We start from the raw sequence: 121,896 nt of genomic DNA, 5'->3' as shown, positions 1-121,896 counted from the left end.
GAAGCCACAGTCATGCTGCACTAATCACATGTGAGTTGTGTACTTGGTTGACTCCCCCCCCCCGTTTAAAATAAGCTATTAGCAGCCAGGCTATCCATAAAGGACTAACAGTTTCCAGACGTTTTTTCTTTCTTTCTATAACATACCAAGCATTTTATGGCCCCTTAAAGACTAACAAATGTATTGCAGCATAAGCTTTTCTGGGCCAGTTCACTTCATCAGACGCAGAAATAGCAGTTCTGCATTGGCAAGCAGATACATAATATCCACACAGAGTTATTTCAAAGGGAAATGCAGTGCAAAAAAAGCTATAGCAGTGATCTGCTTAAACCAGAGAAAGTGAGATTGTCCAATTTACAAAGCAGCACAGTAACTAATATCTAAAGCATCATTAGCAGCGTCACACAAATTTTCCGACTACCAGCGAGACCACTTCTGTGCTCCTAATACGATACAGATTTCGTTTTACGTCTGCATGCCGCTTTCCCCAAGCTCAGTCCCTTCCTTCCGGAAGTGTGTTTTGCGCATGTGCACGCACCCTTAAACTACCCTTGTTTAATGCGCCTGCGCTGTTTCTATTCCCGAGAGGGTGTGCATTGCTTGACATGCGCGTGTTTGCCTCCCCCCCCATTTTTAACCCTTCAGGGGGCGGGACCTTGCTGATAAGTTGTTAAGAACCGGTACTTCTCCTTCCGCAGAGAGTGTGCCCACCTGTGGCTGGGCAAGAGCCGGGCCTGAGTGGGAGAGAGGGACGCGGTCTGGCAACTACGGAGGTGGGTGAAGAGAGAAAACGCTTTGGAGGAGCGGGTGTATTTCGGATGGGGGTTGGTGGGGGGGTCTGGTGCCAAGGGGAAGCCCAGAGCCCTTCTTGGGGGAGAACAAGGTAAGGGTTAGTCAGCGGGGCTGCCTACCTTCTTCAGCGTTAGAATGGACGGGTAAGTCAAGAGCGGGGAGAGAAGAGAGCGCAGCGTCTAGTGCTTAAAGTGAAGGGTCAGTGTCAGAGCTAAGCTGGACCCTTGGTCCTCGGAAACTAAACTTTATATATTTTATTTATTTATTTATTTTATTTGTATCCCGCCCTTCCTCCCAGCAGGAGTTGCGAGTCATGCTGTTGTTTCTTGATGGAGAAAGAAAGACACTTTGCACATGTTTAGAGGTGCTCCACATTAATGCGGCACATGTTCCTGGTGTCCGACAGATTTCAGCTGACCCTGGCCACAAATTACTCTCCCCTTACCTTCAGCAGAAAACTCCTGGGATGGGTGGGGGAAGCAGTAGGCACAGGTATGGGGAACCTGTGGCTTTCCAGATGTTGTTAGACCACATCAGCCACAACTAAGATGGCCAATGGTCAGGGATGGTGCCAGTAATAGTCCTGTGACATCTGGAGGGTTCCCAACCATTGCATTAGGGGATTGTTTTGTTTCTTTCACTGATGAAGCTTAATAGAGGAAGTGCAAGGGGAGGGATGCATGAGAAACAAATAGAAGGTATCATTGGATTGACTCCCACCACATTGATACTGGGGTTAGGAATGGTAGATTAATCTATATCACTCTGCAGGCCCGTTTCCTTCAAGAGTGGTCGAATTAATGACTTGCATGTATGGGTTATAAATTAATGTGTAAGAGTTGGGAAATCTGTCTAACTCAACGTTTCAGTATAACAAGTCATTTCCAACATGTTAAACTTGAGATGAGATACTGTACAATGTTTAGTTTTGTAGGCAGTGGTTGCTGTGCCTGTGCTAAATGAAATAACGGGTGATACAGGTAGATAAAATAGTATTTATATAGTGGACCAACAGATTGAATGGATGCAAATGTTTGAGTTTAAGGGAAGCTGTTGTCTAGCCTGCTTTCTACTCTGTAGCGTTCTACTTGGACCACAGGAATTTTTACTTGGACCAAGGATTGTATGCAAGCTGTGTTGTATTGTAGCCCAGAGTTACCTTGTTAGTTGCTGTGGAGTACTAGGAATGCATAGAAGTGAAGCATTTTTGCTTAGTGAGAGCACTGAGTCATGGTGTTTCAGCCCCTGAACGTTTCCCAGCCTGCTTTAGTAGGAGTAATCTACTCATTGCTTGGTGATGGGGTTTTTTTCACCTCTTAAATAGTGGCTCAGTGTATTCTTGTGATTACATTCAAGCATTGTTTTATACAGCATATGTGTGTATGTAATTGTTTGTTAATTGTTTATTAGTCTATATCCCACCCTTCCTGCCAGAAAGAGCCCAGGGCGGCAAACAAAACACTAAAAACACTGTAAAACATCTTAAAAACAGGCTTTAAAATATATTAAAACAAAACATCTTTAAAATATATTAAAACAAAACATCTTTAAAAACATATTTAAAAAAAAGCTTTACAAACATATTAAAAAGCAATTCCAACACAGACTGGGCTAAGGTTTCTACTTAAAAGGCTTGTTGAAAGAGGAAGGCCTTTAGCACAGGCACCAAAAAGATGACAGAGATGGCGCCTATCTAATATTTAAGGGAATGGAATTCCAAAGGGAAGGTGCCACAATACTAAAGGTCCACTTCTATGTTGTGTAGAATGGACCTCCTTATAAGATGGTATCTGCAGGAGGCTGTTACCTGCAGAGTGCAGTGATTGACTGGGTATGTAACAGGCATCAACGGGTGGCATTGGGGGATGAGGTTTCAGACCCTTGGCCTCTCAATTGTGGAGTACCACAGGGTTCTATCCTCTCCCCCATGCTATTCAACATCTATGTGAAACCGCTGGGAGCCATCATCAGGAGTTTTGGGCTGCAGTAAGTGGATGGATGGGAGAGAACAGGCTGAAACTAAACCCCGACAAGACCGAGGTGTTGCTCGTGGGTGACAAGAGAAGGTTGGGAGATATAGACTTGGTGCTCAATGGGGTGAGATTACCCCGGAAGGACCAGGTCCGCAGCCTAGTGGTCATTCTCGACTCCCAGCTGTCCATGGAGGCTCAGGTCTCGGCAGTGAGCCGGGCAGCTTGGTATCAATTACATCTGATACAGAGGCTGCGACCCTACCTTCCTGTGCATCTGCTCCCACGAGTGATACATGCCCTGGTCTCCTCTCGCTTAGACTACTGTAATGCGCTCTACGTGGGGTTACCCTTGAAAACGGTCCGGAAATTGCAGCTGGTACAGAATGCGGCGGCACGTTTGATCAAGCATAGCCGTCGCTGGGATCATATCACTCCGGTGTTGGTAGACCTACACTGGTTACCAGTTGTTTACCGGGCCCAATTCAAGGTGTTGGTGTTGACCTTTAAAACCCTATACGGTTTCGGCCCAGTTTATCTGAAGGAACGCCTCCAGTATCACCAATTATGCCGCCAGACAAGATCAGCCACACAAGACCTTCTCTCGGTCCCACCAGTCAAAACAGCTAGGCTGGTACGGACCAGAGAGAGGGCATTCTCGATTGTGGCCCCCACCCTCTGGAATTCCCTTCCTTTTGACCTCCGACATGCCTCCTCCCTGATGGGTTTTCGCCGAGCCTTAAAGACCTGGCTATTCAGGCAGGCCTATAGGATTTCTGGGGTGGATTAGTTTTTATGATGTATTAATTGAAGGATGGTTTTAGATTAACTGATGATTGTGGCTTTTTGATTTGTGTATTGTATTTTATTATGCTATTGTACGTCACCTAGAGTGTCCGTTAGTTCGGACAGATAGGCGACTCACAAATAAAATTTTATTATTTATTATTATTATTAGATGACCTTTCAGGTATCCTGGTCCCATGCTGCATAGGGCTTTGTACACCAAAACCAGAACCTTTAACTTCGCCCGGTAGCTAATGGCAGCCAGTTTAAGCAGTGGTGTCATGTTGGCGATACCCTTCCAGATAAGCAGTTGTACTGCTGCATTTTGAAGCAGCTGTGGCTTCCGGACCAACCTCAAGGGCAGCCCCATGTACAGTGCATCACAGTAATCGCACCTGGAGGTTACCACTGCATGGACAATAGTGGTCAGGCTATCCCAGTCCAGAAACATCTGCAGCTGTCTTATCAGCCAAAGCTGGGAAAAGGCACTCCTAGCTACTAAGGTCATCTGGGCCACTAGTGACAGAGATGGATCTGTAAATAATCCTTACCAGGGGGGTCAACTCTCAAGCCCAGGGTAATTGATCCTGGGGAGGCACAACCTGTGCTTCCCTTACCGGGGCTGAGTTAAACCAGTGCCAACCCTGCAAGGTAGACAGACTGCCAGTCAGTCAATTCCAATGCCAGCAAAACATACACACACAAAGCAGCAACCAGGCTGGAGTTGCAAACGAGAACTCTGTTCTAGGGCAGCCTGTTGTGTGTGTGTGTTATGTGTCTTCAAGTCAATTACGACTTATGGCGACCCTATGAATCAGCGACCTCCAATAGCATCTGTTGTAAACCACCCTCTTCAGATCTTGTAAGTTCAGGTCTGTGGCTTCCTTTATGGAATCAATCCATCTCTTGTTTGGCTTTCCTCTTTTTCTACTCCCTTCTCTTTCCCCCCAGTATTATTATCTTTTGTAGTGAATCACGTCTTCTCATTATGTGTCCAAAGTATGATAACCTCAGTTTAATCATTTTAGCTTCCTGTGATAGTACTGGCTTAATTTGTTCTAACACCCAATTATTTGTCTTTTTTGCATAGCTCTCCTCCAACACCACATTTCATTGTGTTGATTTTTCTCTTACCCTCTTTTTTTCACTGTCTAACTTTCACATCCGTACACAGAGATCAGAAATACCATGGTCTGAATGCTCCTGACTTTGGTGTTCAGTGATAGCTCTTTGCATTTGAGGACCTTTACTAGTTCTCTCATAGTTGCCCTCCCCAGTCCTAGCCTTCTTCTGATTTCTTGACTGCTGTCTCCATTTTGGTTAATGACTGTACCAAGGTATTGATAATCCTCGACAAGTTCAATGTCCTTAAACATGGTCACCCACTCTGGGCCAAGGGGAAACCCAAAGTGCCAGAAATAGACCTGCCAAGGAGTCCAAAAGACAAGAGCCAAATATGCCCTCCTTGTCTTGGAGCCTTAAGGCAAAATACCCAACTATACGGTAGCCTGTGGCTAAATGGCCAAGGCCCTGGATTCAGAGCCAAATTCCCCCTGCAGTGAACACACACTGGTAAATAAGAGGTAGCTTTATTAGAATACAATATAAGTGCAAAAATATAGCAGCAGAATAATTCCTTAAACCAAACACCCCTGGGGTTAGGTAAAATACAAAATGCAAAGAGTTCAAGTCACAAGCAAAAATAATAATCTGTCTAGCCTGTTCTATGCTCGCACATTATAGGAAGACAGGCAGAGTGACTTCATGGTTTCACATCTCCCGAGAGATGTTATAGCCTGGATAGCAGATGGAAGATGGAACTCAACATCAGGTAACACCAAGGACATTGGGATATTTATTTATTTATTTATTTATTTAATCAATCTATATCCCACCCTTCCTTCCAGAAGGAGCCCAGGGTGGCCAACAAAACACTAAAAACACAACATCTTAAAAACAGGCTTTAGAATATATTAAAACAAAACATTATTAAAAACATGTTTTAAAAAAAGCTTTCAAAACATCTTAAAAAGCAATTGCAACCCAGATGCAGACTGGGAGAAGGTCTCTACTTAAAAGGCTTATAAAAGAGGTCTTCAGTAGGTGCCCAAAAGATAATGGAGATGGCGCCAGTCTAATATTTAAGGAGATGGAATTCCAAAGAGTAGGTGCCACAACACTAAAGGTTTGCTTCCTATGTTGAGTGGAATGGACCTCCTGATAAGATGGTATCTGCAGGAGGTCCTCATCTGAAGAGCACAGTGATCAACTAGGTATATAAGGGGTTAGATGATCTTTCAGGTATCCTGGTCCCAAGCTGAGTAGGGCTTTGTACACCAAGACCAGAACCTTGAACTTGGCCTGGTAGCTAATGGGCAGCCAGTGCAATTCTTTCAGCAGTGGTGTGACGTGGGTGATACCCTTCCCCAGTAAGCAGTTGCACCACTGCATTTTGAAGCACCTGCGGCTTCCAGACCAACCTCAAGGGCAGCCCCACATAGAGTGCATTACAGTAATCCCACCTGGAGGTTACCAGTGCATGGACAGCAGTGGTCAGGCTATCCCAGTCCAGAAATGGCTACAGCTGTCTTATCAGCCAAAGCTGGGAAAAGACACTCCTAGTCACTGAGGTCATTTGTGCCTCTAGTGACAGAGGTGGATCCAGGAGCACCCCCAGACTACTTATCTGCTCTTTCAGAGGGAGTATGACCCCATCTGAAGCAGGCAATTGAACTATTTTCCAAACTCGGGAACCACTAACCTGTCTTGCTAGGATTCAGACTCAGTTTATTGGCCCTCATCCAGCCCATCACTGAGACCAGGCACTTGTCCAGGCCTTGCACGGCCTTGCACGGCCTTGCACAGCATTTATACCCAGCTCTACGGCCAAAAAGCTCTTAGATTTGTTTCTTAAATAAAGAAATTTTATTTGTCTGACACATGGTAGCATCCATTCCATTGTCTGAAAATGAAATGTCATTTCCAACCAGAATTGATGCAGCCAAGGTCCTGATTTTCTTCGTTGTCAGTGGAACAATAGTAGATGTTCTCGGAGCTGTGTTCTAGGTTTTTAAAATTATTATTATTATTATTATTATTCACCCTTCATCAGTAGATCCCAGGGTAGGTCACAACAATATAAAAATGTTATTAAAAACAGTTTAAAATAAATTGCGCTACATGCCACTTAATATAGACAGACATCCTGAGGTATTCTTATTTTCTAGGGTCCATACTAGAATCTTTATTTTGCGGCAATGCTGTAATCCTGTGACACTTACCTGGGAGTAAACTCATAGTGGAGCTTACTTCAGAATAAACATGCATAGGATTGCACTGTGTGAAGAGTGTGCATTCCTTTTTGAAGGGAGGGCCCTGGTTCACAGGCTGGTTAATAGTGTACCCATGCCCCCCATGAGACATATTTTCTGGGGTTCACTTTTCTCACATACGGTAATTGAACAAAGCTTTACCTTGGTCATGCCTTAGTGCAATGGAGGGAAAATCTGTCTGAGGGACATATGCTAGGTACAGTTAATCAAAACTTATTAGCTTATATTACACAATTTGTAGAGTATTACTGTAGTCACATTGATGGTAAGCACTGATTGCTGCTTGCAAAAATACCTTTTCAGCTATAGCCATTTTGTTTTGCTGATTTTATAACTTTTATTTTTGTAAGCCACCTTGGGAGTGTCATTGGTACTGAAGGGCAGGGTGTTAACTTTAAAGCAATAAAGCATAGTCTTAAAAACTCTTGTTTTAACACAGTTCTAATTAATTTTAAAAGGATAGTGTGGGAGATTTCTCACACTAGGACTAATTTTAATCTGTTTAGAGTGTTAATGGAGACTCAAAGGTAGTGTAATTATAAAGGGCCGAGAGAAAAATATGCTGTGGTCATCTTCATGGTTGTATAGGATCTTACCTTGTATAAATTAGGCTATATCTGATATATTTGCTCCAACAGCCCAACTATTTGCTTTATAACAGTAAATCAGTTATTTCTGGTTGTATGATGCAGTCCATTTAATATTTTAAATCAGTTGAGAGGGTCCTGGTGGAAGCCTGTCAGTGTGCTTCATGAGAGATTAACTTTTGTAGCTTGGAAGTTCACAGATAGCTGACAAGTGCTATTTTAAAATGGCTTGGGATTTTTTTGTGAATCAACTTGCAAAACCTGTGCTTGCCACATAAAGACGTGGCACACAGAACTCTGAGGATCTCAATAATGTGGCTGTTTTACAGGTCAGGGATAATTCTGCTACTTTCATCCTTTGCAGATGTCTAATGTGATGAGGCACAAACAGATTCCGGGACTGAAGAATTTCCCTTGTTCTATTAAGGTAAAATGTGAAGAACGTTTGATTAATTCCTTGTGTTCATGAGCTATCTACTATTCTTCATTTAGGTTTCTTGATACATTCATGTCCATTTTTTAAAAAAATAATAACTATGATGTGACTTTAGGAGAAGGGGTGTTGTCTCATGAAACTTACTCTGTTTCATCTTTGTAGAAATACATTCTCCAGAATTGGAAGAGCTGTAGTCTATAATTGAGGTTTAGAATCTGGGTTCCTACCCACAGCTGTCTTTCCCCTTCAAAAAGGCTGCAAGTTGACATCTCCACTGATGGACCGCCTCCTTAGGAGCACTGAGCAATGGCTTCTTATTCTGAGGATTGAATCTGTCTAACCTACTTTTAAAACCTACCCTTGTTGGAAAATCCACTATCAAGTTTTTCAAAAATTGTTTTATTGTAGATTCCATAGACAGATGCTATGAAAGGCAATCTGTAAATATGATAAACATACTGGCAGGACAAGCCAAACCCTGGCTGGGCAGCGGGAGCCCTACCAGTGCAGCAGCAGTCCCATTACTCCCAGTAACCAGCATGGAGTTTGCACAGCAGTCAGGCCTGATGCTGTCAAGTGACAACAATGGGACTGGGTTGGGATCCAGTGGATCTCGGGCCAGCTCAGTTCCTCTCCTTCTCTGTCACTGAATGTCCTGATTTGGGACTTCTTGCAGACTGCTGCCAGCAGGGATCCTGCTAGCTGTATACGCATTGAACAGAATGAAGAGCTCTGTGCCAGTGGAGTGATTCTGGTGCCTCTCTGTGGGCAGGGCCTGCAGGGCTGGGCAGAGGGACACTTTTGCCCAATCCAAACCCTCTCCCCTCCATGAGGCATGTATAAAGGAACTTGGGATTGTAACATTAGGGAGCCTGTTGCAGTTCTGCATCATTCTTAACATTTAAAAAGTTGTTCCTAATATCCTACCCAAATCTTTGACTCTAGTTGTAACTCATTAGTTTTTGTCATCTCTCTTAGGCAATAAAAACAATTCTTATGCTTCTCCAGGCAAACATGTTTCTGAAAACTCTTAGTTGTATTTTATCCAACTCCTCAGCTCCTTCGGTGTTCCTTTGTATGTCTCTCTTTCACACATTTAATCATGTTTGTTATTCTTACTTACAGCTGCTTCATATCTTTAAGTATGATGACCAGAACTGAATGCACTACTTGAACAGAGGCCTTGCCTATGCAAAGTAAATTCCAGTGTCTTACATAGTACCCTATCAGTGCAATTGAGTATGGCATTGGCTTTCTTTGCAATGCCATTACATTGGTGATTCATATTTAACTTGACATTAGCTATAATTCCCTATTCTTTCTTACAGACTCTTGGAACTTATGCCATCTTAGTGCTACACTGTCTTTCGGTCTCCATTTCAACCTGCTCATCTCTTCCATAGGTTTTATAACTAGGGAAGAATCCACAAATACACTTTTCAGATTGCCAGACGATTATGTATGTTGACCAAAATGCCTTGCAGTGTAGAGAGGCAGCAGAGAAAGTAACTTTTAACCATGGTGGCAGAGGCAGCTTTTCATGTTGTAAATTGTAGATACTCCAAGAAGAGGTGTAGATAATTGGCAGCTGCACTTTAGATGCATGTGCTAGAAGTACTGGTTCCGTTTTGCAATGTATGCACTACTGTGAGCAGCTTAGAATGGACTTTTTCTTTACCAGCTGAGTGAGAGTGACTCACAAATTCCCAGGAGCCTGATTGAGCTTCGTGGAAGACAGGCTTTGTTCTTCTCAGAAGGTAGGCAGCTTTTTTGGGTATAGTAGAGCAGCTTCTTATCCCCCCCCCCCGCAAAAAACATTTTTTTATTTCCCTTTCCCCCTCCCTTTTTACATTCTCCTCCAGTTCTGGAATGCATGTAAGCCCCCCTTTAAAAAGAAATAAGCACGTTTCTCCTGCAGCATGATTCAACCTTGAATACAAGTTTTCTTCTCCTAGTGTATAGTCACAATTCAAATCCTTGCAGAGTTTCTGTTCTCCTAAACTTCAGCCCTCTTAAGTTTCAAAAACTGGCCCTCTCAGAGTCACACTCAAGCAGATTTGGAGGGCATATGGGAAGCCACAGTGACGAGGAGAGGAAGGGGAACTCTTGTCCACAACACTGGATATCGCACAATATAACTTTTTATACAAGTTATTCTTAAACTTGAAAAGACAAAACTGTCAAAAGTTATATACTATTAATCACAGATTAAAAGTTGTATATGAAATTTGATGCATAAACCAAGATACTGTGGAAGCAAGTGCATTAGGCAGCTGGACAGTAGTTGGCTACTTAGCTCAACCACAGTTCTAGATTCTTTACCCAGAAAAAACAATATTCATTCACTTTCACTGTTCTACGTCTCCCAGGTTTCAGTTATCCTTGCTGAATTTGTTTTAGTACTGAGAATGCAACATTAATCCATCTTGTATTTGTGGCTTCTGGCCTACTGATGTATTTTATTCTTACTGAAATGTGTTCTCTCTCTCTCATTACTTTATTTCCATTTCTATTTTGCCAAGCGTTCAATTAATTAATATATAGGATGCCTCATAATTTTACTATGTTGATTATGTGTATTTTAATATTTTAATATAGTTATTATTTTGCCAATTTTATTTTTTATAATTGTTCTTTGTACGCCGCTCTGAGTTCTCTGAAAATAGAGCGGGTTATAAATGTTTTAAATAAATTAAATAAATAAATGTATGTTGTCACTTTCTATTCCATCCTTACTGGGAGGTTATAGTAAATCTAAAATGGGTTTGTAAGTTAATTATCTCACTGGCTATGTTGAGCAAGAATCTTCTCCAGGCAGTGTGACAGTTTTCAAATGGTAGGCTCTATCATTCTTTTTCTGGACCTCAGAGGTGCCTGAGGTGTGGCAGGCAACCCTTTTTGTTGTTGTTGGCTGGTATCTTTGTTAACTTGCAGCTACATGTCATTCCTAAACTAGGCATCCCTGGGAATTAGTCTCAATGGCTTTTCTTAAAAAATTAGGGAAGGACATTGTGTGCACAGAAAAACTGCTCATGCCAGTGAATAAATTTTCAAGTAGTGTTTGTAGCAATTAAATATGGAGTATGCATGAGTGAATGGCTACCTATTACAAGCTCTAAGAAATTAAGTATAACACTGCTGAATAATTTATGGGATCTCTTGAGAAAAGACAATACAATGCTTACAAATGTATAAGTTGGTCAGTAGTAGCGAACATACTTGGCATGCAGAAGATCCCAGGTTCATTCCCTGGCATGTCCATTTTTTAAAAGTTCTTGGGTAGCAGGAGCCAGACCTAGGAGAGCAGCTGCCAGTAAGAGTGCACAGTAGTAGGCCAGGTGGGCATAAGATTGTCCTCTGTATATTTATATATACAGAAATATAAGTCCTGAATCTATCACACTGCAGTTCACAGCCCAACAGCCAGGTGGCACTGTGAACTATATTGCAGCAGTGGAGGAGAGAGGAGGCAGCAGGGAGCAGCTCAGGCAAGGCATGGAGGAGCATTTCTGATAGTCTAAAAGGGAAGTGGGAAAGTGGGAGGGACTTAGCCAGTCTAAAAGGGAGGGGGAAAAGTGGGGGGGAAGGCTTAACCAGGTCAGACCCCCACACACTAACTCATTAGACCAGCAGCGGGGAACCTTTTTTGCTCGCACCTTGTGGACCAACTTTGACAGGTGTCAATCGTGATGTTATATTTATATCATGTGATTGACACTGGGGTTACCCCACTTACCTGTTAAAGTTGGCCTACAGGGTGGGAGCAAAAAAGGTTCCTCACCCCTGGTTTGGTGAGGTCTAAGGGTACAGGCATTGATGAGGTTTGGGGTGAGGTTGGCGAGCAACGCGAGCAGGGGCAGAGCCCCTAGTGACTTTATTTGTTCTTATGAGTGCAGCTTGGGAGCTTAATTTGAGCTTCTCTCTATTTTACTTATATCCTGTTCTATCCCATGGGCTAGCAATATTAATAGTTTTATTTATTTGGCTGCTTTATATAGTGCCTTTCATTACAACAAGAACAGGATGGTCCACCGTCTGATAAAACAATTCAATAAAATCCAATAAAATATAACTGTAACATCCACAAAGCAATAAAACTGTTATTAAAATATCAGAGGTCCGGGAATGCCTGGGCAAATAGCCTTTTAGTAACTGCCAAAATGCCAACACAGTTGGCATCTGGCAGATCTCTGAGAGCAGACCATTATATAAAATGGGTGCCATCACCAAGAACACCCTCCTCCATGTGGTAAGGACACAGAATGTTCAGGAGGGCTCAAAGTGGATCACAATCCAAGGCAATTGAGTGGTTTCAGAGAAAGGATCGGAAAAAGCTGCCTTACACAGAACCAGACCATTAGCCCATGTAGCTCAGTATTGCCTTCCCGCTTATAATGGCTCTCCAGGGTTTCAGACAGAGGCCTTTCCTGGGGAGATACCAGGGACTGAAGTTGGGACCTTCTGCATGCAAAACATATGCTCTACCATTTTGCTGTTTAAAAGAGGCCAAATGAAATGACAGTGTAAATATGCCATTTCTTAAAAAAAAAAAACTCGTAACATCAATACCACACCATAATCAATCAGTCTGAAAAGCCATCCGAAGGTCATCTTTTGCCAGCAGACACCTTTTAAAAGTCTGTTAAATAGGTGCTGCAGAGTGGATTTGGCAGGGTGAGGAGAAGAGTTCAGTTCCAAGTGTACTGGTGATGATTTCTCCGGACCTGTTCTCAGGAGACAGAAGGAACTTCAGGCCTTGGAACATTCCTCCTTCCAGCAGCAGCACCAGGAGGCAAACTGAAAAAAAGTGCTTAGGAAATTGGGCGGAATCTGCTAAGTAGTGAAATTCTTACTGGCAAAAGTACTTGTGGTTGTGCTAGTAGTCTTGATTGGGCATTAGATACCGAGAACAATTGTGCTTTTCTTAAACTTGCAAAAAAGTGCTCAGTTATTCCCTTCCTCAGAGATCTTACCTTATTGAGGGCTCACATTTGGAATTACTGCCTTGAGTTTTCTTTGAGTTCTGCAGAGAGCATGGAGGCACCTCTTAGTCAGCATGGGTTCCTTTTGCCTGGATGTGCTCCCTGCACCAAGATAATTCACATTCTGCAAAGTCAAAAAGCAGAATTATATAACTTACATAAATTGAGCAAATGTATATAATTTGTGTTGTTTATCTTAACTCTACCATTTTTACTATTTCACAATACCTTCACCTTTCTGTTTTTTGGAGTGGGCCTCTGACCACTAGGAAATATATTCAGCAGCTCCTGAATTTTACCAGGCACTGCCCATAGACGTCTAGACGCATCTGCAGAACCATACTGGCAGAAAGATTGCTCTTTTAATGAAAGCCAAATTCTGTGGGCAGTGCTACTTTCTGTTAGTCTTTTGTGGTACATGGAACTATAGCATACGTACATACAGCCCATTGTGCAATCTCCTGTGAATCACATGTGTATGGGGAAAGTATGAGGATTTTTTTGCAGGAACCTGCACCTTTCATGAAAATCATATTGGTAGCACATGGATGCTCATTAAAACTACAATACATTAGGGAATTGAGAAACTGGGAGAAAATGAAAAGATTTACTTTTCAGAGCATGTAGCTTGCCATTTGAAATGTGGTGTTGGAGGAGAGCTTTGCGCATACCATGGACCATGAAAAAGACAAATAATTGGGTGTCGGAACAAATTAAACCAGAACTGTCACTAGAAGGCAAAATGATGAAACTGAGGTTATCATACTTTGGACACATAATGAGAAGATAGGATTCACTAGAAAAGACGTTAATGCTGGGAAAAACAGAAGGGAGTAGAAAAAGTGGAAGGCCAAACAAGTGATGGATTGATTCAGGCTACAGACCTGAACTTACAAGGTCTGAAGAGGGTGTTTCATGACAGATGCTATTGGAGGTTGCTGATTCATAGGGTCACCATAAGTCATAATTGACTTGAAGGTACATAACAACAACAAAGCTTGCCCAGTCAAGAGTAAATGGAATTGTTTTACTTTCTATCCACTCCTTATCCATATTTACATATGGTCCTCACCAAATGAAGATTCTCTTTAATGGATTGCTAGGAGCTAGTCTTCCCAACAAATAAACCTTCCCATGGTTCTGTGTGCCTTCTTAAAAACTTGCTGCTTTGGCAAATGTGGCTGTAGTGTTATAGAAAAGTGGGATTAGAACTATGGCTTGGAGGTAGTAAATGTCTCCTGTTGCCCTATTTTTTATTTACAGGACCATCATTGTGTGTGGTGCCATGAACAGAGTTTCATATCCCAAAGCAGCGGTACCTGCCGCCTCCCACTCTGCTTAAGATAGACAATAGGGAAAACAGGAGATGAAAGGGAAGTAGTGAGGGTTACGGACAAATGCAAATGTATCAAAATCAAGAGAGAAGAGTTAATTCTGACTGTCTTCTGAGTCTGTTCCATGTATTTATGTGCATGTATTAGTTCCACAGCTGCAAATAAGGGATAGGTTTTCTTTTTGTAGTATCGGTGGATAAGCTTTGTTGACCAGGGTTTCCCTTTGTTATATCCCCTTGTATAGTGCATAGTGAGTATTTTCTAGGTGCGAACCAGAAAAACTAAATAGGGTTTTGTTACTTTCAGTCACAAAGTCAACCGTCAGTGAGCTCATTTGGAGGTGAAATGTGTTGCCAGGCTACACCAGCCCTCTTTTCAGTGAAGCCAATCCAGCATAAACCAGGTATCTTGCTTTGAATATTAGACTGTTGTGCTTGTATTTATTCCTGCCTTCCTATCCGGTAGATGGGTAGCAATACACTCTCTGCTCTGACCATGATAGACACTGTGATGACTGACAGGGCTCCTCCCCCCACTCTTCACCGTCCCAGGAGCCAATTCCCCACCCTGGGCAATTGATCCTGGCAAATATCCTTCCCTGCCAAGGCTGTGCACGCTCACAACAGCTCTGTAGTGTAGGTAGCTGCCACCACCCCTTATACTGGTTAACCACTCAGAGCCCAGAAACTTGCCTGGGATATCCAGAGCCAAGCAGACACTCCTTGCTCTAGGGCCCTAAACAAACATCCCAATTTACACAGTAGTCATGGTCAATGGCCAAGGCACTAGGTTAGAACCAACCCTCTCCTGAAATGAACACTCACTGGTAAATAGAAGTAAATTTCTTAAAGAATAAAAAAGAAAGGTGCACAGTTACAGTAGCAAAATGGTTTCCTAATATCCACACCCAAGAGGTGCAAGGTAAAACATAGAGAGTTCAATCACAGTGAAGAAAACAACAAAAACTAACTAGTCTAGTCTAGTCCTTACATAAAGACTTTCAATTGCACAGCCACCCCTCCTCAGAGAGATGACAGTCAGGATGAAATGGAAATGAACTGCCTGTGAGTTGATCCCGACTTATGGCTTCCCTACAAATAGGGTTTTCATGGTAAGCAGTATTCAGAGGGGGTTTATCATTGTCTCCCTCTGAGGCTAATCCTCCCCAGCTGGCTAGGGCCTGCTCAGCTTGCCACAGCTGCACAAGCCAGCCCCTTCCTTGTCCTCAACTGCCAGCTGGGGGACAACTGGGCTCCTGGGACTATGCAGCTTGCCCACAACTGCACAGGTGGCAGGGCACGTAACCCCTGAGCCACTCACTATGGGGGTGATCTTTAGCTGGCCCTTGACACCCAGGAGAGACGAGCGGGGATTTGAACTTGCAGACTCTGGACTCCCAGCCAGGCTCTCCTGCCCACTGTGCTATACCAGCTGTGACAGTCAGGATAGTAGATGGCAAAAATGGATCCTCACCAGGCAACATCAAGTAGGCATGATGGGACCCAGAAAAGGAACAAAAATTAGAGTTTTCTGTCCATACCAATGGCAAAATCCCCCAGCCACAGGCCAGAGACAATTAACCAGTCGGGCCAAATCATACATCCTCACGGAAGCCTGCCAGATGTGGAGCCAGTCCTCTGCTGACAAGAAGGTATTAAGTCAGGCCTCTGTTTACACATCCTTCCTGAAGCTGGGCAGACAACTGCCACTCATGGCCTCACTGCAAAAATCAAATGTTAACCTGTGAAGATCCCACAATTCCCTGCTGCACAACCATCTCGGATGCAGGTTTTCATGACAGACACTGCTTACCTATGTGGATAAATTAAGGCTATAAACTATCTGTACAGTGCTGACTTACTTAACTGAGCATTAGCAGTTAAGTAATAACTGAACTTCTTCCCTGAATTTTCAGCCACATATTATGGTTTCCCACTGCTTCATGTTCCTCCCTGTATATCAGTACCTGCACTCTGGATTGCTCATAGCTTTTTTCTAGCTGATTAATAAAATAAAGATATTGCTAAACATTTTGACATTCTTCAATGAAGAGAACATAATCTACCATTCATCACATGGAAATGCTGCCTTTAATATTTTGTTTTCAAATTATACACCGGAGCTAAAAATGGCTTCAAAAATGAACAAGTCCTGAGACACATCAGCATTATGTGGAGGGCCCATATTTAAAAACATGTTGATACTGATTTCAATGCACACTGTTGTCTTCTCCTGCTTGTGGTACAGGAACTTCAAGATAGCTTGTATCAAAAGCCAGCAGACTTATAGTACAGTACATTCATAGTACAGTAGGGTCCCACTTTACGCGCTTCGCTTTACAGTGCTTCACTAATGCGACGGTCTCAATTAGACACAATTAGACTAAAGCCCCACTCATTTGGTGCTTGTTCTGCTTTTACAGCTGTTTTTGGGCGTCACGCACCATTCTATTCAATGAATTCCGCTTTTCAGAGGTTTTTGCTTTATGGCGGGGGTCTGGAACGTAACCCGCCATATGAGTGGGGCCCTACTGTACTATGAATGTACTGTACTATAAGTCTGCTGGCTTTTGATACAAGCTATCTTGAAGTTTGTCAAAAGAGGAGAGAGATGACAGGCTATCAAAACTTCAGTCTTTTCTTACTATCATCTACACTGACTAGCAGTGGCTCTCCAGGATGTCACATAGGGGTTTTTCCCAGCCCCACCTGGAAATGCCAAGAACAGAACCTAGGACTCCTGTATGCAAAGCAGATGATCTGCTGCACCAACCCTTCCCCAATCTCTGTTTGTATCGCAGAAATTGTATAGATTGAGCCAATGTCTCATAATTAGTAATTCCACAAAGCTCATCAGTTCTCTTTCTTACAAATATAAACTCTTCTCAAGATTACTTAAGAAAGCATACTTTGTTGAGAAGGTGAGACTCCCTGGCAACCTTGGGCATAGGAAGCTAGTGTGACTTGCCCATTAAAGCAAATGAGCTAAATAACTTTCAACTGTTTACTAAAGTGGACTTTAGTTGAGCCTTCCCCAAGCTCATGCCCTCCAGATGTTTTGGGTTACAACCCATCAGCCCCAGACAGCCTGGCCAATGGGCATGAATGATGGGAGTTGGAGCCCCAACATGTGGAAGACACCAGCATGAGGAAAGCTGCTGTAGAACATAAAAGCTCATTGTATAAGTGTTTGTGTTTAAGGTGCCACAGGACTCTTGCTTCTTGCTGCAACTGACTAACATGGCTGCCTCTCTCAAAACACTGTATTGTAGATTGACTAAAAAGACTTTCAGAGATCATTGATATTTCATTGCTGCCTTGCACACAACAATAACAAAGAAATTAAATTAAATTTCAAAAAATAAGCAGAGTATGCTTGATTCTCACAACGGAAGTATCCTAAGAAAGTTAGAGGTCATGCAAGGATCTGTCATGCATTTCTGATTACATACCTCAGGCAGAATAAACAACTGAAATAACACCTCTTGTATCCTTGCCTGAGCACAAGCTGGAGATATCAATGAATAAGGTTATTTTCTGGTGTGAAAGAAACTCTTTAACCTCTGGTGTGTCAAACATAGAAGAAACTGATCGAATTCTGGCTTGAGAAGTTATCCAGATAATGGGTAGCATATGCTGGCTGGTCCAGTGTAAGCAGAGTGAAGAAATCAGTTATTTGTACTGTTGTTGTGCAGGACAAATGAGACTTTATCCAAACCAGATAATTAACTTAATTTGCTGCTATTTTCATAAGGATTAAAAAAAGTATTTATTTTAAATTAATGGACAGCAGTTCAGTTTGAATGGTTTCATTCATCCCGGGAAAGTTATTTCTGCTTCTGAAAATAAAACCTTTATTATTATTATTATTATTATTATTATTATTATTATTATTATTATTATTTATATCCCGCCCTTTTTCCAAACTGGAACTCAAGGCGGCTTCCAGATAAAAATAAGTACATATCATTAAGAACCTATACAAATATAAAACATATAAACATATAAAATCAGCATTAAAACAGGATTAAACTATTAAGATGTTAAAACCAATTAGATATACTCTTAAAATACTGCAACCCAGTTTAGGAGCATACAAGTAAAACAATAACATATAGCATCCTCTTCAGTCACTCCCCTTAAAACCTTCAGTTCCAAAGGCCTGCCGGAAGAAAAAAGTCTTTAGCTGTCGGCGGAAAGACTGTACAGAGGAGGCCATTCTTGCCTCCCTAGGGAGGGAGTTCCAGAGCCTTTAGACACTAGCACAGTTTCTACAGCACAGTAGCTTTCTAATTATAAGTTCAAAAGCTGTTAACAGGGATAAAACATCTTTTTTAAAAAAATAAAAATATTGCAGGCTTATAGACTGGATTTGTTTGGAAGTTTTAGCAAAGGCAGTAGAGAAGCCAGACTGAAATGGTCGCTTCTGATCTGTCTCCTGGTTTCTGATAAACCTACCCGCACATGATGGTGCAATTGTCTTTGTGCATTTGTTGATTAAAACAAACACTAAATACTGCTTAATTCCTCTATTTTTCTACAAAGAAATGAAGATTAAATAATCTGCCAATATTTGTAAGAATGATGGAAGATAATACTTAAATATGTATTGGAAGTGATTTGTACTATAGTTCTTAGAATATAAAGAGGAAATCCTTCTTTCAAATCTTGGCAGTAGGTCTGTAAGCATGAATAATGACACTAATTAGTTAATTAAGGCTTCAACCACAAACTATCATATCGGCTAATAATGCAAGTCTCAAGCCTTGTAGAACAAATTGCTTCAAAAGCACCTTTGGTAACCTATAGGCGCTCAGACTAATAGCTGATTTCTAAGTGCATTAGTGTTCTTAGCAAAATCCAGCCTCATTAAAATTGTACTTAAGTAATGCACATGCTAGATTGTCAGTATTTAACAGTCTTATTTATTTTTATGTATTTTCTTATGTTTGTATCCTGACTTTCTTCTGTCATGGAATGCAAGGCAGTGTACATATGGTTCCCATGTGATGGCCCATCCAGTCACACTGGCCAGGCCTAAACCTGCTTAGCTGCAGCAGGGTGGTATCTTGTGTGCCTTCAAACCATTTCATGGGAGATCATGTGTTAGATCCAGAGTACGTCTTCTGCACATGGAGGGAACTGAGATCTCTCACAGGAAGGAGTGAGGCAATTTTTGCAGATTTTTCCCTTCATCCATAGTCCCCCATGCTTATTCCAACACTGTCCCATATAGCCCCAGATCCCACAGAGCAGCTTTTTAGGGGGGAAAGAAGAATTGGTGAAAATTGCCTCTTCTCCCCACCTTCCTCCGGTAGGAGCATCTGATGAGTTGAATTCTACTCACAGAAACTTCAGATTTAGCTGAATGTGTTTAAAATCATTGTGTCTGAAGGGACCAAGGGATGTTGACCAAGGCAATAGAACACCTTCACTTGTCCCAAATTACCAGTTAAAATTCATAAACCTCAGCACACCAGAATCTGACCAGCTTCCCCTGTTTGATGTAAATAATAAATATGGATTTTCTTGACCAGTCCATTGTAGGTTCTATTTATTTATTTATTTAAAAAATCTAGGTGCAGATGCAGTGCTGTCAATCTCTGAACCATGATTAGAAATTGGGTGAGGGTTATAAGCTTGTGCGTACTCTTTCTACCAGCATGAGTTGAGCCTCATCTTCCACTTCAGGACATAAAAAAAGCCTGCTGGATCAGGCCAGTGGCCCATCTAGTCCAGCATCCTGTTCTCACAATGGCCAACCAGATGCCCATGGAAAGCCTACAAGCAGGACCTGAGTGCAAGAGCACTCTCCCCTCCTGAGGCTTCCAGCAACTGGTTTTCAGAAGCATGCTGCATCTGACTATGGTGGCAGAGCACAGCCACCATGGCCAGTAGCCATTGATAGCATTATCCTCCATGAATTTGTTTAATTTTTTTTTAAAGCCATCCATGTTTGTGGCCATCAGTTGAGAGTGCATTAAAATGGCTGTACAGTTTTATGGCTAAACCATTTTCTTGCGGAGGGCCAAAGTTTGTATTTCTTGTATATATGGTCCATTTTCTTCCTATGTAGTAGTTTATTAAAGAAAAAATCAGAACTAATAGTACAGTAATGTATGATATGGCCTAGTATATTAATTTCATGTTAATAGATTCAGCCTGCATTCTGCTGCATCCCTGCCTTAATACTCTGTGACATTCTTCCCTCTGCCCTTCCAATCTTCTTATTTCATTCAAAGCTTACAAACATAATCCAACTTTCATTTTGAAAATTGAAATGGTGAAGAAATAATACTACTCCTCTTAAGAACAGGCCAGCAATCTGCTTCTTGGAGATCCTGATTTTTGGCAACTGAGGCACACTGAGGGGTCTTGAAAGAATATTGGTAGTCCTGCTGGGCCACCTTGGTACATAAACTAATTGCCATAGTAGCAGAAGACTTTTCGGCGTAGATTCATTATAACAAATTCTTGGTTTTTCTTTCCTTTTTATGATTTGAAAACAGCATTACTCCTTTTGTGTAACCCAGCATTTCCCAGCCTTTGGGTCCTTAGGTGTTATTGGACTACAACTCCTATCAGCTCTAGCCAGCATGGCCAATGGTCAGGAATGATGGGAATTGTACCCCAGCAACATCTGGGGACCCAAAGGTTGGAAAAGGCTGGTGCAACCAAAAAATTGCTAGGGGTGTGTGTGTGTGTTGTGTGTTCTATTAATGTAGGGAGTTGAAATATTACAGCATTGGAAGGTAAAGAAAATGTCTGAACATTGGAACCTTTAAGAGTGCAAAGAAATACTATTTTGCTCCTTATCTATATAACTTATGTATATTTTACTATACTTATACATTATAGAGATGGTCAGCAGCCAGCCTCTTCCTATATCTGACAATGGCAGAAGAAAAAAGAAAAAAAGAACTAGAGCTACAGACCATTTCCCTGGAAAGTTTGAAGGTTGGTCCCACATTCTGCATTGCATTTTCTTTCTTCTTGATCTTCTACAGTAAGCAGTTACTGCAGGATTTCCATTTGGGTTATAACAAAACCTGGTTTAAACCACTGTGTTTTTATAGCCCTTTTGGGGGGGGGTGCATTATGTCTTTGTGTATTCATTGTGTGGCTTCCTTCTTTGTGTTTTGCTGTCTTTGACAGGCAGCAACCTATTGAAATTGTTTGTATCATATCATATCACTGGGAGTCTTGCTTCTACTTCAATAGAATTTCAGAATCATTTTGAGAGAAGGGGCATTTAAGACTGCAGTCCTATGCACTTGTACTTGACAGCATGCTTCATTGAGTTCTGTAGGGCTTATTTCTGTATAAATGTGCATTGGATTAGACTGCACTGAGCATGCTGAATCAGTGAAACGTAATGGGCGCTTTACACACTCTGGTTGTGTCCCATTTTTTAAACTTCATTTAAAGGGGCCAGAGACCATCTACCTGTGTGAGTTTCTGCAAGACCTGCTCCCTGCATTTCTGGCTGATTTCCACCTGGCCTGGAAGGGCGGGGCCCTGTCTTTCTCCAGCTACAAAAGCAGCAACTGCTGAAGGGGCCAGAGACCATCTACCTGTGTGAGTTTCTGCAAGACCTGCTCCCTGCATTTCTGGCTGATTTCCACCTGGCCTGGAAGGGCGGGGCCCTGTCTTTCTCCAGCTACAAAAGCAGCAACTGCTGAAGAGGCCAGAGACCATCTACCTGTGTGAGTTTCTGCAAGACGTGCTCCCTGCATTTCTGGCTGATTTCCACCTGGCCTGGAAGGGCGGGGCCCTGTCTCTCTCCAGCTACAAAAGCAGCAACTGCTGAAGGGGCCAGAGACCATCTACCTGTGTGAGTTTCTGCAAGACCTGCTCCCTGCATTTCTGGCTGATTTCCACCTGGCCTGGAAGGGCGGGGCCCTGTCTTTCTCCAGCTACAAAAGCAGCAACTGCTGAAGGGGCCAGAGACCATCTACCTGTGTGAGTTTCTGCAAGACCTGCTCCCTGCATTTCTGGCTGATTTCCATCTGGCCTGGAAGGGCGGGGCCCTGTCTTTCTCCAGCTACAAAAGCAGCAGCTGCTGAAGGGGCCAGAGACCATCTACCTGTGTGAGTTTCTGCAAGACGTGCTCCCTGCATTTCTGGCTGATTTCCACCTGGCCTGGAAGGGCGGGGCCCTGTCTTTCTCCAGCTACAAAAGCAGCAACTGCTGAAGGGGCCAGAGACCATCTACCTGTGTGAGTTTCTGCAAGACCTGCTCCTTGCATTTCTGGCTGATTTCCACCTGGCCTGGAAGGGCGGGGCCCTGTCTTTCTCCAGCTACAAAAGCAGCAACTGCTGAAGGGGCCAGAGACCATCTACCTGTGTGAGTTTCTGCAAGACCTGCTCCCTGCATTTCTGGCTGATTTCCACCTGGCCTGGAAGGGCGGGGCCCTGTCTTTCTCCAGCTACAAAAGCAGCAACTGCTGAAGGGGCCAGAGACCATCTACCTGTGTGAGTTTCTGCAAGACCTGCTCCCTGCATTTCTGGCTGATTTCCACTTGGCCTGGAAGGGCGGGGCCCTGTCTTTCTCCAGCTACAAAAGCAGCAACTGCTGAAGGGGCCAGAGACCATCTACCTGTGTGAGTTTCTGCAAGACCTGCTCCCTGCATTTGTGGCTGATTTCCACCTGGCCTGGAAGGGCAGGGCCCTGTGTCTCTCCAGCTACAAAAGCAGCAACTGCTGAAGGGGCCAGAGACCATCTACCTGTGTGAGTTTCTGCAAGACCTGCTCCCTGCATTTCTGGCTGATTTCCACCTGGCCTCGAAGGGCGGGGCCCTGTCTTTCTCCAGCTACAAAAGCAGCAACTGCTGAAGGGGCCAGAGACCATCTACCTGTGTGAGTTTCTGCAAGACCTGCTCCCTGCATTTCTGGCTGATTTCCACCTGGCCTGGAAGGGTGGGGCCCTGTCTTTCTCCAGCTACAAAAGCAGCAACTGCTGAAGGGGCCAGAGACCATCTACCTGTGTGAGTTTCTGCAAGACCTGCTCCCTGCATTTCTGGCTGATTTCCACTTGGCCTGGAAGGGCGGGGCCCTGTCTTTCTCCAGCTACAAAAGCAGCAACTGCTGAAGGGGCCAGAGACCATCTACCTGTGTGAGTTTCTGCAAGACCTGCTCCCTGCATTTCTGGCTGATTTCCACCTGGCCTGGAAGGGCGGGGCCCTGTCTTTCTCCAGCTACAAAAGCAGCAACTGCTGAAGGGGCCAGAGACCATGTGTGTGTATGTGTGCGTGAATCTGCTGCTTGGGATGTCTATAGACTACTGGGGTTTTGTTTAGTATTATATGTTATATTTTAGTCTATGTTATATTTTAGTCTATGTACGCCGCCTAGAGTGGCCGTTAATTCGGCCAGATAGGCGGCCTAGAAATAAAATTTTATTTATTATTATTATTATTTGAGTTCTTTCTTTGGTGGAGACGGTTCTTACTGAAGATGTTAACAGAAAACTATCCCAATGCCTCAAATTTCCCCTGGAGACCACCTCCTGACTAAGTTTGAAATATTTTGGCTTATATTACTTATGTTGACTTATAAGATAAAACAGGCAAGGTCAAATAAAACAGATATAGAAAGAATCAGTCTTTCTGGAGTTAATAATTTTATGTGGAGAAGGTTTTAACTTCACCCCTTTGCTACTGGCTTTAATTTATTGAGAACAGATTGATCATAAAAATGAACCTGTTGTTTCAACTCCATATATTAGCAAGGAAGCACTTACTCTTACTGTGTTATCAGGGATAGTGATTAGCTCAGTAGTTTATTCTTGTAGTTTACCAAAGTATTTTCTGATAGCGATTTTTATATGCTGGATTTCTTTGGCAGATTTGTATAAACTCACTGCAGAGTTGCTTGGTGAGGGATCATATGCCAAGGTTCAGGGAGCGGTTTGCTTGCAAAATGGGAAGGAATATGCAGTTAAAGTAAGTAAAGTACTCCAAAATTATTTTCATTCATTAAAGGTCTTCACTGACTGGAAGTATTCTTGATAGATGCTGCTATTCTAAAGTATTCTCTTGTTGATAATTGATTGATATTGCTAATATTATGGAATTTTAATGTTATGGAATACAGACGTTAGATTTCTGATCCTCCAAACCATGGCATGGGGGTTCTGAGTTAGCCTGTGCTGATATGCTCCCTCTTCCCACTTTGCTGTATGCATTTAGTTTAATGATTATTGTCCTGGCTTGATCAAGCCATAGTTTGGTGTTTCATCCAATCTGGCAAACTATGGTTTTCTCAAACCAGAAAGCTTGTCATTTAACTGTGAAGTGAGGAGGGAGCATGCAAGCACAGAACTATTTTCAATCTTCTTTACTATGGTTTGGAAGCCTGAAAGTGTCTGATTCACCCCAATCTTTAAGAGATAAAAGTGGTTTCAGAGAGGCATCCTTTCTACTGTGAAAATATATTTATTTAGTCTGATCAAAAAAGTTGAGCTGGTTCTCCCAAACAATACCGACTCTTTTTATCAAAGGCAAAACTGAAAGAGGGAAAGCTGGTCATAGTGTGTATGCTTATCCAAAACAGTCTATAATACTTTGGAAAGTTTCCTTTCTATCCCATGTTAACGAAACATTAACAACCAGTTCTAAATTATTCAGAAAGGCTATCCCAAGTATTTGTATTAATGTATATGCATGACTTTTAAAATCTACAGTCATGCATAATCACATGGGCTCACAGGTTTTCTGACTGCCAGGACTGTGCCCTTTACTTTGTCTTCCTTGTCACTGATTTCTCTACATTCCTCAACATGAGATCAGAAGCAATCTTCTGCTCCCCTTTCAAATTCTAATTTTGATTTTGAGAGGAAGGCCTTTAATTTTATTTACCATGTTTTGAAGGGAGATAGGCTATAGTATGATTATCACTACAGAAGTTAAGATGTCTGAGTCTTGTTGGTTTTCAATGGGAGATGGGCAGAGCAATCCTGATACTCAATAGCTGCTACTAGATGGGTTTAGGATGCGGCAGAGGTTTTCCTTTGCTGGGTTCTGCTGCTGCAGACATTCCCATTTTGCCCATCAAAGGTTCAGTGAGTTACATGCTATCACCAGAAGTGTTTCCAGTGGTGGTAGCCATTGTAAGGTCTTGGAATGGGGTCCTGGAACAGAGCAGCGTGGGGGCTGGGTGGATGTGGAGCATGGCCATCAATGGTTCTGCGTATTCAAAGCTGCTCCATTTCCCAGAGAGAAGCCCAATCCTCTCCTGTGCAAAAACACCCACCTCCACCATCAGCCCTGACCCGCACAAGTGGTGGGGCTTCAGATGTGGCAGTGGACCTGCTGCTCCATTCCACACTGCTGCTCCCAGTCTGGGTTCTGTATTGCTCCCTACAGCCATGTATGTTGAAAAGAGCGGGATGTAAATATGTCTTGAGTTTGACACCCATGTGTCTGAAAGTACTAAATCTGCATCATGCCAGTAAACATCCATGTTGTTAAAACACAAAACAAAGACTATTTTTATTTATTTATTTGATCTACATCCCACCCTTCCCCCCGGCAGGAGCCCAGGGTGGCAAATGAAAGCACTAAAAACTTTAAAACATCATAAAAACAAACTTTGAAACACATTAAAGTTGGCAAAGGAAACTGCCCTAACATTTCTGTCTAACACTTATGTGAACACTTTACTGAAAGGTGAAGAATATTTACCATAGCTGCTCAGCAGGATGTTTCTTGTTTGTTTTTTTAAATGATTTTTGTTTTTATAACAGATAATTGAAAAAAATGCTGGTCATAGCCGTAGTCGAGTGTTTCGGGAAGTGGAGACATTGTATCAGTGTCAGGGTAACAAGTAAGTAATTTTTACAGCATTTAACCATATAATTATGAGTTTTAAATCTTGAATGTAATTAATGATATGATTGGATGTAACAGTTTTGAACTCAAAGTTTGTGCTCCTTCATTGTCTAAAAGGAGTTGTGAATGAGGTAGATCTAGAACACTCATTAGCATTATTAATTGCAGCAAGGACAGGGCTATCAGTGGCTACTAGCCATGACGACTGTGCTCTGCCACCCTAGTCAGAGGCAGCATCCTTCTGAAAACCAGTTGCCGGAAGCCTCAGGAGGGGAGAGTGTTCTTGCACTCGGGTCCTGCTTGCGGGCTTCCCCCAGGCACCTGGTTGGCCACTGTGAGAACAGGATGCTGGACTAGATGGGCCACTGGCCTGATCCAGCAGGCTCTTCTTATGTTCTTAAATCAAATAACAGGAGGAAATTGGAAATCCCCAGTTACACCTGATACATATGCAACAATGCACAAAAATCTGGGAAGAGCTTTTTTTGACAAAGTTAACCAGTTATAAAATATGTAAAGATAAAAGGTCTAAAGAGGTTTGTGCTGAGTTCTCTAAATATGTGTTGGGTATTATTTAGACACAAAATAGTAATTCCCATTTGCATAAAGTAGCAGAAAAGATAAAGAGCTGCTTTGTTGAATAACCAGCACTAGGAAAGTTTGAAGTCCTTTCCTAATAAATGATATTTTTATTATATATGCTGCAGCATGTATCAGCATGTGGCAAAGTAGATCATGGCTTTGACATATTTTAAAAGATTGTTTAGCATTATATTCATCTACATTATATGGCAAAAGGCTAAGAGCTTATTTATATTTTGGACCTTAGGACCAGAATGTAGTGTTCACATTAATTACAGATTTTACAAGTGTGCGATTCATTCAGTTTAATGCTAGACATCAACACTAGTAAGCCAAATTGTATTTTTGTTATGGACATGAAACTTTTTAGTTCACTTAGTGAAAGTTGAAAATGTGAAAAGTTAAGCTGTAACTATGTAGATTTCTTCTTGTTAGCAGAAGATACAATACCTAACAATATTTTTTTGATTGGGCACCTTTGAAATATTTTGGTTTCTACTATATAGAAAACCAGATTTAACACATTGTCTTTTGTTGTTGTTTTTTCAGGAACATTTTGGAATTAATAGAATTTTTTGAGGATAATGCAAGGTACTACCTTGTCTTTGAAAAACTGCATGGAGGTATACATGTGCAAAATGTTTTCATGTTCTTGAAACCACATTAGTTTAAAAGCTCAAACCTCAGGGAAATGAACATTGTGAAAATATAATAGAATTGTTTTATGGATGGCATCTCAAAGAGATGTAGACCTGTGATAGACCACTTTGTGTGCAAAAGGTTCCAGGTTCAATTCCTGACATCCCAGCTAAGGCTGTGAAAGCCCCCTATCTCTGGAGAGCCACCATCACTCAGTAATGAGCTAGATGAACCAATGATCTCATAGTAGAAATTTGAATTTTTTGTGTAGCACTCCAGGGTAGAGACACTGCTTTTGAGCACTAGTGTAAACTTTTATACTAAAACATTAAAAACAGAGTAATTAATAACCCATTACTTCCTCCTGCAATTAGTTGGGAGTCCATAAAATGTTACTGGTCTTTATGGTCAGGATTTGGTGAACCACAGTTGGCTACAGATTCATACTTAAAGAGTGCTTATTAATGGCTCCTTCTCAAACTGGGGTGAGGTAATGAGTGGGGTGCTGCAGGGCTCAGTCTTGGGCCCAGTGCTTTTCAACATTTTTATTAATGACTTGGATGAGGAAGTGCAGGGAATGCTTATCTAATGTGCAGATGATATACAATTGGGAAGAATAGCTAATATCCTGGAGGACAGAAACAAAATTCAAAATGATCTTGATAGGCTGGATGAACAGAATGAAATTTAACAGGAATAAGTGCAAAGTTCTACACCCAGGAAAAAGAAACCACGTGCACAGTTATAAAATGGGTGATACCTGGCTCAGCAGTACTACAGAGAACTTTGGCTATAGGGTGGTATATAAATAAATACATACATACATACATACATGCGAGAAGGATCTTGGGATTGTTGTTGGTCACAAGCTGAATATGAGCCAACAGTGCAATGTGGCTGCAAAAAAAGGCAAATGCTGTTTTAGGCTGAAAGAACAGAAGTATAGTTTCCAAATTGCATAAAGTATTAGTTTCCCTCTATTCAGCACTGATTAGGCCTCATCCTGAATGCTGCATCCAGTTCTGGACACTGAACTTTAAGAAGGATGCAGACAAACTAGAACAGGTTCAGAAGAGAGCATCAGGGATGATCAGGGGACTGGAAACAAAGCCGTATGAGGAGAGACTGAAAGAACTGGGCATGTTTAGCCTTGAGAAGAGAAGACTAAGGGGACCTATGATAGAACTCTTCAAGTACTTGAAAGATTGTCACACAACGGAGGGCCAGGATCTCTTCTTGGTAATCCCAGAGAGCAGGACACAGAATAATGGGCTCAAGTTACAGGAAGCCAAATTTCGATTGAACATCAGGAAAAACTTCCCAACTGCTAGAGCAGAACGACAATGGAACCAATTACCTGGGGAGGTGGTAGACTCTCCAACACTGGAGGCCTTCAAGAGGCAGCTGGACAGCCATCTATCGGGTGTGCTTTAAGTTGAATTCCTGCATCGAGCAGGGGGTTGGACTCTATGGCTTTATAGGCCCCTTCCAACTCTACTATTCTATGATTTTGTTATTCTATGGTGCAAATAAGGTAAGGCATGAATATGAGTAATTGCATAATAAGAAGCGGCAGCAGTCAGGTGAATAATTGTACTGTTCATCAAGAACATCTATGGCACTACCTACACAAACACAAAATGTTGACATACTCTGAACTTGTACAAAATGTTTCATTGAGATTCATGCCAAGTAAAATTTAGAAGTGTGGCTACTGATAGCTGCACAGAGCTGTCCCACCAAGCTGTCTTACCTCCCCCTCATACCTTCGTGGGGTGAAGAAGCATTATTTGGATGGTGGCTCCAGCTGCTTGTTTCACACTGGATGTTTGCTAAAACAACAAACCCGATTTTACTTGCCTAATAGATTAGTATGGCCTTGAAAGGACAAAAACATCAGATTGAATTATGTCTGGAAAGTTGGTTCAAATGCCTATAAAAAGCATGTTAAGGTATATGCATGTAATGAAAATGGCTTATGCTGCTCAACTTACAAAGCTTTCCAACTTGAAAATGGAAAATGGAAATGGACTGCCTTCAAGTCGATCCCGACTTATGGCTACCCTGTGAATAGGGTACACAGGTGGCAGGGCACGTAACCCCTGAGCCACACACTGTGGGGGTGATCTTTAGCTGGCCCTTGACACCCAGGAGACATGAGCAGGGATTTGAACTCACAGACTCTGGATGCCCAGCCAGGCTCTCCTGCCCACTTTGCTATACCAGCTTACTTACTTATATATAAATATATTTGTACACCACTATTTTATTTTGAAAAACATCAAAGTGGTTTACAATAAATAAAAACCATATAATAAACAATTAAAATACATTAAGAACAAGGTCAACTACAGCAGAGACATCTTATTCACTGCCTGCATAATCCTGGTGGAACAGAAAGGTTTTCAGCAGGCATTTAAAGGTTAAAACAGAAGGTGCCTGCTGAATCTCTGTTGGCAGAGCATTCCACAGAACTGGATCAATAACACTAAAGGCTCGATTTCATGTCGATGTTAAATGAGCCTCACTAACTCGAGGGGACGACCAGTACTGCTTCTGCAGATGATCTCAGTGACTGGGCTGGCATATAAAGTGGTCCCTATGGTACTTTGGACCTATGTTTTTCAGGGCTTTGTAAATGAATACCTTGAACCTTGGTAGTAGATGGGCAGCCAGTGCGGAATTTTAACAGTGGTGCGGCCCTGTGCCCCCATCAGCAATCTGTCCACTGCAATCTGTCCACCAGCTGGAACTTCTGAACCAGGCCCAAGGGCAGCCCTACATAGAGCACATTGCAGTAATTCAGCCTCAAGATTACCAGTGCTTGGACTACAGTGGTTAGGGTATCCCTGTCCAGAAATAACCATAGCTGATAAACCAGACAAAGCTGGTAAAACTTAATTTGATCAGTGTCATCTCCTCGAAGGCAAATCCTCTGTCTGTGTCAGACACAGACATACCACCCCAAATTATAACCAACTTACTTATGTTCTGTGTAGAAAATCCTATTTGAAACAAGGAGCCAGAATTTGAATTCTTTCTGCTTAAACATGTACACCCTTCATTTGTATTGAGTTTTGAAAACGTTGTTTGCAGGCTCTATGATTAGCTTGTTCTTGTTTCACCACATCATTGACGATGTAAAGTCTTGATTTCCTTTAAAATGAATTCAGTTTTACTGTTTAAGTGCATAACCATGCCTTGGGATTTTCAATCACTGCTTTGGACTGTTAACAGTGCACATGTACTAGACTGATACAGTCCTGAAATAATATGGGAATGGTTCTTGTAAGGGGAATTTGATGTATTCTGGCAGATAGACCAATTAAATGAGGATGTTTTGGGAAATGGACAGAGAGACCAGAGGCTAAGGGAAAAAATCTGCTTCCCTTCTGTCCTGTGACAAGGAGTCATAAACAATTTCATATGAAGTGATTTTGAATGTGGCCTAGTTGCATGAGGGGGCTTGTACTAAATTAGTTGCTGAAAGTTTTGAAAATAGTTTGGAAACTCCTGATTAAAGTTCAGATGTTTATTTTATTCACGAATAAAACAGTTATCTGTACATCAGGCTGGGGAGCTTGTGGCCCTCCTGATATTGGGCTCACAACTCCCATCAGCCCCCTCCCATGTATTATAAAGGGAGTTGTAGTCCAGCGAAATCTGGCAAGCCACAGGCTCCTTGCCTCTGTACTATATACCCTTACTTGTGGATAAGGCCCCTGGAACTTGCAATTTACTTCTGAGTAAGCATGCATTGTTCTCTAATCTATTATAGAACTGTGAAATGGATGGCTACTAAAAGTAAATTATCTACAATAATTACTTTTGGCCCTGTTCATGTTGAGAGAAGAGCTATGCTATTCATCTTGAATCCTACACATCTGTTCACCCTACTGAGTCTGTTGGATGTTTTGAGTCTAGAATGGCTTGCTTTCAAGTAACACTCTTTTTGAAAGCACTTGCTTGTCTTTTTCTCCACAGGTTCTATCCTGGCCCACATACAAAAGCAAAAACACTTTAATGAGAGAGAAGCCAGCAGGGTGGTGAGAGACATTGCCTGTGCTCTGGATTTTCTGCACACAAAAGGTGAAAATGCATGTCTTCCATTTTACAGCCTCATTAGCCAAAAGTGTTCAGGCCAGACAAGGCCTGCTTTCATGAATAAGGGATTGGCATGAAACACAGAATGTTTCTGTGATTTACTCACGTTAGATGTTCTTTTATTTTTTCACTGGGGATATGCCAACTATCACAAGAGCTCTGGTGCTACTGCTGTTAGCTTTGTGCCACAGTGGCTGTGATTAGTAAGAATTGGTTGACATGATAATTCAATGTATGTGTCATTTGCAAAAGCCTAATGATATCTGGAGATCACTACTATTCATACTATGCTTGAAGGTGTTCATTGTGTGTCGTAGTTAAATCAATTTGAACTGTATGAAGGAAGCTGGATATTTGGGCAAACCTCTAGGTTGGGGCTGGTGTGGGGCAAATTAAGGTTGAAAACTACATAACCAAGCTAACTGCTTTCTTGCAGTAAGTTAAAGTTTACGGTTCCAGTCCATTACTACAAAGGTTCTTGAGACTAGATATCAAGGGTTTAGTGATAAAGGTAAGCTATATACATCTGGTTTGGGACTGGTAGAGGAACTACCACATTTATTTGTTATGTAAGACCAAAACAGCTCCTGCTAGTCAGGGAAATTATGTGCAGAACCCCCCAAAAATCTTGCTATCACAAGATGAGTAGTATATATATTTTTTGTCTGTGCGAGACATTTGCATTTGCCAAATAAGGGTCAATAAGAGTGTTGTTTCCGGACTCAAAGCAAATACATTTTTCTAGATTTTTAGGCATGGATTTCAGGGTTTGCATTTTATTAGGACTGGATCTTACCAAGTTAGTTCCATTTAGTTCCCAGTGAAATCAATGTGGAAGTAGCAGTTTGGATCCACTTGTTAGTGATGATTGTTTGGTTTTAATATACAGATTTTATTTGGTTATTATCTTATGTCTGGCCAATAATATATGTATTTTTTAAAAGAAATCTGAAGTTGTTTCACAAATGAGCCACCATTAATTCCCAGATGAGCACTTTAATTTCAGAGAAACTAGTGTAAGATCCTCCATGGCGCAGAGTGGTAAGCGGCAGTAACACAGACGAAAGCTCTGCTCACGGCCGGAGTTCGATTCCAATGGAAGGAGGAAGTCGAATCTCCGGTAAAAGGGGTTGAGGTCCACTCAGCCTTCCATCCATCCGTGGTCGGTAAAATGAGTACCCGGCATATGCTGGGGGGGTAAAGAAAGGCCGGGGAAGGAACTGGCAATCCCACCCCATATATATGGTCTGCCTAGTAAACGTCGCAAGATGTCACCCTAAGAGTCGGAAACGACTCGCACTACAAGTGCAGGGACACCTTTACCTTTTAGTGTGAGAAATCCGTCTCCATCCAAACACTAAAGTCAGGATCATTCAGACCATGGTATTTCCGATCTCTATGTATGGATGTGAAAGTTGGACAGTGAAAAAAGCGGATAAGAGAAGAATCAACTCCTTTGAAATGTGGTGTTAGAGGAGAGCTTTGCGCATACCATGGACTGCGAAAAAGACAAATAATTGGGTGTTAGAACAAATTAAACCAGAACTATCACTAGAAGCTAACATGATGAAACTGAGGTTATCATACTTTGGACACATCATGAGAAGACATGATTCATTAGAAAAGATAATAATGCTGGGAAAAACAGAAGGGAGTAGAAAAAGAGGAAGGCCAAACAAACAATGGATTGATTCCATAAAGGAAGCCACAGACCTGAACTTACAAGATCTGAACAGGGTGGTTCATGACAGATGCTCTTGGAGGTCGCTGATCGCCATAAGTCGTAGTTGACTTGGAGGCACATAACAACAACAATTACTCAAGTACAAGCTAAAAGAAAGAGTAAGGGGGAGGAAACATCCTTGATTGATAAAAGCTAATGTAACTAATTTTGTATGGTATTCTCTGATACCACTGTAGCAACGACTCATCCATGTGCTTTGAAGTTACATATATATAATTCCATTAAAGGGCATAGAGCTGGAGAGTCTTGAATAGCTAGCTTGCTAGAGAAATTGATTTGTGGAAATATTGAGTAGAATAGCTTAGTTTGTGATGGAGAAAGTGAAAGCAAATACTGAAACAGACGTTTTATCTAGTGAGGCTAAGAACTAAAGCTGAGAGTGAAGGATTTCTTGGGCAGACTTGAGGGGAAAACAGGAAGGTGCTATTGGATGTAATCTACATTGAATGTTTTCTGGTAATGATTTCTTGTGATATAGCAGGGTTATGGGGATGTTCTTTATTTCTTAAAGTAATTGGGGGACATGTCTGCCTGCCTGCCTACGTAAAATAAATTTGTATTAACTTCTGTATGAAACCACTGTGAGAAGTCATATTGAGTGTTAGGGGGTGGTACCATCATTAGAATGATGACAACATAGTTTCGCACATAACTCCTGTTCTGGCTCGTCTGCACTGGCTACCTATTTGCTTCCGGGCGAGATTCAAGGTGCTGGTTATGACCTATAAAGCCTTACATGGCATGGGACCGCAATACCTGGTGGAACGCCTCTCCCGCTGTGAACCTACCCGCTCACTTCGTTCAGCATCTAAGGCCCTCCTCCGGGTACCAACTCATCATGAAGCCTGGAGGGTGGTTACTAGATCTAGGGCCTTTTCTGTGGTGGCCCCCGAGTTGTGGAATAGCCTCCCCGAAGGGGTACGCTTGGCGCCTACATTATTATCTTTCCGGCGCCAGGTAAAGACCTTCTTATGCTCCCAGGCATTTTAATCATTTTAATCTTTTTATCTTTTTAATCTTGTAATACTAATCCTTTTATCATCTTATATTTTGTTTAATTGTATTTTGTCTTCATTGTATCTTATATGTTTTGTGATTTTATTATTATGATGTATGTATTTTATCCTATTCTGTTTACCGCCCTGAGAGCTACTTGCTATGGGCAGTATATAAATGCAACAAAATAAAATAAATAAATAAATAAATAAAATAATAAATAGTTCTCACCTTTCAATTTGACTCTGTTGAAGTCGTAAAGTGCCTGAGATCTGTGAAGGGCTGTGAATGTTAATTGGGTTTTCCAAAAATGCTAAACTGGTGTTGATTGACCAGGAAAGAGATCTTGAGGTCATGTTGAATAACTCAGTGAATAACTCAGTGGATATGCTGGCCCAGTGTGGCATCTGTGGAAAAATGAGAAATGCATGTTAGGGGCCATTAGGAAATGGATTGAAAATGGACTTGCCAATATTATAATGTTATAGAAATCTATGGTGCAACGACATTTGGAGTACTATGAATAGTTCTGATTACTGTGCTTTAAAAAGATATTGCCAGAGCTGGAAAAGGTTCAGGAAAGGGGAACCAAAATGATCAAGGGGTAGGGGCAACTACCCTATGAGGAAAGATTACAATGTTTGGTGCTTTATAGTTTAGGGAAAAAAGGTGAGTAAGGAGGAAGTATGGTATAAGATTTTGTAGATGATTATGCATGAGGCGGAGAGAGAGTTTTTTCTTCCTGTCTCATAATCCTAGAATCCAGGGGCATCCAATGAAGCTGAATGTTGGAATATTTAGGACAGACGAAAGGAGGTACAACATATAGTTAAACCATGAAATTAGCTACTGTAAAATGTGGTGATGGCCACCAACTCAGACTGCTTTATCAGGGGATTAGATAAATTAATTAAGGATAAGGCTTTCAATGGCTATGAACAACCTCCAGTATTAAAGATGGCATGCTGCTGAGTACCAGCTGCTGGGGGTCCTGATTGCAGGATTCCCATAGGCATCCGGTTGGCCACTGTGAGAACAGAATGCTAGACTAGATGGGCCTTTGATCTTATCCAGCAAACTGAAGCTCGGTCCAGGTGAGATGAGAGTACTGATGATAGGAGGTACAGCCCATCTAGGAAGAAGTGTTCAATATGTTCTAGGTAGGGTTGCAACAATGTCAAAAGAGTTTTATTAGTCTGTTGCAGCAAAAACAATGAAGAGTCTTGTGGTACTTTAAAGACTAACAAATATATTAAATTATATTAAATATATTAAAAAATATAAGCTTTCATGGACTCACTAGACAGACAGGTGGCTGTGGCACCAACTGCAGCTGTTCCTGGAGAATGCAGACCCTGCCATAGTTACATTTGTTGGTTACTTTGAGATCAGATACAGTCTTCTTGGGGTTGCCCTTCAAAAGGGTCCAGAGGTTTCAAATGAAACAAAATAACAATGCCAAGCTGTTAATGGGACCTTAGTCTAACAACATTGGAGGGGAGAGGGCACAGATACCCCAACCCTGTTCTAAATGGTTTCGGACCTGGACATGTGAAGGGTCAAGTATCTAACTGCATGTTGAGGTCATCAAAAGAGGTTTTCTAACATCTCTCTGCCCTGTGGAGAATGTAGATGCCAGAATGGACTTTCTCATTAGGAACATTCAGATTATGGAATTCTCTGCTTTTCATCTTTTTCAGCATATACAGATGGCAGGTTAAAATGATTGTATTTCAATATTTTATGGTGCTGCCCTGATGCTTCTCTGTGTGTTTTCTGCTGGTGCTGCTTGATATGTGTTTTAATTGTGTTTTATTATGCTCTTAAATTGATAGTAAGCCACTCATGAGTGTGATTTCACCCGACGATATGGGCTGTAAATATTTTATATAAACCAAATAGTGAATTAGAAATAGTGTAAATACATGCTGATTAGAATTCTATGGCTTGCTTGTTTTTAAACAGTCCATGGAGCTCGCTGCTTGCTTGAGGAAAGAAATGGCATGAGCAGCGATGCCCCTGAGAAAAGACTTTACAAGCAGCTGCTAAAAATGTTTTGGGGAAGAAGCTGCGCAGGGGGGAAAATGCGTCTGGAATATTCTTTTGTAATATCTCTTTATTTTTCTCATTTAGTTTATGGTTCCACTGTGTAGCATTAACATCCTTATTAAACAATGGCACTCACAATAATAAGCAGGAAGCTGAAGCAATTATTATAGTTTGACACTTAAGCATTTTGCTGTTTAAAATTATAGTAATCTCAAGTGGTGAGAGAAGCTTGTTTTACATCAGCCATAGAAGCTGCTACAGTAGGATGCCCTTACCGGTTGTTTTTTCTATGTTGCTTTTGTAACATAAGACTTTGTACTTCTGTTGTACAGAAGGTTCCAAATAAAACTTTTTTTGTATATTTAAAAAAGGTAAAGGTGTCCCTGCACTTATAGTGTGAGTCGTTTCCGACTCTTAGGGTGACGTCTTGCGACGTTTACTAGGCAGACCGTATATATGGGGTGGGATTGCCAGTTCCTTCCCCAGCCTTTCTTTACCCCCCAGCATATGCCGGGTACTCATTTTACCGACCACGGATGGATGGAAGGCTGAGGGGACCTCGACCCCTTTTACCAGAGAATCAACTTCCTCCTTCCATTGGAATCGAACTCCGGCCGTGAGCAGAGCTTCGGCCGTGTTACCGCCGCTTACCACTCTGTGCCACGGACGATCCATTTTTTATATTTAGGCAAGACAAAATGGGGGCGCAATAAACTATCGGCTGTTGAAATAAATGTAGGAGATGGGAACTTGGGTCTGTAATAATCAGCAGCAGAAGGCTTCTCTTTTCTTTTCTTGCTTTAAATTGCTGTGGGCTGCTTCTTCCCACAGTCTGTTGCTAATGAAGCGGAGGGTAGCCATTTCCACCTGCCCCCAACAGTATAGTTACTATGAATGTAAGTCCTTGCCACAGAAACTGATAAGCATTCCAGCAGCCCACCACCAAAAAGTGCAGAAAGTGCTTCTCCACCTTTACAGCCTGAGAATGGGGCTGCAAAGATGGGGAGCATAAAGGTGGGGAGGCACTTTTCTAAGTTCCAACCTGTTGCTACTGCACCATGTTAACTTGGTAGAGATACCTTAATAATGCATAACATGCTAAAAGTTATATTCTGTGGCTTTCGAATAAGCTATTAAACAAATATTTGAATGTTGCTTTATTTGTACAACAGAGGTTTAAAAAGTGAGCATAAAGACTAAACAAGCCCCAGTGTTTCTCTTGCATTTGTTTTGTATCAGGGCATTAAAGAATATAGTGTGGTCACTCCTATAGTATACATCATTTTCTGTACACCTCCTGATAACTTTACTTTTTTGAAATAGTGTTTTATATGAATTTCTTAAATGTCTGAACTATACTAGATCTTTTACAAAAGATGAGGATTTCCTGTGGACAGCTCAAGCCTCCTGGCAAAGTCACTTTTCCTGTTAAATTTAGTGTCATGAGAGCTGCTGTAGTGTAGTTCCTTTCCATGCTGCGTGGAAATTTCAGAAGCCTGTGGTCACATGGAAGGAGATTATGCCGTGACCTCATCCCAGATTGGCAGTGCCCCCCTCAAAAATGTGATCAGTGCTGACAGGCAAAGAAGCCATGATGTGGACCACACCCCCAGGTGATGGCTCATTTAGGGATTATCTAGGGCTGTTCAACATGATTATACCCTAATATAAAAGGCAGGTATACAGTGCAGTTGGTGAGTTGCTCGATTAAAGCTTCAGTTTGTATATAAATGTCAAAAAGCAAATACAGTTCTAAATTTGGCATGGCTTTCTTCTTCCTGTTTTATGTTAGGTATTGCTCATCGAGACCTAAAACCTGAGAACATACTGTGTGAATCTCCCAGTAAGGTACTTCATGCTTCTTATTTTTGTTTTGTTAGGTGGTTTTTAGGGTGGAGTTCTTTAGCATATTGTGGGTTTTTGTTTTTTCTCCTCTCATTTCAGGTCTCACCAGTGAGAATTTGTGACTTTGACCTTGGAAGTGGAGTAAAACTCAACAGTGCATGTACTCCAATCACTACTCCTGAGTTGACTACTCCAGTATGTAGACTATGTTCTTCTTCTTTTAGCTATAGTCTTGGAATGTAGGGGAAGGATGAACATCTTATTCACAAAAAGTAATATTTTCTGCACAAATGTGCATAGGAGTCATATTGCAGTGCAGCAGCATTGCTAAAGATGAAATGTCAATCATTTTGGTGTATTTCAGTCTGCTGCATATTCCATATGGTTGGTGCTCTGATAATGTCATATTTCTTAGTATTAAAAAGATTACTTCTGAGCACTCAAAGTAAACTAGTTTTTTTTTTTGCAGGGCAATGGTTCTCATATTAGTTGAAGCAAGTATAGCAGACCTTGCACACCTTCAAAGCTGCGTGCTCATGTTTTGGACCTAGAAAAGATGGTTTCCTACATAGTAATGGGGTCATCATCCCTAGTTCTAGCATGTATAACGTTGCACACAGTCTGGTTTCAGAGCAGTACAGTGGGAGGTGTATTTGTCTTACATGTGTTCCCTCTCTCCCTCTTTCTCTCTCTCTCTCTCAAGTTAGAAATGTTCATTATTTTCAATGGGTCTACTATTAGGACCAGCATTGGATAAAACCCGTATTCTGGAGAAGGGCTTAAATAATACATACAAGCACAGGAAGCTGCATTATACCAAGTTAGATATTTGGTTTTGTTTCTGTAGCTCAGAATAGTCTACACTGACTGGCAGCAACTCTCCAGGATTTCAGATAGGAACCTTTCACAGCCATACTGAAAGATGCCAGGGACTGAACCTTTCACCTGTAAAGCATGTGCTGTGCCACTGACCATGACTCTTCTCCAAGTCAATGCTCAGACCTGTATTTAATTGATAAAGAATGGGCATATGGGGAGCTTCAGCTACAGCATAAATATTGTTTTACTAGAGGCAAGTTAACCAATAAGTAACATGCTGTTGATAATGTTAATGAACCCAAATTGTGTTTGCATTTTTACAAATTTGTAGGGCCGTCCAATATCTCAGAGAGGAGGTCAGGTCTCCTGCTCCCCGGTGCATTCACTATAGCTGCCCAATTCTCTGCTTTTAAAAGTTTGATAGAAATATCTGGTGGCTATAGGTATGTTTTTAAACCACAGGGCTTTTTTCTGCCTATTAGTGAATATCGATTCTAAGGGTTTTAAAAGAACTGGCTGCAAAATGAATTTGTTTGGTCTGAAAGGCATTAACTTCATGAATATTAATAATACATGTTAATATAGCACACCAATGTGTTAGGTGCTTTAAGAAGAAAGGCCTTGAGGAACTTACGTTCTACAATTTGATATGGGATAGAATAGAGGTAAAGGAAGAAGATAGAGATGTGGGGTGTGTATGAATATGCATTCAGTTACACATACTTCATCTTTGTTTCAGTACAATATAAGGCTTCGCAGAAAGAGTGGGAATTAATGGGAGAGAGCTATTCTGGGAGGTTGTTCCACACTTTAAAGGGCAGGAAAGGAGTGGAGTCATTTTTAAGGGACCAGGAGACCTGAGAATGTGTTAGTCTTCACGTCTTTGAGTGCTTTGCCTATTGCAAAATGTTAGTGGATTGGACAATGGTCCTATGAACTCTACATCTCCCTTCTGCTTCTTTTTTTTCTTCCAAGTGCACATGGTGGTGACAAAAGTAAAACCTCTCATCCCTGTTTCCTCCCTCTTTTCATTCAGTGCCTAGGATGCTGCAACAGCAGTGATAAAAGGTGCAAGGAGCTCTGGGAAAACGTAGCTGTGTATGGCTTGTATCCAGGATAGTGCTAAGCAACTTGTTCCATTAGTGCAAGGATTTATGCTTGCACAATGGAACATCCCTCCTCCTTGTGCCCCCTAAATCTGTTCTGGGGCTTCTCCCAGCCCTCTAGAGCACACTTGGGGAGGGTGCAAGGGGAGGAGGGGGGACTTGTGTTGCACTAGTGTAGATCCTTCGCTAATGGGACAAGTGCATTGGATACTTCCCTGTGTTTCCCAGGACTCCTTGCACCTGGTGTGATGCTTTTACATTGCAGCAGTCTAGCTGCAGGAAAGAGGGAGCTTTAGTAGGACTTTAAACAGAAACCAAGGTTTTCAGGATATATATATGTGTGTGTGTGTATATATATATATGTGTGTGTGTGTATATATATATGTGTGTGTTATATATATGTGTATATATATATATACACACACACACACATATATATACACACACACACACATATATATACACACACACACACATATATATATATATATGTCTATATGAGCCAAAAATTGTCTGCCCCAGCCTTGTGTGGTGTTTTCAGCCACTGGAGTTTGACTTGAATTTGTAATACTGTATATGTGTTGAAAATATATGCTGTGTTAAAGGATGGATTATGTAGAAATACTCTAAAATTGTGCCTTTTCAAGTATTAGAGGCTACATGTTGTTGAAATAATTTTATTCATACCTTCGTACACCATCTTGGAACCTGTTGATGAAGGGCAGTTAAGACATATTTTCAATGAATAAACATTGAAAGACCTAAGAATAAAAATTCTCCATGATACCATTTGCTTCTGCATAATTCTTGCTGTTGCCCAGCAACTGTTCAAAATTTCATTGCCAGAGTTGTGGGCGGCAAACCATAAATCTCATGCCTGTTTGCCGGGAGTGTGAAATCTGCCATAAGTGAAAAATCCTTGCCTTTAAATGTTTTGAATTTGTATTGTGCTATGAGTGTGAATTAGATTTATGCTACAGATTTACGCTACAGATCCTGGTGTTTTGGAGTCTGCATTTGCCTGCCTTGGAATGAATTATCTGCAGTTGGCTGAATTTCCAAATTTTTAACTGCCCGTATCTATGATAAAGTAGGTGATTAACAGAACAACTCTAGACAAAGTGATATCCAATAGTTAGTTCCCTCCTGACCACTCCCTCAGCAATGCCTATCACCGGGTCTAGATCTTGCCTTGAATTTCCTGAACTTTGTATTCAAAAGTTATCAATTGGAGAACTCCCTGTGTTGGGCTTACATTCTGCCAGCTTTGGGTGAAAAGGATAGGAATCCCATCAGCTATGATGCTTCAGCAGTATAGTGATAAATGACCATCTGAAGTGGTAACATTAAAATATTTATTAAAATTGCCTAAAACAGCCAAAGGAAGATCTACAATTTACAGGGTTTGGGTAAATTTTAGATGCTCCTCTGAAAACAAAGACTTGGCATATTTATCACAAGTTTGTCTGCCACTTGCAGTTGGCCTTGAATATGACTGCTTCCTCCTTGAAAACTTTTCTCATATGAGTTTTGTGTCTTCCTAGTGTGGTTCTGCAGAGTATATGGCCCCCGAGGTGGTGGAAGTCTTCACAGAAGAAGCCACATTCTATGACAAGCGATGTGATTTGTGGAGCTTGGGTGTGATTTTGTATATCATGCTAAGTGGCTATCCACCTTTTGTGGGGAACTGTGGCACAGACTGTGGATGGGACAGAGGAGAAGTCTGCAAAACTTGTCAGGTAACTAGATAATTATATTGGGCATGTGTGGAGGAAGGTAGCAATTCTTGAACAGTAGCTTAGAGCTACCCTTTTCTTTGAAAACTTCACCTTGGGACTACAGTCCTTGGGAACAATAACCCCTTTGTAGCGTAGCTCCGTTGATCAAGTTCTTGTGGAAGAATCATACCAGGGGAACATAGATTTGAAAAAGACAAAGTTTAACATACTTTCGAAAACATAAACAAGGGGATCTACAGCTGCCATCTGTGAGAAACTCCATTTGTTCTGATAAATCCTTAAACAGGATGAAATCCGGATCACCTTGCCATAATAATTTGAGGTGTCTGGAGATATAGTTGTAATTCTTACACAACAGAGACTACCTCTAGTTCTGTATGACCAAATGTGTTCATTTCACATGTAGTCTTTGCCATTTTATAAGTTACTTTTATGCTATTTCATTTTTTTTTTAGAGGAGGGGATTCCTGTGACTGCATCTGTTGTTTCTCCTAGGACAGTAGTGGGGAGCCTTTGGCCCTCCATATGTTGCTGAACTACAACTTCCATCATCCCTAACCACTGACAACGCTTACTGGGCTAATAGGAGTTGTAATTCAGCAACATCCAGAGGGCCAAAGGTTCGCCACCCCTGTTCTATGACATGGATGGGCAACCTATGATCCACTAAAACTGCCTTGATCGCTCTAGTTGATGACATCTATCGGGAGAGAGATAGGGGGAATGCGACCCTGCTCGTTCTCCTTGATCTCTCAGTGGCTTTTGTTACTGTTGACCACATTATCCTTCTGGAACGTCTCGAGGAGGTGGGGCTTGGGGGCACTGTGCTTCAGTGGTTCTGCTTATACCTCCAGATCCAGTAGTTATGAGAGTCTACTGTTCAGTACCATGGAAATTATCCTGTGGTGTTCTGCAGGGTTCCATCATGTCCCACATGCTATTTAACATCTATATGAAACCACTGGGAGCTGTCATCAGGAGTGAGGTGCCATCAATATGCAGATGACAACCAGCTCTACCTCTCTGTTCCATCTGAATCAGGAGAGACAGCTGAAGTGTTGAACCAGTGCTTGGAGGCAGCGATGGACCAGAAGTGGGCCAATAAATTGAGACTGAATTCTGATTAACACAGAGGTGTTATGTGTCCAGAGTTCTCATGACCAGGAGGTGGAAAGCTGGCCTGTTCTGGATGGGGTTGCTCTTTCCTTGAAGGAGCAAGTCCACAGCCTGCAGGTACTCCTTGATCCAACACTGTCACTGGAGGCTCAAGTGGCCTCAGTGGCGAGGAGTGCATTTTTCTGGATTGCCAGCTTTGGCCCCTTTTGGACAGAGGATACTTTGCCACAGTGCTCCATGCTCTGGTAACTTCCAGACTGGATTATTCCAAGGAACTCTACATGGGGCTGCCGTTGAAGATGACTTGGAAACTTCAACTGGTCCAAAATGCAGCAGCCAGATTACTGGTGGGAGTTCCTTTTAGAACTCATATAACCCCTGTTTTAAAACAGCTGGATTGGTTGCCAGTTCATTTCTGGGCCCAATTTAAGGTGCTCACATTAGCGTTTAAACCATAAACGACTTAGGTCCCAAATATCTGAAAGACCGCCTCCTTCCCTACAGATCCTCTCAGGTGTTGAGATCAGCAGAGGGGGCCTTTTGGTAGTTCTGCCACCTTTGGAAGTGCGGGTGGTGATGGCCTGGGAGAGAGCATTCTCTGTGGCAGCCCCTAAGCTGTGAAATTCCCTCCCCACTTCAACTTGGCAACTTCATTGTACAATTTTCGGTGAATGCTGAAGATGCACCTCTTTATCCTGGCCTTTGACGCAGATGTATATTTTTAGGACCCATCCTATTTTCTGTGATGTTTAGGTTGTTTTTAACTGTTTTAATTATGTGTTTTTGAATTGTTGTAACCCACCCTGGCACCTCTGGGTGAAGGGTGGGTAATAATAATATAGTTGCTGTTGGACTGCAGTTTCCATCGGCCTCAGCCAGCATGGCCAATGGTCTGGGATAATGGCACTAGTAGGCCACAAGTTCCCCTCAGTGTTCTAGAGCAGCCTTTTCCAAACTTTGGGTCCTCAGATGTTGCTGGACCACAGTTCCCATCATTTCTGACCATTGGCCATGATGGCTGGGCTGATGGGAGTTGTAGTCCAGCAACCTCTGGAGACCTAGAGATTGGGAAAGGCTGGTCTAAAGCTTCCAGAACCATCTTAGACTGAAGGACTGAGGTCTATGTTGGGACCATAACCTAGTAAGCGTGTCACCCTAGTTCTTTGCTTCATTTCTCTTGGAACAATGATGTTGTGTGATACTCCACCTTGTTCCACATGTGGCAGATTCCATTTCTAGCTTATATGCTAATTTATGCTGATTTATGAAACATACGTGTAAGGGAAGGAGCACTTGACATTGTACTCAGTTTTTGAATTGTGCAAACTCATGATGACTGAAGATCTGGTATTCTAAGACAGTGATGGGAAACTGGCCTGCCAGGTCTCTGAGTTTGGCCTGTGAGGCCATTTTGGGCAAACCATGTTCACCTGATGTCATAGATCATCAGGTACAGAGATGTCTGTGATACTAAGTATCACAGCACTTAATATATGAGAGAAATGTGTATCCAGTCTTAGTGCTATGGTGATTACACCTAAAACCAAAAAGAAGCCTCTGACGGTAAACTGTGAAAGACTAGACAGCATTCTTGTCCCACAGTGTTAAGACCGGAGATAAACCTGGCCCTTTGGAAATTTATTTGGTTGGAGATGAGATATATGCTGTTGCCCTCAAGACCTGTGGAATTTCAGCCTAAAGCTTTGTTTGTGAATAGTGACTTCCTCCCTGGGCTACTTTGGGAGGAAGGATGGGGGGTGGGATATAAATTAAATAAATAGAACATTAGCAGTAATGCCAAAATTTTCCCATCAAAATCTGTGAAGAAAAGGGCTATTGGGATTTTAAGATGACTTGGGCCATTTTGTAAAAGGTCCACAAATGTATATAGAGTATTTATGTTGTTGTAGAGCAAGCTGTTTGAGAGTATCCAGGAAGGCAAGTATGAGTTTCCTGAAAAGGACTGGTCTCATATCTCCAGTGATGCCAAGGACCTCATCTCAAAGTTGCTAGTCCGGGATGCCAAAGAGAGGCTCAGTGCTGCTCAGGTTCTGCAGCATCCATGGGTACAAGGGGTAAGTAGGGTAGTGCCCAGGAGTGTAGTGAAGCAACTTCCATTGGGTGGGCATAGACAAAAATGGGGGTGGGGGTGGGGCAGAAGGGTTGGGACACTGGTCACTATAAAAGATTGCTGGGGGAGAGTTTTCTTAGGTAATGACAAAAATAAACCCCAATTTATCCATTTAATTAGGAACTATGACTTGTGAAATTTACAAAAAAGCAAATCAATTTAAAATCCAGTATTTTCCGGACGCAAAATAGTTGGGTAACCTAAATAACAGTGACTAGGAAGTAAATATATATTTTGCAAATCATCCCACCATAATGATCTGAACTGTTAATAAAGTTACTAGGCACCGTGATTTCTCTCCAAACTTGCAGAGGAACTTATCACTTGAAATTCCTTCAAATATGTCACTTTCAAAAGCCAAATTTGCTTTTCTCTGATGAAGCATTGAATGCCTGCATGGTGTCAGCACTTATGTTAAAGTTGAGAATGAATTTTGACACACTGCTGTAGATGCACCAAAGGTGAGTCCTGCAGCATACAAAGTGTGCATGCATGGGAAGGCTTCCTTGTACAGGTACAATGTTTAGTAAGCTTGTGAACTGTGAGTTCAGTTCTCCTGAGGCAGCTGCTTCCCGGAACTAACCTGGCCTCCTTTGCCATGCCAGGAAAGCAATTAAGAGAAGTTTTACTGTAAAAATTAAATTAATACCTATAACCATCACTTTTCATAAGGAAATGCTTGACAGCATGTCACATAGGAACTATACGTGTCTGTGAACTACAGGTGGTAGGATTGATTATGCAAGCACACAATCCCTGTTCTGCTGAAAGCCCCTGGGCCAGCCAGCTAACACTGCTTCTGATGGCTCTACCAGCAAATTTCACACACCCTATTTTGATAGTACATAAGTTTGCATAAGAAAATTTGAATAAGGTGAATTATTTATAATGATCATTTGTACAGTTGGCTGGAGGTGTTCACTTCATTCACACTTTTAACTCTATTTGCTGTGTTTGCAAGCCCTGGTAACTTTGCCCTGCTTCTCTCTTTGGATGCCTAAACTGTATTTCTAAAAGCTCAACTAACGTTTTCAGTTACTGCAATGCTAGAAATTTGGGAACTGAAGGAAAATTTCATTGGGGGGGCAGAAATATCATGGGGGACAATGCCCTCATCAGTGCCCCCATCACTACACCCCTGGTAGTGCCTTTCAACAATGTTAATTTATTTATATAACCCCGTCTGTGTGCGTGGTGTTCTATAAAATAACAAATAGCAAGCACAGGCTCCTCCACAGAAGATAGCTTTGTCAGACAAAACCAAACTAGGGGAATACTAGGCTATAAATGTAAATTGTGATTAAGTCTTGTATCTCAAGATTTTTGTTAGTAGCTATGTGTGAAGGCCTAAATTATTCCTTAATAGAGAGGTGTCCAACCTAAAGCTGGTTCCCTTTCCCCAGAATCATCCATGCATATGCAATATCTCTCCCCATTCATTATTAAGAGTCTGTTGATAGCAAAGGCTCAGTATAGGAAGAATGAAGTTCCCCTTATGTTGATATGGGTGGAATGCACTTTTATGCAATTTATTATTTGTTTAATGCAAATTTTTATGCATATTGCCTATGTCTGACCACTTGAAGCTTGACCTATGAACTCTGAAAAGGATCCATTTTTCTGCGAAGAATCCTCAACTTACCTTGTAATGTTTTCATTCTGTGCAGCATGCTTCTGAAAGGGGACTGCCTACACCACAGGTTCTCCAAAGGTAACCTTTTCTGAGCATCTTATACACCCAGCTGAAACAGTAGTTGGAGGGTGAATACAATCAAATCAGAGGAATTTAGGGACAAAGTAGCGGGCTGCATTGTTGGGAAAGCCAAGAGCACATGGTTTATACTATCTGAAGGGCTGCAGTTTATTGCAGTGTTTTCTTTAGTTGGAAATTAATCACAGAACCTAACTTGGTTATTTATAAGAGAGGAAGTGAAGAGACAAATTGTGCCTTTCTGTCAGTTTTGAGGTATAAACTGATCTTTTTCCTCCCACCTACAGGAACAGCAGCACAAAAGAGCTGACTCTCTTTGCAGCTGAAGCTATTGCCCTAAACCGCCAGCTCTCCCAACATGAGAATCATCTCAGTGAAGGGCAAGAAAGTATCAGTCAGGCCATTTGCTCCATGAAGCTTTCTCCCCCTTCCAAATCCCGCCTTGCCAAACGCAGAGCCATGGCTCAGGCCATGAAAAGCAGTGACTTCCAGCCAGCCCCTCATTCAGCCCTTTGATGCACATTTCCCATTTGCCAGAGTTGGGGTCAGCTGCTGCTTAATTGTTTTTAAAAACTCATGGGTACATCGGTGTTTTTAAAAGACTTTTTAGAACATAGCTTGTGATGAAGGGATTTGAAGGACAATTTCCGTGGGAATTTTTTTGTAATTGATAAACGTGTTGAATTGTATGATGTTCTTAAGTAACACTGCTGCTGTTTTACTAACACAGCAAATCACTAAGGCAATGTTTGCACACAGTGTTCTCTAATCAGAGGCTAAACCACTGCCAGCAGCCCTGTGACTAGTAGAACTATGACTCACAGGCTCCTGACCTTGCAATAGTTACACAACTCCAGGTTTTACCTGCAGTCACCAAATCATTTTGGTGACCATCTTTCAGGAAGCTTTGATCATCTGCGTTTTTTAGCTTTCTGTATCCACTGTAAGTTCTGAAATGTGCAAATTTCCTCGTTATCTTTGGTCACTTACTGTATTACCCTTTATTCATTAGGGGCCTTAACTTGCCTGAATGTTTGTACATGTGACTTTAGAATGTCAGAAGCATGTCTATTTAGTGCAGAGATGATCTCATCAGAATTGGCCTATTTCCATCCCCATCCCCAAATTATGTTGCCACTGTTAGAGATCAAATCTTAAAAACTGTTGGCAAAAATGAATTTTGAAATCAGTCTTCAGAATGTAACGCTTAGTAAGACCTTCCTTTTTCTCTTTTTGCTGAAATTGCCAAATGATCTACTTATGGAATCTGCTTTTAATTGCTTGAAGCGTTTTGGCTCAATTCTTTATAAAGCATTCCTCTAAGAAGTGTACCTTCTCACTATGATGGACAGAGAAATGATCAAAACATTACTGCCCCTATGTGAGCACCACTGGAAAGTTCTTCTTATGGCAGTGGTCTACACAGAAATGGAAATACCTGAAAGCTTTTTGTTGTGTGCATCCATCTAAATGACATGCAGCACTGAAAGTGCAAGGACAGTGTGGGCTGTTCTGTGTGTTTGGATAGCTGTCAGCAGTGGTGTCAGAGCTTTTATGTGGAGTGCCACCGCAAGGAAAAAGCTTTCTTCATGGTGCTCACGTCATGACAGTAATTTGGACTGGATGTGATTTGGGGAGTGATGAGTTATTCCCCCAGTTCCTTGCTTAGATACTTCCTCTGGTTTGGTATACTAATCCCATTGTTTGCTGAAAATAAGGATTATGTTGTAGCATGCACAAATTTTAAACATGGTCACCTTGCATTTTTGTAGAATTTTGCTCACCATCTCTAACAACCCGATGAGCACTTAAGTGTCTGCTGTCTTGACAGCTGTCCTCCAGGTTAAACACAAAATTTCTAAGTGCAATTCTGGTGAATAGTCTTTTCAGTAAGCAGAAGGATATACCATTGAGATGAGTAAACCAACATGAGGCTGCCTTTGATTTGGGTAACTAGGGGAGGTGCTTGCTGCTGAGATATACATTCCATACTCTGCTTTATATAGAGACATGAAATTGAAGATGGAGGAGAGTCTACAGTGTTGGTATATCCCAGTTTTCTAACAAACACACTTTCTTATGATCAGCTGTGACTTTTTGCTCAGCTATTGCTTTGTCTACATCCCTTATTTTCTCAGACAAGAGAATTAGATTAGTCTTGGATCATGTCTCCATTGCAATGTGTTTTTGAGTGGGTTAATGGCAAGACAACTGACAGGAGTTACATCAAATTGTTTTTAAATTAAGCATACCATCGTGGATTAACTTGGTGGTTTGAAAATCACCTGTGGTTCCACAGTAGTCTATTTTAAAACAAAACTGGTGACTTCATCTTGAGTGTCTTAGGAAGTCTTGCTTTATTGGAAGTAGTAAAGTTGTTCACCTGAAGAAATTCAAGTTCCTTTTTATTCAAATAGGATATTTGAATTTGCTGTAGGTCTTGAAAATTTAGGCCAGTGAAATGTGAAAAGTGTGAGGAATCTAATTTTTAAAAGATCAGTGTTAATGTTGAAGGAGCAGGAGATGGAACAAAGCCAACAAGCTTAGAAGGATCTGAATTGAGGTTCTCCTAACTCAGCCTGCCTGCCTTCACATTTTGCCTTTGAACACAAGTTACATATATTTATAAAGTTGTATTATTATAAGACCATACTGGTGATTAATATGAAGAATGGCTACACTTAAAGGTATTTTATGCATTGTACCATTAGTGAAGATTATTAATTATACTATTATATACTGTGGTTTTTAAACATACTTTAAGCTGTTACAGTTGAAATGTATTCCATAGTTAATGGTTTTTAAAAAGCATTGGAAAACTCAGGAAGAAATCTCCCTATCTATGTGACACATTTATTAATATTGTGTACTGAGAATTAAACTTACCTCATCTCTAACATGGTCTTTTCTGTTAATATTTGCGTTATTCCACATATCCCCTTTTCTGAAGCTGAGTCTAATAGTTTAGTCCTATATAGAAGGAAGGTCCACTGAGTTCAGTGGGGCTTACTCCCAGATAAGTAGGTGTAGGAATGCAGCCTAAGAAATGTATACATTCTATCATAGTAGAGCACTGACCTAAAAAGGGGGATAATCCTTCACCCCAAATAGCCCAAAGAGTATTGAACATGCTAAGTAATAGTTTGGAGCCATGGAATGTTCAGTGTCATTTGCAAAAGAAAAACTGAAAATGCTTGGAGACTGAATTGACTAGCTTGAGCCTCTTACATTTTATACTATCCTGGAAGAAGATATTGCTGACTGGCTAGAACCCTAAATAACAGTACACCTTTTAGGGGGTGAGAATACCCTAAAACATCTTGCTGCAGTTTCCTGTCATTTCAGCCACTATTTTCAACATGCAGATAAAATTATAACCTGATCATATAGTGTTTTCTTCCAGCCTAACTCACCCACTACAGTGTTTCTTGGTGTGTGCGTTTGTGTGTGTGTGTGTGTGTGTGTGTGTGTGAGAGAGAGAGAGAGAGAGAGAGAGAGAGAAGGGGAGGTGAGAACACAAAGAAAATAAATACTGGAGTTTGTATTCCTGCAGTGCAAGAATTCTGCAGTGTGTCTCTGTGTGGGTTCTTTACTATCAGTATTCTTAAAGTGGATAATTCATCCTTTAGCTTAAACAGAGCTCTAGGAAAAGTCTCTCCTCCCCTTGTCTGTTTGCTGGTATAAAAATAATCTGTTGATCTGTGTGGGTATATTTCCTCCAGAGATGCTAGTTTTATGTATGATCTTGAGAAAAGGGGCTGTTTTGCAAATTAGTAAAAAAAAAAAACGAAAACTGCCTGTTTTAATTCTCAAAGCTAATGCTTTTCTTTTGGACCATTCCTGTGGTAGGCACAAAACATCTAATTTGGTTTCTTTAGGAACATGCTACCATGGCAACTGAAGGCTTGACAGTTCTGAAGACGCATATGTTGGTGCCTCTTCCCCTTCACTTCTTACTATTTCATTTCTAACTATTTGCTACTAATACAATAATAGAGACATTGCAATTTTGGCTGTGTGATTAAGGAGAAGGCTCAGTCTTAAAAAAACTGGTAGTCTGTCTCCAATTGGTATTACCTCTTCTGTCAAGAGGAGCAACAATGCAGTAACAAGTTATTTATGAATGGCAGAACAATCCTGAGGGGGACCAGAGGCACAGAGCAGTGGATTCTCCACTGCCTCTGCAACCCTGACAACCAGGGCAGAATGATGGACTTTGCTTTTTCACTGCACCTGCTTCAGGTTGACAGAGCAAAGCAGCCTGAACTGATCCAGGTTCCAATGGATCTATGGCCAGCCCTGCCTTGGCCTCATAACACCCCGTTTCAGGGCCTACTGCCAGCAGTTTCGCTTCCTCAGGCACACTTCTGCAGTAGGGCCTCAGTGATGGTTGCCCCACCAGTGGACGGGGCCATCCGCTGAATCATAAACCCCTCCAGCAGCACCGATCGAAAGTTAGGATTGCAGCCTCATGTGCTGCAAGTGTTACAGTATCAATAGACTGGTACAGGTGGTACAGTTTAATCACTGCTACGAGCCTGAGGGAAATAGGAGAGCCTCCTTAATGTACCTAACTATGAGGATTTGACTTGGGACAGGAAGCATTAATTTCCTTGTAACCCTTCGAAATCGTTAAAATGATTTTTTTTAAATGCTGGTGTTTATTCTGTCCTGAAGAATTCTGGGTTTACAACACACACCACCTACTGGTTTTGAGAGCAGGAGAGTTCTCATCAGTGATTGGGATCTTCTACAGGCAAAGCAGATGCCCTGCCACTGTAGCTTGTAGCAGGAGTTGCTGGGTTTTGCTTTTTTAATCTTGCAAAAAGGGATTCTTGAACCTGAGCTATGGGGAAGTGCCATAGCTCAGTCGCAGAGCATTTAGATCCAATCTCTGGCATCTCCCAGGTAATCATCATTGAGCTAGATGGTCTGATTCAATATAAAGTCACTTCCTGTGCCATATCAAGCTTCTGTCTCAAATTCCAGTCCCACGCCTGTGAGGATAGCAGCACTTTGGGATGGGTATGGCATGTAACTTGGAATAGCCAAGGTTTGCTTCACACATAACCAGTCTTGTGTTTCTTCTGTCCATGTGTTCATGTACACAGGCTCCTGGCTGTATGGTGACATACCTGTGCACAGACCATATGCACAGAGGCAGCCACTTCTCTTAAGTGTAGTGAACACTTTTCCTTGCTGCTATAATCATGGGTTTGCAGGTAAAAAAAAGCAGCTTTGGGGTGCTGCACTGAAAATAGATGGTAGGGAAGAGTTAAGCACACCCTCACAACCACTGATCTCTTGTTTGCAGCCTGTCATATCTATTTTTCTCCCAGAGAGATCCAACTGTTAACATGCATTTGCAGTGTATAGTCTTCCTTGGTCTCAAGAACTATTACACTTCACCAGTTCTCCTGAGAACAATATATGCCCAAATATAGGATGTAAGTGGGCGTTATCTATAATGTGAAGAATACATGCATATTTGTTCACCTGATGGCAATGAATGACCCCTTCCTCTCCATCAATTCCAATCTGTAGGAAGAGGAAAGCTGCAAAAGCAAGTCAGCCTGCCCCTAGATCCCCATGGAAGTAAGGAAAGATCTGTAGACTGTGAAATTAGTAGGTAAATGTGTTTAAAATAAGCAATAGTATTCTTTAATTAAGAATAAAAATAATGGCTACTTTAGAAGAATGCACTTAGCCCTCTTTTTTTCAAAAACACTAGAATCAACCAGTTCTCTCTTGATGGAAGAAGTGTGTATGTCATCTTTATGTATGCATTTCTCTCCCAGAGACAGAGGGTTCAATTTTTTCCTTTGGGGGACAGTGTAGAAATCAATGTGACATGCCTAGAATTGTTACTAGTCAAGTCACATACTCTCCAACCAGTTTCTAATTAGGCTATGCTAAAACTACCACGAAACTGCCAGAAGAAGGTCACTCTGCTGAATTTTCTTCAAGTTTGAATTTTAAACTTTGAAATGTCAATAACTGCAACATCTTTCTGCTTCAGTACGGGATCTGAGGATTTGTGCAGGTTTTGGCTTTCTTGCTCATCTCAGTTGAAGTAGCTTCTTTCGAGCTACTGCTCAAGGACAATTAAGCAGCCAACAGGGAAAGAAGTAATATGTGCAGAAATGCAAACGGAGCAGAGACTGACAGCTAGAGATGTGGCTGGTAAATTTCCATCATTTTATGAAGCTCTGCTCCCTACAGCTGCAATCTCTATCCTGGGCTTCCTGGCCCAGAGGCCTCCCAACCTTCATAATTTCATTGGTGGCTTCATTGCACAGACCCTGTTCCTGGGTGGTGTGCAAGAGATTATCTTTCACCTCCACTGTTGTCCTCTTTCAAGTCCATGCCTTCTCCACATGTTCTCCTTAATGCCCTGCTTCTAACGAAGCAAAGACAAATCCTGCAGTATTACACTGAGGATAGGCTGTTCCTACCAAAAGAAGGAATTTTAAAATCCCCTTATCAGTGAGGGACCAAAAAGGAGTCCTGTGATGTGGGGTGGCCATTGGGTGATTACAGCCCTCCAGGCCTCTATTCCCACTGACCCCAAGACTACACCTCTCTCCAGCCTTGTTCCATACCTTTCTTTAGTCCTTTGCCTGCCTGGAGCGTGTCCTTGAACTGTAAAAGCATCTCCTGGCTTGCCTAGATGCTGAATGGAGCGGTGGAAGAGGGCATAGAAATCTCTGAATTTTTGTCTGGCTGGAATGTAGCCTTACTGTTCCAAGGGAAGAGTTGTGTCAATTATTCCACCCGCTCTTTCTTCCTCTGGTGGCTGGTGCTCCATGTCAGTGGGGCAGTAGACCCCCTCTGGGTTTTAGTCTGAACTTTGAAGGGCCTGAAGCACCTTGGACAGCTCCTTGACGCTCCTTGCTTCTGGTCCTGCCCATCATTGGTGTGCCCTTTCTCTAAGATTGCTATGGCCCTTGGGCTGGAAAGGGTTCCCCATCCCTGCTGAAGTGAGACAGAGGGGAATAGTTAAAACCAGGGCCAGCCAGAGATATGAGACAACTCCCCCCTCCCCAAAAAATCCATGTAGAGAAGCTGATCAGGCCAGCAGTGAAATCTTTCTTGAATGCTGGTGGCAACAGAGGCTTCTTTAGGGGGCATAGCTCCCCACACTCCAGCATCTGTTGCCTGACATGTAGCTGCCTCATTCTGCTTAATTGTAGGGCCAGCCCTGCTTGTAGCACATTGATGGTAGAATATGTGCCACTGACCCAGGTTCAAATCCTTACATGGCTGCGGTGCTAATTGGTTGTTAACCCCTGTCTCAAATGATTATTGTGGTCAGGGCCAGCCCTAGGATAACTAGCACTCTGGGAGAGAAATGTCTTCAGTGCACCTCTGCCCCAATGGCCACTCAGAGGGCTCATGGGGCCTGGTGTAGATGTGATGTTGGGGGCCTTGCTACCCCTCTACAGGGGCCAATGCAAGTGTGTACAAAGCTGGGGGCTATTGCAAGAATTACTATGTGAACAGATTACATGTGAGAATTCTTGCTTGCTGCTCTTCCTTTCTCTGGGATCAAGCAGAATCACAGGTGTGCTTCATTTTTTCTTACATGGGGATAAGCGAATAGGGATTGGGTTGTGCTTCTCCTGAATACCTCCTCCAAATTCCAAACCCCTTCCGGCAGATCTTTCTTCTCCTTCCTGGGGCTCTGTCTCACAGGTCTGTTGTGGCCTGCTCCTGGCCTTCTGCACTACTTATTCAGGAAGAGTTCTTCCCTTAGGCCTGGCCTCATACCACTCATGTCTTTCCCTGTGGTAACAGTCACAGAAAATTACAGTGGTGCCTTGTCTGGAAATCTTAGGTGGCATTTGCTGACTCACCACTTGAACTCTTTCCCTGGTAGGCCTGGAGTTCTTTCTGTGACAAGAGCAGGTTGTCATGTTCTTCCCTGTTTCTTCTTTCCTCACAACAAACTCTTGTAACTGAGGCTACTAGGCCTGAGCTAATCATAAGCCTACCTCACCAATCATATATTTATTGCTGCCAGACATAAAGATTATACCTTACCGTGATTGGTTTAGACTTCCCTACACTTGGGGTGCAGGCCTAGCTAAAAAGCAAGCCCCACCCTTCCAGCCTCCCAAGGACACATTGTACAGCCAGCTCAAGCCTAAATTAGCATATATTCTGTTTCATATAAAACTATGTAAAATATTTACTTCATCATGGGCAAGGCCAGCTCCAGGAATGCCAGGGCCCTTGGGCATCAGCTTGCCCTGGGCCCCAGTGTGTGTGTGTGCGTGTGCGCCTGCACGCCCATGGCCCCCCTATGCCCCCCACCTACCTGTCTGCTGTCTTTTACCATTGCCCTTAACGAAGATGGCGGTCGCAGTTTCCCTAAGGGGATGATGCCTTCACCACCATCTTTGTAGATGGCGCACATGCGTGCTATGCACGCACATCTCTGCCATCAACTAAGATGGTGGCAGGAGCTGCAGTACCTTAGGGAAACCGTGGCTGCCATCTTTGTTAAGGGCAACGGTAAAAGACAGCAGACAAGTAAGTGGGGTGTGGGGGGGGCATGGATCGCAGAAGGGGAGCGGTGGGGCGGCTGAGGGCCCCCCTGTAGCTCCAGGGGCCGTCGGGCCAGTGCCCCAGCTGGCCGCCCTTTAGAACCGGCCCTGACCATGGGCAGGGAGAGGTCTCGTCACAATTACATGTTGAAATTCAGTGTCATCTTACACGGTAATATACGATTTCCTCTTCATGAAAATACCAATAATTCTAGTGAGCAAACCTCAAAAAGCCATATTCTGAGCAGTGGCAGTGCATTATGCAACATAGAACTACCACAAGTTTTACTTTGTTTGTTTGTTTGTTTGTTTAGCAGTTCCTATTTTTTGGTAAGCATTCTTTATTTTAGAATATCCATTATTTTTATCTTTAAAAATAAAAATTATAAATACAAAAAAGGTATCCAGCTGACCACTTACAGGTTACGGCTTTATTTTATTACTTAAATAATGCTTATAGTGTTTATAGTATTTGAAGTGCTAAATGCTTGGTAATATTTTCTCAAAGTAAAGCTGTGTTCCACTGATTTTTACACAGCGCTAAAAAGTGGAAACTGAAAAAGAAACATACCTTGAAGCTAATTGAAGGAAGATCATTTTTGTAGTTAGAACCCAAACAATTGGTAGAACTTTGGGGTGGGGGAGGTTACAGACACTTGCTTTTTGCCACCCTAGCTCACTGTAGACTGTACATTCAAAAATACAGCCACTGAGCTCAGCTTTGTGCCCCTTTCAGCTCAGCGCCCTGGGCAACCACCCAGCTTGTCCATCCCTAAGACTTGCCTTGATTGTGGAGATCAAATGGGGTGGGGGACAGAAAGATACTACCATGCATTTTTCAGAGGAAGGGTAGAATAAAAGTGTTAAAGCAAACACTGCCCCCCCCCAAAAAAACCCTCAGGTTGAAAAGCCTAGGCACACTTCAGTGTCAGTGGGATTCTTTCTGATGGAAAAATTGTATGTGTGTGTGAGGGAGGGGAACTTAACCCCCTACCCTCCTGCTGTGATTCTGATCTCACTCTCCCCACCTCTGCTTCCCTATGCAGCTGTGGGTTTTTGGTTAGGGATGAGGTAGAATAGAGCCTTGGTGCACCATTTTTTTAAAAGTGATTGATATAACTTGCACTTTGACCCATACGTAGATTCAATGGGCCTTTCTATTTAAAATACATGGGATTAGGCTCCAAGTAGTTGTGTGGGGGAGGAAGGAAAAGAAGGTGCAAACTTGCTGCTTCAGCCACACAAACATGACTTGTCTTGGTTAATTGATCAAGGTGGATCCTGTGAATCTGAGAGGAGAGCTGAAGGGAGACGTGTGTGTGCACGCATGGCCCAAATACATTCTAACTTTGCTGTCTTGATCTGGAGCAAGTGCTGCTCAGACCCTAGAATCCAAGTATAGGATCCTACAATCAAACTTTAAGGGAAGTGGCAGCAATTGAGGGAATTAATCTCGGCTTTGCTGTCCAGGCTAGCATTGCTTTGAGATGGAAGGCATGTGCAGAAATCCGTCATCCTAAGCACTGTCATATATGTACTGATGGTGAGGCTTCACTGCCATGAGCATCGCACAGTATAGATTTTAGGCTACTGTGTCAACTTCCATCATCACTGTAACTAATTTCTCCCTGTGCTATTTCATATCTTCCATCCTCCTCCAGGAATATTTATTTGATCTCTTATGTGCTCTGTGCCATACTGTACACATCCATTGTAGAAGGTCTGACAGAATTATCCAAGTAATCTTCCCTAACTTACTTCATGTGTCATAAGACTTACAGGCACACAGCTTTGAGTCACAGCAATCTACTTTTAGCTGTAGTTGCCTGAAGACTTCTTGTATGATTTCATTAAAGACTTGATTAAAGAAACTCTCTATTTTTCAGGACCATAATTCATTGGGTGAAAATGGAAATGGTCTGCCTTCAAGTCGATCCCAACTTATGGCGACCCTTTGAATAGGGTTTTCATGGTAAGCGGTATTCAGAGGTGGTTTGCCATTGCCTCCCTCTGAGGCTGAGAGGCAGTGACTGGCCCAAGGTCACCCAGTGAGCTTCATGGCTGTGTGGGGATTTGAACCCTGGTCTCCCAGGTTGTAGTCCAGCACTCTAACTACTACACCACAGTATTCTGGTACTAAGAGAAACGCCTTCATTTGGTACTTTAACTCATTAATGAGAGTAGTCTAGAGATGAAACTAGCACTGCCCCTTGGTGGCTTGCGTTATATTTCTACTTTTGCCTAAAATGGCTTCCTCTCCTCCTTTCAGTCTCTCTGTCTCAAACGTACCCATAGGCATCTGCTTGGCCACCATGAGAATAGGATGCTGAAATAGCTGGGCCACTGACCTGAACCAGCAGGGCTCTTCTTAGGTTATATTCATACGGCAAAGGCTCCGTTTGTCAGCAGAAACTTTCCTGAGCCCCCAGGGCCATGCTAAATAACCTAAGGGGCAGCTTTGTTTGGTCAGTCTCCATCTTTATTTGTGAATGGAGCAACTGAGGGTCTAATTTTTGACATCAAAAAGGGATAGGTGAGAAAGTGGTGCTAAACCCTTTCCCCTTGGTTCTGCGGAAAAGAGCTACGGGTGCCTGCCCTTTTCCCACTAATGCCAAGTGTGCAGGTGCCAAGCAGGGGTATGGCCAGCAGCGCGATCAACATTGAGGGATGTGGCAGGCCCAGAGCTTGGAAGATTACTTTTAAAAAGTAATAAATTAGTTACAATTACATGGCCAAAAAGTAGTAATTACCATTAAAATTGCTCAGAAAGTAATTGATTACTTTTTCTCAAGAGTAATCACTACAATTGCATTTCAGTGACTTTAAAAAAAAAACACCTACAAGGTGCTGGCCTTGGCTGCTGCACATCTAACTAACCTAAAACAACATTAAAAATAAACACACACATACAGAGGTAGTAGAATAATTCTTTTTATCCATAAAATAGCAAAAATGGTCTCTCCACTGGTAAGGGAGGTGGGGAGGGAGGCAGAGGCCACTGCTCACTACTAGTCAAACCAAGTGCAACCCCCCCTCAGCCAGCAAGCATAATCTCTCTCACTTAACCACCTCCAGCACCCTGCCCTGCCACCAACTAAGGAACACTCATCCAAGCACACATTTTCCCCTGAGATGCAAAAAAGTTAAAAGTACTGCAAATGCAGCATAGTAGCCAGAGAGGGTGGTGGAGGCCACTTTGTGTGCCAAGTACACTCTCTCACTTCCACAGTTCTTTATCTCCATTCTGCTGCTGCCTCCTTCTCCTTTATCCATGTTCTTGCCCTCCAGCTCCTTTCTCCCTCCACTCCATTCTTTTCTACCACCATCCATTGTTTTCTCCACTCCACCCTGTCTCACTCTCCACCTCCTTCCTCATCGCCTCTTACCCACCCAGAGAGCATGATGGAAGAGCAATGCTGCACAGAAGCCCAATTTGAGGTGCATTATTTTTATCCACAAATCAGAGGTGCAGAAGACTTCCCCTGCTTCCGCCCCCAAATAATGTCCAAAAGTAATCCTGGAAACATTACAATTACTCCACAAAAGTAATAAATTACTCCTAGTTCTATTACAATCAAAATGTAAAGGAATTACCCACTCATTGCTCAAAAAAGTAACTACTTTCCTCAAACATTCCTCAAAAAAATAATTACTTCCAAGCTCTGGGTAGGCATGATTCTGATCCCCCTTCACATATTCCCTAAATCCATGGAAGGTTGCAGAAATACTTTTTAAAAAAAAGTTAGACCCCCCCCCATGACGACTGAGCATGCTTGGTAGTGACAGAATGCAGAGTGTATGTCTAAAAGTGGGGTGGGGTAGGGGGGAGAATGAAATGGAGCTTCCTGGAAGAAAGCTGGATCTCTTGAGCATTCCACAGTTGCAGGTCCCACTTATCCCAGATTACAGTGACTCAGTTTTCTACAGAGCCCTAGATCAAAGTTATACCACCACAACACCAACTGTATATAAATGAAGCTGACCTGTCTAGAAGGCAGTGCTTTAAATGCCAGTAGTTACAGCAGGGATGGGGGACCTGTGGCCCCCTAGATCAGGTTGGGCCCAAACGCCCCTCAGCCCCAGCCAGAATAGCTAAGGGTCAGGGACAATGGGAGTTGTGGCCCTCCAGAAGTTGCTGGATTCCAAGTTTCCCATCCCTTTTTTTACATGTAGGCAAAAACTAATGAAGCAGTTCCAGGAATGCTGTGCTCTAGAAAATTTGTTGCATGCTGACTACATTGTTCTCTATCCCCAGGATTCCAGAGACTGAGGGCTGCCTGGAATACATGATGCCACCCCTGACTGCAACCTCTCTCATTAACAAAACGATCCATCCAGTGGAATGGTTGCATTATTATGTATCCTGCTTTTACTTTGAGGCTTGCTTGCTAAGGCAGCCCTTCTGTGTGTGGAGTCTCCAGTAGTGTAGTGGCAAATTCAGAAGTTCAGGGTCCATGTTATTCACAGGCATGCACCCTCTCCCTTTTTTGGTGTGGGATTGAGAATGAGATCTTTGTTAATGCCTTAGCCCATCACAACAGACTTCCCTAGGTGCCAATAAGCATGAAAGAGGAGAGTGTTCGCTACTGAGAAGAGTCTTCTCAGTGGCTGATTCACCTCCTTTCACTCTGATTGGCTCCATCAGCAGGAAAGGATAAGGAAGTATGTTAGAAGACTCTTCTCAATGGCTAATACACTCCTCTTTCATGCTGATTGGCTCACAGGATGCTGGAGACATAGGACCCTGCTCCCAAAAAAGTAAGGGGTTTCAGACCCCCTGAGGCCCTGGACAACTACACTCCTGGGAATCTCTCCGACAAATGATACAGGTCCCTGGGAGTGGGCATGGTTCTGATGTATGAACAATTTTGCCAAGAACAGTTCAGGGGTCCTTACGTGCATTATCAACTAAGCTTAGGTTACCCATCAAGAATTTTGAAAGCATCTACCTTTTTCCGTTTTCAAATTCAAAAGCTGCTGTGAAATGTCCCACAGAAAAGAGCTGTGCTTTTTAAACAAACAACTGGGTGTGGAAGAATAAGGTGGAAAGCTTTTCAGCAATACCTGAAGTAATCCTGAACACCCTTCACCTCCCTCTCTCTCAGGTTTGAGCTCAGTCCAAACGTTCAAGAAACTGAGAGTATATCAGTGTAGCACTGTCAAATGTGGTAAAATGCTTTTTAAAAAAGCCTAATAGCTGGGGCTTATGGGAGAGGTGGAGGAGTGACTTTGTGTACTGTTTGTCGGCTGTATGTATACATGTAATTGTGGGTGTGGTTTGGATGAGGTGGCCATGCCCACCACTGGCATATGGCCCTTGGAGGGTTGGGCAAGAGAGGAATTGACCCTTGGGTCAAAAGAAGTTCCCTATGTCTGGTTTAAAACAGCTCAAATCTGAGGGCTAGTGTGTTGGATGTGTTGAAACCTGAATTAAAATGGCTAAAAGTATTGTTATGGGATTTGGGGGTTGAGATGGATGATTTCTAGGAAACCTTGGAAGTCTTGCACTGCTTGGATATTGGGATGGTGCGCAATATTCTTCTGAAACTGTTGTCTTGATTTTATTGCAGCATTATTTGCTCTTCTTTTTACTGCAGTCTTTTAATGCAAGAACAAGAAAACCACTCAAATCTTGTATAGTTATTTGTAAGCACTGACATTTTACCTTGTATGAATTGCTGTTGCCAGAGCTAATGGGTGTAATAACCCCCTGAAAATGAAGAGAAAGTATTCTTAACACACACACCCATTTCAATGTTTGGTGAATCTCTCTTCTCTCCTCCCCCTCCAACTTCCTCAGTGGCTTCTACTTTTGTGTTCAGTCTTGCCAATGAATTCACATCATGTTAGCTGTATCATTAAGACATTCATGAGTGGGGCTGCTTAACAAGGGAAATTGTTTGCCAGCTTCCAACTCTGCAGACACTTGACTGCAAATGAGCCTCATTAAGACCTCACCCTGGAGGGAAGTTGGGTCAGGTGCTTGGCACAAAAACGTAAGAGAGGAATTAAATAAAAAATGTTAATGTTCACACTCCCAAGAGTGGCTGAGAAAACACATTTATTGGGTATGGGATCATGTTTTTAAAGGCATTTTTCATACTTTTGCTTCCAAGTGTGGGTTACTAAAACAATGTTGCAAGCTGATAGCAGTGCTGTCTAGGGCAAGTTCAAAGGCAGTGGTTATATTTATATGCCCCCCCCAACAACAATGGACTGCCTTCAAGCTGATTCTGACTTATGGCTACCCTATGAATAGGGTTGTCATGGTAAGTATATTCAGAGGGGGTTTGCCATTACCTCCCTCTGAGGCTGAGAGGCAGTGACTGGCCCAAGGTCACCCCGTGAGCTTCATGGCTGTTTGGGGATTTGAACCCTGGTCTCCCAGGTCATAGTCCAGCACCTTAACCACTACACCACACTGGCTCTCTTATATGCCCCCCACATGCCTTTTGTGACTATCCGAAGGTTGTCCAGTAGGCTCCATGACCATGTGTGTATTTGAACCTAGGTCTCTCTGGTCCTAGTACCGCAGCGTCTAGTCAACTGTTAAATTAAGCATTAACTGTTTATGATATTGGTAGGTTTATTTTGTCTTTTTCACAACTGCTGCAGATATTACACATTTGTTTAATTGTAATGCATTTAAGTTTAATGTTTATTTAAATAGTTTGTATGTTATCTATTATCATTATTTTAATCTTAAAAATCTGTAGTACCTTACAGACTATGATCAGAACCCTTGAATTGTGTCTAGACTATAGCCAACAACAGATGTTAAAACACTGGTATAAAATGCTTGCAGCACCCCCACCTCCAACTGCTCTCCATCAGTACAATAAGAATGTTGAAATAATGGCCCTGATATCGTGAGTTAGGCCTGTCTGTATGTGCTCTTCCTTTTCCCAGTTTCCAGTCTGAGATGAAATAATACATATGCTGCAAGTTACGTACAAACTAGTGTATGTATCAGTAAAGATGGGGTTTGGGAACAGAGGCAGGAAAAATGGTTCTAATCACAGAGCTATTTTTAAAATTTTATTGTAGTATTTGACTCTACAACCTGAATTAATGTTGCATTAGATGTGTTGCCACAGCAACACTGACCTCTGCGTCAAATAGTACCTCTTTGAGAGGTAGCCCTGCACTAGTTTGATTTGAAGCAAGTAGGAGGGGGGCAGTGGCAGCTGGTGATCCCTGAACCTGGTAGGAATGCTTTGGAGCCAAAGAGGTCACGGAGGCGGGGCCAAAGAGGTCTAGTTTTCTCCCCATCCTCCTCCCTTGCACAGAAACTGTGGACACATAAAGCAGTGCAGTTGTACAAATACTTTTTTTTATGTCAACAATATAATTGAGGCAACTTAATCTGCTATCCTAGAAACACTTACCTTGAATTAAGTTCCATTGAACTCGTGGGGGTTTATCTGTGAGTGGGCATGTATGCAGGCTTACACTGGCAGAGACATACAAGTTAGAAGTAAACAGAAAATGCACAAATCAAAAGTAAACAACCAGAATAAATGATGCCCTTTCTCCCATAGAATGAGAAATAGATCATCATTTCTATGTGTTGTAACAAAGAATAAAAGTTAGTTGTGGCACCTTAAATACTACCAGATCAGGTGAATGCACAACATCTTCACCCCTTCCATTGTTTCAACAAGGCCAAACGTCTCTTAGGTTCAATGTCTGACAGTGCATTTCTGGCAGAAGTAGAACTTAAATCTGCAGTCTTATACACTTCCCTGTTTACGTCAATGAGATTTAGTTCTAAGTAGACATGTATAGGATTGCACTCTGTGACGCCCTTCCCTGGCTCTCCCTGTCAGGTTCCTACCTGCTCGTGGCCACTGCCTGTCACTAGGCACCACCAGGGACTCCACCAGTCCGGACTGTCCTTTTTTATGGTTTCTCTCTCCGCTCTAGCATAGACCTCACCAGATCCCCTTGCTAGGCAGCACCACCAGTCACGTCCTATAGCCAGTATCCCCAGAGACTCTGCCTGAGTCTCTCTCAATCAGGTTACCTCTGTGACTGCGTGCTTAAGCTGTCCCCAACCCCCTTGTATCACTGCAGATAACTCATAACTCAGGGTTGCTCTAGATACTTATGAATGTTATAATCTCCTCTTCACCGCTGCCACCATTTGTTACTGTTTCCCTTCAGCCTTGGTCATTACCTTACCCTCCCTTCTGGTCTGTGAAACCCCAGCCAAGGATCAGGCCTTTGTTAAACCAAATATAGTTTTTATTAAACAACAGAGATAACAAGATTACTTTTCTAATGGTACTTAAGCATATGGTTTCATCTATTTCTGTGATACTTGACTTATCATGAACTAGAACTCCCACTCTCTCTTTCTCCACACGCTCCTGACATCCACCTCCAAACACCACCAAACACTTCTCAAACAACCCGGCAACGTCCACCCAGATTCACCACAGATTGTCCACCCAGATTCAACTGTCATTCTTCCATTTATACTGCCAGCCATTCAAACACTCAGCCAATCATCCAGCATTCTACTGCTCATTTACTCCCCCCTCCTCTTTCATTCCACTTACCATGTATCTTCTATACAAACAGCACTTACCATATATACATTAATACAGGAACATCACACACTCCACCAGAATATATTCAGTAGTGTAGTGGCAAATTCAGAAGTGCAGGATCCCTTCATGATAGTAGCCTGTCACAGCCACACCCCCAGGATTTATGATCTCTTCTGCAATTACAGAAATATGGAAATGGAAATGGAAATGGACTGCCTTCAAGTTGATCCCGACTTATGGCTACTCTATGAATAGGGTTTTCATGGTCAGCTGTATTCAGAGGGGGTTTACCATTGCCTCCTTCTGAGGCTAGTTTTCCCCAGATGGCTAGGGCCTGCTCAGCTTGCCACAGCTATGCAAGCCAGCCCTTCCTTGTCCGTATCTGCCAGCTGGGGGACAACTGGGCTCCTTGGGACTATGCAGCTTGCCCACGGCTGCACAGGTGGCAGGGCATGTAACCCCTGAGCCACTCACTGTGGGGATGATCTTTAGCTGGCCCTTGACACCCAGGAGACACGAGCGGCGATTTGAATGCAGACTGTGGATTCCCAGCCAGGCTCTCCTCCCCACTGTGCTATACCAGCCGTTTACAGAATTAAAGAACTAGAATAAAACTGATGTGTGTATAGCTCCACCTCCAAATCTCTCTGTCTCTAGGGGCTAAATGTTGCAGGAACCTTTTCATCTTAAGAATTCTGAAATGAAATGTGGGATGAAGATTTGGGAGACCAAGATACTTTGCCATGAAGCTAACTTCTCACTTATCCTAGGAGCCCATCGGCAAGAAAGGAGAGGTGTGTGTTAGCTACTGAGAAGAGTCTTCTCAGCAACTGGCTCATCTCCTTTCATTCTGATTGGCTCCAATCAGCATGAAAGGACAGGGAAGCATGTGTTAGACTTTTCTCAGTGGCTAACATGCTCCACTTTCATGCTGATTAGCTTGTACATAGGAACCCTGCTCCCAAAAAAGTTATGTTACAGTATTTCAGACACGGCACTTCCATCCATTAGGGCTGTGCTAACTGCAACTACCAACCAGCCTGTTTATTATGACATAATCTTATATGGGCAGGAGCGGGATAGAAATGTACAGTTACTGTGGCAAAAATCCACTCAGAAGCATGTTCTATTGAATTCCATGGGGCTTACTCCCTGACTTTAGTAAACATGCATAAGACTGCAGCCTAAACTGGCTAGTCTTAAAGGTGCTACACAGGACTGTTAACGAGGGACCTAATCAGCTTCCAGCCCTAGGGGAAAAGAATGTCCCCTCCCCCAGCTTGTTGTTATTTACATCTTCTTTTCAAGAAAGTGGAGTAAGGTGGAAGGACTTTGGCAAGTTTGGGTTGAGACAGCTGTGGATCGCCCTGGGTCAGGTCAGCGCAACTGGAGCAATCTGGGGTTGTGAAAATGTGGAGGGGGGAGAAGGAGAGACAGGCGATGTCTGCACGGTCTGCTTCACCAGTGCATTTCCTTCTGGTGAAGCAGTGCCTTGCAGAATTGCCCTCTCTGTGACTAGCTGGTGAGCGAAAGCTTCAATCCTGCTCTCTGCAGGGCTCTGCATTGCCAGCATGTTTGCCGCAGAGCATGTGGTGGCAAAGAACAGCAGGATCAAATTCTCTACTCGTCAGCAGGTGTTTAGAGGGTTTAGTCCTGCTCTCTCCAATCAGACCTCACCATACTTGGTATGTGCCTGTTAGCTCACATTCCATCACATGGATGGAAAGTCTTACAAAGCAACCTAAAGCGTATTCACACTGCAAGTATTCATACCATGTCGCAGCTACCAAATTCTGTAATTTAACCTTCAAATATTAGGGACAAACCAAGGAGAAGGAAAGAGGGCAGGAAATGATCTAGATCAGATCTTGAAATTTCATCATGGTATATCTCAGTGTTGTGTTTTCCTGTGTATCACTTAAAAAAAAAATCATGGAGGGCTTTCTTCCCCATTCAGCACTGGCATCCTCATCAAAACCACCTTGTTCAGGTGTTGTAGCACCACCCAAAACTCTAAGTGAGCAACTTGCTCCAGCAAATGCTAAAGATGGTCTGAGGTCTTTTGAGCCTCTGTCTCCAATCCACCTCTTGGGCTTCACCCTCTTTGTGAGAACTGTAATCCTTACAGGGTCAACTTCTGTCCTGTGGCGAGAAACTACTGAACTCCTGGGCATGCTCCCTGCATCGTTGGATCAGCAAGGAACATTGGGAGGCACTCATAGAATAATAGAATAGTAGAGTTGGAAGGGGCCTATAAAGCCATCAAGTCTAACCCCCTGTGCAATGCAGGAATCCAAATCAAAGCACTCAGGTCCTCAGGCCCAAGGAAAGCCACACATGAGGGAATTAGCTCTGGATTTATGGTCCCTGGTGCTGTGGGATTTGGTCCAGGGAGCTCCTGACCGCTAGCCTTGATTCTTGTATCTTTCCCAATCCCTCCCCCCCATCATCAGCATCAGGTTCAAAACTGAACCCAGTCTGACTCCTTAACCTGAGACTGCAGCCTCCAGCTCTGTCTTGACTCTGTGGTCATGGCAAGCACCATGTTATGAAAATTAAGTGCTACTTTAACTGCTAAATTTCTAGGGAGAAATGAGTAGACTGTACTATGTATGCCACCAGTCTAGGCCTTGTTAGCCTGTTCAGTAAACCTGGCCCCAGTCAGAACAGTCTTAGTATCCACTGTCAGAATGCATAAGCCAAGTGTGGGGCCCAGGATAGATATTCCTGACTATTCTGCAGTCTTTCCACAGATAACTTGACAAGGACAGACTAAGGGCCACAATTTGAGAACCTCTGGTGTAGATTACTTACACAAGACAAATCCAGCTGCCTGGACTGAAGCTGAAACTTTTTGCATTAAGATAGGCTGCAGCTAAAGTTGGCTGGTTTGCTTATTCTCTGCCCCCCCCCCAAACATTGCCAAAACGTAATGTTTCCAGTGGCAAAGGAAATATTAATTCACTCTTGAAAATATTTCAAGTTTATGGGCATACAAGTTAATTAATTTCTCTGTCTCTTACCTCCAGAGAATGATTATTTTTCAGAAATTCCCCTGTGGAATTGGGTTGCTGATTCCGACTAGAATCAACTAGAGTTATATTTTCTGTTGCTCTGTACTTCTGTTTTGCTCCCTGAAGCTTTTTGACTGCTGATTTCCGATAGTGCTTGTTGTTAACCGCAGGTATCCTCTGGATGTGGATGTATCAGTAAATAGGCACCCTGTACACACACACATGCACGCACTCAAGATGAGAGAGGAGGAAAACAGAAGGGGAAAGGAAGAATTTATCAGACTGGTGCCTGCTTGTAAACACTGCATTTCTTAGATTAGGGTGCTTTCTCAAGACACACGTAAATTGATTTTGGGTGCCACCCAAGTGCACTGTCATGCTATTAAGGATTTGATGTTGCACAGAAGCAAGGAAATGAGTAAGGATTATCATGCTGGTTTATGAAAATGATGTATATTTATTATGTTCTATTCCTGGATGTTTATGAGTATGGATATGTAAGAAATATGGAAAACTAAACAATGGCCCACAGACTGGAAGCGTTCAATTAATATCCCAATTCGAAAGAAAGGGGATCCTAGGGAATGCAGTAATTATTGAACTATTGCCTTAATATCCCATGCAAGTAATATCCCATGCTCAAGATTCTACAACAAAGGCTCTTACCGTATATGCAGCAAGAAATGCCAGACATCAAAGCTGGATTTAGAAAGGGAAGAGGCACCAGAGATCATATTGCAAACATACGTTGGATAATGGAATGGAGCAAGGAATTTCAGAAGAAAATCACCCTGTGCTTTATAGATTACAGCAAAGCCTTTGACTGTGTAGATCATAGAATCATAGAATAGTAGAGTTGGAAGGGGCCTACAAGGCCATTGAGTCCAACCCCCTGCTCAATGCAGGAATCCAAATCAAAGCATTCCCGACAGATGGCTGTCCAGCTGCCTCTTGAATGCCTCCAGTGTCAGAGAGCCCACTACCTCTCTAGGTAATTGGTTCCATTGTTGTATGGCTCTAACAGTTAGGAAGTTTTTCCTGATGTCCAGTTGAAATCTGGCTTCCTGCAACTTGAGCCCATTATTACGTGTCCTGCACTCTGGGACAATCGAGAAGAGATCCCAGCCCTCCTCTCTTTGACAACCTTTCATGTACTTGAAGAGTGCTATCATATCTCCCCTCAGTCCTCTCTTCTCCAGGCTAAACATACCCAGTTCTTTCAGTCTCTCCTCATAGGCTTTTGTTTCCAGTCCCCTGATCATCTTTGTTGCCCTCCTCTGAACCCGTTCCAGTTTGTCTGCATCCTTCTTGAAGTGCGGAGACCAAAACTGGACACAGTATTCAAGATGAGGCCTAACCAGTGCTTTGTTGCCGTACACCGCCCTGAGAGCTCGTTGCTATAGGGCGGTTTAAAAGCGTAAATAAATAAATAAATAAATAGAGGGGAACTAGTACTTCACGCAATTTGGAAACTATACTTCTGTTAATGCAGCCTAATATAGCATTTGCCTTTTTTGCAGCCACATCACACTATTGGCTCATATTCAGCTTGTGATTGACGACAATTCCAAGATCCTTCTCACATGTCGTACTGCTGAGCCAAGTATCCCCCATCTTATAACTGTGCATTTGGTTTCTTTTTCCTAAGTTTAGAACTTTACATTTATCCCTGTTGAATTTAATTCTGTTGTTTTCAGCCCAATGCTCCAACCTATCAAGGTCCCTTTGAATTTTGTTTCTGTCTTCCACACCCCCAATTTTGTAATCTGCAAATTTGATAAGCATGCTCTGTACCTCCTCATCCAAGTTGTTAATAAAAATGTTGAAGAGCACTGGGCCCAGGACCGAGCCCTGTGGTACCCCACTCATTACTTCCTCCCAGTTTGAGAAGGAATCATTGATAAGCACTCTTTGAGTACCATTCTGGATCCACCTGTGGATCCACCTGATAGTTGTTGCATCCAGCCCACATTTAGCTAGCTTGCTAATCAGAATATCATGGGGCACTTTGTCAAAAGCTTTGCTGAAGTCAAGATATATTATGTCCACAGCATTCCCACAGTCTACAAGGGAGGTTACCCAATCAAAAAATGAGATGAGATTAGTTTGGCAGGATTTGTTCTTCATAAATCCATGTTGGCTCCTAGTAATTGCTACATTGCTTTCAAGGTGCTTACAGATTGACTGCTTTATAATCTGCTCCAGAATTTTTCCAGGGATTGATGTTAGGCTGACTGGTCTGTAGTTCCCCGGTTCCTCCTCCTTGCCTTTTTTGAGGTAGGGACAACATTAGCTCTCTTCCAGTCATCTAGCACTTCACCAGTCCTCCATGATTTCTCAAAGATAATAGAGAGCTGTTCTGAGAGTTCTTCAGCCGGTTCCTTCAATACTCTAGGATGCAGTTTATCGGGCCCTGCCGATTTGAACTCGTTCAAAATGATTAGGTATTCCTTGACCATTTGTCTATCAGTCTCAAGGTCCAATCCTGACCCTTCTACTTCATGTTTCCCGAGAGGGTCATAGGCCCTTTTTTGGGAGAAGACTGAGCCAAAGTAGGAATTGAGAACTTCTGCCTTTTCTTTGTCATCTGTTATCATTATGCCATCCTCATTGAGTAGCTTAGCCACCATTTCTTTTCTCTGTCTTTTACTATGGATGTACCTGAAGAAAGCTTTTTTGTTGCTTTTAGCATCCCTCGCTAGCCTCAGCTCATTCTCAGCTTTAGCTTTCCTGACACCATTCCAGCAATTCTGTGATACCTGCCTGTACTCTTCCTTTGTGGCCTGACCTTCTTTCCACTTCCTGTATGTGTCCTTTTTTGTTTTCAGGTCATCACTAAGCTTTTTGTGAAGCCACATTGGCTTCTTCTACTGTTTCCCCCCTTTTTTCCTTGTTGGAATTGCTTCCCATTGCACTTTTAGAATTTCCTTTTTTAGAAACTCCCACCCATCTTTGATTCCTTTTCTCATTAGGGTGGCTTGCCATGGAACTGTACTTACAATTGTTCTGAGTTTATTAAAATCAGCTTTCTTGAAGTCCAGGGTGTGTGTATGGCTACTCTCAGCTTTTGCTTCTGTTAAAATCAAGAATTCAAGTATGGTGTGGTCACTTTCCCCCAGAGTACCCGTAACTGCCACTTCATCCACCAAATCATCTCTATTGGTTAGAATCAAGTCCAGGATAGCTGATCCTCTGGTTGCTTCCTCCACTTTCTGTAGGAGAAAGTTATCTCCAACACAAGTCAGAAATTTCTTGGAGGGGGCGTGTTTGGCAGAATTTGTCTCCCAACAGATATTGGGATAATTGAAATCCCCCATTACTACTACATCATGTCTCCTCGAAACATTGGCAATTTGCTTTTCAAAAGTTACATTCTCATCTTCTCCTTGATTGGGTGGTTGGTAGTAAACTCCAAGCACCACATTCCTTTTATTACTTGCCCTATTAATTTTAATCCAGATACTCTCGGTGGAGCTACCAAGCTCACCTTCCTGTATTTCTGTGCAGGGGATATATATTTTTAACATATAGCACAACTCCACCTCCCTTTTTATTCCTTCTGTTCTTCTTGAACAAGTTGTATCCTTCAATTGCTGTATTCCAGTCCTGGGAGTCATCCCACCAAGTTTCAGTTATACCTATCAAGTCGTAATTGCCCTTCTGTATTAAGAGTTCAAGTTTGTCCTGCTCGTTTCCCATGCTCTGCACATTAGTATACCGACATCGAAAACCATGTGATTTATGGCTTGGCTTCCTTACTACATTTTTCTGAAGACTGTTACTGGGCCCTATTAGAGCCGATCTCTTTGGTCCCGCTACTGTGCACAAGTCTTCATCAGTCGTTACCACCAAGTTTACGTCTCCCTCCCCTTTAGGATTCAGTTTAAAGCCCTCCTGGTGAACTTTTCCATGCTGTGGCCAAACACATTCTTCCCAGTCCTTGTGAGACGCAACCCATCACTTGCCAGCAGTCCAACTTCCAGGAACTATAGCCCATGGTCCCAGAATCCAAATCTCTCACGTCTGCGCCATCTTCGTAGCCATTCATTCACATGGAGTATTTTTCTTTCCCTTTCTACTCCTCTTCTAAGTACTGGAAGGATGGATGAAAAAACTATCTGGGCCCCAGAGTCCTTGAGTTTCCTTCCCAGAGCTTCAAAGTCTGATGTGATTTCTTCATAGCTCCGTTTGGCAGTGTCATTTGTTCCCACATGGATGAGAAGAAAGGAAAAACTATGGAATGCTTTAAAAGAAATGGGAGTGCCACAGCATCTGATTGTCCTGATGCACAACCTATACTCTGGACAAGAGGCTACTGTAAGAACAGAATATGGAGAAAACGATTGGTTCCCAGTCGGAAAGGGTGTGAGACAGGGGTATATTTTATCACCCTATTTGTTTAATCTGTACGCAGAACATATCATACGGAAAGCGGGATTGGACCAAGATGAAGGAGGTGTGAAAACTGGAGGGAGAAATATCAATAATTTAAGATATGCAGACGATACCATACTATTAGCAGAAACCAGTAATGATTTGAAAAGAATGCTGATGAAAGTTAAAGAGGAAAGCACAAAAGCAGGACTACAGCTGAATGTCAAAAAGACTAAAATAATGACAACAGAAGATTTATGTAACTTTAAAGTTGACAATGAGGACATTGAACTTGTCAAGGATTAACAATACCTCGGCACAGTCATTAACCAAAATGAAGACAATAGTCAAGAAATCAGAAGAAGGCTAGGACTGGGGAGGGCAGCTATGAGAGAACTAGTAAAGGTCCTCAAATGCAAAGATGTATCACTGAACACCAAAGTCAGGATCATTCAGACCATGGTATTCCTGATTTCTATGTATGGATGTGAAAGTTGGACAGTGAAAAAAGTGGATAAAAGAAAAATCAACTCCTTTGAAATGTGGTGTTGGAGGAGAGCTCTGCGCATACCATGGACTGCGAAAAAGACCAATAATTGGGTGTTAGAAAAATTAAACTGAGACTGTCACTAGAAGCTAAAATGATGAAACTGAAATTATCCTACTTTGGACACATAATGAGAAGACCTGATTCACTAGAAAAGACAATAATGCTGGGAAAAACAGAAGGGAGTAGAAAAAGAGGAAGGCCAAACAAGCGATGGATTGATTCCATAAAGGAAGCCACAGACCTGAATTTACAAGATCTGAACAGGGTGGTTCATGGCAGATGCTCTTGGAGGTCACTGATTCATAGGGTCGCCATAAGTCGTAATCAACTTGAAGGCACATAACAATAACAACATGTAAAACTGGACTGCTGACCATCATCCTATTGGGAATTTAGCCACGCTGGGCTCCTGCTGGGAGGAAGGATGGGATATAAATCAAATAATAAATAAATAAAATAAATTTAGAATTGTTTTGAAGATTTTCAGGACATTGCATTGAAGCATTTTAGGGGAGATACTGAAGTTTAAGTTTCAGTATCTGGAAAAGATTAGGGTATCTGTCATACATTATGGTAACCAATATGTTTAAAGGGCAAGCATCATGTGGGTGGGGTTCCTTGTGAAAGGCCTTCTTCCCACATGACATCAGTCAGACTTTATGGTAGCATCATGGAATGCAGCCATATATAAACAGTTCCCTCACTGCTGCTGCAATGTATAAAAGAATCTCTGAGTCTACTGAGCAATGGGGATTTTTACTGCAACTTTCATATTTCCAATATTTACTATGGACTTAAGTTTGTCAGTTTGTTCCTCTCCTGACTTAGGGACTACAGTAATACATTGATCTCAGGCTGTATATTTCAAAGGATATTTATTGTTTTTGCATTGTAGATGCAGCAATATTATAAACTTTATACATTTATATTCACAATGAAAGATTATGACTCAACTCTTTGTATTGTTTCATTGACTGCTTCTGTAACTAATAGTGTTTATGTTAGAATTAGAAGCCAGAGGAAAAGGAAAGCAAAAAGAAAAGAAAACAAATACATCTTCTTGGCTTGGAAAAAAAAAGAATTAGAAGCTTTACATTTTCACCAGATTTTGATACTCTCCCTTTTCTCTCCTGTGGGGTAGGTGTGTTATGGATATCACTTTAACCCACTCCTTTAAAAAAACAGGAAATCACAGAAAAAGGAAAACAAGCATCTTGCTGAACAGTAGAATTAAACAGCCATGTTTTGGGGGACTAAAATTAAAAAAGGGCTGTTTCAAATTGCATGAGCGAATAATGGTACTGCTAAAGTAGCATTTCTAAAACATGTAAAACTCAGACCCTCATGCAGATTTGTTGTTTCTGCTTCTGCCCTTCTCCAGATAAACACACCTATTTGTTCAGTGATTGAGCAGACCTCAATCCTGACTCACAGCCCCACAGAAGCATGCATACGTGGACAGCTGCATGTAAGGATAGGAACAGAGGAAGCTACCTTATACCAAGTCAGACCTTTTTGTCCATCTAGTCCAATGCTGTCGACAGTTCTGAAAGCACTTGTCCAGGATCTCAGGGTCTTTTTCAGCTCTGCCTGGAGATACCAGGGATTGAAACTGGTACCTGATGCATATAAAGCATGTGCTCTGGCCACTGAGTGATGAGCCTTTTTGTGGCTCAGCGGATTGGGGTGAAAGGATACTAGAGTGTTTTAAGCAGGACCACTCCTCCTTGATGATCACATGCACCCCCTTGTATCATTGTATGCCTTAGTCTTACTCAACTACCAAGCTGAGCTACACAGGACAAAATGAGGGAGGCTGCCTTTGGCAGGAATTTATGCCGGTGAGAAGCTAGCATTGCTCTGCTCACCAGGAGTGTCTGGCACTCTTACCCTGCTACCATGTGTCTGATGACCTCTCAGGGTGGCCCGCCCCAGAGTTTGAGAGCCCAAGTGCTAATGAGTATCAAACCTAGCCAAGTGCGTGTGACTATTTTCACACTCAATAGGAGAGTAGCAACAGGGTATGCACAGTTCAGCATGTGCAATGCAGAGTCATAATTTTAATTTCCAGGCACTTGGTTGTTACAGCTGTGGGAGCAGGAAAAAGTGATTATCATACTAATTCTGTTAATTATGCTTGAATGTCTTAGTGTGGCTATCACAGCAGTAAGGAACACTGGGTTCCATAATGAACGTCCTGTCTTAATAAAGAAAATGGGAAACTATTTAAATTACACAAAACTTTAGTAATTTATCTCTTCCAAGATTTCAGGCTGTAATCATCCTTAGAGAACAAAGAACAAAAGTGTATTTTTGTTTCATTGCATTCATTGGGTTGAACTCAGACTAAGTTGTGATGTTCCTGTATTAGTGTAAATAGGGTAAGTGCTGTTTGTATAGGAGATACATGGTAAGTAGAATGAAAGAGGAAGGGGGAGTGAATGGGCAGTAGAATGCTGGATGATTGGCTGAATGTTTAAAATGGCTGACAGTATAAAAGGAAGAATGACAGGTAAATCTGGGTGGACGGTGGTGGTGAATGTTGGTGGGTTGTTTTGGTGGGTTTTGAGAGGAGATTGTGTGGAGAGTTGGTGGATGTGAGGAGAGGGTGGAGTTCGGATTAATACTAAGACCAGTACCTCAGGAATAGATGTAACCATATGCTTAAGTGCCTTTTAAAGAAATCTTGTTATCTTTGTTATATTTAATAAATACTTTTGGTTTACCAAAGGCCTGATGCTTGGCTGGGGTTTCACAGACCAGAAGGGAGGGTAAGGTAAATACCAAGGCTGAACTGTAGCAAATGGTGGCAGCGGGTGAAGGGAAGAATATAACACCATAAGTATTCAGAGCAAACCAGAATTATAAGCAGTCTGAGTAAATCAAAGGGATTGGGACAGTTTAAGCACGCAGTCACAGAGGTAACCTAATTGAGGGAGACTCAGGCAGAGTCTCTGGGAATACTGGTTATAGGACGTGACTGGTGGTGCTGCCTAGCAGGGGGATCTGTTGAGATCTATGCTAGAGCAGGGAGAGAAACCATAAAAAAGGACAGTCCGGACTGGTGGAGTCCCTGGTGGTGCCTAGTGACAGGCAGTAACCACGAGCAGGTAGGAACCTGACAGGGAGAGCCAGGGAAGGGCATCACATGTGGTGGCAGTAGCGGTGGGATACAAACCAAAGAGAGTCCCAAAGACACGTGGTGACAAAGGAGACTACGTCACAGGTGTTGGCTGTAGTGGTGGTACGAATACTAGAGAATCCCTAACAGTGGTGTGGCAAACAAATAACAAAACAAGATTACTTGTGAGAGTGACTGGCAAAGAGTGTGTGGCAAAGAGTGAGTGAACTCAAATACCATGGCTGAATATATAAAAATTTATTTATTTATTTATTTATTTAATTACATTTCTAGACCGCCCTATAGCAGAAAGCTCTCAGGGCAGTGTACAACAAATGAAAAATGAAAAGAGAGGAGCTGGTGGAGAAGTGCATAACATTCAATTTACCTCACGAGGGTAAAGGGGTAGATGAATTGAGGGTAGCACTTATAGGATTTGCAACTGCCCAGCAAAAACAACCTGTCAGGGAAGAGACCCCAGAAGGATACTTAAGCAATCCCGCTTATATAGAGTATTTGAGAGAGAAGTTAAGATGGGAGGCTGAGGAAAAAGACAAGCAGAGGGTCTTTGAAATGGATGAGAAAGATAAACAGCGAGAGTTAGAAACTGAGAAGTTGAGGATGGAAACTAAGAAGTTGAGGATGGAAGCTGATGGGAAAGATAAACAGTGAGAGTTAGAAACTGAGAGGTTGAGGATGGAAGGTGCAGAGAAGGAAGAGCAGCGGGAGTTGGAATTTGAGAGAATGAGAGTGGATGCGGAATTACAGGCAGAAAAGTTAAAATTTGAAAGAGAGAAGTTTCATTCTGATGAAACAAGTAAGGACAGAAATGAAACAAAAATAAAAATTACTCCAAAGGACTTTGCTGTCTATGAGCCTGGTCAAGATCCTCAAATTTATCTCACAACCTTTGAAAAGGCAGCTCAGTTGTGGGGACTACCTGAAGATAAATACATGCAGTATTTATCAAACCTGATCAAAGGGGAATTGGCAGAGGTATACCAATATTTCCCCTCAGACAGGCCCATCACCTATGCTGAGTTTAAAGAGGCAGTCTACAAAAGATTCAGACTGGGACCTGACTATTTTAGAAAGTTATTCCGAAACTGTCAGATCCAAGCAGGGAGGTCTTTTGTTGAACTGGGAGCAAAGCTGATGGATATATTTGGAAAGTGGATGAGTAGTGCCAAAGCTCAGTCAGTGGAAGAGGTGAAAAGCCTCATGATACTGGATCAATTATTCCATCAGTTACCACCAGAAATAAGGCTCCTGGTCAAAGACTGTTCCCCTACATCGGTGCAGGAGGCCGCAGAGATGGCGGATCACTTTGCCTCCAATAGAACTGGCTGGGTGGGGAAAACATCAAGAGAGTTTAAACCCAGACCATATAGTGGTGGCAGAAAGGATGTGGTGCCACAGCGAGTGAGTCCTCCAGTAAAATCTGAAGGGCACAGGACACCCCAGAGTGGAACTGTGTACCCTAAAACAGAGGAGAAATTATGCTACAAATGTGGTAGACCGGGGCACCTACGTTTTCAATGTAAGGTTGCCAACCCCATTAGTAATCCTGCTCAGGCAAGGGCAGTAAAAATAGAACCAAAAGATTTAACCACAAAAAAGGTTCAGTTCTGCCAGATAAACTGGACAGAAGTAACTTACCTTGATTCAAGTCTGAGAGAGGAAGTGAGTGTACAAGGGGCAAATTATTGGGCATTGCTTGACACTGGTGCCGCTCAGACGTTACTGAGGCCAGATTTAATAAAATCTGAAGAAATATTACCTCAGGAAACGGTGAATATCCAAGGAGTGGGGGGTCAACCAGAAAGCTTGCCTGTGGCCCTGGTGAAAATGGCGTGGAGAGGCCGAGAGGGCAGATATAAAGTAGGCATTAATGCCCAACAACAAGAACCAGTGATACTGGGAAGAGATGTTATGGGGGCACAAGGGAAAATATATGTGGTGACCAGACAGCAACTTGGCAGAGAAACAGAAGCCATGTTAAGGGGGGCTGAAACAAACAGGGTGGAATCTGTTTGCGAGCCTCAGGTCCCCATAGCAACCCTTGGCAGGCCTGCTGAAGGAGACAAACTGTATCAACTGGTCTCTGGGGAAGAGACAGAGCATTTCAGAGAAGAACTGAATAAGGATACCAGTTTGAATCAAATAAAGGAGCAAGCCCTGACCCAACAGATTCTTTTCACTGACAAACTGAGGAATCAAGTTGTGTGTGAGAATGGGATTTTATATAGACTGTGGATGCCTGCTGAGAGAAAGGATGAATGTGAACCAGTGAAGCAATTGATAGTACCTAGCAAATACAGAACCAGATTGCTAGAGGTAGCCCACAATGTCCCATGTGCAGGACATCTGGGAATAAAAAAGACCAAGAGGAGATTGGCTGCACACTATTATTGGCCAAACATCTCCAAAGATGTAAAACAACATTGTCTATCTTGTGGTATATGCCAAAAGGTGGGAAAAAGTGGAGTAAAGACTAAGGCACCCTTAAAGCCCCTTCCTATAATTGGACAACCCATTTATAGAGTGGGAATAGATTTGGTGGGCCCTTTTTCCAAACCCACAAGGCATGGCAAGAAATATCTAGTGGTGGTGGTGGATTTTGCCACCAGGTACCCAGACGCAGAAGCACTAAGATCTGTAGAAGCCCCTGTAGTGGCAGAGGCTTTATTAAAAATCTTTATGAGGCTGGGTTTCCCTCATGAAGTGCTGACGGATCAAGGCAGTGTATTCATGGGAGAAGTGATGCAATGTATGTGGAAATGTTGTGGTCTAAAACATCTAAAGACCACTACTTACCATCCCGCCACTAATGGGCTAACAGAGAGATTCAATGGGGTTTTGAAGGGCATGATAAGAAGCTATGTTCAAGATCACCCACAAGACTGGGATGAACGTTTGGGATGCTTCTTATTTGCATACAGAGAAGTCCCTCAGGAGTCAACAGGCTTCTCACCCTTTGAACTGATGTTCACTAGAAAAGTGAGGGGACCTTTGGAACTGTTAAAAAATTCATGGGAAGGAACCCTGGGAGAGTACAAAACATCTGTAGTAGATTTTGTATTGGAATTCCGCAATAAATTAACATCAATGATGGAGGTGGTGAAAAAGAATGAGTCAAGCACAGGAGAAGCAAAGTTACTGGTATGACAGAACAGCCAGGGAACATGTGTATGATGTGGGAGATATGGTTATGGCGTTCATACCCAGGAAACATGACAAATTACAGGCTAACTGGGAAGGACCATATACCATCAGAGAAAGGCTTGACACAGCGACGTATGTAATCACCACAGACCAATTAAACAAAAGCAAAGTGGTTCATGTAAATATGTTAAAGCCTTACCATACCAGGGATGCACAGGTGTTGCAAGTTACCTTATTCCCTGAGGGAAGTGGGCCTGAACTTCTGGATTTGGTACAGGAAAGCAAAGACAAAGGAGGGGTAGATCAAGTGGAATGGTGTCAGCTCTACACTGCGTCAGCAGTGCCGGTGGGGGCTGGAAATTCCTGGGTGGTTGGCAGGGAAGCAAAGTCCTTAGCCGGCAGTCTGGCCATAAATCTGCCAGGTCTTAGGAGGAGGGAATCTGATAAGGGCCAGGCTTGTCCGAAGCGTACTTGCCGAGTCAGGAGTCCAGAAGCAAGGTCAGTAGAGGTCCGGGATCAAGTGCCAAGGGGTCAGTCCGAAAGAGGGTGCCAGGAAACTAGGAACACACAAGCCACACCTGACATTGCAGTCAGCAACAAGCTGCAGCCAAGGTGTGCCTTATAAAGAGCAAGGTTGACAGCAGGTGTGAGTCCTCAGCATTTGGGCCTTAAGGAGACAGGCCTGCCTCTCTTCTGCCTGACCTTCTGCTGTCTACGTTCTGCAGGTGAGGGGGGAGTATCCTGTTCACTGTCTGTGTCTGGCTGCAGGGCCTCTGCTGTATCTGGGGTGCTCTGCAGCTGAGGGGGAGAAGGAGCTGGATTCTCAGGAGGCTCCTCCATGTCTCCTTCTGAGTCTGCTGCTCCTGGGTCTGCTGCTGTTACTCCTGAGTCGTCCTCATCTGAGGAGTCCTCTGACGGGGCCATGACACCTGGTCAGAAGAGGTGAAGGAGGAAGTAAAAGAAGAGATTCTGAGAGTTTTGAAAAAACTATGGGAATCTCTTTAGTAATAAACCTGGCCGAACCAGTATAGCCAAACATTCCATTAATACTGGAGATCATGCCCCAATCAGATCTATGCCATACCGTGTGAATGGGAAAGTTTTGAGTGAGATCAAAAAGGAGGTGGAAGATATGCTGGAATTAGGAGTGATCAGGGAATCCATCAGTCCCTGGGCCTCAAGTATTGTCCTGGTTCTGAAAAAAGATGGAACGACAAGGTTTTGCATTGATTATCGGCTAATCAATAAAATCACGGTCCCAGATGCGTATCCTATGCCCAGGGTAGACGCAATGTTAGAGTTATTGGGGGCAGCAACCATTATCTCTACGTTAGACCTCTGTAAAGGATTTTGGCAAACGGAACTAGACGAGCAATCCAGAGCCAAAACTGCCTTCAGTAAACCAGATGGGTTATATGAGTTTGTGACCTTACCCATGGGACTAAGGAACTCACCAAGTTCATTTCAGAGGCTAATCAATACTGTGTTGCGAGGCATGTCAGATTTTGCAGTGGCCTATATCAATGACGTGGCCATTTTTAGCAAATCGGTGCCTGAGCATGTCCAACACCTGACAATAGTATTAGAGGCCTTAAGAAAAGCAGGCCTCACAATAAAAGCTAAGAAATGCCAGTTTGGGCTAAAGGAAGTAATCTATTTAGGACATAAGGTGGGGAGTGGGAAAATCACCCCCTTATGGAGCAAGGTGGAGGCAATACAAGCGTGGCCTATCCCCTTAACCAAAAAACTAGTAAGGGCATTTCTAGGTGTGGCTGGTTTTTATAGGAAGTTTGTGAGAAATTTTGGGGAAATAGCAACCCCCTTACATGAATTAACAAAGAAAAAGTGTTATGAGCGTGTGGTATGGATGGATGAATGTCAGAAGGCTTTTGATCTGCTGAAGCAAGCCTTGTGCCAAGCAACCATTCATCGTGGCTACAGATGCGTCAGACCTCGCGCTGGGAGTCGTCTTGCTGCAGGAGAGAGAAGGCACCAGACATCCAGTGGTGTATCTGAGTCGCAAGCTGACGCCGAGGGAGAAAAACTATTCATCGGTCCAAAAGGAGTGCCTAGCGGTCGTGTGGGAACTGAACAAGTTGCGCCCACACATGTGGGGACGAAGATTCACGGTAACAACGGTTCATCGGGCCTTGTTATGGTTGCAGACTATGAAAAACCGTAACACTATGCTGCAGAGGTGGTCCTGGGCCCTACAAGACTATCAAGTGGACTTCCAGTTCATAAAAGGCAAAGACAATGTACTGGCCAATGGACTTTCCAGGCAAGTGGCTGGGACTGCAGTGACGTGACCAGACGGAGGAACAAAGAAAGACATTTTCCCCATAGAGACTTGTTATATTGTTAACGCGACGTATAAATCCTGGAACAGGAATAATACTCTGCCGTTGTTTTAAAGAGGAGGAAATGTGATGTTCCTGTATTAGTGTAAATAGGGTAAGTGCTGTTTATATAGGAGATACATGGTAAGTAGAATGAAAGAGGAAGGGGGAGTGAATGGGCAGTAGAATGCTGGATGATTGGCTGAATGTTTAAAATGGCTGACAGTATAAAAGGAAGAATGACAGGTAAATCTGGGTGGACGGTGGTGGTGAATGTTGGTGGGTTGTTTTGGTGGGTTTTGAGAGGAGATTGTGTGAAGAGTTGGTGGATGTGAGGAGAGGGTGGAGTTCGGATTAATACTAAGACCAGTACCTCAGGAATAGATGTAGCCATATGCTTAAGTGCCTTTTAAAGAAATCTTGTTATCTTTGTTATATTTAATAAATACTTTTGGTTTACCAAAGGCCTGATGCTTGGCTGGGGTTTCACAGACCAGAAGGGAGGGTAAGGTAATGACCAAGGCTGAACTGTAGCAAATGGTGGCAGCGGGTGAAGGGAAGAATATAACACCACAAGTATTCAGAGCAAACCAGAATTATAAGCAGTCTGAGTAAATCAAAGGGATTGGGACAGTTTAAGCACGCAGTCACAGAGGTAACCTAATTGAGGGAGACTCAGGCAGAGTCTCTGGGAATACTGGTTATAGGACGTGACTGGTGGTGCTGCCTAGCAGGGGGATCTGTTGAGATCTATGCTAGAGCGGGGAGAGAAACCATAAAAAAGGACAGTCCGGACTGGTGGAGTCCCTGGTGGTGCCTAGTGACAGGCAGTAACCACGAGCAGGTAGGAACCTGACAGGGAGAGCCAGGGAAGGGCATCACATAAGTCTCATTGAAATCAATGAGGTTTAAATTAATCATGAATAACTTGTCCCATTGATTTTAACTGGGCTAGAGCATGGCTAACTTAGTATAGACTGAACCCATTATCTGTGCTGCGTAGTTTCAATTTTGGCCTATTGCAATCCAATGCTTTATTTTGGGTCTTTCCACCAAAAGATTTGTGGCCATCATTGCAAACAAAGTGTCAGGCAGTTTAATGTAGCATATGGTTTCACCCCTCACCTCTCAACTGTGAATTGCATTTTCTGGAACCTATGAACTTACTTTTTGATGTCTACAGGTGGTATGATGGTTTGTTGTTATTATTATATATAACCAGCCTTCCACTGTAGTTAACTCCTTTCCATCTTTGCTTGTGTTTGTCTACACCTTTCATATTAAGCTGAAATTTCTCAAGCTGTTCTATTAGCCGCAAATTCAAATGGATGGCTCCATTTTTAAAACACAGAGCAATGCAACAACATTATTCTGTCATTTTGCCTCTATAAAGAGCAGACAGCACTGGGGAGCCCCACGGCAATGCATTTAGTTTAACTAGCACTTCATGTGCAACTCATAAAACTCTTGCATAGTACTTACTGAAAACTACCATTTTTATGCCAGGTGGGTAGTTGGTGAATTGTGACTGCCCTTATTGAGCTGGTTACCTATGAGAAAAATGCTATATGTGTTTACCTCTTTTTATACCATTCTGTCAAGGTCTGCACACACTGTAACATTCATCTCACTTTTCCAAGCAGTGGGAAGTTTCAGAGGTTTAACTTACCCAAAGGTTTGGTTCTCTTTGGAAGAAGGTCACTGGACACTTACTGGTGTTTTCGAATATTTGCAAATGTACAGTTTGAGCTTAAGTAGAGGAGATGCGGCTTAAACACTCCACAAGACAGCCCCTGCTCCTCTGCTCTAGAGGCATAGAATGGTTTAGCTGGGTGAGCGTCCAATCTGAATATGGTAAGGTTCAGTTAGCCAGTTACTCATTGCCAAAAAAGAGGCAATGCATCAACCCCCCCCAGGGATAAAGGAAGATAGATATTAGCATAAAATCTGCATATTTAATTTATATTTTATTTACTGTTATATTTACACCCCAATTTTCCTCCAAGGAGCCCAAGATGGTGTACATGGTTCTCCTCCCTCTCCATTTTATCCTAACAACAACCGAGTGAGGTAGGTTTAGGCTGCAAGATTGTGACTGGGCTAAGGTCATCCAGCGAACTTCATGGCAGAGTGGGGATTTGAACCCTAGTCTCCCAGGTCCTAGTCCTATATGTGTTGATACAAATTTAGAAATAAATACCATAATTTAAATAGAAATACAATAACTTCCACATAGTAGGGAACACTGTAACCGAGTGATGGGTATGTCTGCTGTCCAGGTGCTGCTGATGGGCAACATCAAGGCCTCTGCTGTTCTCCTTATGGTTCTTTCTCTTTAAACTGCACAGCCCTTCAAATAGAGGATTGTCCTCCAACAGCCCTTGAAGTAGTCCTCTGTAAAGGAGGACCCACAGCCACCCTCTGTGTTGGATGCCTTTTGATTCCAGAATGTTTGCTGTGTGCACTTTCATATGAACACATTGTTAGTTAGAGATACGCTCCCCCCCCCCATAAAAGGAAATTACTCATCTTCATGGTATGTTGTTTCTTACAGCTTTATTGGCAAGCTTGACCAGGCATTGTAACCAGATAATGCATCTGATGGAACTTAAATGAAGCATTGATGCATCGTGCCAGTGCTGAAGCCCCTACTGAGTGCCTTTCCCTAAGGGGACTTTATGTTAATCTTTCAGGTTCTCCTGATCTCTACATTATGCAGAATGTGGTACTCCCAGGGCATAAAATATTCATCCGTGTTTGAGAAGTGAGTCTTACAAAATAGCAATGAATTCATAAATCCTTCTGTAGCAGGACCAGAGAGTCCTCTTGGGTGACATTGTGGGCTTTATTAGACTATCTAGCAAATAGCTTTTTTTCAAAGTATGAATGCGTGGTGTGGCTGAAAATCAAGCAGCACTGAAAGCTTTATTATTCCATCCCCCCACATGTACACATTACCACTCACACTCTAATTGGATAGCTCACAATACACTTAATTGGTGGCTGTGACCCTGTAGGATTTTAATTGACCCAGACCCATGATAGTTTATTCATAATATTGTGCAGCTGAGACATCTAGCCTGGCTCTTTGCACTGTGCAATAGCTCCCCAGCATTCTTCATCGACTGGTGGTAGGGGGGCGAAGGGAGTGGATATGCTCATTTCAGGGTTCACATTCATAACTAGTCAGTGCTGTATGGTGCTGTTTGTGCTGGCTTCTAGCTGATGGTACGACACACCAAGAGAAAATCATATGCTTGTTGACAGCACGTGCCACAATCTGCACAACCAAGTTGAATTTAGGGTTTATTTATTGCATTCATATGCAGTCTGTCCTCCAAGGAGCTCAGGGCAGCGCACATGCTCATTCTCTTTCCCACACTCCCATTTTAAAATTTAAACAATCCTGCGAGTTGGGTTAGGCAGATGGAACAGGACTGGCCAGAGATCAGTCACCTAGTAAGCTTTGCATCTGATGGGATTTGGACCTGGATCTTTCCAGTTCTAGTATGACATTCAAATCACTACACCAGGGGTTGGCATTGTGGTGCCTGTGGGTGCAAAGGCACCACTTAGGTATTCCCCTGATGCCCCAGAAGCCTCTAAACCCCTCCCCCCATGCACTGCCCCCTTGGTCATGATGTGATGAGGAAAGTTATCCCTTTCTCCTTGGAAAAATGCATAGAGCTCAAGGAGAAAATTGAAAGATTTCCTCTTTTAGCTCAATGTGCTTTTCAAGGCTCAGATTAATTCTACTGTGTCTGACTTTTACCCAGCTATATGTATGGTGAAGCAATTGCGCAATAGTTTTTCCCATATGTCAAGGTCTGCACATGTTCCAACAACTCCCTTTCTGAATATTTATTTATTATTAAATTTATGTCCTACCCTTACTCCCAGAAGGAGCCCAGGGTGGCAAACAAAAACACTAAAAACCACGTAAAACATCTTTAAAAGATTCCAATATGTATTATAAAAAATCTTTAAAAACATCTTAAAAAGCAATTCCAACACAGACACAGACTGGGATAAGGTCTCTACTCAAAAGGCTTGTTGAAAGAGGAAGGTCTTCAGCAGGCACCGAAAAGATAACGGAGATGGTGCCTGTCTAATAGTTAAGGAGAGGGAATTTCAAAGGGTAGGTGCCACTACACTAGAAGTCATCTCCTGTGTTGTGCAGAATGGACCTCTTGACAAGGTGGTATCTGCAGGAGGTCCTCACCTGCAGAGTGCAACTTGATATATAAGAGGTGAGATGATCTTTCACGTATTCTAGTCCCAAGCTGCATAGGGCTTTGCACACCAAAACCAGAACCTTGAACTTGGCCCAGTAGCTAATGGGCAGCAAGTACAATTCTTTCAGCAGTGGGGTGACATGTTGGCGATACCCTGCCCCAGTAAGCAGTTGCACCACCACATTTTGAAGCAGCTGCAGCTTCTGACCCAACTTCAAGGGCAGCCCCACATAGAGCACATTACAGTAATCCAACCTGGAGGTTACTAGTGCATGGACAGCAGTGGTCATGCTATCCTGGTCCAGAAACAGCTGCAGCTGTCTTACCAGCCAAAGCAGATAAAAGGCACTCCTAGCCACTGAGGTCACCTGGGCCTCTAGCAACAGAGATGGATCCAGGAGCATCCCTAGACTACGAACCTGCTCTTTCAGAGGGTGAACGACCCCATCCAAAGCAGGCAGTTGACCAATTACACAGCGCCTCCATCTTGCTAGGATTCAGACTCAGTTTATTGGCCCTCATCCAGCCCACCACTGAGTCTAGGCACCAGGATTTGCATGGTCTCTCCCAATTCAGATGTTAAAGAGAAATAGAGCTGGGTGTCATCAGCATACTGCTGACACCTCATCCCCATATCTCCTAATGATCACTCCTAAGGGCTTCATATAGATGTTAAACAGCATTGGAGACAAGATTGTATCTTGTGGCACCCCACAGCACAATAACCCAATAATCCAATGCTATTCTCCAGTGTGGTGTAGTGGTTAAGGTGTTGGACTACAACCTGGGAGACCAGGGTTCGAATTCCCACATAGCCATGAAGCTCACTGGGCAACCTTGGGCCAGTCACTGCCTCTCAGCCTCAGAGGAAGGCAATGGTTCCTTGTCAGGATCCCACCTGTGTGGTCACCGCCTTGTCACGGTCCCATCTCAGGGTTCTGGTCTCTTAACGGTTCTCTCACTGGCTCTAGCAAAGATCTCTCAAGATCCCCCTGCTAGGCAGCACCACCAGACACTCCCTGTAAACAATACTGCCTTGAGACTGTGCCTTCGTCTCTTCCTGGCTTATTGCTACGTTGTGTCTGGGTGCACTTACAGGTCTCAACCCCCCTGTATCTTTGTGCCTATAAAGATTACAGCCCTGGCTTGCTGTGGATACCTGATGATGTTACACTGTCTCTTCACCACTGCCACCATTGATACTGTTTCCCAACCTTGGTATATGCCCTGCCCACCCTTCTGGTCTATGAAAACCCAGCCAAGGATCAGGCATTTTGATAAACCAAGAACTATTTATTTATATACACAGGGAATAGCAAGATTACTTAAAGGTTTAGTCAACAAGCGTGTGCTTTCATAAGATGTGTTACTCTTTATGTTTCGTAGTCAATATCCTGCCTCACTACCCACCTAATCCAATCCACTCAACAACCCTCTCCAAAACCAACCAACCCTCCAGAACCCTTCAAACCAACAAAAAAACCCTCTCAACTGTCATCCTCTCATTTATACCTTCAGACACTCAAACGCTCAGCCAATCATCATACAACATTCTTCAACATTCCACCCCATTTACTCCCCCCTCTCACTCAGTCTACTTAACACATATACTCTAATAAACCCACACTTACTATATTTACAGTATTATATATATATACAGGGACGTCACATTCCTCTCATTAGCATTTGTTTTTAAATTTTTTAAATTGTGTTTTTAAATTGTTTTTTGTGTTTTAAAATGTGTATATTTGTTTTTAATGTTTTTAATTGCTGTAAACCGCACAGAGAGCTTCAGCTATGGGGCGGTATATAAATGTAATAAATAAATAAATAATGGTAAACCACCTCTGAACACCGCTTACCATGAAAACCCTATTCATAAGGTCGCCCATAAGTAGGAATCGACTTGAAGGCAGTCCAGTAAGATTCTCTGAAAATGACTCTGGAGGTAGGATCGGAACCACTGTAAAACAATGCCCAATACCCATCTCCCCAAGTCAGCCCAGAAGGATACCATGGTCAATGGTATCAAAAGCCACTGAGAGATCAACAAGAATAACAGGGCCGCACTCCCCCTGTTCTTCTCCAGATAAAGGTCATCCATCAGGGCATTAGGGCTGGATGGTATTACAAACAAAGAAAGCCTCCAAATGAGCACAAGGCCAGAAACTTATTCATGCCTCACATTGTTAAGGCATTCCTGTCAGATTTCTGTGAGCAGGGCTATCAGTGTGAATTGCCCCGAGGCAATACCTAGCCTTGACAAAGGAATGCCGATATCTCAGGATCCAGTGATGTGTCTCCATGGGAGCTAAGAAGGCTAGTGGAGGGTCAGAAAGGATGACTCATCTGGATTTTCCTAGTCTATTTAGGAGAAGAGGAAAAGATTTAGAGGGTCCCTCCAGACTGGTGTGTGTGTGTTTGCTTTTGCTTTTTGTGTGTGTATAAGGGTATTCTGCAACTTGTCATTGATGCATTAATAGCACGTTAATAGTGGATTTATAGTGGACCATCCACACATCCTTCTGCTTTATTAGTTGTTCTGTGATGCTTCCCCACTGTTACCACATTATTCTCAGCTGCAGGGGCACTCTTGAGCTATAGCACAACAAAAGTAGGACACACACTCCTGGAATATTTGTGGTATGAAAAGTTACAAGATTTTAGCAAGAAACATGTACCCTTTGCAAAAAAAAAAGCTGTATGACCACCCCAAAACGTTTGCAGGTTCAAATACTATTGAAAACATGCTTGTGTATAACCACCACGATAACTTCCTGAGTGTAAATCATTATGAATGCTGAAAATGAAGGTTATCTGGAGGGACCAAGTATGTGAAAAGAAGAACAGGCTGCAGTATGAGTGAGCAATAGAAAATGCACTAATAGGCAAAAACCCTTTGTGGTTTAAGAGAGTACCTATAGCCAACAGATATTTCTATCAAACTTTAAAATTGCAAAGTATATCAAACATATTTAAAGTGAATATCAGAATGACATCAACTGTATTAAATTGTTGTTCGTCCTTGCCAGAACAAGATTAGCACAGCACATGTCTTGTTTCTGTTATTTAGGCTGATTGCAGGGAAGGACGTATTGGTGGCGGAGTCGCTCTATACGTGAAAGAAGGCATTGGATCCAGCAAGCTCGAAACCCCAAAAGAGGCAGACTCCTCCACAGAATCATTGTGGGTGGTGATACCATGCCCCAGGAGGGACTTAATACTGGGAACGATCTATCGTCCCCCTGATCAAAATGCTCAGGGAGACCTTGAGATGAGATATGAAATTGAGGAAGCATCCAAACTAGGAAATGTGGTAGTAATGGGTGACTTCAACTACCCGGACATAGACTGGCCGCATATGTGTTCCAGTCATGACAAAGAAGCAAAGTTTCTAGATATTCTAAATGACTATTCCCTAGACCAGTTGGTCATGGAACCGACCAGAGGGATGGCAACCCTGGACTTAATCCTCAGTGGGGACCGGGACCTGGTGCGAGATGTAAGTGTTGTTGAACTGATTGGGAGCAGTGACCACAGTGCTATTAAATTAAACATACATGTAAATGGCCAATTGCCAAGAAAATCCAACACGGTCACATTTGACTTCAAAAGAGGAAACTTCACAAAAATGAGGGGATTGGTAAAAAGAAAGCTGAAAAACAAAGTCCAGAGGGTCACATCACTCGAAAATGCTTGGAAGTTGTTTAAAAACACTATATTAGAAGCTCAACTGGAGTGCATACCGCAGATCAGAAAAGGTACCGCCAGGGCCAAGAAGATGCCAGCATGGTTAACAAGCAAAGTCAAGGAAGCTCTTAGAGGCAAAAAGTCTTCCTTCAGAAAATGGAAGTCTTGTCCAAATGAAGAAAATAAAAAAGAACACAAACTCTGGCAAAAGAAATGCAAGAAGACAATAAGGGATGCTAAAAAAGAATTTGAGGAGCACATTGCTAAGAACATAAAAACCAACAACAAAAAATTCTATAAATACATTCAAAGCAGGAGACCATCTAGGGAGGCGATTGGACCCTTGGATGATAAGGGAGTCAAAGGTGTACTAAAGAATGATAAGGAGATTGCAGAGAAGCTAAATGAATTCTTTGCATCTGTCTTCACAGTGGAAGATATAGGGCAGATCCCTGAACCTGAACTAACATTTGCAGGAAGGGATTCTGAGGAACTGAGACAAATAGTGGTAACGAGAGAGGAAGTTCTAGGCTTAATGGACAATATAAAAACTGACAAATCACTGGGCCCGGATGGCATCCACCCGAGAGTTCTCAAAGAACTCAAATGTGAAATTGCTGATCTGCTAACTAAAATATGTAACTTGTCCCTCGGGTCCTCCTCCGTGCCTGAGGACTGGAAAGTGGCAAATGTAACGCCAATCTTCAAAAAGGGATCCAGAGGGGATCCCGGAAATTACAGGCCAGTTAGCTTAGCTTCTGTCCCTGGAAAACTGGTAGAAAGTATTATTAAAGCTAGATTAACTAAGCACATAGAAGAACAAGCCTTGCTGAAGCAGAGCCAGCATGGCTTCTGCAATGGAAAGTCCTGTCTCAGTAACCTATTAGAATTCTTTGAGAGTGTCAACAAGCATATAGATAGAGGTGATCCAGTGGACATAGTGTACTTAGACTTTCAAAAAGCGTTTGACAAGGTACCTCACCAAAGACTTCTGAGGAAGCTTAGCAGTCATGGAATAAGAGGAGAGGTCCTCTTGTGGATAAGGAATTGGTTAAGAAGCAGAAAGCAGAGAGTAGGAATAAATGGACAGTTCTCCCAATGGAGGGCTGTAGAAAGTGGAGTCCCTCAAGGATCGGTATTGGGACCTGTACTTTTCAACTTGTTCATTAATGACCTAGAATTAGGAGTGAGCAGTGAAGTGGCCAAGTTTGCTGACGACACTAAATTGTTCAGGGTTGTTAAAACAAAAAGGGATTGTGAAGAGCTCCAAAAAGATCTCTCCAAACTGAGTGAATGGGTGGAAAAATGGCAAATGCAATTCAATATAAACAAGTGTAAAATTATGCATATTGGAGCAAAAAATCTTAATTTCACATATACGCTCATGGGGTCTGAACTGGCGGTGACCGACCAGGAGAGAGACCTCAGGGTTGTAGTGGACAGCACGATGAAAATGTCGACCCAGTGTGCGGCAGCTGTGAAAAAGGCAAATTCCATGCTAGCGATAATTAGGAAAGGTATTGAAAATAAAACAGCCGATATCATAATGCCGTTGTATAAATCTATGGTGCGGCCGCATTTGGAATACTGTGTACAGTTCTGGTCGCCTCATCTCAAAAAGGATATTATAGAGTTGGAAAAGGTTCAGAAGAGGGCAACCAGAATGATCAAGGGGATGGAGCGACTCCCTTACGAGGAAAGGTTGCAGCATTTGGGGCTTTTTAGTTTAGAGAAAAGGCGGGTCAGAGGAGACATGATAGAAGTGTATAAAATTATGCATGGCATTGAGAAAGTGGATAGAGAAAAGTTTTTCTCCCTCTCTCATAATACTAGAACTCGTGGACATTCAAAGAAGCTGAATGTTGGAAGATTCAGGACAGACAAAAGGAAGTACTTCTTTACTCAGCGCATAGATTTGCTCCCACAAGATGCAGTAATGGCCACCAGCTTGGACGGCTTTAAAAGAAGATTATACAAATTCATGGAGGACAGGGCTATCAATGGCTACTAGCCGTGATGGCTGTGCTGTGCCACCCTAGTCAGAGAGCAGCATGCTTCTGAAAACCAGTTTCCGGAAGCCTCAGGAGGGGAGAGTGTTCTTGCACTCGGGTCCTGCTTGCGGGCTTCCCCCAGGCACCTGGTTGGCCACTGTGAGAACAGGATGCTGGACTAGATGGGCCACTGGCCTGATCCAGCAGGCTCTTCTTATGTTCTTATGTGTGCCACCACTCACCACATGCTCAGAGGCACATGTTACCAAATTATTCCAAGCAACACAGGAAGTGGATTGGACTGTGAAATACCATCCCAAATTGTGTTTGCATTTTTACACATTTGTAGGGCAGTACAATATCTCCAAGAGGAAGTCAGGTCTCCTGCTCCCCTGGTACATTCATTATAGCTGCTCAGTTTCCTTGCTTTTAAAAGTTTGATAGAAATATCTCTTGACTATAGGTACATTCTTAAACTGCAAAGGTTTTTTTGCCTCTTAGTGAATTTCTCTGCTTTTTAATCTGGGAGGTAAGAAATAGGATCCTGTGCAAGTTTGCTGAGAATGCATTGATCATTTGCATGCTTACTGAGTTCATTGGGATTTACTTCCCTGCAATCATGCTTAGGATAGGTGAAACTGACCATGCAAGAGCAGGAGGAGGGAAGCTCTATCAGGAGAATAGGAATATCATAACCCTTCACAAACTATTCTTCCCAGGATTCTTTGGAGGATGCCATGACTGTTTAAAGTGGAATAAATGTCTGGTGTGGGTGCGGCTCCCTGATTAGCCAAGCTAAACAGCTGTGACTCTGGCTTTTAGAACATTCACAGATGGTTCTTACTGAGCATGCCCAGTCTTATCATTGACTTCAATGCTAAATTTCTTAAATTAATTAAAAATCAGTCAGGCATTTATTTAACTTTTAAACTGCAGAAGATGAAGGTCAGAGTATGGGGCAAGTTCAGTAATAGGATTACACGTACTCTGTGAACATGGCTGATTTTTAATTAATTTCAACTAATGATGAGACCACTGACAGAAAAAAGTCCGCTAGGGGTCTGGTTTATTTTACTCTTGTTTTAGAATTTGAACTCTGGATTCTCTCTGAGTGTTTTGCGTATCACCACGAAAATTTAGAGGGTTGTTAAGCAAGTGTTTTTGAGTTCAGAACTATAAGTTTTGTAAGATTTTGTTTTGAAATGAGTTTATGGGAAGTAGCAAAATGGCATGGGGGTATTTTCAATTTAACATGGTGGAATGTGAAAAATCCATGTTGGCTATAGTATGCAGCCACTCTTGTGGCTGTATAATAAAGACTTCTAAGCATGTTAGGGTCCTGGCTTTCTCCTCAGAAATCTGATAGGGGAGCAGTAAACTTTGACCGTCTGTTGGAGCTGTGTCTCTGCCTCTGCTCAACTTGTATATTTGTAAAGAAATGTAAATATTACAAAGTGCCAGTGTCTCTTTAGTGACTTCCCAAAGGGAAGCCTGTGTAAGCACCGCACCCCTGGAACATTCACCAATCAGAGAGGTGGGGGTGAGTATAACATACTTGCTGGTGCTAGGAAAGCACAGTTCTGCTTGAGATTTTGTAATTGCTGAATAGCTATTCTACGGGCATCTCCTTTCTACCCCTCCTCTTCCGCTCACTAAGGTATTCTGTCCATATACCTGTGACTGGGCTTTCTAATTTGAGTGAATTAGCCCATAATAACATTGCAGCAAGGTGTTTTTATGCAACAGCTGTCAAGCTCTTTCCAGATTCAAGCCATGGAGCAAGTGTTTGGGAGACTATGTTTCTCAGGGCTCATAAAATCACTGCAAATCAATCGTGACATTATTAGGTTATTTTCCTCTTGCTGGAGCTACTATCTGCAGAGATAAATCATTTCTCCTGGTTAACCAAGCATATCTACCCATTTGCTCCCTGGTAGTTTCTTGCTCTTTGCAGTTTTACATCTGGCCAATGTTATCCCTTGTGGTTAAGTGTGCAACAGGACATCAGTCATAATGTGTACATCAAAACAGATAGTGTTTGTGGCGTTTGTTACATTGACAGGCTGGTGGCAGAAAAGCTTGGCATTCTTTTAGGCAAAAACAAAATGCTATTCACTTAAACTCTGAAAAAATATGATTACTTTAAAAAAAGTTTTACTACAAAATAAGTGTTGTCTGTTTAGTTATAAAATTAAGCAGCACAGAGGTATATGGGCTGGAATTGTCTAGTGCTGCAGCATTGCTGCAGCTAAGCTGGTGTAAACCTGACCTCTGTCTTGATGGAATCAGCATCTGTCCAACCTCTCTGCTGCTGTTATGTGTGTGAGTCGTTAGGGACTATTGCAGGCAAAGGTCTGGAGGATGGTGAAAATCGGAAACACTGAAACAGCTAGGCTTGTCAGATGCTGCAATACTGCACAGACCACAGTACTCCAAATCTGCATCCGCTGAGTTCCATTTGGTGTCTAATTCAAAGTGATGCTTTTCACTTTTTATAGCCCTAAATGGTGTGGGGCCATGATACCTTCTCCCATACAAACTCATGTACCCTCTTAGCTCATTTGCTCAGGACATGTTCCTACTTCTATGTCCCTCTGCTACCTGATGCACAATGGGTGGTTCTTTGAGGCCATTCCTAAGTCTTGGGTGGTGGTGCCTAAATTTCAATACTCCCTCCCAAGGGAGAACCACTAGGGTCCATCATTACTAGATGACAGTTTGTTATTTCATAAGCTATTTGTGCATATACTACAGATCAACAGATATACTTCAAGCAGCATCTACTTAGCTATGTTTGTCATCTGTGGATGTTCTCCTCCTAGTTCCCCTATTTATTTATTAAATTTATTAGTCACCCATCTGGCTGGTTGTCCAGCCACTCTGGGCGACGTACAAAATAAAAACATACAAATACATTAAAACATTAAAAAATCTCAACAATAAAACCTAGCCCACCCCAAAAGCCTGCCTGAAGAGCCATGTTTTCAAGTCCTGGCAGAAGCTCATCATAGAGGGGGCATGGCGGAGATCATTTGGGAGGGAATTCCACAAAGTGGGGGCCACAATTGAAAAAGCCCTCTCCCTAGTCCTCACCAGTCTAGCTGTTTTAACTGGTGGGATAGAGAGAAGGCCTTTTGAGGCTGATCTTGTTGGGCGGCATCGCTGCTGATTCTGGAGGCACTCCTTCAGATAGATTGGGCCAAAACCATATAGGGTTTTAAAGGTCAGAACCAACACCTTGAATTGGGCCCGGAAAACAACCGGGAACCAGTGCAATTCCTTTAGCACTGGAGTGATGTGATCTCACCAGCGGCTGCCTTTAATCAGGCGAGCCGCCACATTCTGTACCAGTTGCAGCTTCCAGACCATTTTCAAGGGTAACCCCACCTAGAGCGCATTACAGTAGTCTAGGCGAGAGGAGACCAGGGCATGTACCACCGATGGAAGCAGATGATTGGGAAGGTAGGGGTGCAGCCTCCGTATCAGATGGAGTTGATACAGCGCTGCCCAGCTCACAGCCGAGACCTGAGCCTCCATGGACAGCTGGGAGTCAAGAATGACCCCCAGGCTGCGGACCTGGTCTTTCAGGGGCAGTTGTACCCCATTGAGCACCAGGTCAACATCCCCCAACCTTCCCTTGTCATCATAGGTGAGCTGGGTTGTGGCAACTGGAGGGCATAAGAACATAAGATCCTACTGAAACCAGCCAATGACCCATCTAATCCAGCATTCTGTTCTCACAGTGGCTAATGGGAAGCCCCAAAGCAGGATCTGAGCGCAACAGCACTCTCCCCACCTGTGATTCTCTGCAACTGGCATTCATAGACATACCACGTCTAACAGTTGAAGTGGAATGCAGCCATCATGGCTAATAGGGTACTTTTAGTTGTGGTGCCCCATCTATGGAACTCTCTTCCTGGTAAAGTTCACCTGCTGGCATCAATGCTGCTTAAAAAAACAAAACAAAACCTCCAGGCATTGAAAGAAACATTTTAAATGTTTTTTATTATTTACCTGCCTGTCATCTGTGGATTCTTCTGCTTTTTTTGGTTGCTGGTTAATTGTTGTCTTATGATTGCATTTTTCTTCATTGTTATTTTTTGTTTTGCTGCTTTTAATTCTGTAAACTGCCCTGGAATGCCCTGTCTGCTGAAGGGTGTTTTAGAAATCTATTAAGAAACAATAAACGTTTTCAGGCCTACCTACACATGATGGGAGATTGTGACTGAGTATGCTCTTTAAAAACAGCCATGGAAGTCTTCTTAACCTTTTCCTTTATTCTGTTTTCCTGTCCCATTCTGAAATCTGCTGCAATTTGCTCCACTTGTAGGAAAAGGCAAGTGTAAAATTGATACCTGCATTTTCCCTTAGCTGCTTCATAGGATGATTTCATCAGAGAAATTGTGTGAGGGGGAAAAGGATAAGCACTCCACTGCTTCTCCTCAGCCAGTTTGCCATCTGTCTCCTCTCTCAATGGGTCAGCTGCTTTTAAAAAGATTTTGGGAATTCCAAAATCTTAGAAGCGCTAGTCTTATTGCCTCCAATTACCCTAGTTCAAAAACATGCTTCCTTGGAAGTAAGCCCAGTTGCCTTCAGTGGGACTTACTCTCAAGAAAGTGTGAGAAAACTGTATACCTACAGTATAAATATGGATAGATATTGAATGGATGGATGAATGCATACTTTAGGATTGCAGCTTTGTTAATGCTGCTTCACAGCAATGCACTCTTAAAAATGGCATCTCTGGTATTCCACTCAGTTTAGGAGGGAAGATGTTATTTCCCTCCCACCTGATAAAAAGGCATCTAGTCTTCTTTCCTTTAAAACTATAAGTTACAAGATGCAGCTGTAATAGAAAACAAGTAGATTACTGGAAATTGTTTGGATTTTGCACAAACAAGAAATGCAAGTCCTTATCCATCAGCAATTGCAATTTTATAGCATCAGCTGACACCTGCTGTGGAACACTGGACAGAATGTTCATTATGATTTGACCGTTTTCCTTTAAAAGTTGCCATTTTTATTAAATAATATTTTGTTTTATTTTAATTTTAACTTTGTTTAGTGCTTCTTACTCTCTAGCTGCATTCAGCTGCTGTAATTTAAAAAGTAACATTTCATATCCCTGTTTTTTTATTGTCTTGGCTTGTCAGTCTTTTCCATGGCATGACAGTATATTTCAATTCCGTCTTAGCCTTTACTTCTTTTTAGGCTGCGCTCCTAAAAACACACTGATTGATTGGTAATCCCCATATAACAAGGTGGCACTTACTTTGAGTAAGTGGCCCTCCCCCTCATGGCAACCTTTCAAGTACTTGAAAAGTGCTATCGTATCTCCCCTCAGTCTTCTCTTCTCAAGGCTAAACATGCCCAGTTCTTTCAGTCTCTCCTCATAGGGCTTTGTTTCCAGTCCCCTGATCATCCTGTTTGTCCTCCTCTGAACCTGCTCCAGTTTATCTGCGTCCTTCATAAAGTTCAGTGTCCAGAACTGGAAGCAGTATTCAAGATGAGGCCTAACCAGTGCTGAATAGAGGGGAACTAGCTCTTCAAGCAATTTGGAAACTATACTTCTGTTAACGCACCCTAATTTAGCATTTGCCTTTTTTGCAGCTGCATCACACTGTTGGCTCATATTTAGCTTGTGATCAACAACAATCCCAAGATCATTCTCACATGTAGTATTGCTGAGCCAAGTATGCCCCATCCTATATCTGTGCATTTGGTTTCTTTTTCCTAGGTGTAGAACTTTGCATTTCTCCCTGTTAAATTTCATTCTGTTGTTTTCAGCCCAATGCTCCAACATTTGAATTAGCTATCCTTCCCTATTTTGTATCATCTGCAGATTTGATAAGCATTCCCTGCACCTCCACATCCAAGTCATTGATAAAATGTTGAGGAGCAGTTGGGCCCAGGACTGAGCCCTGTGGTACACCGCACTTTACCTCCCCTCAGCTTGAGAAGGAACCATTGACAAGCACTCTTTGAGTATGATTCTGTAGCCAACTGTGGACCCAGCTGTGGAATAGTTGTTTCATCCAGCCACATTTAGCTAGCTTGCTAATGAAAGTATCATGGGGCACTTTATCAAAGCTATGTTGAAGTCAAGATATATTATGTCCACAACATTCCCACAGTCTATCAGGGAGATTACCTGATAAAAAAATGACATAAGATTAGTCTGGCAGGATTTGTTCTTGACAAATTCATTTTGGCTTCTAGTAATCATTGCATTTTTTCAAGCTGTTTACATTCTGACTGCTTTATAATCTGCTGCAGAATTTTCCCAGGGATTGATGTCAAGCTGACTGGTCTGTAGTTCCCAGGTTCTTCCTTTTTCCCCTTTTGAAGATAAGGACTACATTAGCTCTCCTCCAGTCATTCAGCACTTCACTCATCTTCGCAAAGATAATAGACAGTGGTTCTGAGAGTTCTTCAGCCAATTCCTTCATTTGATTCTCAGCTTTTGCCTTCCTGCTGCCATCCTTGCAAATTTGTGCTCCCTGTCTGTACTCTTTCTTTGTGACTGGTCTTCCTTCAATTTCCTATATGTGACCTTTTTTGTTTTCAGGTCATCTCTAAGCTTCTTGTGTAGCCACATTGGCTTCTTCTGCTATCTTCCACCTTTTTTCCTTATTGGAATTGTCTGCAATTATACCTTTAGAATTTCCTGTTTTAGAAACTCTGTCCCATCTTGGACTCCTTTTCTCAGAACCTTACTTTCACTGTTCTGAGTTTATTAAAATCGGCTTTCCTTAAGTCCACGGTACACATATGGCTACACTTAGCTTTTGCTTCCTTTAAAATTATGAACTCAAATGTAACATGATCACTTGCCCATAACTGCCTCTTCATCTACTAAGTCATCTCTGTGGGATGGAATCAAGTCAAGGATAGCTGATCCTCTAGTTCCTTCCTCCACTTTCTGTAGGAGAAAGTTATCAGCCACACAAGTCAGGAATTTCTTGGAAGGGCCGTGTTTGGCAGACTTTGTCTCCCAACATTTTGACCTAGGCTGGTTTTCTATGCTTGACTTTGGTTTCTTTGCACTGCGCTGCATCTGCAACCCTGCCCTCATTGGTGAGAACTTTGGAGAAGGCATATATCTTCTGTAAGTGGGACTGTAGCCCCTGAGGACATCCCTGGAGCATGACCATTTCCTTTCAAAACTGTCCTGCAGGAAAGTAGTCAAATGACTTCTAATTCTGCATTTATTTAGCCAGGTTGTATCAAACTAAGATATACCCAGAATATGTCCACTGAATGTCAGTGGACATTAGATAGTCAAGTATAGTGATACGAGTGGGAGTATGACTTAGTTCAATACAACCCTAGATCAGATGATGAACCTGCAACTCTCCAGATGGTGTTGGGCTACAACTCCCATCATCAGTGGCCATCAACCATACGGTTTGCAACTGATGGGGCTGGAGTCCAACAACATTTTGAGAGCCACAGGTTCCCCATCACTGGCCCAGATATTTCATTACACTGGTTAAATCTTAGGAAGAAAACACACCCACTATATTCATGTTCTCTTTTAGTAGCAAGCCTTTATGCTTCCCCATCTTGGTTTAAGGGCTTTGAGCATGAGTATATAAATATGCATCACCTATGCATGGCATTATTTCCCAAATGCTCTTTTTGGGTGCAGTTTCTTCCATGATCTTTCAGTTTCTTTAAACAGCAGTCATTTCTAACTTCTTTGTGCTCCTTGCCAAGTTCTACTATATCTCCACATAGACTCAATTATCTAAAACATTTGTGCCACCATTTCTTTGTGATGAGTAACTTGGAACAGAATGCTTTCCAGAAATTCAGTTTAGCTGCTCTATGATCTTTTTGATATTGTTATGGGTTTCCTATTAGATTTCTGTGTGTAAGCCTGTCCATGTGACTTCCCCTGATCTAATACCTGGACTTGACAAAGGAATCTTCTCATCCTCCTCTGTTGTGAAAGGTCATACATGAAGTCTGGGAAACAGAGATTTTTAAAGTTAATGTTTTTGTGGAGGTGTCAGTTGTGAGCAGATGTACTTCTCTCTGTAGAAAAGCAACTCATTGATCTGAAGAGCGTGCTCTTGACTCGTTGATCTTTGAGAGACTGCAGTGCAGGTCTGCTGTCAACAAAATATTACCTTTCCAGAAAACACAAATGTATCACTAAATATGAAACATTGTTATTTATTTATAAATGGAGCAATATAGTTCTGAGTCTTACTGCAGGGATGCATTTGCCTCTATTCCTCTCCTTTACCATAAGAAGACTTGGGAGAAGGACTCCCAAAAGGAGGGGTGAGGGCAGGTGTAGCCATGTGTTTGTCACTGGCCAAATAGGAAAGGGATTGGAGCATAGTGTTATGGCATGTGTCCTTGGGAACCTGAGTGTATGAACCTGCCACCCATGTGTCCCATGAAACACACCTCCTTGAAAGGAGGGGATATTTTGCTAGGGATAAAACAAGCACTTGCCCTGAAATGTGCCTAAATAGTGCATGTATAACCCAAGAAATTCAGGTCCAAGCCAGACTAAAGCAAAGCTTTCTTTTATTGAGAGAAAAGAGAAGAATAGCATTACAAAATGACTGGGTGCATGGCAGCATTAATCATTAATATCCTAACCCATTCATAACTTTAGACTAAAGAGATCAAAGGACCCTATTACTATAAGGAGTGACAGGTAGGAGAGATTACCTATCCTAGGCCCAGGAGTGGGCAGTGGAATGCAGCTGAAGTGATGTGAAGGAGCTCTGCCGCCAAAGCAGGAAGGAATCTGTTTGCCTCAAGGCTTGTGCAGAGCCACAGACTCCCTTCCTGGTTGTGGCCCGCAGTCCCGTGTTGTTCCTTGACAGCGTAGTTACCCGTGTTGGAGTTCAGATCACCATTACCCCTTTTATTCTCTTAGATCTCAAGCTCTGCTTTTTAAAGACACTTTTTCTCTTCCAACTCCCCTGAAAAAGGAGGGGTCCAGGTATGAGGTGATTGTGTGTGTGTGTGTGTGTGTGTGTTTCTAGCTGACACTGAGAAACTCAGGCTACTTTCTAATGCTGGCATTAAACAATGGGATTGTTCTGCTGAGCTTGAGGGAAGCCTGCCAAGGAAGAAGATAACATTTATTTCAGTTCCTCTTGGTTATTTTTGTTGCTCACAGGATGGCTTTGTGCTGTCCCTTTCACAGGAGCTCAGGGATGCATAACAAGTAAGACAACGGGATGTGGGGTGGGAATTATAGTCCAGAATGCTCCAGGGCCTTGCACCCCCTGATTCCACTTAAACCAAAATGGGGTTAGCCGAGCACTCGTAACAATAGCTTATAAGCCCACTCCTCCCCCTGAGTTCTTCCTCCTTTTCCTTGGCTGTGTCTGCTCCGGACATGCAGTGTGGACCCTTGCTAGTTGTCTGTTCTATGGGGCTGAGTAGGAATTGATAGGCCTTAGGATCCCTTCTTTTTCACCTGCTTAACACTGCTGGGAAGAATTAGATTGGCGACCCGGGAGTTGCTTTGGGCATTGAGTACAGGAAGGTGAGGAGAGAAATGTGAGGTATACTGAGGCATCATTCGGTTAAGGGCACTCTTTAGGGATTGGCAAGGGCCTCATGCCTGGTGGAATTTGAGGGTGCCCTTTGGAGCTGACATGCACATTTTAGGTGAACCCTGGACAATGGGGCCTCAATGCTCATGCTGCGTTCTCATACCCAAGGCTCATCTAGCAAGGAAAGAGTAAGCTCCTCCCCATCCTCTGCTGGGGAGCCACAGAAAGTGGCTACATTGCATTCCCAGGGATCTGGAGGGATGCTTCCTTACCAGAATAAAAATCCCCACCTGCCCATACTTCCTGAATTTGGCTACTTTGGTTTGCAATTCTTCAATTTGTTATATAATAAATGTAATCATTCCACCAATGTTTTATCTCATCAGTCTCCTTTAGCGGTGTGGGGAAAATGTTGCTTTATGCTCATAGATTTCCTATGAATTAGGATATTCTACAAACAGATTAATGGACCAGTCTTCTGTTGGGATTGATTCAGAAGAGATTTCACATTCAAACAATTAAGAAATATTTCTTGTGCAGTGATGATCTTTTATGCATCTTGACATGTGATCATAGATCACCATCTATCTTGTTACATGCTACAAGGACTTTTTTTTTGCATTCTTAAATCTGTTGTGTTCCTTTATTGCACGGTCACTGCGGTTTGTTTTTCTAATTATATTCTGAAAATGCAACACCACTGTTCTTGCCATTACAGTTATTAGCTCCTTAGTATATTTTTGGAGTGGATATCTTCCACCTCTACCAGGACTGGCATCAGCCCCTGATATCCTGAAGCAGCTACTGAGGCTGCAGCATTTCCATTTGCTTCTCTCTTAAGATGTGGATAGCCAGCATAGGAAGGCTATTTGCATTGTATATTGGACTGGCCTTTTCTGCTGTGGAAACAGTTCAGCAGATGCACTGTCCATGGAATATCTTCACTGTTACACACATGAAGTGGGATCACGCATGGTTTCTCTCGATTTCTGCAGTTACTGGGCACTGTGTTCACCCATACTATGTCCAGACAAAGGCCACTCACTGCATGCAAGGTGGTTGTCTCTACATACAAACTGCAATATTGGTGCATCTTTGTCCACTCAATCCATTGTCACAAGTTGTGACAATGAGATTGTAACTGGCAAGTCACTGGATGCACATAGCTCCTCCCTTGGTACCCAAAGGTGCACTGTTGCACCCTGAAAATCTCTCTCTCTCTCTCTCTCTCTCTCTCTCTCTCTCTCACACACACACACACACACACACACACACACAATCTTGCTATGCACCTGTAAAACAGCACAAAGAAGAGCATGTAGCCAACATGGTGCCTTCCAGATGTGATTGGACTACAACTCCATTCAGTAGCAGATGATGTGGTGGGGCTGTCCTACTCACCAGACCTCCCTTTTGGCTGCGCTGCTGCTGCATATCAGGACAGAGAGGAAGCAGGGTGAGTCAGTGGTGAGGTTAGTGCAGTGCAAATATGCAATCAGGAGTGCTAGATTGGCTGCAGCTGACAGGAACATCTGGAGGGCACAAACAGGCTACCCCTAGTGTATGTGTGTGAGAGACAGTGTGCAGAAACCTCTGGCTTCTGTGAGGCAGGAACATAGTCTCCTGAACAAAGGTAAGAGTTTCAGTGGTTGCTCTGAACACTTTTGCCTCTGGCCCTCCACGGCCCAGGCATGTGGCCCTCTGGAATGTGGTCCATGAAGGAATGTGGGCTAAAAAAAAAAAGGTTCCCCATTCCTGGTGCAAAACAATCACTCCTGAATAACCATTGAAACACTTCAACTATCCCTACACCATGGTGGAAGTATCTCAAGACCCATATTTAATTAGCTATTCAGCTATACACGAATGTGACAGATACAAAGCCTCAGCTGTAGACATCTGCTGATAACTCTGATAATCTTATTATGTGATATCCTTTACACTCTCATGATTAGCACCCAGTGCAGATATTTCAGTCAGCCCATTAAAAATAATATTTATTTATTTATTTATTTTAAACAAACCTAATAGGCTGTATCCAAACTAGCGCTAAGTCATGGTCCTGTCAGTGCAAGGATCTATGCTTCTGCAAGAGGACTTTCTCCCTCCCTCCACTTCTTGCTTGTGCCCCCTGTTCTAGGAGTTCTCCCAACCCTCTGGAACAGATGTGGGGAGGGTGCAGGACACATGCAGGGGTGGAGACGAGGGGAAAGTCCCACTGTGCCCATGGAAAACCTCCGCTGAAGGGGTATGTTAGCTGGATACCACCCAATGAATTTAGGATTTTTAAATGTGCTCTTAGGTCTCCAAAACATTTACTTCTAGTGTCATTAAAACTCAAAGAGGGCAGTCTAATATAATTGGTTCATCAAGCATTCAGGAACACTTTCTGTGTTGAAACTGGGTCACACATACATAATCTTAGTAACACATCTTATAAGGCCAGTATTATTAGTATTATTTGTATAAGTATTATTTCTACATTACATAAAGGTGATTGAGGCCGTGTGAGAACAATTTATCAAAGGCCATCTAACTGGTTCATGAAAGAAGTGAAATGTAAATCAGAGAATATGAGGTCCACAGCCTAGTCTCTTGGTCACTGTGCTACACTGATAACATAACCCTATGTGTGTTGATTCAGAAATAAGTCTTACAGAGTTGGTATAACTGCCTGCATCCCCTGTTTGTCATGCAGGAGACCAGAGCTTGATTCTCTAATGGAGAACTCCTTGGAATGTGACCATGGCTCAGTGGTATCCTTTGGATGTGGATGGTCCCAGGTTCAACCCCTGGCATCACCAGCCAAAAAGGATCAGGTGATGAGAGAGGCTACTGATTGAGACCTTGGACAGCTACTACCCAAGTAGACAATACTGGGCTAGAAATAGGGATGGGGAATTTGTGGTGCTCCAGTAGGGCTGCACACTGGATCTGACAAGGGCCTAAGCCAAACTGGGCCTATTCGGAGGCATTTGGGGAGTGGGGCAGCAGGCAGAAAGGAAACGCAGGTGAGTGCAGGAAAAAAGAGAAACTGGGAAAAGGAGGCACCTCTTCACGAGAGAAGTGAATGCCTTTCCTGCCTGGCCTCTTCTTCTTCCTGCCAGGCCTCCCCAAGCCCTGCACAGTATCCAAATCCCTTTTGCAAGCACTTGCGAAGGAGCAGCACCCTGCAGCATGGTATCCTCTTGTTTATCAGCGTGTGTGGTGCTGGTTGCTGTGGCAGCTTCCCTGCATGCATAGAAGCTGCTTGTGAAGGAGCAGTGACCAGCACCATGCAGGATGAAGTCCTCCTGTGTGGTGCTGGTAAGCAGGACAATTTCATCCTGCGCAGTGCTGGTTGCACCTTCTGTTCTCAATGGGGGTGGGTGAAGAAGGAGACGCTCCCTCCTGACTATATTGTAATTTTTTTAAAAAAACCTTAGTCCACCCCCCAAATAGCTCTTGGGGTGGATCTGGGGTGGGTGGTCCTCTCTTTTGGACAGGGTGATTGTTCCTTCCTGGAACCCAAAGACTGAGGCAAATAGGGTGGGCTGTGCACATCTCTATGCTCCAGATGTTGTTGGACGACTATGGGTAGAAACACACTGTTCTGCCGGTTCCAGCGTGTCTCCACCTTTCTGTTCTGAAAATAGGGGCACATGATGTTAGTCAAACTCCGCCCCTTTTTACTGTAAAACCTGGTGGGAGTGTTTTTTTTAATCACTTCAAAGAGATTTCTCAACTGATTGTCAGATCAACCTGTTGTCTCTCCAGGTGTGGCCAATGGAAAAGCTTTGCTGTAGGCGACTAGCATGTTCACAGCCTACAATTCTCATCATCCCTAGCCATTGGCCATTTTGGTTGTGGTGATGAGAGTTGGAGAGGTAATGACAATTCTGCTGTTTACATGGTTACACAATTGCTTGCCTCACCAGCAAACAGACATAATTCAGAAATTCTTTCTGCGCATATAAAAGGGCATAAAATGCCATTGGTTTTCTCAGTTTAATTGTTGAACAGTATATTTGATGGGCTGGAGGTTAACATTTAGGTGCACCTTGTAGCATCTCTGGGATGCTGTACTTGCATCCTGCTTTATTAATCCAACACTCTGTGTGCGGGGGGGGGAGGGTGCTGGACTAGATGACTGCCAAGATATCTTCCAATTCTGTGATCCTCTGATTCTATTTACATGCAGCAGAATGAAGTGGTAAAGAGGTACCAAAGTCCTGAGGTTGTAGACTGGACAGTATCATTCCAGACTGCATGGTGAATCATAATCATAATTTCTTAGCTGTCCTTCACCCTAAAGTCCCAGGGTAGGTTGCAGCAATTTAAAAACGCAATATTAAAAAAAAAGTTAAAACAAAGTATAGTCACAAGAATGGGTGGTCCTTATATATATAGTTAAAGGCCAGGATAAAGACCATACATCTAAAAACATACACATAAAAACTTGTCAATGGGTGCAAACAGAAAAGTGGACTGGGAGAGAACTTGCTGTCTCTGATGTGCTAGGATTTGGTGTTTTTTTAAATGGGGTTTTTACATGGGGAAGCATTAAAAATGGTAACCTTCAGCTGCAATCTGAAGCTGTACCCTCCATCCTCTTGCTTCAGAATACTACCTCCTCATTCTGCTTATCGGTACAGGCCAGGCCAATGTGGGCCACTAGTAAAAAATAAATACACATGATCAGTTCCCTATAGGGAAGAAATAGCAATGCAGCCCAGCCGACAACCTTATGGATTTCATCCTTTAATCAATTTATTTATTCTTTATTTATTAAATCTATTTTATTTTATTTTAAATTTCTCTTAGGCAACTGGACTTTTTGTCTGCTCCTGTCTACTGCTTATATCTCGTGGCCGTCGTTTCACTTTAATGTTCCCGACTTTACAAAGATTCTAAAAGCCTTCTTTGAAAACGGGTAGGGGTGGAGGTGGGGATGTCTTCAATGAACGCTTTCTCGTTTTCATTCTCGCTTCTGGCACCTTAGCACTGAATGAGAGAAGTGGGTGCGTTGTTGTGTATGGGCGTGGGTGGTATTTAACTGTCTGCGAAAATACTTTTTATCAAGGAACAAAGAAACAAGAAAAGGGGGAGATGGCAAGCACTAATATTCATTCCCCTTCATTAGAGAGGCGCGTTTGTGCCGATCTGTGCGAAGAATCGAGCAAGCTGCATTTTTCAAACTTATCCCCTGCTGTTTGGAGGATCGTGAGTGCCCCGGTGGTTATTGCCTTGTTATTAGAAAATTTCACTGGGCGGAGAAAGAGTGCGGGCTGGAGGGGGGGGAAAGAGAATTTCGCTTGATTGTAACAATCAGAGCCACACTGCCCCTGGTGTTGATAGTCTAGAAGGCAGCTAAATCGGGAGTAGTTGCTATTTTCAGCACCATAGCTGTGAACAGCGTCAGGGAGCATGGGAGGCAGTCCTAGCCGAGGTTGGGTTGATGCGAGAGGTTGTCGGCCAGCTCGAGACACTCGCGGAGAGATGTAGCGGTTTTAAAAAATCCTCCTGGCTCAGATCCATCGAGACGTGGCTTCATGCATTGAAAGATTTAATGATAGCTGATCTCCCTGCTGTGTGCGTGGATGCAGTGCCTGGGGGAGAAGGCAAACATGATGCACGTGAATCTTTCTCTTCATCGGAAAAAGCATGCCATCCTTCCGGGAGGCAGCTGTCTGAAGCAAGGCATCCCACCCAAGCTTCGATCAGGACTTGCTGAGGCTCCAGAAGATCCGTGCAGCCAGCATCAAGGAGACGCTCCTCACAGAGAGCTTAAGAAGTCAAGGGTGCCTCAGCTCACTCTAAGTTTCCCACGGTTGTGATGTCCAGGTGAAGTTCACCCGTCACAGGGGACCTTCAGTGTTTCTGAGTCTTGTGAATCACCTTTCCTCCAAGCTTTCCTGGACCTTCTTTTTCCTTCCATCCGAGGTTAAATGGGAAAAGAAAACTGTCTAAGAAAACTGATCTTCTCTTGCCCTCTCCATAGTGTGAGTCAAATCCAGGTAATTTTTTTCATTAAAATACACCCTGTGTGCTTTTAAATGACATTTTTGTAATCCAAATAATGAAGTTTGGATTACTTGTGACATTGTCAATCATACCACTTACCTCTGAGAACATTGAGCTTGATCAACAAGTACCAAGGAAGAGTTTTAAAACAGTGGGGCTTGCATTCCATTCTCTACAGAGTGCCTGGTAAGTTGTAGATGCTATATAAAGTGATGGTGCTAATCATAAGAAGAGGAGGATGGGTGTGTGACTGAACAGAAATGCAATGCATTTCTTTACACTTGATACCTCATCATCAGAGGTCCCATTCATAGAAAACTAACTGATATTCTTCCTATTTAGACTAAAATGGGAGAGGCTTCCCTTAGATCCAAAACTTCCTAAATGCTTGTTGCTGTCTATTAATTCAGTCCCTGTATTAACTCAATTAAGCTCAAGAACATTTGAAGAATTCCTTAATTGGAGCCTCCTTTATCATTAGTGGAGCTGTAGCGGGGAATGATTTCTTATTGTTAAAGCTTGAGCTTTTCTTTTGAATCCCTATGCAATATAGCATTTGTTAGTTCTTGAGTCAACTTCCATTTTTATATCCTCCAGAGTTCCCATCCATTATGCCCCAGCTGTTCAATTTGTAGTTGTATTGGTTTTCTGTAAATATATATCTAGGAATAAACTCACAAAGACAACTGACACCTCTTATCTCTAAAACATAGAGCATACACATCACCAGTAATGCCTCTCTATAAAATGTGGGCTTCAAATATCCTTTGATCTGAGGAGTGCCCCCCTCCCTCAGTTCCATCGTGATAACTAATTTGAAATTTGTTATGCTGATTGATTCAGCTAATTGAGTCATCCTCAGGGACAGACTTGTCTGCATGAACCATTCACATAGCATACTGCATGTGTATCCAGTAATGGATCCCACTTAGAGTGGGCCATCCTATGCCCAAAAGTTATTATATGAGATTTTAGTTACAGGATGGAATGGCTCTATTGTATCTTAACAACGGATCTTAGTATAAATGTGCAAGATTCTATAAACAGGAGGCTGCTAATAACTGACAAATCGATATGTATCCTCACTGAATAAAGCTGAATAAATCTCACTGCTTACTGAAGTCACTGGAAATTCTGCTCTAAACCTCACTAAAGTCAATGCAAATTGGATTATAGATAGATGTACTGAATGTGTCCATGCTGAGTTTTGAATGACTCTTTGATTGAGCAAACTGAAGAACTTTAGTTTAATTTTTTAAAGGCTGCAATCCTACAGTTGTGGGCATGAAATGAATGTGGATGAACCATCTTAAGTCCTGCCAGGCTTGTGCTGGAAGGGTGGGTCAGACTGGTTCTTTTTTCCCTTTCCTTTTTTATATTACAGTTTCCTTCCCATTTGGAACAATGGAAGAGACATAACTGGGAGTGAACTATGCCAGCGTCTTGGACTAGTGTACTTTCCCTCCCTCGTCTGGGGATATGTTGGAGGACTGAGCAAGTATTGGATCCTTCCTATCCAAGCCTTGCAGCACATCCCTGACATGTCCCATTTTTGCCTCCACCAATGTTGGAGTGCTAAAGTTGGTAGGGCAGAGGTTGCAGAAGTTTCTGCAGCAAGGATTAGAGGGCATCTGACATCAAATCTCCCTGTCTGAGGTCAGAGCTCACTCTCAGCCCTTGGACAGGGAGATCTGATGCCTCCTATGACCCCGAGGATGCCCCTCCCAAGGGTCAGAAAGTGTTGATGCAGAATATGTGTATATTTGGACAGTTGTTCATAAATTCACATAAGAAGTGAAGGTATCCTTTAATTCAGGTAAGATTCTCAATGCCCTGGAATGCTCATCATCTGGTCTTGACTAACAGTAGTGAGTTGGCTGGTCTTCCAAGATCACATGCACATGCACACGCATGCGCACGCGCACGCACACACACACACACACACACAGAGCTTCACATGTTTAAAATATTCTTACAGCACAGTCCATTACAATGTTTTATCTGGCTCTCAATAACTTTAATGAAAGCCAGAAGCAGTGTATGCTTTGTGGTACTGAAGTTCTATAAACCATTTACATTTTTCACTCTCCTTGCATATGTGGACACTTCCATTTGAAGAGTTGAAAAGTGCTCTAAAATAGTCATGTCATAACTCATTAATAAGGCCATGCCTTAGAACCACATCACACACACTATTTCTTCTACACAGACACAATCTCTGTCTCCAGGAAAACAAAAAGTGCACACAGCTGTGCAGCATGGTAAAAATGTTTAATTTTCTGAAAGGATATAGGCTAGGAATCTGTAGAAGGCGGTAGCATCTTGTCTGTTCTGGCAAAATAAACCCTTATGTTGTACTTGATGAGTGTCAGTGGACTTGTTTATTCCTATGTAGAAATGATCACATGTAGGGAAAGTGTTCATAAGGCTACTTGTTGAACAAAGTCTGGCCCTATTAAGAACTGTGAATATTACATACATTTTGTTTATTTAATGAGGTGCTCTGGTGTCCAGTTTGCCATCATGCTTCTAAGAGACTAAGAAGCCATGTTATTATTTATGCTTAACAAAGTGTCTCAGTGCAATGACGTATCTCCCTCAATTTGACAATATGATGAAATCTTCTAGGTGACCATGATTTGCATGGTATCTTCATGACATATAACCTTCTTCTGGATACCTATTTAAGACCAAGGCTAACACCCTTCAATTCACCATATGCTGATGTCAGTTACTATTTTTGTGAAATATGTCAGGAGCTTTATAATACAGCCATGAGAGTGGCTGTATACTATAGCCAGCATAGATTTTTCACATTCCACAATGTTAAATTGACAATACCCCATGGTATTCTGGTGCTTCCCATAAGCTCATTTCAAATCAAAACCTTACAAAACTTACAGTCCTGAACTCAGAAATGTTGCTTAACAACCCTCTAAGTTTTCATGGTGATACACAAAACACTCAGAGAGAATCGAGGGGTTAAAATGTAAAACAAGAGAAAAAAATCCAGAGTCCTGTTGTATTTTTTCTGTCAGTGGTCTCATCATTTGTTGAAATTAATTAAAAATCAGTCATGTTCATAGAGTACCTGTAATCCTATTATTGACCTACTCCCATACTTTGACGTTCATCTTCTTCAGTTTGAAAGTTTAAAAAATGCATGGCTGATTTTTAATTAATTTAAGAAATTTAACATTGGAGTTTATTATAGTGTCAGGCATGCTCAGTAAGAACCATGAGTGTTCTAAAAGCCAGACTCACAGCTGTTTAGCTTGGCTAAACAGATGGCCACACCCACACCAGACATTTATTTCACTTTAGACAGTCATGGCTTCCCCCAAAGAATCCTAGGAAGTGTAGTTTGTGAAGGGTGCTGAGAGTTGATAGGAAACATGTATTCCCCTGATAGAGCTCTAGTGGCCAGAGTGGTTTAACTGTCAGTCCCTCTCCTGGGGATTGTAGCTCTGTGAGGGGAATAGGGCCTCTCCTAGCAGCTCTCAGCACCCTTCACCAACTACATTTCCCAGGATTCTTTGGGGAAGCCATGACTGTCTACAGTGAAATAAAGGTCTGATGTGGATGTGGCCAGGGACAGCTTTGGTTTAAATTTGGGTGGGAGACTACATGTGTCTGCTGTAGAATAAAAAGGTGGGTGAAACCCTGAAACAGAATGATACTGTTCACAATGTTTTCTTTTGGCCCACCCACCCAATCTCCTCCCATCCCCTCCCTCTCCCCTTCACCTTCCTCACTACCCCTACCCTTTCTTCCCTTTTCTCCCCCTTCTCTTTCTCCCCTGTCCCTGCCTCTCCCCCAGGTCAGTTTCACCTATCCTAAGCATGATTGTACAGGAGTAAATCCCAATGAACTCAAAAAGCATGCAAATGATCAAACCTGCCCTCCCTCCTTCTCCCTCCTATCCCCTCCCTTTTGCCATTTCCCTCCCCCTTGCTTCACCCCTTCCTCCCCCTCCTCCCTCCTTCCAATCCCCTCCCCCCTTCTTCCCTCTCCTGCCCCCTTCCCCTCCTCCTCCTCCATGGTCAGCTTTACCAGTTCTAAGCATGATTGCATGGGAATAAATCCCATTGAAAATAAGCATGCAAATGATCAGATCTGTCTTCCTCCTTCCCCTCTCCTCCCCTTCCCCCTCCCTCCTTCCCTTCTACCTTCCTCCTCCTTTCTTCCTCCCCTCCCCTCTTCCTTCTTCCTCCTCCCCTGCCCACTGCAGCCCTCCCTCCCTCCCTTTTCTCTTCCTTCCCCGTGGTCAGTTTCACCTATCCTAAGAATGATTGCAGGGGAGTAAATCCCAATGAACTCCAAAAGCATACAAATGATCAATCCATTCTCAGCAAACTTGCACAGGATCCCATTTCTTACCTCCTGGATTAAAAAGCAGAGAAATTCACTGATAGGCAAAAAAAACCCTTGCAGTTTAAGAACGTACCTATCGCCAACAGATATTTCTATCAAACTTTTAAAAGTAGAGAAATTGGGCAGCTAGAGTGAATGCACCAGGGGAGCAGGAGACCTGACCTTCTCTTGGAGATATTGTAAAAAATGTAAATGTACTGCCTTCAAGTTGATTCCTACTTATGGTGACCCTATGAATAGGGTTTTCATGAGGCTGAGAGGCAGTGACTGGCCCAAGGTCACCCAGTGAGCTTTATGGCTATGTGGGGATTCGAACCCTGGTCTCCCAGGTTGTAGTCCAACACCTTAACCACTACACCACACTGCCCTACAAATTTGTAAAACTGCAAACACAATTTGGTTTGGTCTTTCACAGTCCAATCCACTTCCTATGTAGCTTTGAAGAATTTGGTAACACGTGCCTCTCAACATTTTTTTGAGTTTTTCCCAGCATTGTTGTCTTTTATAGTGAATCATGTCTTCTCATTATGTGTCCAAAGTATGATAAATTCAGCTTCATCATTTTAGCTTCTAGTGATAGTTCTGGTTTAATTTGTTCTAACACCCAACTATTGGTCTTATTTGCGGTCCATGGTATCTGCAAAGCTCTCCTCCAACACCACATTTCAACTGAGTTGATTTTTCTCTTATCCACTTTTTTCACTGTCTAACTTTCACATCCATACATAGAAATCGGGAATACCATGGTCTGAATGATCCTGACTTTAGTCTTCAGTGATACATCTTTGCATTTGAGGATCTTTTCTAGTTCTCTCATAGCTGCCCTCACCAGTCCTAGCCTTCTTCTGATTTCTTGACTATTGTCTTCATTTTGGTTAAGGACTGTGCCAAGATACTGATAATCCTTGACAAGTTCAATGTCCTCGTTGTCAACTTTAAAGTTACATCTTTTGCCCAGTCTCTAATTTACCATTCTTGGGCAAGGTGATTGAGAGGGTGGTGGCTGCGCAATTACAGACACACTTGGAGGAAACGGATTATTTAGATGCATACCAATCGGGTTTTAGGACTGGTCATGGTACGGAAACAGCCTTGGTCGCTCTGGTAGATGATATGCGGAGGGCATTGGATAGTGGTGAAAACACCTTCCTTGTCCTCCTGGACCTCTCAGCGGCTTTCGATACCGTTGACCACGGTATCCTTTTAAACCGCCTAGAGGGATTAGGAATAGGAGGCACTGTCTTGCAGTGGTTCCGTTCCTATCTCTCGGATAGGCAGCAACGGGTGGCATTGGGAGATGAGGTTTCAGACCCTTGGCCTCTTCATTGAGGAGTGCCACAGGGTTCTATCCTCTCTCCCATGCTATTCAACGTCTATGTGAAACCGCTGGGAGCAATCATCAGGAGTTTTGGGTTGCAGTGCCATCAGTACGCAGATGACACTCAGCTCTATCTCTCCTTTAAGTCCTCACCGGAGTTGGCTGTGAATACCATGTCCAAGTGCCTAGAATCCGTAAGTGGATGGATGGGAGAGAATAGGCTGAAGCTGAACCCCGACAAGACTGAGGTATTACTTGTGGGAGATAAAAGGAAGTTAGGAATTACTGACCTGATGCTTGATGGGGTAAGTTTACCCCTGAAGGACCAGGTCCGCAGTCTTGGGGTCATACTTGACTCCCAGCTGTCCATGGAGGCTCAGATTACAGCAGTGAGCCGGGCAGCTTGGTATCAATTACATCTGATACGGAGACTGCGTCCCTATCTTCCTGTTCACCTGCTCCCTCAGGTGATACATGCCCTGGTCTCCTCTCGCTTAGACTACTGCAATGCGCTCTATGTGGGGTTACCCTTGAAAACGGTCCAGAAATTACAGCTGGTACAGAACGCGGCGGCACGCTTGATTACGCATAGCCGTTGCTGGGATCATATCACCCCAGTGTTATTAAATCTTCACTGGCTACCAGTTGTCTACCGGGCCCAATTCAAGGTGTTGGTGTTGACCTTTAAAACCCTATACGCTTTCGGCCCAGTATATCTGAAGGAACGCCTCCAGAATCACCGATTGTGCCATCTGACGAGATCAGCCTCGCAAGACCTTCTCTCGGTCCCACCGGTGAGAACAGCTAGGCTGGTACGGACCAGAGAGAGGGCATTCTCTGTTGTGGCCCCCACCCTCTGGAACTCTCTCCCTTTCGATCTCAGACATGCTCCCTCCCTGTCCAGCTATCGCCGAGCCTTGAAGACCTGGCTGTTCAGGCAGGCCTACAAGATTGGGACAGATTAATTTATGTTACAATTGAATTAATGAATGGTTTTTTAGCTTAAAATTTGATTATGTTGATCTATATGTATTGTTTTTATTCTTGTTGTTCGTCGCCTAGAGTGTCCCTAACCCGGACAGATAGGCGGCTGAAAAATAAAATTTATTATTATTAAATCTTCTGTTGTCATTACTTTAGACTTCTTGACGTTGATGTGTAGTCCTGCTTTTGTGTTTTCCTCTTTAACTTTCAACAGCATTTGTTTCAAATCATTACTGGTTTCTGCTAGTAGTATTGTATTGTCTGCATATCTGAAATTATTGATATTTCTCCCTCCAATCTTCACACCTCCTTGGTCCAATCCTGCTTTCTGTATGATATGTTCTGCGTATAGATTAAATAAATAGGGTGATAAAATACACCCCTGTCTCACACCTTCTGATGGGGAACAAGTCAGTTTCTCCATATTCTGTCCTTATAGTAGCCTCTTGTCCAGAGTATAGGTTGCACATCAGGACAATCAGATGCTGTGGCACCCCCATTTCTTTTGAAGCATTCCATAGTTTTTCATGATCTACACAGTCAAAGGCTTTGCTGTAATTTATAAAGCACAGGGTGATTTTCTTCTGAAATTCCTTGGTCCATTCCATTATCCAATGTATGTTTGCGATATGATCTCTGGTACCTCTTCCTTTTCTAAATCCAGTTTGGACGTCTGGCATTTCTCACTCCATATGTGGTAAGAACCTTTGTTGTAGAATCTTGAGCATTACTTTACTTGCAGGAGATATTAAGGCAATAGTTTGATAATTACTGCATTCCCTGGGATCTCCTTTCTTTGGAATTGGGGTATATATTGAATGCTTCCAGTCTGTGGGCCATTGTTTAGTTTTCCATATTTGTTGACAATTTTTTGTCCAAATTTAGACAGATTCTGTATCGGTAACTTGTAGCAACTCTATTGGTATGCCACCGGTTCCTGGTCATTTGTTTCTTCCAAGAATTTTAAGAGCAGCTTTCAGCTCACATTCTAAAATTCCTGGTTCTTCATCATATGGTTCCTCCGTGAATGAATCTGTCATCCTTGCATCTCTTTTATAGAGTTCTTCGGTGTATTGTTTCCATCTTCCTTTTATTTTATCTTGGTCAGTCAGTGTGTTCCCCTGTTGATTATTCAACATCTCTATCCCTACTCTTGGTTTAAATTTCCCTTTGATTTCTCTGATCTTTTGGAATAGGGCTCTTGTTCTACCTTGTTCATTATCCTCGTCTATTTCTGTACAATAATTATTGTAGTAGTTCTCTTTGTCCCTACATACTAGTCACTGTATTATTGCATTTAGGATTCTAACTGTGTTTCTCTCTCCTTTTGCTTTTGTTTTCTTTCTGTCTTTGACCATTTTAAGAGTTTCATCAGTCATCCATTGAGGTCATTCTCTCTTTTTAACTAGAGATCTTGTGTTTTTCCATTCTACCCTGATAATGCCTATTAGTGAATATTATCAGAGGAAAAGGTAGCTCACAGGGGCTAGGGCAATGAATCTGTCACACATATTTGGTTTAACCTTTTTCTTATTGATTTCACACAAGGTCCTAAAAATGTCAAGCAGGTCATATTAGCAGCCGTTGGATTTTAGAAAAGCTGATTGGCAATAATAATTTAGAGAAATAGCAGTGCAATCCCATATATGCTTACTCAAAAGTAGACTAATTGACCTCAATGGGACTTAATCCCAGGTAAGTGTGTATGGGATTGCAGCCTAAACCCTTTGATTTAAATAAGGCTGACTTCCTAGTAATTTAATTTAAGAATGCACCCTTAAACACACTTTGAGACATGGAATAAGCTTAAGCTAAAAAGAGATTCAAGGAAGCTAGCAGTTTTTGAAGACAATTATAGCTGAAGCACAGATACAAAGTATCCCTTCTGGAGGGAAAAATTGAATGATAAATCTTTAAGGAAACATTTTTTATTATTTTAATTAATTTTCTTAAAAAGATTTCTATTTCTCAGGCCAGTTTACAGCAACAGAATAAAATAACAACAGAAGCATTATACATGAAAAAACAGCAATGAAAAACAATCCATTGACTAAAATCTTGGGGAAATGGCATGTAAACCATAAGAGCACAGGCATCAGGTGAGCTTCCCTTGGGTGTGAATTCTACAAGCAGGATGCCATAGTTGAGACAGCACTGTCTCCAGTCATTGCCCACTTCACCTTGGATGGCACCAATACCAAGAGAAGGGCCTCCAAAGCAGATTTTAATGCAGGAGCAGCTAATCTATAATTCTCACCATTCCTGGACATTGGCTATGCTAGCTGGGGCTGATGGGAGCTGTAGTTCACAACATCTGGAGCACCACAGGTTCGCCACCCCTTTCTTAATGTATGGACAGGTAGATGTGGCAGAAGACAACTTTAATATGAGCCGCCTCAAACTCATGTGGAGTAGATGAGATACCATATATTAAATACATACATATAGATGAATGTATTTTAAGAACATGAGAATCGCCTTGCTTGATCAGTCCAAAAGTCTCTCTGTTTTAGCAAGAGCAGCCAGATGCTTTTGAGTGCTTGCACACAGCATGAAAGCAATAGCCTGTTATTCAGAGATATACTGCTGAACATAGAGGTTTCATGTAGATATCCTCCTCCTCCTTTCTTCCCACATATGATTCAAGACACATGTAGCTATTCCTCGGGAGCACTTCTGTCTCCAAATCATTAGTTCTACAAAGTGAGGCTGCAGTCCTATACCCATGTATTTGGGAGAAAGCCCATTGAACTGAATGGGACTTACTCCTGAGTAGGCATGTGCAGAATTGCATCGAGATCATTTTAATATACAGTTAAATGGACTTATGTAGTATGTGTGCAACGCAGCTAAAGACACAACCCCCACTTTAAAAAAATAGATGGCTTTCTCATGTCTTCATAGCATTGCTGTTATGAAATAATGAAAAGTAACTACAAATGCTCTTAAAATATATTGCTTTTCTTTTCTTTTTTTGGCAGTGTAATATTGAGTATATCAATGAGCAGATTGTAGAATCTCGCAGTAAATCATATCTCATTACTGAAATCTCATCCCAATAAAAAGTGGCGCTGTGCCAATTTGTCTTCAGCAAGATTTATTTTTCTACAAGTTTGTAAATTCTAGCCTTAATAATATATGTGGCAGAAGCTGAGCCAGTGGATGTGGCTACCTTCCAGTCCCCCAGGTAAGGGGGATGATTTTTGAAATAAATTACATTTTGGAACAGTGTGACTGTATTGGTACAAACTGAAAACTGAAATTGAAATGCAAGTAACAAGAGAGGATTTCTGACTATCAGAAATAATTTTTTAAAACACTCACCGGGCTCCCTGGTCAGGGTGTCTGATGGATTGCTGGGGAACTTGAGCTGGGGAATGCACTGACCTCATGTTCTACTTGTGGGCTTCCTATGGCTTCTGGTTGCTACAATGGAAAACAGTCTAGGACCAGGCTTAGTGGAAGAGCATCTGCCTTCGATGGTCCTAGGTTCAATTCCTGGTAGGACTGGGAGAGACCCCTGTCTGAAACCCAGGAGAGCTGCTGACAGTCAGTGTAGACAATACTGAGCTAGATGAACCAAGGGTCAGACTCAGTATACAGCAGCTTGCTATGCTCCTGTGTAAATGAGATTCTGGATTTTGGTCTGTTTGTCTGATTCAGCAGGGCTTATGTGAGAGCCCAAGTATGTATAGCTGTAGGTGCATAAGCTCCTCTTTTCATATAATGTGTCAAATATGCAGGTGACCAGAGGAGAACATGATACCAAAGGAAATGCCAGCATGCAGTCTCACTCTGCCCATCACATGTTTAGTCTCCACATGGTGGTGGCTATTATAAAGGGTTTATAATGCAGTGTGTTTGTGTGTGTGAGCACGTGCCTATGTGAAGGGAGGGCCAGGGATATAGTCATCCAGGGACTTGTGGGGTCTTAGACTCAGCAGGGTCCCTATGTCTCCAGCATCCTATGAGCCAATCAGCATGAAAGGGAAGTCTGTTAGCTACTGAGAAGAGTCTTCTAACATGCTTCCTTGTCATTTCTTGCTGATTGGAACCAATCAGAGTGAAAGGAGCCGAGACAGCCATTGAGAAGATTCTTCTCAGTAGCTAACACTGTTTTCATGCTGATTGGCTCCTAGGGATGGCTGTTGTTGTGGAGGAAGGCATTAACAAGGGTTTCCTTCTCAACCCAGCAGCAAAACAAAATGAAAGGATGGGAGGGGACATGGGTGTGACTATCCTGAAGGTACCTTGCCCTTCTGAATTTGTCGCTACACTCCTGGGGAGGCCCTATATTTGCAAGAACCTCGCTGTGGTATAGCACACTTTCTGCACACAAAGACACATTGTAATCCCCATAGCATTCCTATCCGTGGGCACTGAACCACTCAGTTAGTAGTGTAGTGGCAAATTCACAAGTTCAGGGCCCCTTCATAATAGCCACAGCCACGCCGCCACAGCCCCTGCTAAGATGATACACTTTTCTAAGATTACAGCCAGGCTTCAACACTGTTTTCTGATTCTCTGCACTATCTCCATTTGACTTTCCTTTCTCATGGTCAGAGATATTGCTTGAATTACTGAATTCAGTGTCTACACACACATCTGCTGCTACCAAACTGCTTGATTATGTAGATGGGATACTATCATCAGGATACACTGTCTCTTCTTCTGCAGTTACAGAATTCTCACTCTCTACAACTTGGTTTGTTGAAATAGGAGCTAATAGGAACTCCTTTCACTATGATTGGCTCTAATCAGCAGGACACAACAAGGAAGCAAGTTAGAAGACTCTACTCAGCGGCTAACACACTTCCCTTTCATGCTTATTGGTTCTTAGGATGCTGAAGACATAGGGACCCTAATGGGACCTGACTCCCAAAAAAGTAAGGAGTCTAAGACACCCCCCAAGGCCCTAGATGACTTTGCCCCTGGTTGAGTGTCACCATTAACACTTGTCTCCAAGGGCAGTGCTTTGTTCCTTCCCTGTCACAATAAATGGTAGCCATTCATTGATATGGAAGAAAGTGGAAGTGTGTACATTGGGGCACGGGTGGGAGCTGCACCAGTCAACTGCTCCAAGTGATTCCAGCCAGTGAAGATGAAGCCTGTTGCTATCTGCTTAACCTCATCTCTGGGTTAGACTGGAGTATGAGAGAATGGAGGAGAGTGTTGGGAACTGGCTTCATGTTTGCCCTTGAAAAAACAATTAGCGTTCTGGAAAAGCTAACCTAATTAGAACCTGACGTAAGCTCTGGGGAATTGTTGACACACAGTTTTCTTATCTGTGTGTATGTTCTGAACTTGCCATATGTGCCAAAGTAAATCCAAATTCTTCACTGAGAAAAAAAACAAACCCTGAATTCTATGTCTCATATATATTATGGAAACTAGGCAGACTTCCTTATTGCCTGCATTTGCTTAATTACTCATTTTATTTTCCTTCTACTAGTCATGGGGAAGGGGAATATGCAATGCAAGTCAGTGTCATCCTGCTCTCGGACATTCTGCTTAGCTCTCTCCAACCACCAACCTCCACTGTAACAGTTCAAGCCTAGCTTCTTTTCCTTAAGGAATAAGACTTGTTTAAAAAGTTGGGATTCTCAAAATGTTTGTATGGGAGATTGCCTGGGAAGTGCAATGTGAAGTTGGTCCACTCACCTGCAGAGCAGATCGGGCTGGATGTACAGTGTTGTCTTATAAGTAGCTGACACCACTCACTCTCTCCAACCGAATTTCTGGTGAGTGAGGAACTTAAGATCCTCTGATTTACCAGCAAACTCTATCCTGGCTTCAGCCAGGCAGAATTCAAACCATGGTTCCATCTACCTTTAGCCAAGAGCACGGGCCTTTAGCCAAGCACGCAGGTGTAGCAGATCCTTTGGGTTATGCAAAATATCCAGTCAGCCACGTTAAAAGGCTTTTAAAGATTTAAGACATGGGTGAAGAACCCTTTTCAGCCCAAGTGCTGCATTCCCTTCTGGGCAACTTTCGAAGGGCCATATGCCACTGGTGTGGAGGACCAGAGGCAAAAATGGGTGGAGCAACAAATATAAATTTTATGTTTGTACTGCAGGCTAGTTTCTCTACACATGCTCACACACCTTCTGTATCCTCTGTCCAGAGTGATAAGCAAGAGGCATTGTCAGAGTTCAAGGGCACATTCCAGCCAGACACTTGGGTGCTAAGCGGGGCCAGTGCTGGCCTGGGGAGAGTTTTGAGACCCGGATAGGGAGGTCTGGAAGGAGGCATTCAGTCCCCAGGCCTGAAGTTCCTCACTCCTAGTGGAAGCTGATGGAGAAATAAAAAGTAGCATAAAAATAAATAAATCTGTTCTAAACAGTTTGAAGAATTAGGCTAATAAGGCCTTAGGCTCTCATATTTTTAGGCCCTCAGTTTCCCGGCTCAGCCACAAAGCTCACCGGCTAACTTTGATCCTCACTTAGCCTTATCTTCCTTATAGGGTTGTAGTTGTGAGGTTAAGGGCATGGGAAGGGAAATCCATGAATATATGCCATCTTGAGCCTCTTGGAGCCACAGCCAAAATCAGGAAAATGAAAAAGGGCTGGAAAAAAATCAACGTTTTATTTCCTTCCCCTTTGATCTGAATACATTTGTTAATTTTAGATAGTTTGACTATGGGTTTTTTGGGGGGGGGGAATATGTGTAGTACACATTAGCCTGAGGCTTCTCATACCTCTAATCTGGACCTAGTTCTAAATACTATTCACTAGACAAAGTTACAGCAAGCTTGTGAGGTTTAAGGGCCTAACAGATGTTTGATAGCAGGGAAAACAACCACATTTTCTCTTGTTAGAATTGAGAGGGGTGGGGAGAGAAGTTGACAGGTGGAAAGGCGTACCAAACTGCCAAAGGCAGTTTGCGGTAAACATCTCATAGGAAGGAAACTCTTGTGAAGATGAGAAACGAAATTTGCATTTCTTCACCCTAGGAGGGTATGAGGGGGAGGTGAGAGAGCTCGGTGGGACAGTTCTGTGCAGTGATCGGTAGCCACACTTTAAAATTTTCTAATTTGGCATGATTGGCATGAATCTCAATGAAACATTTTGTACAAGTTCAGAGTATGTCAACATTTTGTGTTTGTGTAGGTAGTGCCATAGATGTTCTTGATGAACAGTACAATTATTCATCTCGCTACTGCTGCCACTTCTTATTATTATACAATTACTCATATTCATACCTTACCTTATTTGCATCATTCTACATTCTCTCAGCTGAAGAAACTTAAAACCCAAATAAACATATATCGGTGGTTAAAGAATAACCCTTCTACCTTTATATTCCAAATGACAGACTATTGGGAGTCAAGATTCTACCTGTTCTGCATAGATATGATGGCAGGTAGTACATTAGAGCTGAAACACATGGGGAGGGGGAAAGAATTATCAAGCAAATTCTCCTAACCAGGATTTGATGGCAAAGAAAATCAATAAATAAATCAAAAGTACTGTCCATCTCTTCCATCCTACGCTGGGAATCTGGAGAGAAGTGTTCGATACATGTATATGAGGTGTGGAAGGGCAACCTATTATCAGAACAAAGGAAGCTGCCTTATACCAGATCAGAATGTATTGCCTTACCCTCATTGACTGTAGTGGACATCGTCAGCTACTGGATTCTTGTAAACTGGGACACCCCAAAGGACAGAATATGGGTCCTTCTGCTTGCAAAGCTAGTATCACTGATTTATGGTCCCTCTTTTCATGCTGATCTTATCCACACACAACAATCCTGTGAAGCAGATTAGGATGAGTGCTTCCAGAGAGGGGCTTTATATTGCAATCTGATGATTCACATCTTATTTTTCTGTGCCTATGATTGGCATGTTAGCTACCACTCATTTCATTTTTTCAGTTATCAAATGGTCAGGCACATTGCAATACTCCCAGCAATGTACCTATGTGCGGTGGATGGATGGATGGATGGAGCTGCATAGTATGCCTGTGAGGGGCAGCTCCCATGCATGCATAGCTGCACTCATTGGAGAAGATAGAACTTGTCCCACATCATGTTCTTCATCATGTTCTTTAGTGGAATCCCCTCCCCTCCCCAGTCCTCATTCACAATTATATATGATTTTGATACAGAAGTATAGGATTTGGCAAGCTACCTATAAACTGAGATTATTGCCTTAGAAAATAATCAGCAAGGCTAAGAAGTTTTAGTACATTCTGCAGTCAAATTTTAAAAAGGAAAATACTTACAATTCAGAATCAGCTTCCATATATCGTCACCCTCTGTGTCTCTGCCTGGAGACTGCAATCTTCAGATGGAGTGCTGCTGAGAATAGCACATACCCCAGACGTGTGCTAGAAACTGGGCTTTTAGTGTTGCAGCTCCAGTGCTCTGGAATCAATCACCAGCTGAAATTAGGCCCCTAGCACTATGATGCTTAGGCTGCCTGCTGAAGATGCTTTTGTTTAAGAAGGATTTCCTTGAGATATAATCCAGTCATTTATGAAATATTAACCATACACTTGTAGGAATGGTTTTAACTGTTTTAGTATTTGTATCTTTTTATTTTATTATATTTTTACCTTGTACACTGCTTTGATGAACTGCCATGAAGCCGTTTATAAATTTGTAAAATAAAAATAATAAATAATAAATAAATGAAAGAATACTATTCTTACAATGAAGATACCCATTACATTCATTATACATGTATAGTATCTATAATAAAACCTACTGATACCTGTATACCTTTAGCTACATAGTCTGCAACCCCGTGTCCCCAACCCCTCTATTTGCTGCTATCTCTAGCACTGTGCTGATCAGGGGTACAAGCCTGCACACAGTTATGCTGCTTAAATACTATTGACTACCTAACTGGAGGGGTGCAGCTTCCTCCCACATCCTAATGTTTTCACCATGATTCTGTGGTGGAGGTTACTGCCTATGTCCTTAGGTTCACAGCCAGAATGTTAAACCTGAATAAACACAGCTTTATATCTAGTTCTGAGGTTTGGATCTCTGTGAAAATCTGACCCCCTAAAAAAAAAAATTCTCTACAGATGAAAAGATGATCCAGTGTCTACCTTTTATGCAAAGATCTTGAGTGATGTGAATCTTAGGCTGTAAACACACTAGTCATCAGAACAAAGCTTTTCCACCTGGAGGGTCAACGGGTTGATTTGCCAATCAGTTGTGAAATCTCTTTGAAACTGAAATTTAAAAAAAAATGCACTCAAGCTGCTCCCACCAGGTTTTACAGTAAAAAGGGGTGGGGTTTGACTAGTGTTGTGTGCCTGTTTTCAGAAGAGAGAGGTGGAGATGCACTGGAACTGGCAAAACAGTGAGCACGTTTCAACTTTCTGCCCTCAGAAAGATGATCCAGGCTGTCAGTGATCAATGCTGTTGATTGAGTATCCTTTCTAATGACTTCCAGAATAGCCTTGTTCTTCCTAACCCTAATCAATCAATCATGCTTCTTTAATGAAGTGGTTGTGACTTT

The 121,896-nt window shown here is 42.6% G+C and overlaps 1 protein-coding gene across 5 annotated transcripts; it reads left to right on the top strand.

Annotated features, from left to right (window-relative positions):
* Positions 1-563: 563 nt before the first annotated feature.
* Positions 564-61,219, top strand: MKNK1 (MAPK interacting serine/threonine kinase 1). Of its 5 annotated transcripts, XM_061632878.1 has the most exons (15): positions 564-773; positions 7,832-7,894; positions 14,526-14,622; positions 21,068-21,175; positions 24,064-24,161; positions 25,964-26,043; positions 27,180-27,253; positions 31,254-31,358; positions 37,955-38,010; positions 38,107-38,202; positions 41,477-41,671; positions 44,698-44,862; positions 46,586-46,629; positions 57,065-57,150; positions 59,434-61,219. In XM_061632878.1, exons 2-14 carry the CDS (start codon positions 7,832-7,834, stop codon positions 57,138-57,140), a joined length of 1,257 nt encoding a protein of 418 aa, XP_061488862.1. In that variant the 5' UTR covers positions 564-773; the 3' UTR covers positions 57,141-57,150; positions 59,434-61,219. The 5 variants fall into 5 exon arrangements, with proteins under 5 accessions (XP_061488862.1, XP_061488863.1, XP_061488860.1 ...); XM_061632876.1 differs by lacking the exons at positions 57,065-57,150; positions 59,434-61,219 and adding an exon at positions 46,917-49,526 and having other exon boundaries at positions 566-773; XM_061632877.1 differs by lacking the exons at positions 57,065-57,150; positions 59,434-61,219 and adding an exon at positions 46,917-49,526 and having other exon boundaries at positions 567-773; positions 21,077-21,175.
* The last annotated feature ends 60,677 nt before the right edge of the window (positions 61,220-121,896 follow it).

The sequence above is a fragment of the Rhineura floridana genome, chromosome 6, assembly GCF_030035675.1.
Source record: "Rhineura floridana isolate rRhiFlo1 chromosome 6, rRhiFlo1.hap2, whole genome shotgun sequence".
NCBI classification, from domain to species: Eukaryota; Metazoa; Chordata; class Lepidosauria; order Squamata; family Rhineuridae; genus Rhineura; species Rhineura floridana.
Note: the sequence above shows the minus strand (reverse complement) of the source record. Positions and strands in the feature narration are given on the sequence as shown.

What these genes read in the sequence shown, in the direction of transcription:
- MKNK1 (XM_061632876.1), top strand. Translation starts at nt 7,832, where the DNA reads ATGTCTAATGTGATGAGGCACAAACAGATTCCGGGACTGAAGAATTTC. An exon ending in CTTTGAAAAACTGCATGGAG is followed by an intron (nt 27,254 to 31,253) that starts GTATACATGTGC and finishes TTTTCTCCACAG; the next exon opens with GTTCTATCCTGGCCCACATA. An exon ending in ACACCACAGGTTCTCCAAAG is followed by an intron (nt 46,630 to 46,916) that starts GTAACCTTTTCT and finishes TCCCACCTACAG; the next exon opens with GAACAGCAGCACAAAAGAGC.